Source organism: Camelus bactrianus, unplaced genomic scaffold, assembly GCF_048773025.1.
Source record: "Camelus bactrianus isolate YW-2024 breed Bactrian camel unplaced genomic scaffold, ASM4877302v1 HiC_scaffold_27, whole genome shotgun sequence".
NCBI lineage: Eukaryota > Metazoa > Chordata > Mammalia > Artiodactyla > Camelidae > Camelus > Camelus bactrianus.
The window spans coordinates 744,739-888,917 of record NW_027413941.1 but is presented as its reverse complement, the minus strand read 5'-3'; positions in this window follow the sequence as shown (position 1 = coordinate 888,917).

Sequence of the window (144,179 nt, the reverse complement as noted above, 5' to 3'; positions counted from 1 at the left end):
GTACTGCAACACCTGCTTTTTTGGCTTTTCCATTTGCATTTATTATCCTTTTCCATCCTTTCACTCTCAATCTATATGTGTCCTTCTCCCTGAAGTGGGTCTCTTGTATGCAGTATATTGAATGTTCTTGCTTTATTATCCAGTCTGCCACTCAGTGTCTTTAGACTGGAGCATTAGTCCATTAACATTTACAGTAATTAATGACAGATGAGTGTTTATTGCCATTTTGAACTTATCTTTGCAGTTGATTTGGTATTTCCTCTTTGTTCCTTTCTTCTTCCTTTTGTGGTTTGGTAATTTTCCTTTGTATTATCATGAATTTTATTTAGTTTTAGTGACTCCCTTGTAAGTTTTTGGCTCGTGGTTACCCTTTTTTTTAAGTCTATTTACCCATTACTATAACTGTTTTTATTAAACTGATAGTAACATGATCTCAAAATCATTCTACTGAGAACAAGAAATTAAAAAAAAAATTCTGTATTTTCCTGCCTCCCTCTCCCACTCTCAATTATTATATGCCTTCTTTTATAATTTTGTGTTTATTTTATTTGTAATTCATGAGTTATCACCTTTCCAGTTGTGAGTTTCTCATTTATGTAGAATCCTGCTGCTTTTCTATTTAGAGTAGAACTTTCAATATTTCTTTTAGCATGGGCTTAGTGTTGCTAATCTCTGTAGTTTTTTCTTGTCTGTGAAATTCTTTGTCTCTCCTTCTATCCTAAAGGATAGCCTTGCTGGATAAAGTATACTAGTCTGCATCTTTTTTTCATTCAGGGCTTTGAATATATTTTGCCACTCCCTTCTGGCCTGTAGTGTTTGTGTAGAGAAATCAGCTGAAAGTCTTATGGCGGTTCCCTTGTAACTTACTCTTTGCTTTTCTCTTGCTGACTTTAGGATCATTTCTTTATTCTTGACTCTGGCCATCATGATTATGATATGTGTTGGTGTGGGTCTTTTTGGGTTCTTCCTGTTTGGGACCCTCTGAGCTTCCTATACTTGGATATCTGATTCCTTCTTTACGTTTGGGAAGTTTTCAGTCATGATTTCTTCAAAAACCTTTTCAATCACCTTTGATCTTTCTCCCCCTTCTGGGACCCCTATTATGGGAAGATTGGGATGCTTTATATTATCCCATATGTCATTTTCATTTATTTTAATTTGTTTATCTTGTAGCTCTTCTCATTGGGTGCTTTCTATTGTCCTGTCTTCTAGGTCACTAAATTGTTCCTCTGCATTTTCTAGTGTGGTTTGCTCAGCCATTAGATCACTCCTCATCTAAGTCAATGAGTTTATCAATTCTACTTGGCTCTTCTTTATAGCTTCAATTTCATTTTTGGCATATTTTATTTCTCTAAACACTATCTCTTTTAGTTCCCTCAATATTTTGATCACTCCTTTTTTGAAATGATCTATTAGTCTATCAATGTCTATTTCATTGATTTTCTTTCAGGGTATTTCTCTTGGTCTTTTAATTGGGGATGCTTTCTCTGCTTCTTCATCATGCTCATGCCTTTCTGGCACTGTGTTTTATGGAGTATCAGTTATCTATTGTGGTCCTTAAGTAGTTTATCTATCTAATGCCTATGTAGGAATGAGACTTAGAAAAAAAAAGAGAAAGAATTTTAAAAGAATAAAAAAAAGGTTTGAAAAGAGTGTATAATGAATGATAGAACAGGAAGTTGAAGCAGAATAGCAATCGGGTTGAGATGTCATTTAAAAACCTTTAAAAAAGGAGAAAAGTGGAAAAGATGTATCTGGAACCTGTGTGTAATCAATAACAGGACACCAAAGCCAAGAGAAATAAAAATGAATTAAGAAGTAAAAATTAAAAGAGTGATAGAAAATAGAACAGGTAAAAACAGATTTAAAAAAACAAAAAAGGAGGGGCTCAGTGTTCTCCTGTAGACTGTGTGCTTTTGATGTGAGATATTTCTGTCTTTATCCTGTTTTGGAAGCTCAGCTTGCTGTTTCCAGAGGCCCTCAATTGGCACCCTTGTCTGTGCTGCTCCCAGTGCCTGTCAGCAAGCAGATTGTGCCTCCTCCCAACACTGAGTCAGGTGCAGCTCTCCTTTGCTATGGGTGGGCATGTCACTGCCCCTCCCAATGCCACAGTCAGATTTTGCAGACTGGCCAGGTAGAAGGGTGGGTCACTGCCCCTCCCAGCACTGTGGTCAGGGGCTGCGTTCCTGCCCAAAAGTCAGGGGCCACCCTCCTTCTCCTGGTGCCAGTCGCTTTGCTACTTTCTGCTGCTGTGCTCTCCGCCTGGGTCGGTGCTCCACAGGTGGGCTCAGGGAAGACTGAGGAACATCCCTGTCCCTGCATTGGTATATCTAGAAACAATTATTCTGATTTCTCAGCATGTTTCCTAGAGCTGGTTTCAAGGGCAAGGAGCTTTGCCCTGTAAAAATTGTGTTAGAGCGAGTGTCTCCCCTTAGATATGTAGGTAGCATAATTCCCTTAACACAGAAATCCAGTGTTCCCATCAAGCTCGGTAAAGGATTGCTTTCACACACATTAACATCCCAGAATGGAGTATGTGGAAAGGCATTCTTTCATTTACCAGAAATGGAAATTTTACATCTAGAAACACTTACTCAGATTTCTAAGCATATTGCCTAGAGCCGGTTTAAAGGGAAAGTCTGTTTGCACTGGAAAACCGAGTTGGAACCTGTGACTACCAATAGATATGTAAGTAGTGTTGTTCCCCTAACACAGTAACAATGTGTTACCAACAAGCTAGTTGAAGGACGGCTTCACACACATTCGGATCCCAGAATGGAGCATTTGGAGATGCATTCTTTCTTCTAGCAGAATCGGCATTGGTACATCTAAAAAACACTTACTCTGATTTCTCAGAATGTTTGCTAGATCTGATATCAAAGGAAAGGAGTTTTTGCTGGAAAACAGAGTTGGAGCGATTGCCTCCTCATAGATATGTAAGTAGTGTAGTTCTCCTAACACAGAAACACTGTGATTCATTAAAGCTAGGTGAAGGACACCATCCACATATTCACATCCCAGAATGGAGCATGTGGAGAGGAGTTCTTTCATTTAGCTTAAAAGGTAAGGTTACATCAACAAAAACTTACTCTCTTTTCTTAACATGTTTCCTAGAGCCGGTTTCAAGGTAAAGGCAGTTTGAACTGTTAAACAGACTTGGAGCCGCTGCCAGTCCATAGATACGTATGTAGATTACTTTGGCTAACCCAGAAACCATCTTCTCCCAACAAATTATTTGAAGGACGGCTTCCACACACATTCGGATCCCTATATGGAGCATGTGGAGAGGCACTCTTTCATCTAGCATAAAGGGCATAGGTACATCTAGAAACACTTACCTGATAACTCAGCATGTTTCCTAGAGCCAATTTTAAGAGAAAGGCAGTTCGCACTGAAAAACAGATTTGGAGCGAGTGCCTCCAGATAGGTCACTTGCATAGTTCCTCTAACACAGAACACCTGTTTTCCCAACAAGCTATTTGAAGGAAGACTTCCAGACACATTCGGATCCCAGAGTGGAGCATGTAGGGAGGAGTTCTTTCACCTAACATAAAGGGCATGGGTACATCTAGAAACACTTACTCTGTTTTCTCAGCATGTTTCCTACAGGCGGTTTCAAGGGACCGGCAGTTTGTGCTGGAAAACCGAGCTGGAGACAGTGCTTCCCCAAAGATATGTAAGTAGCATTGTTCTGCTAACCTCAAAACCCTGTGTTACCCACTAGCTAGGGGAAGGATGTCTTATATGAACACTTACTCTGCTTTCTCAGCATGTTTCCTAGAGTTGGTTTCAAGGGAAAGTCACTTTGCACTGGAAATCCAATTTGGAGCGATTGCCTCCCGAAAGATAGGTAAGTTGCATAGTTCCCCTAACACAGAATTCCTGTGTTCCAATCAAGCTAGTTTAAGGCCGACTTCCACACACATTCGGATCCCACAATGAAGCATGTGGAGAGGAGTTCTTTCATTTAGCATAAAGAGTATGGGTACATCTAGCAATAAATTTTCTGATTTCTCAGCATGTTTCCTACAGCCGGTTTCAAAGGAAAGGCAGTTTGCTCCAGAAAACTGATTAGAAGCAAGTGCCTCCCCATGGATATGTAAGTAGTGTAGTTCTCATGCCACAGAAACCCTGTGTTCAAAGCAAGCTAGATGAAGGATGGCTTTCACACACTTTAGGATCCCAGAATGGAGCATGTGGAGATTCGTTCTTTCTTCTAGCATAAAGGGCATAGGTATCTAAAGATACAGTTAGTCTTAATTCTCCACATATTTCCTAGAAGCAGTTTCAAGGGAAAGAAGATAGCACTGGAAAACCGAGTTGGACTGAGTGCCTCCATATGGATTTGTAAATAGAGTATTCCCCTAACACAGAAACTCTGTGTTCCCAACAAAGTAGTTGAAGAATAGCTTACATACACATTTGGATCTCAGAATGAAACATGTAGAGAGGCATTAAGTTCATCTAGCATTTAGAGGAATGGTACATTTAGAAACAATGACTCTGAATTCTTAGCATGTTTCATAGGGCCTGTTTCAAGACAAAGGTAGTTTGTGCAGGAAAACAGTTTTGGAGCGAGTGCCTCCCATCAATCTGTAGGTAGCGAGTTCCTCCAACACAGAAACAATGTATTCCCATCAAACTTGGTTAAAGATATCTTCCACACATATTCAGATAACAGAATGGAACGTGTGGAGAAGAGTTCTTTCGTCTAGCTCAAAGGGCATGGGTACGTCTAGAAACAATTACCCTGATTTCTCAGCATGTTTCCCAGAGCCAGGTTAAAAGGAAAGGCAGTTTACTCTGGAAAAGCAAGTTGGAATGTGTGATTCCCCATATGCTTGTAAGTTGTAAAGCTCCACTAACACAGAAAATATGTGTTCCCAACAAGCTAAGTGAAGGACAGCTTCCACACACACTCGGATCCCAGATAGGAACATGTGGAGAGGCGTTCATTCATGTAGCATAAAGGGCATGATTAGATTTAAAAACCATTTATCTGATTTCCCAGCAAGTTTCCTTGAGCTGGTTTCAAGGGAAAGGAACTTTGATCCGGAAAACTGTGTAGGAGTGATTGCCTCCCAATTGGTCTCTAAGTAACATTGTTCCCTTAATACAGTAACTATGGTTTTCCACCAAGCTAGATTAAGGAAGTCTTCCCAACATTCGGTTCCCAGAATGGAACATGTGGAGAAGCATTCATTCATCTAGCTGAAAGGCATGTGTACATTTAGAAACACTGAATTCTCAGCATGTTTTCTGGAGCTGGTTTCAAGGAAAAGGCTGTTTTCCCTGGAAAACCGAGTTGGAGCTATTGCCTCCCCATACGTATGTAACTTGTGTAGTACCCCTAACTCAGAATCTCTGTGTTCCCAGCCAGATAGTTGATGGACGGCTTCCACAGACATTCATATTCCAGAATGGAACATGTGGTGAGGTGTTAATTCATCTAGCAGAAAGGGAATGTAAACATCTAGATACACTTTGATTTCTCAGCATGTTTCCTAGAACAGGTTTCGAGGGAAAGGCAATTTGCCAGGATAACAGAGTTGGAGCAAGTGCCTCTATATAGGTTTGTAAGTAGAGTAGTTCCCACAATGCAGGAACTCTGTCTTCATAACAAGCTAGGTGAAGGAGGCCTTACACCCACATTTGGATCCCAGAATAGAACTTATGGAGAAGTGTTCATTCATCTTGCACAAAGGGCTTGGGTACATCTAACACAAATACTCAGATTTCTCAGCATGTTTCCTAGAGCCAGGTTCAATGGAACAGCAGTTTGTGCTGGAAAACATAGTTGGAGCTCCTGCACCCCCATATGTATTAATGTAATGTAGTTAATTTAACACAGAAGCTATGTGTTAAGAAAAGCTATGTGAAGGATGGCTTGCACACATATTCTGAACCAAATATGGAACTCGTGGACTGGCATTCTTTCATCTAGCACAAAGGGCATCTGTACAGCTATAAACACTCTGAAATCTCAGCCAGTTTCCTAGAACCAGTTTTAAAGGAAAGGCAGTTTGCACTTCAAAACTGAGTTGGAGTGATTGCCACGACATACATATGTAAGTAGCGTAGTTCAGCAAACTTCAAAACACTGTGTTCCCAACAAAATATTTGAAGGAAGGCTTCCACAAATATTCATATCCCAGAATGGAGCTGTGGAGAAGCATTCTTTCACCTAGCATAAAGGTCATGGGTATATCTAAGAACATTTACTCTGATTTCTCAGCATGTTTCTCACAGCCAGTCTCAAGGGAAAGGCAGTTTGCAATTCAAAACTGAGTTCGAGCGAGTGTCTCCCAATAGAAATGTAAGTAGCTTAGTTCCCCTAACACAGAACACCTGTGTTTCCAACAAGCTAGTTGAAGGGCGGCTTTCACACACATTCGGATCCCAGTATGGAGCAAATGGACAGGCTTCCTTTCATCTAGCATAAAGGGCATGATTACATCTAGAAATACTTACACTTATTTCTCAGCATGTTTCCTAGGGCCGTTTTCAAGGGAAAGGAAGCTTGTGCAGGAAAAACTAGTTGGAGCAAGTCACTCCCCATAAATAGGTAAGTAGCATAACTCCTTTAACACAGAACACCTGTGTGACCAACAAACTTCTGAGAGCAGCTTCCACACACATTCAGATCCCAAATGGAGCATGTGGAGAGGCGCTATTTCATCTAGCATAAAGAGCATGGTTACATCTAGAAAAACTTACTGTGATTTCTCAGCATGTTTCCTAGAGCCATTTTAAAGGGAATGGCTGTTTGCTCTGAATATATGAGTTGAAGTAAATGCCTCCCCATAGATATTTAAGTTGTGCAGTTCCCAGAACACCGATCAACTCTGTTCCCAACAAGCTATATGAAGGAAGGCTTCCACACTCATTTGGATCCCAGAATGGAGCATGTGGAATGCCATTCTTTCATCTAGCATAAAAGGCATGGGTATATATAGAAACAGTCTGATTTCTCAGCATATTTCCTAGAGCTGTTTCAAGGGATAGGCCATTTGCATTAGAAAACCTAGTTGGAGCGAGTGCCTCCCAATAGATAGGTAAGTAGCGTAATTCCTGTAACTCAGAATACCTATGTTCCCAACAAAGTAGTTGAAGGACGGCTTCCACACACATTCAGATGCCAAAATGGAGCATGTGGAGAGTCGTTCTTTCTTCTATCATAAAGGGCATGTGTACATCTAGTAATACTTACTCTGATCCCTCATGTTTCCTAGAGTCGGTTTGCAGGGAAAGGCAGTTTGCGCTGGAAAATTGAGTACCAGCAAGTGCCTACTCACAGATATTTATGTAGCATAGTTCAGTTAACCCAGGAACACTGTGTTAACAATAAACAACCTGAAGGACAGCTTCCACACACATTGAGATCTCAGATATGAGCATGTGGAGAATGGCATATTCATCCAGCATAAAGGACCTGGCTACAAGTAGAAACAATGACACTGATTTAATAAAATGTTTCCTTCAGCCGGTTTCCAAGTAAAGTCAGTGTGCACTGGAAAGCCGAGCTGGAGTGCCTCCCCATAGATATGTAAGTAGCATAGTACCCCCTCATCAAAAACTCGGTTTTCCAAACAAGGTAGGTGAAGGATGGCTTCCACACACATTCAGATCTGAGAATGGGACAAGAACAGAGGCATTGCTGCACCTAGCATCAAGGGCTGGGCATCATCTATAAACACTGACTGTGATTTCTCAGATGTTTCCTAGAGTCACTTTGGAAGGAAAGGCAGTTTGTGCTGGGAAAATGAGTAGGAGGAGCTGCTTCCCGTAGAAATGTAAGTTGCTTTGTTCCCCTCAAGCATAAGTTATGTGTTCCCAACAAGGTAGGATAAGGACGATTTCCACACATATTCAGATCTGAGAATGGAACAAGAAGAGAGGCGTTGCTGCATGTAGTATCAATGGCTGGGGAATATCTGGACACACATACTGTGATTTCTCAGCATGTTTCCTAGAGCTGGATTGTAAGCAAAGGCAGTTTGCACTGGAAAACCTAGTTGGAGTGAGGGCCCCCCCATGGATATGTAAGTAGCGTAGTTCCCCTCAAGCAGAAACTCTGTGTTCCCAAGAAGGTAGGTGAAGGACTGCTTCAACACACATTCTGATCTGAGAATTAAAAAAGGAGAGAGGTGTTTCTCCACCCAGCATCAAGGGCTGCGGGACATCTGGAAACACTCACTGATTTCTCATCATGTTTACTAGAGCTGGTTTGGAAGGAAAGGCAGTTTCCACTGGAAAAACGATTTGGAGTGATTGCCTCTCCATAGATATGTAAGTAGCCTAGTTCCCTTCAAGCAGACACTCACTGCTCCCAACAAGATAGTTGAATAACAGCTTCCACACACATTGAGATCTGAGAATGGAACAAGGAGAGAGGCATTGCTGCATCTAGAATCAAGGACTGGGAGACATCTAGAAACACTGACTGTGATTTCTCAGCATGTTTCCTACAGCCGGTTTGCAAGGAAAGGCCGTTTGCACTGGAAAACTGAGTTGGAACAAGTGACTACCCATGGATATATAAGTAGCGCATTTCCCCTTAAGCAGAAACTATGTGTTCCCAACAAGGTAGGTGAAGGACGGCTTCCACATACATTCAGATCTGAGAATGAAACAAGGTGAGAGACGTTGCTGCATCTAGCAAGGGCTGGGGGACCTTTAGAAACACTGACTGTGATATCTCAGCATGTTTCCTAGAGCAGGCTTGAAAGGAAAGGCAGTTTGCTTGAAATCGGTGTTGGAGAGAGTGCCTCCCCTTTGATATGTAAGTAGCATAGATTACCTCAAGCAGAAACTGTGTTCCCAACAAGGTTGGGGAAGCACAACTTCCACACAAATTCTGATCTGAATATAGAACAATGAGAGAGGCAATGCTGCATGTAGCATTAAGTGCTGGGTGACACCAAGAAACAATGACTGTGAATGCTCAGCACTTTTCCTAGATCTTGTTTGCAAGGAAAGGCAATTTGCAAAGGAAAGCCGAGTTGGAGCGAGTATCTTCCAATAGATTTGTAAGTTGCATAGTTCCCCTCAAGCAGAATCTTGCTGTTCCCAACAAGGTAGGTAAAGGACAGCTTCCAATCACATTCAGAGCTGAAAATGAAACAAGGAGAGAGATATTGCTGCATCTAGAATCAAGGGCTGGGAGACATCTAGAAACACTGTAATTTCTCAGCATGTTCCTTACACCTGGTTTTCAAGGAAAGGCAGTTTGCAATGGAAAGCTGAGTTGGAGCGAGTGACTCCCCATAGATATGAAAGTAGTGTGGTTCACCTCAAAAAGAAAGTTTATATTCCCAACAAGGTAGGTGAATGACAGCTTTCACACACATTCAGATCTCAGAATTGAACAAGGAGAGAGGCGTTACTCCATGTAGAATCAAGGGCTAGGGGATATCCAGAATCACTGATTGTGATTTCTCAATTTGTTTCCTAATGCTGGGTTCCAAGAAAAGGCAATATAAGCTAGAAAAGCGAATTTGATCAAGTGCCTCCCCACACATATGTAACTAGCATAGTTCCCCTCAAGCAGAAACTCAGTGTTCACAGCAACTTAAGGGAAGGACAGCTTCCACACACATTCAGATCTGAGAATGGAACAAGGAGAGTGGCTCTGCTGCATCTAGCACAAGGGCTGGGGAACATCTAGAAACACTGACTGCGACCTCTCAGCATGTTTCATAGAGCCGGTTTGCAAGGAAAGGCAGTTTCCATGGGAAAAGCATGTTGGAGCAAGGGCCTACCCCTAGAAATGTAAGTCTTGTAGTTCCCCTGAAGCAGAAACTAAGTGTTCCCAACAAGGTAGGTGAAGGAAAGCTTTCACACACATTCAGATCTGAGATGGAACAAGGAGAGTGGCGTTGCTGCATCTAGCATCATGGGCTGGGGGACATGTAGAAATAAAGTCTGTGATTTATCAGCATGTTTCCTAGAGCCAGTTTGCAAGGAAGGGCATTTCACACTGGAAAAGAATGTTGGAGTGAGCTCCTCCCCATAGAGATATAAATAGCATTGCTCCCCTCAAGAAGAAACTCAGTGTTCGCCACAAATTAGTGAAAGATGGCTTCCACACACATTCTGATCTGAGAATCTAATAAGGCAAGTGGTGTTGCTGCATATAGCATCAATGACTGGGGACATCTAAAAACACTGACTGTGTTATCTCAGCATGTTTCGTAGAGTCGGTTTGCAGGGAAATGCTGTTTGCATGGTAAAACTGAGTAGGAGCGAGTGCCTCCCAATTGATATGTAAGTAGTATAGTTCACCTCAAGCAGAATGTCTGTATTCCCAACAAGGTATTTGTAGGATGGCTTCCAAACACATTTAGATCTGAAAATTGAATAAGAAGAGAGGTATGCTACATCTAGCATCGAGGGTTGCAGGACATCTAGAAACACTTACTGTGATCTCTCAGCATGTTTCTTAGAGCTGGCTTGCAAGGAAAGGTTCTTTGCACTGGAAAATCAAGTTGCAGCAAGGGCTTGCCCATAGAGATTTAAGTCACATAGTTCCCCTCAAGCAGAAACTCTGTGTTCCAACAATTTATTTGAAGGAGTGCTTCCACACACATTCAGATCTGAGAATGGAACAAGGAGAGAGGTTTTGCTGCATCGAGCATCAAGGTTGGGGATCTTCTAGAAACACTGTCTTTGATATACCAGCATGTTTCCTAGAGTCGTTTTGCAAGGAAAGGCAGTTTCCACTGGAAAAGAGAGTTAGAATGAGGGCCTCCCCCTAGATATGTAAGTCACATAGTTCCCCTCAAGCAGAAATTCTGTGTTCCCGACAAGTTAGTGAAGACGGCTTCCACTTACATTCAAATCTGAGACCCGAACAAGGAGACAGGCATTACTGCATCTAGCATCATGTGGTGGGGAACATATAGAAACACTGACTGTGATTTCTCAGCATGTTTCCTGGAGCCGGTTTGCAAGAAAAAGTAATTTCCAATGGAAAGCCAGTTGGAGCAAGTCTCTCCCAATCAATATGGTAGTAGTGTCAAGCAGAAACTTTGTGTTCTCAACAAGGAAGGTCAAGGACGGCTTCCTCACACATTAAGATCTGAGAATGGAACAATGAGAGAGGCGTTGCTGCATCTAGCATCGAGGGCTGCGGGACATCTAGAAACACTGACTCTGATATATCAGCATGTTTCTTAGAGCCAGTTTACAAGGAAAGGAAGTTTGGACTGAAAATCGATTTCCAGTGATGGCTTCCACATAGATATTTAAGTCACATATTTTCCCTCAAGCAGAAACTTTTGTTCCCTACAAGGTAGCTGAAGGAAGGCTTCCTCACACACTCAAACCTGAGAATGGAACAAGGAGAGAGGTGTTTCTGCATTTAACATCAAGGGCTGGAGGACAGCAAGAAACACTGACTTTGACTCTCAGCATGTATCCTGGATCTGGATTGCAAGGAAAGTATTTTGCGCTGGAAAACCAGGTAGGAGTGAGTCCCTTTGAATAGCTATGTAAGTCACATAGTTTCCTGCAAACTGAAAATCTGTGTTCCCAACAAGGAAGGTGAAGGAAGGCTTCCAACACATTCAGATTTGAGAATGGAACAAGGCGAGAGGTGTTGCTGCATCTAGATCAAGGATTGGGGGACATCTAGAAACATTGACTCAGATATATCAGCATGCTTCCTAGATCCCCTTTGCAAGGAAAGGCCACTTGCATGGGAAAGCTGAGTATGAGCGAGTGTCTATCAAGAGATATGTAAGTCACATAGTTCCCCTTAAGCAGAAACTCTGTGTTCTCAACAAGGTAAATGAAGGATGGCTTCCATACACATTCAGATCTGAGAATGGAACAAGGAGAGAGGCATTGCTGCATCAAGCATCAAGGGCTGTGGGACATGTAGGAAGAATGACTGTCATTTCTCAGCATGTTTCCTAGTGCCAGTTTACAAGGAAAGACAGTTTTCACTGGTAAACCGAGTTGGAGCGAGGGCCTCCCCATATATATGTAAATAGTGCAGTTCACCTCAAGCAGAATGTCTATGTTCCCAACAAGGTAGGTGAAGGGCTGCTTCCATACACATCCGGATTTGAGAATGGAACAAGGACAGAGGCATTGTTGCATCTAGCATTAAGGGCTGGGGGACACCAAGTAAGAATGACTGTGATCTCTCAACATTTTTCCTAGAACATGTTGGCAACATAAGGCAGTTTGCAATGGAAAGCCGAGTAGGAGTGAAAGCCTCCCAATAGATATGTAATTAGCATGTTTCCTCTCAAACAGTAAGTCTGTGTTCCCAACAAGCTAGTTGAAGGACAGCTGCAACACACATTCATATCTGAGAATGGAACAGGGAGAGTGGCATTGCTGCATCTAGAATTAAGTGCTGGGGGACATCTAGAAACACTGACTGTGATCTCTCAGCATGTTTCATAGAGCTGGTTTGCAAGAAAAGGCAGTTTCTGCTGTAAAAGCAGTTAGAGCATGTATCTCCCAATACACATGGAAGTAGTGTACTTCCCTGCAAACAGAAAGTCTGTGTTCCCAACAAGGAAGGTCAAGGACGGCTTCCTCACACATTCAGATCTGAGAATGGAACAAGGATAGAGGCGTTGCTGCATCTAGCATCAGGGGCTGGGTACATCTCACAACACTTACTTTGATTTCTCCACATGTTACCAAGAGCCAGTTTGCAAGGAAATGCATTTTGCATTAGAAAACCGAGTTGGAGAGAGTGCCTCCCAATAGATATGGAAGTAGTGTTATATCCCTGAAGGAGAAACTGTGTTCCCAACAAGTATTTGAAGAAAGGCTTCCACACACATTCAGATCTGAGAATGGAAAAAGTAGAGAGTCTTTGCTGCATCTATATGCATCTGTAAGCTAGATGAAACAATGCCTCTCCACATGCTTCATTTTAGAATCTGCATGTTTGTGGAAGCCATCCTTCTCTTAGCTTGTTGGCAACATGGAGATTCCGGTTATGAAAACTATGCTACTTATATATCTATAGGCATGCACTGACCAATCTCAGTTTTACAGCCAAAGTGCCTTTCCCTTTTAACATGTTCTAGAAAACATACTGAAAATTCATTGTAAGTGATTCTACATGTACCCATGCTGTTTATGATAGACGATTCAATGGCTCTCCCCATGCTCCATTCTGGGATGCGTATGAATGTGGAAGACCTCCTTCACCTAGCTTGTTGGGAACACAGAGTTTCTGTGTTAGGAGAACTAAGCTAAATTCCTATCAATGATGAGGCACTGACACCAAGTCTGTTTTCCAGCATAAAACTCCTTTCTTGGAAATCGGGCCTAGGAAACATGCGGAGAAATCAGAGTAATTGTTTCTAGAAATACTCGTGCCCTGTATGCTAGATGTAAGAACGCATTTCCACATGCTCCGTAATGGGACCCAAATGTGTTTGGAAGCCATAGTTCACCTAGCTTTCTGAGAACAAAGATTTTCTGTGTTACAGGAAAAATGCCACATAAATATCTATGGGGAAGCACTTGCTCGAACTCAGTTTTCCAGGGCAAACTGCCTGTCCTTTAAGAAAGGCACTAGGAAACATGCGGAGAAATCAGTGTATATGTTTCTAGATATACCCAAGAAATGTTTGCTTAATGAGTGAATGCCTCTCTGCATGTTTCGTTCTGCAATCCGAATGTGTGTAAAAGCCATTCTTCAACTGTCTTGTAGGGAACAGAGAGTTTCTGTGTTAGGGGACTGAACTACTTACATATATATAGGGAGGCACTCACTCTAACTCAGTATTCCTGCACAAACTGCCTTAAACTTGAAAACGGCTCTAGGAAACATGCTGAGAAATCAGAGTATGTGTTTTAGAGATAACCATTTCCTGTAGGTTAGATTAGTGAACGCCTCTCCACATGCTCCATTCTGGGATCTGAAAGTGTGTGGACACCATCTTTCACCTAGCTTGTTGGGAACACAGAGTTACTGGGCTAGGGCATCTATGCTACATACACACCTATGGGCATGCACTCACTCCAGCTTGGTTTTCCAATGGAAATTGCCTTTCCCTTGAAACTGGCTCCAGGAAACATGCTGAGAAATCAGAGTAAGGGTTTCTGGATGTGCCCATGCCCTGTATGCTAGATGTAAGAACACATCTCCACATGCTCCATTGTGGGATCTGAATGTGTGTGGATGCTGTCCTCCACCTAGATTGTTGGTAACACAGAGTTTCTGGGCTAGGGGATCTATACTACTTGCATACCTATGGGTATTCACTCGCCCCAACTTGGTGTTCCAGCACAAAATGCTTTTCCCTTTAAACTGACACTAGGGAACATGCTGAGAAGTCATAATAAGTGTTTCTAGATGTACATATTCCCTATACACTGGATGAATGAACACCTCTCCACATGCTCCATTATGGTATCCGAGTATTTGAAGAAGCCATCCTTCACCTAGCTTGTTGGGAAAACATAGATTCTGGGTTAGGGGAACTACGCTACTTACATACCATTGTGTAGGCACCCCGCAACTATTTTTCCCAGCGCAAACTGTCTTTCTCTTAACCCAGCACAAGGAAACATGCTGAGATTTCAAGGTAATTGTTCCTACTTGTACCCATGCCCTGTATCCTAGATGAATGAAGGTCTCTCCACATGCTCTCTTCTGCGATCTGAATGTGTGTGGAAGCCATCCTTCACCTAACTTGTTGGTAACACAGAGTTTCTGTGTTAGGGGTACTACACTACTTACATACCTATAGGGAGGCAGTTGCTTCAACACGGTTTTCCAGCACAAAGTGTCTTTCTCTTCGAACCGGCTCTAGGACAGATGCATAGAAATCAGAGTAAGTGTTTCTATATATAACCATGCCATGTATGCTATTTGAATGAATGCCTCCCCACATCCTCTATTCTTAGATTGCAATATATTTGGAAACAATCCTTCACCTAACTTGTTGGGAACACAGAGTTTCTGTGTTAGGGTAACAACGCCACTTACATATCTGTGGGCAGGAACTCGTTCGAACTCAGTTTTCCAGGGCAAACGGCCTTTACTTTGACATCAGCACTAAGAAGCATCTTGAGTTATCAGAGTATGTGTTTCTAGATATAACAATTAAATGTATGATAGATGAATGAACGCCTCTCTACATGCTCCATTCTGGGATCTGAATATGTGTGGCAGCTGTTCTTCATCTAATTTATTGAGAACTCTAAGTTCCTGTGTTAGGGGATCTACTCTGCTTACATATCAATGGGGAGAAAATTACTCCAACTCGCTTTTCCAGGGCAAACTTCCTTTCTTTTGAAACCGGCTCTTGGAAACATGCTGAGAAATCAATGTTTCTAGATGTACCCATGCCCTGTATACTAGATGAATGAACGCTTCTCCACATGCTCCATTTTGGGATCTGAATGTGTGTGGAAGCTGTCCTTCACCTAGCTTGTTATGAACATATACATTCTGTGTTATGGGAACTAGGCTACTTATATACCTATGGGCATGCACTTGATCCAACCAGGTTTTCCAAAGCAAACAGCCTTTCCCTTGAAACCTGTTTTAGAAAACATGATGAATGGTCAGAGTAAGTGTTCCTATATGTCCCCATGACCTGTAGGCTAGATGAATGAATTGATCTTGCCGTGCTCCATTCTGGGATCTGTATGGCTGTGGAAGACTTCCTTCACTGAGCTTGTTGGGAACACAGAATTTCTGTGTTAGGAGAACTCAGCTATATTCATACCTATGGGGAGGCACTGGCTCCACATCAGTTTTCCAGTGCAAAATGCCTTTCCTTTAAAATCGGGTTTAGGAATCATGCTGGTAAATCAGAGTAAGTGTTTCTAGATATATTCATACTTTGAATGCTACATAAATGAATGCCTTTCCACATGCTCCATTCTGGGATCTGAATGTGTGTGGAAGCCATCCTTCACCTAGCTTGTTTGCAATACAGAGTTTCTATCTTAGGGGAACTCCACTACTTAAATACCTATGGAGAGGCACACCCTCCACTCAGTTTTCCATTGCAAACTGCCTTTCCCTTGAAAACGGCTCTATGAAGGATGCTGAGAAATGAGAGTAAGTGTTTCTAGATATACCCATGTGATGTATGCTAGTTGAATAAACGCCTCCCCACATACTTCATTCTTAGATCCCTATATATTTGGAAGTCATCCTTCACCTTGCTTGTTGGGAACACAGAGTTTCTGGCTTAGGGAAACTATGCTACTTACATATCTATGGGGAAGCACTCACTCCAACTCGGTTTTCCAGTGCAAACTATCTTTCCCTTGAAACTGGCTCTAAGAAACATGCTGAGGAATCAGAGTAAGTGTTTCTAGATGTACTCATACCCTGTATGATAGATGAATGAATGCCTTTCCACATGCTCCATTCTGTGATTCGAAAGTGTGTGGTAGTAGTTCTTTACCTAGATTGTTGGTAACATATAGTTTATTGGTTAGGATATCTACACTACTTATATTATTATGGAAAGGCCCTCGCTCCACTCAGTTTTCCATTGCAAGCCACCTTTCCCTTGAAAACGGCTCTATGAAATATGCTGAGAAATGAGAGTAAGTGTTTCTAGATATATCCATGTTATGTATGCTAGTTGAATGAATGCCTCCCCACATATTCCATTCTTAGATCCCTATGTATTTGGAAGCTGTCCTTCACCTAGCTTGTTGGTAACACAGAGATTCTGTATTAGGGGAACTGTGCTACTTACATACCTATGTGGAGGCACCCACTACAACTCAGTTTTCCAGTGCAAACTGCATTTCCCCTGAACCCAGCTCTAGGGAACATGCTGAGTGTTTCTAGATGTACCCATGCCCTGTATGCTAGATGAATGAACGCCTCTCCACATACTACATTCTGGGATCAGAATGTGTGTGGAAGCCATCCTTCACCTAGATTGCTGGGATCACAGTTTCTGTTCTAGGGGATGTAATCTACCTACATATCTATGGGAAGGAACTGGCTCCAACTGTGTTTTCCAGCACAAAATAATTTTGCTTGAAACTGGCTGTATGAAACTTGCAGAGATATCAGAGTAAGTGTTTCTAGACATATTCATGCCCTGTATGCTAGATGAAGGAGTGTCTCTCCACATACTCCACTCTGGGATCCGAATGTACATGGAAGCCATCCTTCACCTAGCTTGTAGGGGACATGGAGTTTCTGTCTTAGGGGAATTACACTACTTATATATTTATGGGTAGGCACACGCTGTAACTCGTTTTTTCAGCGCAAACTGTCTTTCAATTAATACCGGCTTTAGGATAAACGCTGAGAATTCAGAGAGTGTTTCTACATGGACTCATGCCCTGTATGCTGGATGAATGAAGGCATCTCCACATGGTTCATTTTGGGATCTGAATGTTTGTGGAAGACGTCCTTCATCTGGATTGTTGGGAACACAGATTTCTGTGTTCAGGGATTTACACTTCTTACAAATCTATATGAAGGCACATACTCCAACTCGGTTTTCCTGTGCAAATTGCCTTTCCCTTGAAAACGGCTCTAGGAAAGATGCTGAGAAATCAGATAAGTGTTTCTAGATATACCCATGCCATGTATGCTAGTTGAATTAACTCATACCCACATACTCCAATGTTAGTTCCCAACATATTTTGAAGCAATCCTTCAACTAGCCTGTTGGGAACCCAGAGTTTCTGGGTAAGGAGAGCAACGCCATTTACATATATGTGGGCAGGCACTGGACCGAAGTCAGTTTTCCAGCACAAATGGGCATTCCTTTGATATCGGCTCTATGAAACATATTGAGAAATCAGAGTATGTGTTTCTAGATATAACCATTACCTGTACGATAGATGAATGAACGCATCTCCACATGCTCCACTCTGGAATCTGAATGTGTGTGAATGCCATCTACGACTTGCTTGTTGGGAACACTGAGTTTCTGCGTTAGGGGAACTACACTACTTACATACCTGTTTGGAGTCACTCATTCCTTCTCTGTTTTCCAGCACAAACTGCCTTTCCCTTGGAAATGTCACTAGGCAACATGCTGAGAAATCATAGTAACTGTTTCTAGTTATACCTATGCCCTGTATGCTAGACAAATGAACACCTCTTCACATGATCCATTCTAGGATCCGAATGTGTTTGGAAGCCATCCTTCACCTAGCTTGTTGGAAACACAGACTGTCTGTGGTTGGGGAAAAACTCTACTTACATACCTATGAGTATGCACTCTCTCCAACTCGGTTTTCCAGCACAAATTGCCTTTCTCTTGAAACCTGCTCCAGGAAACATGCTGAGCAATCAGGATAAGGGTTTCTAGATGTACACCTGCCCCTTGTGCTAGATGAATGAACGCTTCTTCACATGTTCCATTTTGAGTTTCTAATCTGTGTGGAAGCAGTCCTTCACCTACCTTGTTGTTAACGTGGAGTTTCTGGGATAGGGGCACTGGCCAAACTGTATATATAAGGGAAGGCACTCGATCCAACTCGACTTACCAGCACAAACTGCCTTTACATTGAAACCGGCTCAAGGAAACATTCAGAGAAGCAGGGTATGTATTTCAAGATATATCTTTCCATTTTGAGCTACGTTAGCGAATGCTTCTCGTCATGTTCCATTCTGGGATCCGAATGTGTGCGTAAGCCAATCTTCACAAAACTTGTTGTGAACACAGAGTTACTGGGTTAGAGTCACTGGCCTACCTATATATATTAGGGGAGAGCCTCACTCCAAGTCATTTATTAGCACAAACTGCCTTTACCTTGAAACTGACTATAGGAAACATGCTGAGAAATCAGGGTAATTGTTTCTAGATGTACACTTGCTCTCTGTGCTAGATAAATGAATGTTTCTCCAAATTTTCCATTCTGACATTCGAATGTGTGTGCAAGCCCTCCTCACATAACTTGTTCAGAACACAGAGTTTCAGTATTAAGGGCACTAGACTACTTATATATATGAGGAGGCACTCACTCCAACTCAATTTTCCAGTGCAAACAACCAGTACCTTGAAACTGGCTTGATGAAACATGCTGAGAAATCAGGCAAAGTATTTCCACGTGTAACCTTGCCCACTCTACTAGAATGAAAGAATGCTTCTGTGATCCTAATGTGTGCAGAAACCGTGATTCACATACCTTGATCCGAACACAGAGTTTCTGGTTTAGGGGCACTGGCTTCCCTATATATATTAGGGGAGGCACATACTCCAACTCAGTTTTCCAGTGCAAACTGCCTTTACCTTGAAAACTACTCTAGGCAACATGCTTAGAAATGAGGGTGTTTCCAGATGTACACTTGCCCTTTGTGCTAGATGAATGAATGCTTTTCCACATGTTCCATTCTGGGAACTGAATGTGTGTGGAAGCTTTCCTTTACCTAGCTTGTTGGGAACACAGAGGTTCTCGGTTAGGGGCACTGGCCAACCTATGTATATTGTGGGAGGTACTTATTCCAACTCAGTTTTCCATTGCAAACTGCCTGTACCTTGAAACTGACTGTAGAAAGCATGTTGAGAAATCAGGGTAACTCTTTCTAGATGTACCATTTCCCTTTGTGCTAGATGAATGTACGATTCACCTAATGTTCCATTTTGGGATCCAAATGTGTGTGGAAGTCATTCTTCACCTGTGTTGTTTGTATCTCACAGTTTTTCGGTTAGTGACACTGGCCTACCTATATATGTAAGGGGAGACAATCGCTCCAACTTGGTTTTCCAGTGCAAAAGCCTTTACCTTGAAACCTGCTCTAGGAAATATGCTGAGAAATCATGGTTAGTATTTTCAGAAGTACTCTTGCCCTTTGTGCTAGCTCAACTAACGCTTCTCCACCTGTCACATTCTGGGATCCAAATGTATGTGTAAGCCACCCTTCACCTACCTTGTTGGGAAAAAAGGGTTTCTGGGTTAGGGGTAATGGTCTACCTGTAATAAATGTGGAGTGAATCACTCCAACTCGGTTTTCCAGCACAAACTGTGTTTACCTTGAAACCATCCCTAGAAATCATGCTGAAAAATCAGGTTAGGTGTTTCTAGAGGTACTGTTGCACTTTCTGCTTGATGAATGAACACTTCTGCACATCTTTAGTTCTGGGATCAGACTGTGTTTGGAAGCAGCCTTTCACCTACTTTATTCTGAATGCAGTGTTTTTCGGTTAGTTGCATTGGCCTACCTATTTATAGAAGGGGAGGCACTCACTCTAACTTGGTTTTCCAGAGCAAACTGCCTTTACCTTGAAACCCACTCTAGGAAGCATGCTGAGAAGTCAAGGTACTTGTTTCTAGATGTACATTTGCCCTTTGTTCTAGCTGAAAGAAAGCTTCTCCACATGTTCCATTCTAGCATCCGAATGTGTGTGTGTAAGGCAACCTTCACCTACCTTGTTCAGAACACAGAGTTTCTGGTTTAGAGGCACTGGCCTACCTCTGTATGTAAAAAGGGGAGTGACTCTCTCCAACTTAGTTTTCCAGCAAAATTGCGTTTACTTTGAAACCCTCTCTAGGAACCATGTTGAGAATTCAGGGTGTTTCTAGATATGTCCACGCGCTTTCTGCTGCAAGAATGAACGCTTCTCCACTTGTTCCATTCTGGGATCTGAAAGTGTGTAGAAGCAGTCTTTCACCTACACTTTTGTGAAAATAGTTTCTGGGTTAGTGGAACTAGCCAAACTTTATATATAAGTGAAGAACACACTCCAACTCGGTATTCCAGCACAAACTGCCTTTACCTTGAAACCAGCTCAAGGAACATGATGAGAAAGGGTAAGTGTTTCTAGATGTAATCTTGCCTTTTGTGCTCGGTGAATGAACGCTTCCCTACATGATTCATTCTGGTATCCAAATGTGTGTCGAATCCTTCATTCACATACCTTGTTCTGAGCACAGAATTTCTCGGTTAGTGGCACTGGCCTGCCTATATATCAAAGGGGAGTCACTTGCTCCAACTCGGCTTTACAGAGCAAACTGGCTTTACTTTGAAACCAGCTTCAGGAAACATGCTGAGAAATGAGGGTAATTGCTTCTAGATGTACCCTTTTCTTTTGTGCTACGTGAATGAACGCTTCTTCACATGTAACATTCTGAGATTCATCTGTGTGTGGAAGCCTTCCTTCAGCTACATTTATATGAACACAAAGTTTCTCGGTGAGTGGCACTGGCCCAACTGTACATATAAGGGAGGCACTCTCTCCAACTGTTATCCAAAGCAAACAGCCTTTACTTTGAAATCGGCTGGAGGAAACATGCAGAGAAACCAGGGTATGTGTTTCTAGATGAACCCTTGTGCTTTGTGCTAGATAAATGAACACATCTCTACATGTTGCATTCCGACATCCCAAAGTGTGTGGATGCTGTCATGTAACTACCATGTTGGGAAAACAGAGTTTCTGGGTTTGGGGGTCTGTCCTACCTTTATATATAATGGGAGGCACATGCTCCAACTTAGTTTTCCAGAGCAATCTGCCTTTACCTTGAAACGGCTTGAGGAAACATGATGAGAATTCAGGGTAAGTGTTTGTAGATGTACCCTTGTCCTTTGTGCTAGATGAATGAACGTTTCCACATGTTCCATTCTGGTATCCAAATGTGTGTGGAAGCCGTCCTTCAACAACCTTGTTGGGAACACAGAGTTTCTGGTTTAGGGGCACTTGCCTGCCTATATACATATAAGCAGATTCACTTGCTCCAACATGGTTTTTGAGCACAAACTGCCTTTACATTGAAACCATCACTAGGAAACATGCTGAGAAATCAGGATAATTGTTTCTAGATGTATCCTCGCCCTTTGTGCTAGATGAATAAACTCTTCAGCATATGTCCCATTCTGGGATCTGAATGTGTTTAGAAACCGTCCTTCAACTACCTTGTTTGGAACACACAGTTCCTAGGTTGTGGACACAAGCCTATATATATATATATATATATATATATATATATATATATATATATATATATATATGGCAGGACATATTCCAGCTCTGTTTTCCAGGGCATACTGCCTTTTCCTTGGAACCTGCTCTAGGAAACATGCTGAGAAATCAAGGCAAGCGTTCTCAATGTACTTTTGCCCTTTCTGCTAAATTACAGAATGCTCCTGCATATGTTCCATTATGGGATCCTAATGTGTGTGGAAGCTCTCCTTCACCTACCTTGTTGAGAACACAGAGTTTCTGGGTTAGGTGCACTGGCCTACCTGTATATAAAAGTGGAGTCACTCGCTCCAACACGGTTTTCAAGCACAAACTGCCATTACATTGAAACTGTCTTTAGGAAACATGCTGAGAAATCAGGGTAAGTGTTTCTAGATGTACCCTTGTCCTTTGTGCTAGATGAATGATCGGTTCTACACATGTTCCATTCTGGGATCTGATTGTCTGTGGAAGCCGTCCTTCAACTACCCTGTTGGTAACACCTAGTTTATGGGTTAGTGACACTGGCCTACCTATATATATAAGGGGAGACACTCACTCCATCTTGGTTTTTCAGCACAAACTTCCTCTCCCTTGAAACCAGCTCTTGGAAACTTGCTGAGAATTCACATTGTTTATACTTGTACCCTTCACTTTCAGTCTAGCTGAATGAAGGCTTTCCCACATGGTCCATTTTTTGATCCAATTGTGTGTGCAAGCTGTTATTCACCTACCATGTTGGGAACAAAATTTTTTTGTGTTATGTTGACAGGCCTTCCTAAATACATAATGAGAGGCACTCTATCTAACTCGGTTTTCCAGCTCAAACCTCCTTTAGCTTCAAGCCATCTCTACAGAACTTGATTTTTATTTCAGGGTAATTGTTTCTGGATATACCATGCCTATTCTGGCTAGCTGAATGAACGCTTCTCCACATGTTCCAATCTGGGATCTGAATGTGTTGGAAGCTGTCCTTCAACTACCTTGTTGGAAACAGACTTTCTTTGTTAGGATGACAGGCTTACCTATGTACATAAGGGGAGCAATCACTCCAAATCAACTTTCCAGCACAAACTGCCTTAATTTGAAACTTTCTCTAGGAAACATGCTGAGAAATCAGAGTATGTGTTTCTAGATATATTTATGTTTTACATGAAGTTCTATGATTCATTTTGAGTTATTTTTACATAAGGTGTAAGACTTAGGTCAAGGTTCATTTTTTTCTATGCATATCCAATTGTCCCAGTACCTTTGGTTGAAAAGACTTTTCAAAAGTTGCTTTTTGTATCTTTGTCAAAAATCAGTTTCCTGTTCTTGGGTGTGGGCTATTTCTGGGTTTTCTATTCTGTTCCATTGACTTATGTGTCTATTGACTAATATAAATTTTATGTAATGGTTCTAAATATTTCCTACTATACAATCTAGTAGCCTGTCTACTGTAGTCTCCTGTTCATTGCTGTCCTCAACCAGGGACTCTTTTCATTATGTTCCTGGTGTAAGTTTTTTCTTTGGGGTTTGTTTTTTATTTTTGGTCTATAAAGAAGATATAGAGAATCTTGAATATTATTCTATTTAATGGTATTTGTGAATTTCCTTGTGAAGAATTTAGTCTCTTTATTAAGCTTTCTTAGAGGGAAAGCCCTCAGCCTCACCATTGAGTATATTAGCTGTGGGCTTTTCATATGTATCATTTATTATGTTGAGGTAGTTATCTTTTATTCCTAGTTTGTTAAGGGTTTACATAATTAAAAAGTGTTAAATTTTGTCAAATGCTCTTTCTGCATAAATTGAGATGATCATGGGTTCCCTTCATTTTTATTCTGCTACTGTGGTATATTAAATTGATTAATATTTGTATGTTGAACCATTCTTGCATTCCAGGAATAAATTCCACTTGGTCACAGTGTATAATACTTACAAACGTGCTGTTAAATTGTCTGCTGATATTTTCTTGAGAATTTTCATCAGGGATATTGGTCTGCAATTTTTATAGTGTCCTTGTCAGGATTTGGTATCAGTGTAATGCTGACAGCATAAAATGAGTCTGGAAATGCTCCCTCCTCTTCAAATTTTTGGAAGAGTTTGGGGGAGAATTAGTGTTAATTCCTCTGTAAATGTTTGGTAGACTTCACAAGTGAAGTCTTCTGGCCCTGAGCTTTTATTTGTTGGAAGTTTTTTGATGATTGATTCAATCTCCTAACTAGTTTTGGATGTTTAGATTTTCTATTTCTTTATGGTTCAGTCTTGGTAGGTTTTGTGATTCTAGGAATTTGTCCATTTCATCTGAGATATCCAAATATTTGGTGTACAATTTTTCATAATGCTTTTATAATACTTTTTATTTCTGTAAAATTTATTTTAATATCCCTTCTTTCATTTATGATTTTAGTTATTTGAGTCTGTTTCCTTTTTCCATAGTCAACCTAGTAAAAAGTTTGTCAATTTTGTTTATGTTTTCAATAAAGCAACTCTTGATTTTATTGATTTTTCTCTGTAGCTTTTCTATTCTCATTTTGAGTATCTCTGCTTGAATCTTTATTATTAAATTTCTGCCACTAGTTTTGCATTTAGTTTGTTCTTTTTTAGTTTTTAAGTTGTAAATTGTTGATTTGGGAATTGTTCTTTTTTTATTATAAGCATTTGCAGGTATAAATTTCCTTCTTAGTACTACTTTTGCAGAATCCCTAAGTTCTGTATGCTAAGTTTTCATTTTCATTTGACTCAGTTTTCCTAAATTTTCTTATGGTTCCTTCTCTGACCCATGGGTTGTTTAAGGGTGTTAATTCCTCACATTAGTGGATCTTCCCAGTTTTTTTCTGCTACCGATAACTAGTTTTATTCCATTTTGATTTAAAAGATTATTTGTATGGTTTCAATCTTTTTAAATTTATTGAGACATTTTTGTGGCCTGACATATACTGTAACCTGGAGAATATTCCTTATGTATTAGTGAACAATGTGTTTTGTTGTTTTGTGAAGTGAAGTTTTCTATATATATATATATCTTAGATTCAACTGATCTATAATGTTGTTCAAGCCACCTATTTCCTTATTGACCTTCTGCCTTGTTGTTCTACCTATTATTGAAAGTGTGTTATTGATGTCTCCTACTATTATTGTAGAGCTGTCTACTTCTCCCTGCAATTTTGTCAATGTTTTCTTCATATATTTAGGAGGTTTTATGTTTGTTACATATATCATTATAAATTATATTTCTATAACAACTCAATTGAAAAATAGGTAGGAGACCTGAATAGACATTTTGCCAAATAATACACAGACGGCCAACAAGCACATGAAAAAATGCTCACCACCACTAATAATCAGAGAAATGCAAATCAAACCCACAATGAGGCATCACCTTTCCCCTGTCAGAATGGTCATCTAAAAGAACCCAAATAACAAATGTTGGCAGGGATATGGAGAAAAGTAATCCCTCATATGCTGTTGGTGAGAATGTAAATTGGTGTAGCCATTGTAGAAAACAGTATGGAGTTTCCTCAAAAAGCTAAAAATGGAACTACCATTTGATCCTTGGTGTATATATATAGATACATATATACACACACACATACATACAATGGAATACTAATCAGCCATAAAAAATGAAAATTTGCCATTTACAACAACATGGGTGGACTTGCAGGGTATTATGCTTGGTGAAATGAGGCAGACAGAGAAAGACAAATACTGTATGATATCACTTATACGTGGAATCTAAAAAATACAACAAATTATAAACTAGTGAATATAACAAAAGAAACAGACTTATAGAGAACAAACTAGTGGTTACCAGGTTACATTGTTTGTCTTTGTGTTGCTTTGTTAAGTGACTGTGCTAGTTTGTCATCATTCAGGATCATCAGGGTGTGCTTAAATAACACATTACTCATAATAATTGAATCATCTTACTTTTTGGAACTCTTAAGAGTTTCTTCATTTCTAACATATGAGAGTTTTCTCCTGCACAGTGAAAAAAAGTGACAATGAATATATGTATGTTCATGTATAACTGAAACTTGTGTTCTAACCTGGAATTTGACACAACACTGTAAAATGACTATTACTCAGTAAAAAAAATTTAAAAAGAGAAAAAGAAGAAAAAAAGAAACTTTTTTAATACAAAATAAAGCACTAAAATATAAAATAGAGAAAAAAAAAGAGTTTTCTCCTGGATCCATCTCCCTGTACTCACTTGAAACTCTCATTTTAAAATGTTGCCTAATGGTTTGGTTTGAAGTTTCTAACCCTAGTCTGTATTAACTTTTATATCTTTTCCTTTTTAAAGTTTATCTGAAAAAAAATTAGAAAAAAAACCCCTCTTGCAGCTGTGATATCAAACAGAATTATTTTACAACAAAAGTCTTACAAAAGATGAAATGCATTTTTAAACACCTGTAAACAGAACTTACCTGCATGAGGTATGGTTACTAAGCCTAATGTATGGATTTTCCTTGCTTCTGCTTTGAAGTCCATGATGCTGAACCAGCAGAGGGTGTTGTTGTTTTGTCCCTCCACGGTGTCATGCAGGTGGTCCCCCTATGGTGGTACAGAGAATGACCAGTAATACACCAGACAGGAGATCGTGTCTGGTGTGAAAGTGATGATCATGGCCTATGCTGGGAAGAAAACAGTAAAGGGAGCATTAATTTAGAGCCTTTTTATTTATGGTCAACAGGCAACCCAGAATTTCACTTTCAGCAGTAGATTTTTTTTAAGATTCAGAAAACTTAATTCTTTCCTGTAAACTGAATATAGATAGTGAATGTATTAAAATCTTTGAGCAACTGCTTTAAAGTAGAATAGTTACTTTGCTTTTGGTCTTTAACTTAAGGGAATATCCAGAAGTCCAGTGGCATTTCAAAAGCAAGGGCTTGATCCTTGCCTATTACATTTTTTAAGTACAGTAAGAATAACTGTAGACTAAGGTACTGTGGATAACTCAAGAGCTACTTGGATATGTTATATGAAAGTTATATTATCAAAAATTAGAAATATCATGAAAATCAATCAACCTTGGAGATCAATTTGGTATAATTTTTTCTTTAATAATGTAGATTTAGATAGCCCTTTTGTGTATGTACACTTATGAAGATAAGTTGGCTTTATATAACTCCTTTGTACATAAACGATTAAAAATTTGATTTTTTTATCATTTGCTTCTTAAAAATAGAATATTAATTGCATAAAATATATTTTCCTTCAAATTCATAATTTTCCCTATACTATCTTCACTTATTTAGATAATTGAACCCACAATCTGATTTATTTTAAACACTCAGTATTGCTTCTGTCAGTTGCTTTATTAGATAGCAAGAATTCTTTATTATTTTTAATAAAATGCACTAGCAGGAAACTATACTGGGATTCTTCCAATCACAGAGTCAAGCAATGATACCTGTTTTGTTAGATCAAGTGTCTAAGCCTCTCAACTTCCAAAAGATTACATGGACAAAGTTAAAAAAAGTCATAAGTGATCAACTAACAAAATTTAACATGTTCCTTGATTAAAAGTATAAATATGGGTCAATCTTAAATTCGGATGTAAAGCTTTTATGAATTACATGAGTTTTCTCCAAAATTCTTTAATTTGGGCTTTAAACCCTCCAGTAAAAAACTGGTTTGAAGGAAGAAGAAAGTCGAAAATAGATTCAATCCAAATTCTATGGGAATAAACAAAGCTAAATATTTCAGTCATTTTTTGAAGCAGAACAGATATGTTTTCTGCACCATATGATTTTAATAGTATTCATCTTAACATACAGTTTAGACACCATGAGACCACAAGCCAACAAACAAGATCTCAGGCAAATCAAGAAAAACAACTAAGGAGATTTTCTATTGCAAAATTTCCCCCAACTAGAACTGTAATAGAGGAGAATGAATCTGACGCCATATTGGATCTGTTCCTTTACTTTGAAGCACTGTGCCCTGTTTTCCAGGCTTAATCTTGCTGGCTCTGCATATTTCATAAAACAACGTTGCCTTTAGCCTAAAACCTACAGGAAAGCCTATTCTCGGGGCTCTGACCTTTAAGGATGTTAGCATTTCTGCACTTAGGCAGAGATGGCAAGTTGCAAAATAGAGAATAACCGTTGTTTTGTTGGAGGTTTACAGGGACACCATAGCCTGACCCACATGGATGCCTACAAGAACAAAGAATGCCTGCAGCAAGAAGTTTGCACAATCAACCACACCCCCTCTCCTTTTTAGTTTAAAAGGAACCTGAATTCTGACGGGCAAGATGGTTCTCCAGGACATTTGTCCCCCATCTTCTTGGTCTGCCAGCTTTCTGAATAAAGTTACTATTCCTAGCCCCAAAACCTCATCTCCTGATTTATTTATTTATCACTGTTGGGCAGTGAGCAGAACAAGTTTGGCCTCGGTAACAGAACTAGCTTTGTCATTTCCTCTGATGTGAAATCTCTCTGGGTGTACACGTGCTTGGCTGGTGGTTGTGGTGGTGGTGGTGATGGTGTTGGTGGTGGTGGTAAGCAAAAATATTTCACTTCTCCTAGATTTCAATAGGCTAAAATTTCCTGTTATTTAATTCAACTCTAGACTTTTACATAATCACCTGCAGATGTGCTTCTGGAAGCTACAAAAATTCCAACAAGGAAAACAATTCTATTGTCTCCTGACAAGATACTTTTCCTCAAAACTGAGCAGCTCTGAAATACACTGCGGGAGTACAGATAGATGAAGTGTGCTTCATTTCCCATGCTGTTCCAACACAATTTTCCACTTATATCAAAGTAAATTAAAATCAGCCTTCAATAGCAGATGCTCTAGCATGATACAATAATGTCAATTTCACTTATTTATTGAGCCAGAGCAGCTTTAGAATAAATTATTTGATACCAAACTCCTACTTGATGCCCTGTCTTCTCCCAGGTGGCTAATTTCTTCTTCTTACTTCCTTAAAGTTCTACTGTTATGGGAAGTTAGCCTTTACTATGCACATTTGATTGGGAAGGCACAAATTAAATATGGGAGGGGATGACATACATGTTTAATTCTTACTTATACATATATCCAAGCACACAGGACCTGTGTCTTGGAAGATGTCATTTCCTAATGTGGGCAAGAGGATGGTCTATAGTACAATCAATGATCTAAAAGCAGTTTTCTAGGGTATAATAAAGCAATGCCTGAGTTATAAGGCAGAACAACTACTGGATATGGATCAGTGGCACCAATCAGTGGGTGCACGTGAGTACACAAACACGCACATGCACATGGAGCAGCCTTGGAGACAATCCATCTGTGTTGATGGAGCAAAGCCATGCTAGGGTGATGAGGAAAAAGAGCCTAATACAATCAAACCAGGACACCTGAGTAATGGGTAATAGGAGTCAATTGAATTTTCTGGTTAGCTGAAGGTCAAACAAAAACAGTTTTAATTTTAAAAGCCATTGCTAAAAATTTTCTTAAAGCACAGGAGCCCGCTTTCCTGCCTTGCTTAGTGTCATATGACATATTAAACATGACAGATTCATACTTCTCTGAATGTGGAACTGGAAAGGACTCACTGTCATATTTCTGAACATTAGTCTATGTTTTGCAGCACAGTGGATACTGAAAATGGGGCAATTTGAGTGAATGGAAATGGACATAAACTAGCAGTCATTATCTGTGTGTGATTTGCCAACTTTCTCCAAAAAGTAGGGGTAGCAAGCAAAGCAGATAAATTGAGTGTTCTTGGGGTGGGGAGTCAGGTGGGCTGACAGTTTAGTGGCCCCAGGAATCTTGTTTTACTGTGCAAAATTGTGACTATGATCCAGACAGTGACACATTATCAAATTCTTGTGCCTGTAGCTTTGATACCTGGCCAAGTCTGTGCAGCCAATTTTATCGATGGTGCATAATGAAGATAACTAACATTCCCTGAGGACCAGGTTGTGTGACTTCCATGCATTGACTCACTGAATTCCCTAAGCACTCTTTGTGGTACGTAACAGTCTTAAAATATGAGGCAGGGAATTATTCTGTTTACAGATGATAAAATGAAGCTGTGAACAGTTGAAGCCTGGCCCGAAATCATGCAGATGGGAATCTGCCATGCTGGGAGCTGAGCTCTGGCCAGACTCTAAAACCTGAAGTGCCCAGCAAGTCCCCTAACCCAGGAACCTGGCCCACAGCCACTGCCAGGCCCTGTTCTGATTCTATGAATGCTCATGGGAAAATGCCAGGGACTCAGGGCCAGTGTGACTTGATTAAGATATTCAAACTGCAACAGCCTTTTGTTGGGGACTGTAATCTGGGAGTGAAATTGGCAGTGTAGTAAGGGAGGAAACAGCCCTGGTTGTAAGGGTATATCTAGGGAAGGAGGTTCCCTGATGGGCTGGCATGGGAATCTGTGGTTGTGTGCCCCCAGTTGCCCTGTGGGAGTGGAGGCAGGGAAGGAGAGAGATTCTTCAGACTGGCCATAGTCAATACAGTTTGTAAACAGCTGAGTTCTGTTCCCTCACAGCTCAGACACATTCAGGGCATGAGGATGCTTAGCTAATGGACAACAGTGGGTAGTAAAGGCCAAGAGTGGGGTGGGGAGGAGATATGTGACCACCCCCTGGAAGAACCTCTGCCCCAGGGGACCAGGAAGTTAATGAATGTTTGGGGATGCACAAAGTGTTTATATGGCCTCATCAGGTGTTTCCCACTTTAAACTGATAATCTGGACTATATGGTAAATTACGGTGGAATGACTGCTCTTATTTTAGGTTCTACAAACTCTTAAACAGATAGATTTGTATCTCCATTATACAATCACTGCTGGGTAAACTTTATATTCATGTTAGGATCAAAAGAGTGAGTACTTATTAATATTATTATCATGCTTCTACTGAATTAACACTCCAGCAACTGTATAATGGTCCCACTTCTTAACAACTGCCTCTGTAAGAGCCCTTGTAAGTCACAAATAATAATTATAAAGAAAATATATTAAAAATAATAATTACAGTTACAACAACTATGTTATTTTTAACGATGATAGTGTTAGCATCTCCCTCTCATATTAAACAATACCCAACACTGGATTCCTTAGGAAGGACCGCTAATGCATTTTTGGACTTTTCAATGTCTTCACCGTGTGAAGCCTTTTTACTCACATTGGTCCACCACAGCCAGAATTGCTGTTCCTTGCATGATGGGCAGCCACGATCTGATGTCCTGGCCTTTTTCTGGCACCATGCATCTCTACTGGGTAGTCAAGTTTACACGTGTCCACTCTGATTTCCAATATATTTTTCCCCAGACCCAACAGAGGGGCCAGTGGAAGAGGCCACAAATAAGGTGGTGAATCCAAGTTGAATAACTGTTGAAGGATGGACACACATCATGGAGTGGTGGATGGATGGAAGGGCAACATATATTCCTTTACTCCTGTAAAGAGAGGGAGGCATATGGTGAACAAAATCCCAAAGAGGAAAGACAGTCATGGTAATAATAATGTTCAATAGTGAAAGAATCCAATCAAAAGACAAATATAAAATCTCTGGGAAGAAGACTAATTACAACCTGTTTCTTTCACGTATATAACCTTAATAGGAATAACATACTTAAAAATCTTTAACCAACCAAAGTTATTTGCTGATAATAAACTTGGGAATCTTGAAGCATATTATTCATTCTCAGTGTTGAAATTATACAATCTTGGAAGATGATTTGTAATTGAGGATTAAAAAAAGAATATTGTGGAAGTATCTAACAATTTAAATAGAAATAAGAAATGTACCTTTGGGAAAGCTATGCATAGAGAATGTTGGAGGAAATATGCTGCAAATAGGCAAGTGAGCAAGCTCCCTTGAGTCTGGGAAGGTGAGTGCAGCACATCCAGAGAGTCTATGAAGTTGTTACAAGTCACAGAAAGGTATGCAATTAAAGTGTCTTCATAAGCAAAATATCCTTCTTCAGGAATTTTTATATTGATAATTCTATGATCTGTGTGGTCACAGGAAGTGAAAATTATGGTGGTGGCTTGGAAGTTCTTTTCTCTTTGTCTGTAATTTACACGGCGTTGTTACAAATGGGGCAACAGAGACCTGTGGTAAGCTGTTCCATGGGGTGGGGGAGCAGTTAGAAATGATAAGGCCAGAGATCTAAAAGACTTTTAGACCCTCCCCTCCTAACTGGCACACCTTTAAAGTAAACTACCACAGGTATGTAACTAAGACAGTGGATGAGAGGCAAATTTATGGTCCCTTTAGGGTTACTGCTCAGACAAGGGATAGGGACCTCTCGTGCCAGGAACGGCAAGACCGTGGATGGGGTGGATGGGTAGGAGGAGCTGACATTTGCTTCTGACCTGAGAGGCAGTGGTGGGTTGCAGAAAAGCAGACAGTGTTGGAAAGATGCAGCAGCTCCACAGCCCAGAAGGAGCTGTCATATTCAGGGAGGTCAGAGAGGCAAGAACCAGAGTTAGTGATGCCACAAAGTCAGCAGCGTGGCAGCAGTGATGTCAGTATCTGTGTCCATAACCCACCTAACCCTACATGAACTCATCTGCCTACAGGGGCCAGGTAAGTAACAGAAATGTGTGGAGTGGGTGCACTTACTGGCAAATTGGCAAGTGGATATCCTAATGAAATGCACTGCTCACAATCACCATATTGGAAAGTGGGACCCACACTGTCACTTCTCCTTCTCATTCAAGAGAAGCTAGAAATTAAGACTTTATTAGAAATCAACCCAGTTTAAATCCCAGAAATCATTTATAATGAAAACAAAGGCACAGACTATTTAGAAATAATTTAGTGAAAAATGTTAAGATGGTTCTGATAAACGAGTTAAAAAAAGAAAGAAAAATAAAGATGGTTGAATGAACAGTAGAATGCACCATACTCTTCATTGGGTAGACTCAAATTTGGGTGACATAGCACACTTTTTCTCCAAAATAAATTTAGAATCTGAATGCAAATTTAGTTAATAATCCCAAATGGATTTAAGAAGAAAAGCTGAAAGGTGATCCTAAAGTTCTTCCAGAAGAATACACAAATATACAATTAAAATAATGAGGAGGGACGGTTGAATTGGTAATATTAGGGACCTTCTGGAAAAGGATAAAGTAGGACCAACTCTAGGAGGTATTAATCTATGGTCATGGAAACAGTTTAGAAATAGTGCACTGAGATTATAAATGAAATAGAATACATTTCAAGAACAGATTTGGATATTTATGAGATTTCAGTAATATTATACAACTGACACTTCAAATCAGTGGATTCAACTACTGGATTAATTAGCTAAATCATTGGAAGTCCTGGTAGAGTGTCCTCACTTTTGACATTAAAATAAATTCCAGATAGCTTTTTTTAATTAAAAACTAGAACACCAGAAAAAAAAACCCCAACATGATTTAATCTGTTCAGATATTCAAGCGAGAAGAACTTTCTAAAAAGCTTTTGGAACAAAGACCAAAAACAACAAAGGCCTAGCAACACAGCAAGGCCAGAAAAGCCCACTGTAAAACAAAACTAACCCTCACCTGACCTTCTTTCACGGCCCTGTATTGCTCTCTGATACTTTATACACTTTATTCTTCCCTTTAAATTCCAGTTTCTTGGGGAAGTACATGCGCTGATAACTCCTCCAGGGCTCAGAGCCCTGCATCCCCCACGGCCCTCACCACGGCACTGAGAAGGAGTTGCACTGTCGGTGGCTGTGAGTTCCAAACCAGTGGGCGTTTTCAGTAACTGTTTATTTGATTACCAGGTAGCTTTTGCTGTGGACAAATATTTTCCTCTCTGTGGAATGTTCTTTCCCCTTGATTTTTGTTTTACTTAAATAAAATTAAAAACCCAGGCAGATATACACAGATCAGTTTTTTAAAGGCTACCTAAGTATAGTTCTCCTCCTCCATTTCCCCAGTCTTGGCAATTAAAGGTGGGCTTTAGCTCTTGCTTTTTTGCCCCACACACCCACCTTTCTCACTATGCTTCTTTTAGTCAGTGTTCAAATCCCTCTTAAGCCAGGTTACAGTCTTCCCTGTGTTGCTTCAACAAGTTTTCTCCCAACTGCTCTGCTATTCTTCTTTCTCTTGGTGGATTTCTCTTCTCCCATTTGCCATGTACATGACCATTTTCCCCAGGGCCTCGTCTTCAATCCTCTGCCTGGGAGGACTGAATCACCCCCATGGCCTCACCCACAGCATCTCTGAGATCCTGACTGGTGAATCCAGCTTAACAATGGACATCACCCCTCAGATGTCCCATAGACACTTCACACTCAAAATGCCACACACAGAACCACCTCCTCAAAACCAGCTTCTCCTCTTGTACTCCCCCTGCAGACCCACTCTCCGGATGGGTCGCTGGAAAGTCATCTCAGCAGCTCTGTGCCCCGCCGCCATGCAGTAACCTCTACAGCAGTTACCACTTCTGCCGCCCATGTCACTATCACTCTGCCCAGGGCCTGCCTCTCTGCACGTGTGTGCCACTTGTTGTCAGGGTTACCTGGGGTGGCCCCCTGAAGTAACATTTCCCCCAAATATGGGCCTCCCCCCAAAATAGTATCTTCCATTCTGCTGCCAGAATAACCAGATCTTCTCTAACATAAACATTATGCAATTCTCTTGCTTACAAATATTCCAATTTATACCTGTTTCTTTAAGGATACATAAGGTATACTCATCATGACAGAGGCCTTGTGTACCTTATATTTCCACCTGTGGATACTTTGTTCTAGCCCTACTTGTTCTTCAGTCTGGCCAAGCGGCTTCATGCCCGTGTACTCTTATATGTCTCCACCTCTCTGCATGAAGTGTCCACTTTCTCTACCACATGTTAGAGAACTAACTTCCATTCATCTTTCAAAATTCAGTTCAAATATCTCCAGGTCTAGGAAGTCCAATTTGCGTTCACCTGCTTAGTAATCCATCAACTACTCGCCATGCCTCACCTGGCCTGGGGAGTGCAGACACCAAGTCTTACCTGTCTTGGTCTCCCCAGCAGTTGATACAGTTTTTGGCATAGCAGGTGCTCAATGTTTGTTGTGTGGATAAATGAATGAGTGAGTAAAGAGACGAGCGGTCTACAATCCCCCCAGTTACTCAGCTGCCATTTTGGAAAGTTCATTCTGCAGAGACAAGGAAATCTCAGTGCAGGTGGTGGGCAGACAGAGCAGAGGTGAGGGCGTGGGGGAGACAGGCCTGGTCCTGGAGAGTGCAGAAGAGGTGTGGATGGGATAGCACTGGGGAGAGGGGGAATGAAGGGGGCAGGTGCAAGGAGATGTTGAAGAACAACTGATATTAACTGTAGTAAATTAAAAGGAGAACATATTATATGAAGGGAAGATCAAGTTAACACAGCACAGGTGGAAGAGGCAGTAACAGAGACAAAGAGGTCTCACTTCATCATTCACTGCATTTCACTAATGGCACCTGCCCACTGGGAAGGCATCACCAAATTCTTGACAGACTGGTGTTTGTGTTGTGGGTGCTCTAAGTACAAAAATGTATCTTATGGCTTCCAGATTTTAAGAATGATAGATTATTTCTCTTATGTCCCATGTCTGAGTTCTCAGACAGCAGGATCATCTGCTGGTGGGGGGAGAGCTATTGTGGTTAACAACTCATGGTTACTCTAATAATCTCAAAGAATGGTAGAGAATTCACTAAAACAACTAAAAGAGAAATTTCACTCAGAAAAAAACATATACCATATAGAATCTTGTGGGGGCCTTGAGGGCAATGTTAACACCAAATCATCTAAGAGTTGTACATGAGTGTGTTGAAACTCCAAGCTCAAGTCACTTAAACATGTATGAGAACCAGGGTCCAGGCTGTGGTGCTCTGGACATGGACAGGAAGATGCAAAGCCTTACTACTGCCTCCAACAGGGTCAGTCCAGCCGAGGAGCACAATGGACACGGACACAATCACACACCATCAAGAGAAGAATCAAGTGCAATTCATGCCTAGAGAGGAGAGCAGAAAATCACTAAAAAGTGGAGGGGTTCCTGCCAAGGATTGGCAAGAATCCTTCCAGGCAGAAAAGCAGAGAAAGGTACTTCAGGCGAAGGAGAATAGGGTTGGTGTCTGGCTGTGAGGCCAAATGAAGCACGGGTGGAGGGCTCCAGGATCATCTCTCAGAAGCTGTTCCCCTTCAGCAGCTAAGAGGTATAACTAAAAAGGCAGGTGGGGTGTCATTAATGATCATGGGGAAAACTGGGAGGAGGAAACTGAGGTCAGGAGATCATCACCAAAGGCACTTTATTTTAGAGGAACAAAAATAATTCAAAAATCAATTGGAAATTCTATCTCCCATGAACCAAAAGAACAAAAAATAGGTTTCACTCCAGCGTTGAATACAGAATAACAGACTGCCTACTCTCAGAAATGGATTGAATTTTCTAATTCATTAGGGATTATTTAGATAATAGGAAAACTAATATATCTGAAAAATCTCTCTAGAATTGATGTTACTCCATCCTGTTTTGCAGGGTAGGGGGAGGCTGAATTATTTAATTGGTATTTTACTGAGACTATAAAGTTCTAAAAGTCCTATCAATTTCTCCTGAAAGCCTACAATTTTTCCTTTCAATTCCCTTTATTTGACTTAACTAGAAAAATAAATTTTTTCCAAGGCTTTTTCTGTGTGTGTTAAAATAATAAATGCTATGCTGCCCCCAGAATGTTGTTGTTATTTTTAATGCTGATAATAGCTCCAATAAGAAATATTTATAATTATGACTCATTTTGGAATAACAGGTCATTGGCTTATAGTCCTTTTGAAAATAAGCAAAATAAACGAACATAACTTCTACACCAGGGACTGCAGCTGCACCTTTAATGGAACCAGGTCATGAAAGACAGCAAAAACAAAAATGTAACTCAAATCAGATCCCAGGCCACAAAGCATCACTGACTGAAGATGCCACAAGATGACATTTCACTCACTGAGGGAACCAGATGCGTTTCCATGTATAATGTATATTTTTAAAAGCAATTATTTTATATATAGAATGTGATTTAGGAAAAAAAAAACCCTTCCTCTATCTCTAGACTTATAAACCAGAAGCACAAAGGGGTGCCTTTGCAGACATGAACCCTCATGCATAAATGCAAAGCCTATTGGCCAAAATCCTTTTCTGTCTCCTAAGCTTAAAAAAAAACTAATTCAAGGCAGTGGTGAGCTCAAAGGTCTCAGATAGAAAACGTGCACATCATCAGCTTTCTAGTAGATAAAAGTGTCCCATGCATAATAGAAAAGATGGCTTTTCCTATGGAAATCTATTTTAAGATACAACCATTTAAAGGCAACTGAGATCTCAAAACCAAGCTCAACCAAAGAGAAACAGAGCCCAAGCAAATGTACAGAAATGGACAAAGACATTGGAGAAGGAGGGGATCTGTGCTTAACCGATATTTGAGATCAGCAAGTTCATCCTGAATTCAAGCCAGTGATGTGCCATGAGGTCACTCAAGGAACCAGGCAGAAACCATCGGTCAGAAGAATGTGAAAAGGAACAATGTGAAAGGCAGGTGTGAGATGTGGAAGGGGTGACCCTGCGAAACTTGCTGCCATGACGCAAGATGCTCTTGCAGGCTTTCTGCACAGGCTGGCGGGCTCACATGACTCTGTTTAGAAGGATATCAGCCAACAGCTGTGCCACATGGGCTACATGAATATTCCATTTCATTCCTTGGCAGTAAATCTTCAGCTTTGTACAACATAAATATTGACAAAGATACACAGAGGCACCCTATTTGAAAGCCTGACTGCATAATTGCATCTAATGGAGAAAAGCGGGCTCCGTTTCGGTATGATGGTCATTGTTTGGCTCAGTAACCAATGCTTCTGAGACCCAAAACATACTCTAGTATAACTGACAGCACCGAAGTCTCCACTGATGACTTACTCATTTCAAGGTATTCATAAAATAACCCCAGTTTGCCCATGGGCTGCAGATGGCAGTACTGTTCCCATCGTGGGGTGGTCTGTTCTGCTTCCGAAACTGCGGCACCATTAGATTCATGACCCAGATGCCAAACAGATCAAATTATAAAGCAGGATATTATCAGACCAAGGTCATAAAACTATTACTGACAGTTCAAGCTGAACACATCATCTTCCCAAGAATTTAATTTCTTGTTTTCAGGATAAATTTCTTTTTATTGCTGCCACCCTACCCCCAAACATTGTGAAAACTAGTCCTGACTATGTATCTGTGTTTACCAAAACTGTAATGACTGCTAATTTATCTCCTACCTCCTTTTCAGGTGGGCATTTTAGCTTTTAGAAGATACCTTCCCTCATTTGTCTTTTTTCCCCCATTTCTCTGCTATTATCCACCATGGCCTTTCCAGTCTGAAAATCATCGGAGAAAATAAGTAAAAGAAAGAAAGACAGGGTCTGTGAGCTGGTGATAAGTGCTGTGGAGGAAAATAAAGGAGGACGAGGAATTTGTGGTAGGGAGGATTGGGGATGGTGCAATGACCTTTGAATAAGGCAAAGAATGAGGCAAAGGGGTGGGCAGAGAGAACAGTGATCACGGGCCTGGAGGTCCCTCACGCTGGACAGACAGCATGGAGACTGGTGTGGGCCAGAGCAAACAGGAAATCAGTGGTGGTTTTGGGGGTGGAGCCTAAGAGACCACAGTGAGGATGTGGGCATTTTTCCCTCTGTAGGAATTGGAGAGCCATGGAGGGTCACCTAGCAGAAAAGTGTTACTCTAACTTTGGATCAAACAGGTCCAAGGCCCTAATTTAAGCAGAATAAATCAAGGGTCAGAGAAGTGACATGCCGCCTCAAAGTCAGTGCAGAGCTTAAAAGAAACACAGCCTCGACTTACAGCCCAGTGCTCTGCCCCCTCCTGGATGCTGTCCCACAGAGCTGTCTCTAAGGTTACCTTTTTTCCTCACTCAGAGGCTTGTGGGCCAACTGAATGCTTCCCCCTATTTCAAATAGCAATTTGTCCTGAAATGAAATCGGGGTTGGCAGTGAAACAAGGCATGGGCCTGTAGCCTACAGAGCTGTTGTCCCTGAAAGCAACAGCTGGCACGTGGCTTACTCATGGAGTTCAGGAGAAGAGACAGAGCAACAACAGACAACTTAGCGTCTGGCAAAGCTTCGGCTGACTGCACTGCACGTTTGGATGGATTTCAAATTTGGACAGAGAGGCAGCTTCACACGAAAGTCAGGTGTATACACCGTACATGCACACACGTCTATATGCACACACACACGGACACACACAGGGTATGTGATGTGACTTGTAAAGAGCTGCCCCTGCTAGGTTTCCCACTGCCTCTGATCTCAGCATTAACCTTTCCCTGGCCATGCTTCCAAGTTTGCTATGAGATTTCTTTGCAATGGAACATGCCCTTCGCTTCACAAACTTTCCCCACTGCTTTCAATGACATTAGGGGAAGAGCAGGGAGCTCTGGGAAGTGGTGGGGATATGGACTCGAGATACCCCTGAATCTGAATTCACACTTCATGGCTTATTTGTTATTTAACTTTATTTACATTCAAAATGCAATTGTTGCAGATCTCAGAAGATGATTTACACTCACTGCTATGGCAGAAAGTTGCAGTTAGTAGACCCACCACTGGATCCTCTTATTCAACACGTTCTTCCAATAATTCAGATATTACTGTATCACAAATGTCCATTTCTATATCTTGATATCTGCTTTTCAGTATAATTATCTTCCTTCTTTATTCTCTAAATCTTAAGATTTTAAAACATTTTTCTGAGAAGTGGTCCACAGGCTCTTTACTTATGATAAGTAGATAAAGAGATCCTGGAGATCAAAACCACATTTAAATCCTGAGATAAACTCAACTCTGTCATATACAAGGCTAGGTTTAGTCTGCAAATACCTTGTTTAGTAATTTTTGCATCAAACATCAAGGTCCTACTCTATAGCACCGGGAACTACATTCAAAAATTTTAATAGCCGATAGTGAAAAAGAATATGACAAAGAATATATATATATATGTATGTATAACTGAATCACTATGCTGTACACCAAGAATTAACACAATATTGTAAACCAACTATACTTTCAACAAAAAAAGTTGAAATAAAATTGGGAGATGAAATTTCCACTGCCCAGGTTGCTGTCAGGACGAAACGATTCAGAGCAGGCCAGGTATTAGCAACCCCCCTAACACATCAAAATGTGGGATCTTCCTTTTGAGCAGCACAGGCTAACTGGCTGTGGCCACCTGTAAATAAGGCTGAAGTCACTTAGACCCTTGGCTTGGGGACACCATGGCCACAGGGGTGGGGGTCTCTGCATCACCTACGAGAATGATGGGGACAGCCTGCTGCTGAAGCTGCTCCCCAGGATGCAGCCCAGAGTGCTGCAGTCAGGTCTGAGGTTCGGCCAGGAGTATGCAGCTCCACAGCCACTTGGAGCACTGCAGTGCAGGTGGCACTGGGACCGTGCTCATCCATCACCCTTCCTGGCACCCAGACTCGGGAGTCTCTTGGGGGAATATTTCACTGCCTCATACTTCCTGTCTCAGCCTCTTGTGGAATCCGGTCCATGTCCCACGGAAACAGGGCTTTTACTCTCCAGGACCTAAATCCATCACGGTTTGGATCCAGGATGAAACTTCCATGCTAACTCATCTGGCAATACATTCTTGTGCTGAAATGCTCTCCCCCGCTGATGGTATTAGGTCATATTAGAAGTCCCGACTTGCTTGTCCTTAGCTAAGGCTCTGACCCTCTTTCTCAGTCTTCCTGAGTGGAACCACTCATCTGTTGCAGAAAATCTTGCGCTGTCGTCTACCCATCATTGTCCTCAGTCTTTTGGGTTTTCTGTTGGGTTATGGTTCTTGTGCAGGGATATCAATTTGCACATTCGAAACACCTGTAGACATTTTAAAAAATACAGGCACTGGATCCTCCCCCCTCTCTGGCCAAGGCTGGAAGCTTTCTCCCTCTAGCAGGGGTTACACAATCATTTGCTTGGGAATTGACCACAGATTAGCATAATCATAGTAATTTGCCCTTTACTCAGTGCTTGCCACTTGGCACTTTCTACTTCATGTTGTCTTTGTACCTTCATTATCACATTTAATCTCTGCATTATAGATAATCACCATTTCTGTTGAGGACACTCCCACTTGCTAATCTTAAATACAAGTATCTTTGATTCTCTGAATCTATTTCATTCCTGAGTTTCCTGTTCCTGATTTTAAAGAGTGAATTACAGACACATGTATTTAAGATTCTCTTATTATATGTCTCTGCCTCATTCTCTAACCAAATCATATCTGGAGAAGAGAGATTTTCTTATTATATAGTAGTGCATACCCACGGTGGAAAATGTAGAAAACATAAAGTAAGAAAATTACAGCCATACATTATCTAAACATCAAAGGACAATGCTATGCCATTTTGGGCATTTAACTATTTTTCTTAATATTTTATCCTAAAATTACTCCAGGGCAAGTTGCTTAACCCTGGAGTCATACTAGTCTTTTGTCAAGTACAGAATAACATTCCCAGAAATGATCCCAATATCAAAATAGTATGTGAGGCTGGGAAGGCCACAGGGCTCTCAGCTTATTCTCTGAGTCCTACAAATAATGCTGTTAATTCACTGATGTTATGCATTCGATGCCTGTGAGTCACTCACTCACTCAGCTGGGTCAGACTGAGACCTACTATATACCAGGTGCCGATCCAAGTGCTGGGGAGACCCGAGAGGGAGCCTGGATCATGGCTTCACTGTCCTTCTTCATTTGCTCCCAGAATCCTACTCAAGAGACCCACACGGAATTGGGGGGTGTAGGCAGTTAAGTTATTTCATTTCATTATGTTCCTTTGGACATATTTAAATAGCATGAAAATAGTCACTAACTTTGATAAGTTTTCTTTTCCCTTCCTATGTATTTTTGAGGATGGGTGTAGTTTTGGCATAGCAAGAATTACTGATAGATATTTGGTATGTTAGGATTTAATATGAAAAAGTAAGAAGGAAACTGGCACCTTATACAAAGAGAAGAGGCAGTGAGGAAAACATAAGCCACCCTCGAACTTGGCTACCACTCAGCATTCCTGGTTTTCAAACAAGGGAATTATAATTCAAAATATATTCCCTAAATATTTTAGCCCATAGTAGAAATACATGGAGGCAAAGTTCAGCTCACTGGAACCTACAACAATGAGCTTACTTAAGTGAAAGAATAAACAGACCACAGATACTATAATGCATCCTTTACTTTAAACTAGTTCATGTGAGCAAGTTTCATTTCACATGAATTTCTCAGTACCAATTTAGGAAATATATCCTTCTCCTTGATTGGTTAAAATAGCTCACTGACAACCAGATTCAACAAAATTTACTGTTAAATAATTAACCTATTTCCTTAAGGAAATGCTTTTGAGTAACCTGAGTTTAGTATTTCCTCTATCTGATCTATTTCTTTTCACAGAAAGAAATAGTATTATTTGCACATGAGCTACATTTACTCCTCTGGAAAAATCTGACTGTGGGCTCAGTGTAAGGGTTGTGCACTGCACAGTAGGAAAAAAAAAGATTCATTTCACAGCAAAGATCAGAATCTTCTTTTTGAGGGGTGTGGTGAGCTGGGGGACAAGGGAAATGCCTCTGTTTAAAGACAGGCCCCAGTAATCCATACTGAAATTGAAAGATGAAGCCCTTGTGAAGAAATGTGGAAGGACACACTGACACCCATAGGTGTTCACTTTGCAAAAACAGAAATAAAGAAAGAAAAAAATAATTTAACTGCCCTATAAAGAGAATGGACAGAAACTTGGTAATAAGGGAGAGAGAAGGAAGGTTTAGGGAAGGGAGGAGAAACAATGAAAGGGAAGTTGGATGTGGTGGGCAGAATAGCAGATTTCTGGAGCTTACAATGAAGGATGATAAGAAAAAAAGTAAAGTTTTAAAAAAGTAACAAATTTAAAATAGTTTAAAAATTAAAAAAGAAGTTAAAAATAAATTTTTTATAGTGGCATGGAAGATTTTAAAATGATGGATGTTTTTTATTACAAAATTCAAGTTGTTTGAGATTCTCCTCCATGCTCCAAACATCAGTAAGGCTTGCTTGTGTAAGTGGTTTTGGGGGACACCACAGAGAGGGGTGAGCTCTGCAGCTAGGTTGGCCAGGAGAAGAATGCTGGTGTGGAAGGCAAGAGAGAAGAGAGATCAACAGTTTCATGAGAACAGAAACTGAAAGCCAAACATTATCTTAAAAAGGTTAGCATGGTAGGCAGAAAAATGGTCCCCCCAAAGTTGTACATGACCTAATCCCCAGAACTTATGAAGAGGTCAGGGTCCCTGGCAAAATAGGACTATGGTTGCAGATGCAGTTAAGGTTGCTAACCAGCCAACTCTAAGAGAGAGGTGGGCCCAGTGTAATCGCCAAGGTCATTAAAGTAGGAAGAGGGAGGCAGAAGAGGGGAGAGAGGAGAGGAGATATGACCACAGAATCAGAGTCAGAGGCACACCTTGCTGACCTTGAGAGAGAGAAAATAGGTCACAGGCCAAGAGACACAGGTGGCCTCTGGAAGCCAGAAGAGGCAAAGATACAGGTTCCCCTGGGGCCTTCAGAAACAGCCCTGCCAACACCTTGACTTCAGCAGGCTTCTGCATTCAAGAACCCTAGGATGTTTAATTTGTGTTGTTTAGTGGAGACTTTTTCTTTTTTCTTCCTACTACCATGATGCTTGGGGATACTTGTTACAGCAGCAACAGAAAGTGGATACAGTAAGCTCCTTGAATTGTGCAGAAATTGCAGATAACACTGGACTGTCCAACTTGATATGGGATTGGGCTTATGTGAAAATCTAAAGGACAGTGTGACCTTAGCTAATATCTGCTTTTCTCATTTTTAGGAAGAGAACAGTAAGTCAAAACCTCTGTAGTTATTATTTTAGACAAGTGTCTCTTAAAACATTATGTAATCCTGTGCCTTAGGACCCCAATAGAGCCTCTGTTCTTAGAAGAACATGGATTCAGAGAGATAGGGTCTTACATCTGAGTCCGACAGTGGTCTCTTATTGGCAATGAGAGCTTGGGCAAATCACTTACCCTCTTTAAGCCACAGGATCTTCATTTGCAAAAGAGAAATAAGAATAAGGATTGGGTGATTAAATTATACACACACACGCACACACACATATATGTACAACACTTAATACAGTGACTAGCACATACTAGGCACTCAACAAATTCCTGTTATGGATTTTTAAATGCATGTATAAAAGGAGGAGAATGTTGTGGGAAGTTGTGGGAAATCTTAGCCCACAGCCCCAACAAGGGCCATCTCTCAAAGGGCTCTGATCAGTCAGCCCCCAGTGATGGGCTAATAAGCAGAAATTATAGCACTTGGGGATTTAAGTTAAACATATAAAGAAGGTATTTAAGCATAATTATTAAACAGCAGGTACGTTTACACTGTTGGATGGATCATCTTATCTTGAGACTTTAATAAGCAGAGTCTCCCCTGTTTTAGAGATGGGCATGCAGGAAAATGACTTGGATGGGTGGGCCGTTCTCACCCCAAGATCACATGACTTAGTATTCACGGAAGTAACACCTCTTGTATGTTATTCCAGATTGACTGTCCTCCCATGATTATTGTCAGCTGTGTCATCAGTTCAAGGAGACAGCCACCTGGGTCACACTGGAATATTAGAAAGAAAATATCATTTAAATTTTAGATAGCTATAACATGAAATAAAGTTATTATTTTATGGCTAAAAAATCTAAGGAACAGACAGTAAAGACACTCTTCTTTGAGCAACTAGGGGAAAACATGAACCAGGTTAGACTGTCAGAACACAAAGCTGTATTCACAGCACTTCATTTCTGTATTTTCACAGCCAATACATCGGATCTCCTGGATAAGTCACAAATCTGCCCTTAATGAATGTGATGTAGAAACACGAAGAGTAGTAGTTGACAAACTGGAACAAGAACACCTCCATGGCTAGGTTGTTCTCATAGTCATTCTGGTCCTTGGGAGCTCTGCAGCTAGAATAAAGAAAAGTTAAATCTCTAAAGCTGTGAACAGCTTTGAGACTAATCAAAGCCACGGATACATGAGTTAACACGGTAAATATATATATATATACACAATTCACACTGTTTTCATTTAAGCTGTTTTGAATTCCTTAACATAGCTACTATGTTAATTCCAAGTGTACACACTGTTGTAAGAGTTTCTCACACTATGAACACAATATCCCACAAGGCAAAAAAAATAGTCAGCTGTTCCTTAAAATTTGTAAGCACAACAGTATCCAATGGGCAAGAACTGTCCTCTGTCAGGTGTAAGTTGATAGAAAACTACTTCTGAACATCCTGCTAAATGATATTCTCTTGTCTCCCTGAACGGCAGGAAGGTAGGACTATTGAAGAAAACAAACAAAACACGGGGAAACTTGCTAGAAGAATTTGGGGAACATAAAACAGGTCATCCTTCTAGTTTAGAATTTAAATTGGTCTTAGTGTTTTCAGAAGATGACTACTGAGCAGACCACTGGGAGAACGACCCATCCACATGCAGCTTGTGGGAAGCACTTAACTTGGGCTGCTAAGCCGCTGGCTGGGATAAAAGCCAGAGAGAAGAAACATTTATTATAGAAGCTATAGATGATGAGAATGGAGCTACACTAACAGGAACAGCATCGGGGAAAGACACATAACACTGTGATTACTTGTCCTCTCCGTAACACATGAGCAAATCTGCCACTGTAACCATGACCCTCTTCCAATTATTTGCAATAAAGAGACTATTTACTTTCAACAATAGGGTACATGATCTAATGTAATTGAAAATACTATTCAGCACTGACCTCTTTACACAGAGCTTGGACATTCTAATGCTTGCTTTGTCCCTTTAACTAATGCAAAGCCGGAGCTAATTCACTTCTCATATAGGCTAGAGAAAATACGTTTACACTTGACGTTTTCTAAAGACTGTAATCTACTGGAATTGAAGTGCCCAAAAGATACAGTTTCTGTTTTGACCTGGTTCTAAAAGTGGTGTAGAAATGACCTCAGCTGCAGTAGGAGCTTACCAGAGTCAGTCCTCATGATTGCCACTTTCTCATATAGTGCCTTCAGGGTCACAATGATGATAAAACTGATGAGAGAAGCAGTGATGGGCGTGGCCCATCTGCACAGTCAGGTACTTCTGGATTGGGTCTCTTCCATGCAGGTTCTTGGGAAGTTTTGCAGAAAATACAATGAACACTGAGAGTCCGTAGACAATGATCCCAATAACTGAAGCAATGGTGAACAGGACCTGACAACCCAAAAACCCAGCAGCATGAGACACACTAATGATCATATTTTTACACAGAAAACTTGCCCCAACCCACGCTTAAACAGACAACATGCATGTGCTCTAAAACTCACATAAACGTGAGAAGTGATGTAAATTGCACATAAATGCCACAAGAGACGTGAATATCAGGCACGTTAACCTTTAGGGTAGGAGGAATGAAGGATGTCAAATAGAATGAGTGCATCCAGTAATGTAACATGCTGACAGCAGGAGCAGCTGTGTGCAGGGCATAGGGAATATATGGGAACTCCACTTTCTGTGAATTTTTCTGTAAACCTAAAACTGCACTAAAGAATGAAGCCTGTTAAGTATATCTTTAAATGGGTGAAAATGGAGTAACTGTTGACATGTTTTTTGGACACAAGTCTGTGATAGCAGAACCAATGAAAATATCCCTTCTACATCTATAGAATTACTTAGGTTATGAACTAGTTGTAACCCATGAAGGGGATATGCTTCCTTTAAAGGGAGAACCTATCACTGATTCAGGGGCCAGCAGGTGCTAGCTGTCGTCTTCATTCTGAATAGGACCAGTGAAGCTGTGGACATGCCCTGAGGGAAACACTGGAAGTGACAGCAGATCTCTGTTGATGAAAGCTTCACATCCTTTTCATACTCCTTGAGATTTTAAAATGGCAGGTATTCATACTCCCTGCATTTGCACAAGATTCATGTCCCTGATCCATTGTAGTTCTGACTGTGTGGACCCAAGGGCAACGGGGGTGTGAAGCATAATTTGCACGTAGCTGATAGGGTTTCAGTTCCTCACTAGGCAGGTTTTTTCTGGCCACTGAAGAATGCACATTAAAGATCCCATTTTTAAACTGTTTTCCTTCCATCTATCTTCTTGGTCATAGTCCAGAAGCCTGTCTCTGTCCCTGGCTACTCCTGATGGCTTCCCCAGAGAGAAAGCTCCAAAGAATTTGAATTTCAAGACTAAGTAAACCACATCATGTTATTTACAGTAATAGCGGGAGGCTGGCTTGCACCTGCAGGAGAGAGCAGAGGGAGTGTTTACAAGCCCCTCCTGGAGCCACACTCCTGCATCTGGATCCCAGCTCTGATGCTAGCTGTGGGGCCTTGTGCAAATTTCTTAACCTCTAGGGGCTTCAATCTCCTCACCCATATAATGGGGGGACAATAATAGCAATTTATAGGATTATTGTGCTGAGTCAATGATTTACTAATTGTGAAAACAATTAGAACATTAATCACAGGCATGTGAAAAACACTACCTAATTATTAGCTATGAATATGGTGACCAAAGTCTTAAAAAGGTGTTTTTTTCCTTAGTTTTTAAGCCATCAGTTTGTAGAGAAAGCATTTTATTTCCTCCTCTACTCTCTTTCATTATCCTTTTCTTCACAGTTAAGGCTTAATGCTTGTGAAAGGAATAACATTTTGGTGTGTGTGTGTGATTAAATGGGAAAATTAGTTAAGGCTGAGAAAAATGTATTATAGAAGGTATATTAAGCTTTCCTCTCTTGTACAACACATATAGGCCATTTAAATAGTATGCATTTTTAAAAAGTCTGCATAATAAATTTTTTAATTATGTATTAAGTAATCAAAATAGTTAAGATTCTTTAAATGCTGACTATTGCTTCAGCACAGATCTATTTTTCTAAATCCTAACAACCACCCTGTGGGAAAGGTAATATTATATCTCTTTTACAGATGAGGAAATAGATCCACGTGGAGATGATGCAATTTGCCCCAAATGAAACAACTATTAAGTGAAAGAACTGAAATACTCAAAGAGCCCAAAGACACACTAACCGTATAGCACTGCCTCCTACATGGACTGTGAAATCAATTCTAATTCATTTCAGAACTTATACAAACTTGACACATTTCCATTTTTCTTCCAAGAACTTAATGGGTTCAATATTTCTTAAGAAACAGGAAAGCTTTCCATTCTCCTTCCTCAAGTTTCTTCTTACTTATCATCTTTTCTGATCATAACTTTGATATTTGCTCATTAATGAAAATTTGAAAGTACTCAGTAGTGGACAGAACTGCTGTCCTGGAGCTGTCCCCAGTCTTAGAAGAAGACCCAGATTTTGCTTTAGGATAAATAACTTCCCTTCTATCTTTAGTCCTGTGATTTAAGATTGATTGACACACTCTTTCTGAAGCACCAGAGGTAGATCTCAGTTGGTTTAAGACAAATAATACCCCTCATTCTATTGGTCTCACACATGATTTGAGAAGTGGCAAATAACACAGTAAAAGTCACTGTTATGTGAGGAGATACGTGCTGGTGCCCATGTGAATGGTGAGCTTCCTCTATCAAGAGAGGAAATTGCCAAAAGAGACCTCTCTTGGCTTGGATGGATGTGTGATCTGTGATGCTGAGTGCCTAGAAGCAGCATGCTGAGACATCCTTGGACACAGAATGAAGACAGGACAAAAGCAGCCCTTGACATCATCTGGGCTACAGTATCTCTCCTTGACTGAAGCCAGACCTCAGACCTGAGGTTTTCATTTACAGGAACCAATAAATCCCATGCATCCCCATTTTTTGGTTGTTGTTTAAACACATTGGAGATTGATTTTGTCACCTACAATCAAAAGAATACAACTTTGAAAATGAATAAAAAATAAAATAAGAAAAATGCTTCTACCTATAGACATAATTCCTTCAGATCTGTGCATTGTTTGTATATTAAAAATCATTTTATATATTAATTTTATTCTCAAGCCTATCATAAGCATAACACTTTGACATGTCATAAAATATATTCATGGACACACTTTTTCATGACTGCAAGATATTCTACTATGTGAAGTGTTGGAAGAATATTTTGGCTGAGATTTTATATATATATATACATATAAAGTATGTCTGTGACTTTCATCCATACTGACTTTTCCCTGCCATTTTGAAATACTTCCTTATTAAAAGATTTTCAAAGCTGAATTAGTGGATTAAAGCATATGAATATTTTTGACTCTTGATATGAACTGCCAGACTGCTCTCTAAGAAGGCTGGAGGAGTACACCAGAAACTAACCCAGCATTGTAAATCAACCATACTTCACAAAAACTATCCAGTAGCCTAGGCATGGGATTGGTGATCACTGGCTCTTCATCCCCATAAACAGAGCTGTGTCACTTGAGAGGTGGAAAACTATTTCATTCTGATGTGCACTGACCGAATTACTATTGGAGTGTGACATCTATTTTTTCCTTTATGAATATGTGTTCATGTTCTCTGCCTTCTACGCTCCTGAGATTTTTTGGTGTTATGTTTGAAGTGATCTGAACTCTCTGTGCATTGAAGGAATTAGCCCCTTGTCGGATTTGTAAACAAATAACATCCTCTGGTGTTTTGTTTAAAATTAGGATGCTTCTGATGCATGGAAATTTTTATATATTTTCCTCTGAAACTTACTGCTCATCTAGAGGTTGTATATTCATCCATATTTATTTCTAGTTTTTTTTCTAATTGTGTTACTTTTTTAAATATTTCTGGAATTTCTCACAATATATGGTTCACTGTTTTATTTCAATCTTTTCTTTTCCCCTCAAGTAGCTATCATATGTTCCATTTATTGAATAACCTTTATTTATCTCTCAGATTTGTAATGCCTTCCATCTCATATATTAAATTATTATTGATAAGAGAAACCATATCTGGACTTCCTGTCCTATTTTCTAATCTGGCTATTCTTGAGCTAGTAATACTCTCATTTTCTTATTAATTATTATATTAGTAATATGATTTTATTCACAATAAACCACAAAACAATTTTATAACTTCTGATATTTTGGAGATATAAACTTTTAATCTAGAATCATGTGATTAAACCTTCTTTTATGTCTTTCAGTAGTTTTTAGTTATTTAATTTTTTTTGACAGTTCCTACTATACTTTTTTAAGCTATTAGACATTTTACCTTGGTTGTTACTCTTGGAAAATTTTAGAATTCTTAATTCCTCCATCTGGTCTCTTAATCAGAACCTGGAGAATCCTAAAGCACTGATCTGATTTGAACAAATGAGTTGAAAAGGACTGGGGGAAGCACTGTGAGCAGAAGAGACTCTGGAACTTCCAGATTGGAGCCCTGCATTGTCTGAGGTGTTCTCTGGAAACAGTTTTCTCTATGAGACTACATATTCCCCATCTTGACTTTCAGGTTCCTCAGCATTTCACATTAGATTTTAAGAAGTCTGTGGCAGATTCTTACCCAGAAAAAGAGCACTTGCACAAAGGGTTATATGTATACACTTTCCCCAGGTGGTAAAAGGAACACGCTCTTCTTCCTAATTAAAAAAATGTTTAGTCAATCAAGGGATTACACCAATGAAATGATTTTTCTCCTAACTGGTCACTAAATCCTAAGCATAGTTTAAAAAAAAAATAATTTTCAGACATAGCCTCCTTATTTTTTAACTGCATGGGTTTTTTTCCGTTTTTTTTTTTCTTTTCTTTTCTTTTCTGTTAATGATGTCAAACACACAACAAAATACGTACAGTGTTCAATTTAATATTATTTTTTGAAAATGCACATGTGAACAGCAAACTGTTTCCCTGCCATTGTCTGAGCTTAGGGGTCTGGGTACCTGACGAGGCCAAGCTATAAAGCCCTATTCCTGAGCTTGCCTTAGATTTCAGAAGTGACTGAAGTGACAGCTTAGAGTCCATGCAGGACAGAAAGTTTCACAGGTGTCTGCAGCTAACTGGTCTCCACTGTGTGTTACTTGGTTGGGCTTTGTGTGTTAATTAGCTACAACTATGAAGTTTTAGAGTTTCCATTTTAGAGTTTATATTTAGATATTTTTTAGAGATGATATCAGTAAGACTCAAGGTTTACCTGGATTATAAAAACAGCAGGAGTATAATAATACCTGTAATTAAGTACATGGCCCCTCCTCTGTGCCAGGAAGTCTTCCAAGTAGATTCTGTACATTAATTCGACCAGTCCTTACCACAGTCATGAGGAACTCTCCTATTCTTATTTTATAGGAAACTATGGCACAGAGAAGTTAAGTTGTCCAAGATCACTCAGGAAGCAAGCTGCTGTGCTAAAATATGAATTTAGGCAACTTCATTCCCAAGGTCTCACTACCACAATGCTGGCCTCTCTAAAAAATGGAGCATGCATTCACAATTAAAATAAAACACTTCAATTAAAAAACTAAAAAAAAATTAAAAATTTTTTTACATAAGGAAGAATGATAAAGTGAAATGAATCTTCATCTTCAATTTTTCAACAAGCATGTTCCAATGAAAATTTAAACTTATTAGTTGGCAATTTTAAATTTAAAATTGGCAGTTTAAATGACCAAAAAACTTTTCTTCAGTATTTTTTGTATTCTGCCAATATGATACGTTTTTGTTTTTCAGGACTCAAAAACATTATGAACATCTAATTTTGTCTAAGTTTCAGCTTTCATCTCTGAAATTACAGTCTTTCACAAACATATGCTTTGACCGCCATCTTCAGTTGTAAACAATGGGAACTATTCATAATGGGGATTATTAGAAGCTTATTACATTTTAAAAGGCAAATGTCACTTTCTATTGGTAGCTGAACCTCATTTTTTTCCATTTATAAAAAGAGGAGTTTGACCTGCTCCCTCCAGACATTTCAGTGCCAACGTTCTGTAGATCTGTGATTCAATTTATAAAATCTATAGTTGGAGACAATTTCAGATGCTCCTAGTAAAAGCATTTTATTTCCAAGAGTTATTCATGCTCACAACCTGCTGTCCTGCTGCTGCTGACTGCAAGTACCATCAGCTCTAAATTATCTCAGCTGATGGAAAGAAGCAATAATACAGATGACTCAAAAAATCATCATTTCATAGCTCTGGAAGGTTGATACAAAGATATATAGTTTTATTTTTTTTAATTTTGCAGCAGGAGTGGCAGCAATAAATTTACATTTCCAATTATATAAAATGCCTACCTCAGTGCACAAACACTGATGGCACCTCAACAAAGGTTTCCCTGCTTCTTCTACCCTTTCTCTGACTTTAGGATGAGAGCCACGCTGCTTTGTGCACATCCCAAAAAGAAGGGGGAGCAGTGACCAGGACTTAGTTCAAGCAAAAGGGCACCTAGTCTATGATGAAAAGGAGGCCGCAATAATGAAGGCACATGTGAAAAAATGGGAGTCAACTATAAAAACCAATGTGTCTTTCTTTCTACATCTATGTCATAGCGGCTAATATATATTTTGCATTTTTTTATTGGTATTATGAAAGGATACAATTCAATGCCTCTTTTCTTATACAATTACCAGCCTTTTCCTTTTCCCCCTTTTTACTGTTATTATGAAGGAAGGACCACACTTTTCTTCTGTGTACACCATTCCAGGCAGTGCTCCTTCACCTTGGCTGCACATTAGAATAACCAGAGGAGCTTTAAAAACTTCCCTATGCCAGAATGCACCCCAGGCCACTAAGTACCATCGGAGTTTGCAGTGATGGAATCCAAGCACCAATATTTTTTAAGGTCCCCTGGTGATTCCAACATGCAGCCAAGGCGGACAACTCCAAAAGTAAACAGACTAAAGTGCATCTAATCAGCGCCTGCTTTTCCTGGGTAATCTCATCTATCCCCACGTGGGGACACCACACCTCCTATTCTGACCAGACTTGTTCTTCCTGCTCAACCCTGTCCAATTTGGACTCAAGTTCTGCCTGGCGCCGCTTCCAGAACTCCAGAAGTATGGAGACTAACACAGAGAGAGAACAGCAAAATGTGGATCTTCAGTGAAGACTGATGCTTCAGAAATCTGTACTTAATATTTATTACACTTAACACTTTGGTAAATGATTAATAAAATCACATTTTATTTATAGGTGATACTAAAGAGAAACATGAGTTAATGCCTTTCTTTTAAGAAAAAGGAAAATGTAGATAATTTATTGAACTTGTGAAAACAGAATATCTAGCTCTCTAGCTCAGGGGAAAGGTATTAATGTGATGGTCAGATGCAGGTGACTGTGTCTGATGCTAAAGTACCTGCTACAAGCACATTATGCCCACTAAAAACACAAATATCGGGGGGAAGGGTGGGTATAGCTCAGTGGTAGAGCACGTGCTTAGCATGTACAAGGTCCTGGGTTCAAACCCCAGTACCTCCATTACAAAAGAAAGTTAAAAAAAGCACAAGTAACTGTCATAATTTAAAAGCAGTGCATGGTCCAACCTCCAATTCTTCTCCTCACATCCCTCTGTCTCTTCTGTCCAAAGGACCTGAGGGTAGGGAAGGGGATGAGAATGCTTTATTAGCCCCTGCATTTCTATTCCACAACCCCTGTCACACAAAATTTAAATAATATTCTTAAATATGGAAAACTGCCATTTTCCTCAAACTTCGGTAAATTAATTTTTAGAAATCGTCATTCTGTTTTAAGACTCAACACTTCAAATAGTAGACAAAAACAACATGAAATGTTAATTGAAAATGTGGCTTCAGGGTAAATCACCTAAGCCCTTCTTCCAACCAGACTGTTACCCCTAGGTCCCAACTACAGAGAAATTTCAGAATAACCACTGTTCCCTCCACCATTATACCTGAGTCTCTACCATGCCCTGAGAATAAAGAGAAAAGAGACACAGTCCCTGCTTCCAGGAGCTCCTAGGTGCACAGAAGTCATCATGAAATGAAGGCTGAGGAGGCGTGTTAAGAGGGCTTGGATAAGAGTCAGCAGAGGGTGCTCGGGGCAGAGAGCCAGAACTGTAGCCATGGCTTTCCCAGAGGAGGGAACCACTGTGGTGAGTTCTGAGATGCCCTAGAAGTGATCAGGTGAAGGTATAATGTTAAGGCAATTTCTCCCTGGGGAGCTGCACATGCAAAGGTGGGAGGCCAAAGAGAGACAGGTCCCTTCCAGGAACTCCAAATAGTCTAGAAGTGAGCACAGGGTGTGGGAAGCAGGTGAGGCAACCAGGTGGAGAGATCACAGGTGCACATCACAAAGGACTCTGTGTGCCTCCAAAGTAGAGGAGACATGCAAAGTGATCAAGAAAGAGACAAGATAGAGGCAGGGGGACCTATTGGCAGGTTCATGTGAAGGCCTGCTGAGGCCCCGCCAGGAGGAGAGAGAAGAAAACGTTTAAGCAGGTGGACGGATTGGCCACAGGTGTGATGGAAGGGAAGGAAGAGGTCAAAGATGCCGGGCTGCTTTCTTGCTTTGGCAGTGTCTTAAATTATAGTGCCATTCCCTGAAATAAGAAGGGCAGGAAGAGGGGCAAGCCATGAGAGGAGACAACTGATTCAGTTCTGGGTGGGTGCCTGTGGGCTCCAGGAGAGATGTCCATTAGGCAAATCAAAGTCTAGAAATCAGGAGAAAGTTCTAGGCTGAGCCAAGTAGTTTTCCTGTTTCAAGAGGATAATGGGTGTGAGTGGACAAGCTCAAGAGAAGAGGTGTGGAGGGGTAGCTCTCACCCTCCTGCACATGGGAAGCATCTGGGAGCCTTTAAAAAATAGTATGCCCCAGCCTGGAGTGGGGACTTTGTACTGTTTATTGTTTTTTAAATACTTCTTTCTTTTTTTGGGAGGTAGTTAGTTTTATTTATTTTAATGGAGGTACTGGGAATTGAACCCAGGACCTCTTGCATGCTAAGCATGGGCTCTACCACTGAGCTGTACCCTCCCCACCTTTTTTTGTTTTTAGACATTAGCTCTACTGAGCAGTCAGGGTTGAGACTCAACCTGTAGAGAGCAGAGAACCTTGGGGTAGAGATCAAGGAGAAGCTGCCCAGGTCCCTGTAGACAACACCAGGGGCAGCCAGAGACACAGGGAGCCTCGGACGGGCTGTGAGGAACATGAACTCAACACTTCCCAATGGCGAAGACGACAAACATGTTTCAAGCACCCACTTCCCAGCAGTGTTTGTTCCGACTTTACTAGATTTCCAGTAATACTGAGTGAGAATAGAAATAATCTGGACACAGGGATCAAATTCAAATGCCGGCTCTGACCATTCTTAACTGCGTGATTACTGATTAAAAAGCTACCCATCTGCCACGTGTAAAATGGGGGACCTAGAACCGTGCTTGTGGGCTGCTGTGAGCGTAATGGAATGACATCTATAAATGCCCTCCTGACTCTCAGATGTAATTGCTACTAATGTCCCCATTTGGGACACCAAGAAACAGAGGCACAGAAAGCTTCAAACACTTGCCCAAGATGAGGGTTGGGGTCAGGAATCAAGCCAATGACTTCTTGGATCCAGAGCACAGGATCTTCTTATGAGAAACACATCACTGCCCAGGCTCCCTGCTCCAAAACCCGCCTCCCTTTGGCTCAGTTCCATGGCACCTGTGCTGCACAGACGTCGTCACTGCCTGCCTGCCTGCCTGGTGTCTGATCTCGGCACTCCTCCCTCCATCCCACACACTGCTTCCTTGGGCACACCAATCCTCACAAGGCCATTTCTGTTGCTACTCGGATGTTTACACGGAAACGCTGGTGTCAGCCCAGCTTTTTGCTATAGATGCTGCTGTCAGTGGAGGCAAAGAGCTCACAGTTTGTGGGGGAGGCCAATTCTGGTCTCCTCTTTGGCTGGAGAGCTGGATGGAATCTAGTTTCCCTCTGCAACTTAGACATCCAGCATGAGAGATATGTAAGGCCATCTGGCCTCTCAACATAGAAATGATGCCCCCACAGTTGTACTTAACAATGTAATCTCCTGGCTCCACCAGAGAGCAGAGGCCATGGCCTGTTGTCCACCAAGCTTTGTTTCCTTGCACGACAGCTACAATGGGGTGAGTTAACACTGGACCAGAAAATCTACAAAGCCCTCGTGTACTATTTCTTGACACCTGCAGGTCACCCAAATATCCGAGATCCTCCAAGTAAACAACTAGTAAGAGGAACTGAGCTGGCTCATCTCTCAGACCCCTGACGGCAGGACTGATTTGGCCAATCCTGGTCTTGGGAATTATCAGTTCTCCTTCTATGTGCTCTATCCCGATTGAAAGAAACTGTTCTTTGTTTATGGGCTAGGGAGTATTTGTGGCTTTCTGACCAGAACCTTCAAAAGTAGAGCTCTTAGTTTTAATGGAAGCATGGCACCCACATCTCATGAGATCAGCTACCCAACAGCCTCATCTATCCAAGACTGTGGCCAAAACCAGGGGTCCATGCTGTTGAGGGTTGGGTCTGGAGTGCAATGCCTCCACCACTGAGAAGCTGCCCCGCCACTTGTGCCCTTGTCCCCATCCAGGGGGAGGTGACACATCCACGGGATGAAAGCCTTGAGGGCACTAGGTGACTGTGGACAAAGCTGTGACTGGCTGGTCCTTCTCCCAATGTGACCCATGATAGCCTCACATGCAGAAAATCCCCAAAGAGACCCCTGCTTGAGTGAATGGTTCACGTATCAGCCAACTGTCCTTGGGCCACCTAAGAAGCAACACAGTATACACAGTGAGCCACCAACTCACTGAATTCCCCAAGGATCACAGCTCCCTAATTTGACACCAGGTACCCCCAGCAAAAAGAAGACACTTACTTTATAATTGAGCTGAGACTTCTACTGCCAATGCTGCCTTCACCTTCCACTTATGAAATTCTTTCCACTCTGTCCCCTGCTCTGCAATTGTGCAATCAGTCCAGAGCTCCTTCATGAGACAGGATGGAAGGGGGCTGGGCTGAGCCATTAAAAGAATGGCACAGCCATTAGCACCAAGACGGTGGAAAAGTCAACTCCCAGCAGATGTTGAGCTACAACACACACTCACCAAAATACAGCAGGATGCTAAATGGCACTCCCACAGGTGCCAGGACAGGTTCAAGGCTGACCATAAAAGGTCAAAGGGTCAGTGTTGGCCCAATTTCTGGGAATCCCAACACCTTCCCCAAAGCAGTTGGAATATTCCTCCCACTTATTAGCATATGAAGATACTGAGTGCATAATAACTAACCCCACACCTCGTGGCTGCTCACTCTGCTGAGGGAGACAGCCAACACTCTGTCTGTGGAGTGTGTATCTACTTTTATTTTAAACTGCAGCACCCAAATCCCACGCCTCATGGCGTTTCTCTTGCCTTCTGAAACAGCCCAGTCTGTCTATGGAGTATATATCTCTCTGAATAAATCTACTTTTACTGAACTGTGTATCTCTCTTGAATTCATTCCTGTGCAAACCAAGGACCCACACTTGGCAAGGTGCATCCCAGGGATCCAAATAAGACCTGGGATACGGCCATCCTCTCCCCCCCATTTTCCTGTATCATACATTCCTTCCCAAAGGATCTCACATTCTGCACTCCAAAATAGACAGCACTCATGTGTCCTGACCTGGATCTGCCTCTGCGTGTATCATTCTCATGTCCACTAGAATGTCACCTTCATGAGGACAAGGATTTGGTTCTGTTCATAATGGAAGCACCAGCACATCACAGGTGCTGGAGAAGTATTAACTGATTGAATGAGCTGTTGGGAGTCCTGGGAATTCAACCTGCAACTCCTAGCCTCTTGGGTCCCAGCTGAGTCCAGTTGCTCCCGGCAACTCATGGCTGACCTCTTGCCACCACTATCTGCTTTGCCATCACCTGAGCCGGGATGATCTGAGATGAGCACACTCCTCAGAGAGCATGGCGGCTGGTTCATGAGGTTGCAACACACTCGCCACTTGACTGCTAGGGGTTACTTAGGATGGACAAACTGAAGGAAGCATCATGTGCACCGCCCTACCCCACAAATCACTTGAAGCACCAGGACTGCACACAGGGGAAACATTGGCCCTTTGCAACCTAAGGAGAGGGACTATGGGTGAGAAGAGTGTCTCTGTCAACTAACAGTCTCTTTATAAGCCCAGTCTTAGAAAAGCTCTTTAAAGACACTTTTGGTATCTTCCTTGTGTTTCTGTAATCCCTCTAGATTTTGTCATTCTCATCTACACATCAGAAATACAGATGCTCTTGAAATCTCTCTTGATTTTCAATGAAGAAAATCCTCAATTTCCTTCTCTGCTAAGAAAATTACTGCACTTTATATAAAAAAAAAAAGCAGCTTCCTTTCATGAGTTTCTATCTTCAAACACCTAATTTCACAAGAATCAGTGAAGCAGGACATGAAAATCATGCTTTGCTTTACCACCTACTGGTGGGCAGGAATGAAATGAATGAGTACTGATCTCATGAGACGGGAAGGCTGGGGCTGTCTTATTCCTGCTACAGATGGAAGGGTCCATATCTGTAAGGGTGAGGAAGGACCAAGGATGAGAAACCAAAATTTTCTAACCCATTTCCCTTTTTCAGAGTCCCAGACAAAACAGTGTGATTGTATCAACAAAAACAAGAACTTCTGCACCCTTCTAAAAGCATGCTATGAATTTACTACTACACACGGCACTCTTTCACTGACCTAAAGGTTGATGACAGCCAAGAAATTTGCAGGGATCTTATTCTGTGCTCATCCCTTTTTGTCTTTGGAACCTCAGGAAATTTGCCTCCTCTCCATGAATGTCATTTTCCTCATCCTTCAAATGGGAGTGTAACAGTCATTCATTTGCTCAGTGTCTATTCGACAACAGGAGACGGCTTATGAAAACAACAACAAAAAAAAGCAAAACAGCTATTCTGATCTGTGCTGTCTTCCTCCTCCTCCCTGAACATGAACTTACAGGGTAAAATGGTATCTTTCTCTAAATCCCGAACTTAAGGAGCACTTCTGATAAGGAATTCACAGGACTGCCGTGTAACCAAGAAATGACCTGGTGAAAAAGAATGAGTTGCCAGCAAATCCTCAAAACCCGTAAGGGTGCAAACCCTGGGACTTACAGGCATGTGTGGGAGTTCCTTAGTTCCCCATTTCACAAAGCCGAGAACTTTGAAGGGTCCATGAAAGACAAAGATAGCCCAGTACAACCACACCATGTTTTGGAGTACACCAGGGCCACATCACTGCTGACCTGCACTTCTTTGTGTCCCAGAGCAAGAGCCCTGGGCGGGGGTGACTGTGTTTGTGGATGGACAAGAAATTCCTCTTCTGTCTCTTTTGCTCTCTCTCTTCCTGCAATAAAACAACTGGTAGGACTCTGGTGGGGAGCACTGCACCCACATTCTCTGGCAAATCACACACCAGGCAGCTCTAGCTGATCTGAGAGAGGACTCTTCAATGAACATATATATACCAAAGTCAGGCAGAAAGCTGCCAGTGACCTTGGGAATCCAAACAAGCTTGCCCTGTTAATCAGGATGTTAGACATCTAAAGAAAGTGTGCACCAGGTGAAGATGATGCCTTAGACAGTATTGGTGGTTATGGCCCACAGTATCTAAGGACAAGTCATGCTCTGGCAGATGGGAGCATTTTGGTTTCTTTAAGAGTTTGATACTGAAGGGCTGTGATATTTAATTGGGCCTTGAAACTCCAGACCTCTTTACTCACAAAGGCAGACAATTTAGGTAAGCCAGCTCAGACTTTATTCCAACTTCCTAACCAAAAGGCTATGAGGTTGAAAATATATTTCTCAGACTCTTCTGCAGCAAGGGTTCCAGATGTGGCTTTAAAAATGCCCATCAGAGATTGAGATTTGAAAATATCATCTACTATATATAAAAATAGCTAAAAAAACTAAATTTCTTCTGTATAGCACAAGGAACTATATTTAATATCTTGTAATAACTTTAATGAAAAAGAATATGAAAAGGAATTCATACATATATATGTGTATATGAATGACTGGAACATTGTGCACTATATTAGAAATTGACACATTGTAACTGACTATACTTCAATTAAAAAATATATATATATATATAATGCCCATCAGCAGCATCTGAGTGTCACTAAAAGCAGAAACCCAGATGAATGGAGGCAGAGGTGGTTGGAGGAGCTACGTTATTTTTCTGGGGTGGATGCAGCCGTCATGGCAGAGATCTAGAAGGAATGCTCACAACAGCCACTTACTGATCTGCAAGTGAGTTAGGGTAAAAGATTCCTGAAATCCTCCCCACCCCTCCTGATGAGTAAGGTGTCTGGCGTTTCTCTGGAAATCACTAGGCACAGCCTGGAACTCAAAGGTAAAAATTAAAAACTGCAGTCAGGCAGCAAAGGGACTGGAAGGACACGTTGGACAAAAGTAGGTCAGAAACAACAAGGAATGGGGAGGGGATAGAATGTGTGCTCAGGACCCTGACTTCAGTGGTGGATTGTCTGTGTTGAGGACTCTGAGTCAGTATGAGTAGATGGATTGGTGTGGACTAAAATGGTGGCCATTTTTCAGATAAGTGTGTGATTTGGACGATATTTATTAGAGGAGGGTTATTTTTCCCCCCTTCAACATTGATCATTTCTAGGGAGCAGAAAAATACTCTGCCACACAACATCTAATTGCAAAAGAGATGCTACGGGCTGATGGTGATATGAAAAATTTCAGTTTTGCAGTTCCAAGGTTTCTTTAATGAGGTTCACAGCAGTAGGTAATTAAAATAAAGTCATCATCATATGTACATATACTTAAAGATACACTTATAGTGCTATAAGTGGGACTGAAATGTGTTCTGCATTCTAAAATCCAATGAAATAAAATCAGTAGCTCAATATAACTGTCAGCTCTATAAACATGATGTAGCTAATTATCACAGAAAGCAATATCAGCTAGGAAATTTGAGATTTATCTTTTCTAGTGTCAAAGTTAATATTTTTTGCTTTGCTTAAAAAGCATTTTTTTAATTAGGGCTCTCAGCATCCATTGGTGTACGGGGTTTATTAGATGTGTTCAGATGTTCTAGACAGTGAATCAGAGCAAAGACTGAGGTTTAGACAGTAGTTAAATGTCTCACCCATGTGATCAGCATCCACATATTGCTATACTGAAAATCCTTAAAAGTGAGAACTTCATTAAAGCAACGAAAAGAGATGGAAAAAAATAGCCACAGACTAGTGGAAGTTTTTTATCATGTAAAAATGACAAAGGGCTATTCATGAGCATATTTTTAAAAACTCTACACTTTAATAAGTAAAACAATAAACTGACAACAGATTGCACACTGCTCCCTGTAGGAAAAGCCATGAAGATGGACTCTTATGTGAATGGGGCTGGAGCTGTAGAATTAGCTATTCTTGCAAGTAATTCAGTTAAAAACAAACGCACATGGGATACACTTCTAGAATATCTGACTAAAAATTTTGGAAAACTTACTCCTCTATGAAGCAATGACAATGGCAAAATTTGTGAAAATTAACCTCTGCAGAAATCTGGAAATTAAACAAAGGCTTCCAGCAATCCAGATAGTGTTTATTTGAGGGAAAAAACAACTAAATCTCCATAAAGATAGTGAGTTTTGTGGCATTGTAACTTGATCTACCCCCATCCCCGTATCCTCACCTAAATGGTGGCCTTTAAAAGCAACAGTCTCACAATCAAGGTAGGGGCAGAAGTGATTTGAAGTTACCCAAAAAATCCGTCCCCAGAGAGCTGTCACTATTTGACCTATCTCAAACTCATGCTGTGCAAACAGCCTGTCCCCAGAGTGTGTGTGGAAAACAATCAGCAGTGAGTATTTAACATTACAACTGCCTGAGGCAGTGGTACCAGTAGAGGCTAACTAGATGCTGACTAGGAAACTTAGAAGGCAAAATTGTGTAATGAGACATTCTGGGGGTGGATGTACTGTTAAAAATCTCCAAAAAAATTCTGAGAATTGTAGAAGGCCGTACACATGTGTGGCACTTGGCAAGGAAAGATCTGAGACAATCTTAAGTCTTCAACTCTGGCTGAAATTGAGGTTCTGCATAAGCAAGAACTAAAGGCTTTGGAAGAGCTGCAGACTGCCTGCTGGTTCTGAGGTCATCCCTCAGCACGCAGACACACAGCCAACTGCCAACATCTCAAACTATTGGCTCCAGGCATTGAAAGAAATCACTGTCCAATCATTATTACAGTGATGACAACTAGGCTTTCTGCACACACACTGATCTCATGGCCATGCATGATAAAGAATACACACTTTACAGAATTTGTTCAGGAAAGTAACTAAATAAATAGCTGCAGCAGCAATGACAATGGAAGCAACGATAAACCCTGGAGATGAGGAAAATCTGGCTGTCAGATCTGGCACATTTTAATATTTTAAATGTCCAGTTTTCAACAGAAAATTACAAGATGTACAAAGAAACAGAAAAATTTGGCCATAACACAGGGGAAAAAGTAGTCAATAGAAACTCCCTGAGGAAGCCCAGACACTGGACTTACTAGACAAAGACATAAATAAGCAATTACACATATATTCAAAGAGCTAACAGAAACCATGCTTAAAGAATTAAATTATGTGAACATCTCATTGTACAGAGAATATCAATAGGTAAAATTTATATTAAAAACAAACTAGAAATTCTAGAGATACAAATATAATGACTAAAATGAAAAATTCAATAAAAGATTTCTCTGTAGATATGAACTTGTTGAAGAAATAGTCAGTTAACTTAAAACTACTGAGATTATCCCGTCTGTGGAACAGAAAGAAAAAGGAATGAAAAAAAATGAACACTGTGTCAGAGATAGGTGGGACACCATGAACAATACCAATACACACATAATGGGAGCACCGGAAGGAAGGAGAGAAAAAAAGGGTTAGAAAATTTATATAAAAAATAATGGCTGTTAAGTTCCCAAATTTGATGAAAACATTAATTTGTACATTCCAGCAGCTCAAGAAACTCCACGTGGTATAAACATAGAGACATCTAAAATAGGCACATCAGAATCAGTGTGTCAAAAGACAAGAACATAGAACCTTGACAGCAGAAAGAGAAAAGTGTCTCAACATATACAAAGGCTCCTCAGTAAGACAGTTGATTTCTCATCAAAAACCATGGAGACCAGAAGGCAGTGGGATGGTATTGTCAAAGTGATAAAAGGAAAAGTCTGTCACCAAGTATTTTATAGCCAGCCAAGTGATTCTTCAAAAAAATTAAAGGAGATATTAAGACCCTCCTACAAAAACAAAATCTGAAAGAATTCATTGCTAGCAGGCCTGCCCTACAAGAAATACTAAGGATAGTCCAGCAGGTGTAAATGAAAGGACACTCACCTGAAAAATAAAGAGCACTATTAGAGGTAACTACATGAGTAAAAAAAAAAAAAAAAAAAAAAAAAAAAACAGTATAAATATAGTATTACATGTAAGTGTTTTCTTCTATTTGATGTAAAAGACAACTGCATAAAACAATACTTATGAAACTGTGTAGATGGGCTTATAAATGCATAAATGTGTAATTTGTATGACAGTGACAGCATGAGGAGGGGGAGGGAAAAGATTGATACCAAAGCCAAGTTTTTGTGTACTATTGAAGTAAAGTTGGAATTCATGTGAATTAGATTGCTTTAAAACAAGATGTTAATTATAATCTCCAGGGCAATGGAGGAGAAGGAGGAGGAGTAGGAGGAGGAGAAGGAGAAGAAAAAGATAAAACAACAAATTAAAATGGCACACTTGAAAATGCCTACTTTGTACAAGAAAAGTGTAGTAATAGAGGAATGGGGAAAAAAAACACATATAGAAAGCAGATAGCAGAGTTAACTTCAACCTGATAAGAAATTACATTTATGTAATTGAATTAAACATTCTAATCAAAATACTAAATGCAGAAATAAAAGGAATAGAGAATTGATGAACAACAGAGAATAACTAACAAGAAGAAAAGTTGGTTCTTTGAAAAGATCAACAAAATTGACCAAGTTTAACAAGTACTGAAGAAAAAAAAGAGGGAAGATTCAAATTACTAAAAAGAAATGAAAGGAAGGATGTCACTACTGCCCTTACAAAAATAACAAGGAATATTAGGGAATACCATGAATAATTATATAGCCAATAAATGAGATAATCTAGATGAAATGGATAAATTCCAAGAAGGACATAAATGACTGAAGCTAATTCAAGGAGAAATAGAAAACTCAAATAATCCTACAATAAGTAGTGACTGAAATAGTAATCCAAAACATTCCCACAACTAAATGCTAGGCCCCTATGGCTTTTCTGGTGAATTCCATCAACTACTTAAAGAAAAACAAAACAAAACAAAAACAAGCAAAAATAAAAAATGCTTCACAAACTCGTCTAAAAAAAAGAGGTGGGCACACTTCCCAATTCATTCAATGAGACTAGTATCACACTGATACCAAAACCAGTCAAAGGCATGACAAGAAACTAAATACTGACTGTCTCTTATGAATATAAAGGCAAAAATCCTCAACAGAATACAAGCAAATCCAATCCAGTAACATATAAAATAGGCCACAATTAAGTGGGATGTATCCAGGTATGCAAAGGCAGTTCAACATACAAAAGTCAATTCATGTAATATGCCATATTAATAGAATAATGGATAAAAACCAGGAATAGAAGAGAACTTCCTCAAATTGACAGACAACATCTATGAAAAACCTGGAGCAAAGATCATACATAATGGTGAAAGACTGAATTATTTCCTCCCAAAATCAACATTGTACTAGAGGTTCTAGTCAAAGCAACCAGACAAAGAAAATAAAGCCTCTAGATTAGAAAGAAAGAAATAAAACTATTTCGATTCCACATGACATGATACTATATATTGAAATCCCAAGAAATCCACAAAGAAAAAGAGAGAGAGAGAAAAGAAAAAAAAAAAAACCTATTAGAATTAATAACCCAGTCTGACCAAAATTGTAAGACACAAATCAATATATAAAAAAGTAATCATATTTCTATACAACAGCAGTGAATAATCTAAAAATAAAATGAAGGAAACATTTTCATTTACAATAGCATCCAAAAGAATAAAATACTTAGGAATATTAAGAAAAATATGTGGAATACTGAGAAAAATGTCTGAAACTTGTATATTGAAAAGTAAAATACTACTGATAGAAGTTAAAAATGACCTAAAATTAATGGAAAGCTCTTCTGTGTTCATGGATCAGAAGCCTTATTGTTAGGATGGCAATTGTCCTCAAAATGACCTATAGATTCAATGCAAATCTGGCTTTTCGGCAGAAATGAACAAGCTGATTCTAAAACTAATATGGAAAAGCAAGATACCCAGAATGGTCAAAAAAATCTTGAAAAAGAACAAAGTTTTGAATTTTCCACATTCAAAACTCACTAGCAAAACTGTAATCCATACAGTGTGGTACTTGCATAAAGGACAGACAAATAGATTGAGAGAAAAGAACTGAGAGTCCATAAACAAGCTCTTACACGTAGCCAGTTAATTTTTGACAAAGGTGCCATGACAATCCAATGGGGAAAAATAATCTTTACAAAAATGATGCTGGGACACCTGAACATACACCTGGAAAGAAAGAAAACTGAAGTTTTACCTTAACACCATTTATGAAAATTAACGGAAAATAAATCACAGAAATGATACTATAAAACTTTTACTAAATGAACAATGAGAAAATCTTCAGGACATTGGATTACAAATACTTTTAAGATATGACACCAATAGCACAAACAACAAAAGAAAAAAAATCAAGTAAACTGGACTTCTGTAAAATTAAAAACTTCTGTGCTTCAAAGGACTTCATCAAGAAAGTAAGAAGACAATCCACAGAATGGGTGAAAATATTTCCAATATGATAAGGGACATTTATCCAGAATAGACAAAGAAGACTTAAAACGTGACAATACAAAGACAAATACAATTAAAATGGGCAAAGAATTTGAATAGATGTTTCTCCAAAGAAGACAATCGAATGGGAAATAAGCACATAAAAAGATGTTCAACATCAGTAGGCATTAGGGAAACAGAAATCAAAAGCACAATGTCATGCCACTTCATACCAACTAGGGTGACAAATATATATGATATATGATAAATGATATATAAATATGTATGTATAAACCCGGTAATAAAAAGTGTTGATGAGGATGTGGAGAAACTGGACTCCTCATACATTACTACTGGAAATATAAAATGGTGCAGTCACTTTAAAAACTACTTTAGCAATTCCTCAAAATGTTAAAAGTAGAATACATCCCAGCAATTCCATTTTTTGATATATCCTCAAGAGAACTGAAAATATGTGTTCACACAAAAACTTGTCCATGAGCATTTACAGCAGAATTATTCATCATCAACAGATGGATGGATAAGCAATGTGGTGTATTTATAAAAATGGCAAATTATTTGAACACAAAAAGGAATTTGGGTACTTATATATGCTACACCATGGATGAGCCTTGACAACATCACACTAAATGAAAGACAACAATCAAAAAAGGCAGCATACTGTATGGTTCTACTTATATGAAATGCACAGAACAGGCAAATCCATAGAGGCAGAAAGTAGAGAGGTGGCTGCTGGGGGCTAAGGGAAAGGAAGGTTAGGGAGTGACTTACAAAAGGGTACTGCTTCCTTTTGGGGGTGATGGCTACACAACCCTGAAATGTACTTAAAACCCTAATGCACACTTTCAAAGGTTGCATTTTATGGCATGTGAATTATATCTCCATAAAGTTGTTATTCTTGAAGCTGAGCCCACCTATGGAGCAAGTGGCACAGCACTGACTGCGGCATCTGGAGGGGGAGTGACCCACCCGCTCACCACAAAGGAGAGCAGCATCTGATCCAGTGCTGGAGGGGCGCGATCTTCTTGCCGACAGACACTGTGAGCAGCACAGACGAGGGTATCAACAGAGCAAGCTGAGTTCGTGAAACAGGGCAAAGACACAAAGACCTCTCAATAAAACCATTAAGAGCGCAGTCATTAGGAGAACACATCTTTGTTTTTTAAATCTTTTTATATCTGTTTTATTTTCTATTACCTTTTTAACCTTTACTTTTTAAACATTTCTATATGTTTACAGTTCTCATTTCATTTTTAATTCTCTTGGTTTTGATCTGTTATTATTATTCACATGTTTCAAATATTGTGTTTTGATTTTTTCTTCTTTTTATTAACATTTTTAAAAGACATCTCAACTCGATTCCTATTCTGCTTCAACTTGCTCTTCTATTATTTATGATACACTGTTTTCAAACCTTCTTTTCCTCCATTCTTTTAAAATTCTCTCTCTCTCTCGTTTTTAAGTTTTATTCCCACATAGGCTTTAGATAGATAAATAAATAAACATCCTTTAAGGACCACAATAGATAACTGATACTCCTTAAGCCACAGTGCCAGAGAGATATGAGCAGCATGAAGAAGCAGAGGAAGCACTCCCAATTAAAAGAGCAAGAGAAATCCCCTGAAATTACGGTCAATAAAATAGGCATTGATGGCCTACTAAATCAAGATTTCAAAAAAGAAGTATCAAATTACTGAAGGAACTAAAAGAGATAGTGTTTAGAGACATAAAATATGCCAAAAACAAAATAGAAGCTATAAAGAAGAGCCAAGTAGAATTGGTAAATTCATTGGCTGAAGTGAGATGTGACCTAAAGCCTATACAAAGCAGGCTAGATAATGCAGAGGAATGAATAAGTGACCTAGAAGACAGGACAACAGAAAGCACTCTATCAGAACAGATGAGAGAAAAACAAATAAAAAACAATGAAAACAATATAAGGAACCTATGGGATAATATAAAGCATGCCAATCTATGCATAATATGGATTCCGTAAGGGGAAGAAAAAACAAAGGGGGTGGAAAAGGTATTTAAAGAAATCAGGACTGAAAACTTCCCAAACCTAAAGAAGGAATCAGACACCCAAATACAGGAGGCTCAGAGGTTCCCAAACAGGAAGAGCCCAAAGAGACCCACACCAAGACATATCATAATCAAGATGGGCAGACTGAAGGATAAAGAAATGATCCTAAAGGCAGCAAGAGAGAAAAAAAAGAGTGAGTTACAAGAGAAGACTCTCAGCTGATTTCTCTACAGAAACACTACAGGCCAGAATGGAGAGGGAAGATATATTCAAAGTCCAGAATAAAAAAAAAAAAAAAAAAAAAAAAAAAAAAGCAGCCTAGGATACTTTCTCCAGCAAGGCTATCCTTTAGAATAGAAGGAGAGATAAAGAATTTCACAGAGAAGCAAAAACTAAAAGACTTTAGCAACACTAAACACATGCTAAAAGAAATGTGGATCCAGCAGCCACAACAAGCCTCGTGGAACACACCAAATTTCCACCTGGAATCCAACCGGTAACTGCCATCCACAAAGGTTGCAGCATTTTTTCCGTGTTGGGGGAGGGACTGCATCAGATGAGAGATTCCTAAGTTAAAAGCAATTCTCTCCATTAGCATCCCATGGTCCTGTTTTTCCGACCCTCTTTCCTTTAGTTCAGATGTCAATACACATTACAAAGAGAGGGAAGTGTGTGAATATTAAGTTTATATTTCCACACGACTTTAAGCTTTCTAACAGTTAACAATTCACAAAGACCACCCAAAGGAATCTTATGTTTGTGTAATAGCCATTCACTCAGAATACAAATCCGTCTGTTGCTTTTCTGCTGAAACTCCCACAGTCTCAAGACATGGATCCATTTATTTCATGGGGGCTGAAATTCATAGAAATGAAGCCCACCACAATGTACACTTTACTGTCTGTCTATTTTGCTCTTAGAACTGTTTTGTAGAACTACTTGTATTTGTTATGGGCGTATACCATTTATTCTATAAGTAGGGATGTATATCACATTCAATCTTACTGTTGGAAGAAGAGTCAATTTATATAACGTAATATGAATCAAATTTATACAAAATAGGCATTTGGGTTAGGTCACGATTTGCTCTTATGAATCAACATTTTTCAAATTTATTGCTCGCATCTGTTTTCTGAATACAAGTGTGTTGAATACATGCAAGCAGCGATACTGGGTCGGTGCGTGCTGAATGATACTTGACAGCCCTTTGAGTATTTTCTCTTGAATTCTCATGGTTCATTTGCATATATGTCAGCCAACAGTACTCTTTGGTGTTTGTTTGTTTGTTTGATATTTTGATTGTTTGCTTGTTGTTTGTTTTGCAAACACATTAGTCCATGCATCTCTCCATTAGCATTAAACAGAGAGTCATATAGGATGATTCAATTAGTATATTGCTGAAAATCACCTATGTATTCCTGCTTCCCTCTCCCATCTGTAGGCTTTTGATGTCCTCCTTGCCTTCTTCTTGTTAATTCTCTTCAACTCATGGCTCTTCTTGCATTTCCAATGATGGTTTTCTTATTTTCATTTCATCTTGCTACTTTTCTCTTCAGGGTAGAATTGTCAATCTATGTCTAAGGAAAAGTTTTGAACTGCTGAATTTTATTCAGATTTGCCAGTCTGTGAAATTGTCTACATCTGCCGTTATCAGATATGGCATTCTTGTGGCATAGGCTACTCTAGATTGCAGCTTTTTCTCATTCAGGTTTTGTTGTATGTCCTGGCAATCCTTCCTGTCCTGCAATATTTGTGTTGAGTTATCAGCTGGAACAATTCTGGATTTTCTGTTGTGACTACTATTCTATTCAGGGTAGAATTCTCAATCTTTCTTTAAGGGTAAGTTTTTAACTGCTGAATTATTTTACACTTTGCCGATCTGTGAAATTGCCAAGTTCTGTTTTTAATTGTAATGGCTGTCTTGTGGCTTAGGCTACCGTATAATGCAGCTTTGTCTCATTCAAGATTTTGTCTATGTCTTGGCCCTCCTTCCTGTACAGTGATATTTTGGTCTAGGTATCAGCTGAAATACGTGTGGGGGTTCTGTTGTGACTGAGTTGCTGTCCTCTAGGTGAATTGAAAATCACAGAGCTTATCATGAAGTTTGATGATTTCAATGAAAATATAACTGCTTGTAGGTCTATTGGGATTCCACATTATTTGGATGCTGTTTGCTACCGGTTTCAGATAGATGATTGTTTCTTGGCTTTCAGTAATTTTCAGTCTGCATTTTCTCCAAATACCTATACAGAGTTTGATTTTTATATCTAGTTTTCCCTATGGGGCTCTTAAGAATCCTAGTCTTTCATGCTTTGTCTTACCCAAGGATTCAACTGCAATATTTGCATTGGTTTACACTTGCTTTTCTATGCCATCTTCTGATACAGGGATTCCTTTTCCCTTGTTTTCATGGACATTCACGAGTCCCTCTGCATTATCTAGTCTGCTTAGGATTGAATTTTGCCCTGCTATTATTTCATACATTGAGTATTCTGATTTTATTTGGCTCGTCTCAATGATTCTCTTCCACATTTCTGGAATAGTGCCTTTTGTGATTCTGAGAAACTGTTTTACTTCAGTGTTTTTCTCACCTTGGGTTTCAATACGTGCTCTGATAATGTTTCATAATCTAGTTGTTTGAAAGCTTTTTTTGGACCTTCAATCTCTTTGAAACAGAAAATGGTAGTTCCTGTTTCTTGTACTATGCATCTTTATATCTACTGATCTAGTACTATCAGGTATCTAATGAAGAATTGTAGGGCTTGGTAAAGTTAAAATTTTTGTCTCTTAGGTGCAGGCAATTCCATGATATTTCTGTGAGGACTAATTTTCCTGCACATTGATTCCATGTCGTTTTCGTGTGTGTTGTCTTGTATATCTCTAACGGCTGTTGTTTCCTTTGATGTGATAAACCCACCATACACTCATCGTTTAGAACAATCTCATTTTTATTACGCTTATGTCATATTTCTGGAAGTTCAGAGGAAACTTCCCCTTGTGGAAATGGAGCATCTAAATATTTTCAGCTTTGCAGGCTGTTGTATGTCATTTTGAAGTGTTTTCTAAAGAGCAAATTGAGAGTGCGCTTGTCATTTCTACTTGCATAAGAAAGTTCCAATCTTACCAGTCCATCCCAGAGCTTCTCTGTCCACAGAAAAACCTGTGGAAACATATCTATGGATGTCATGCGTCAGGGCCTGCTGCCATTATTGCTCACCCCGCCTAGGATTTCTCGGGGCTATGCAATGTCAAGGCCATGCAAATGTTAGCAACTGCATTTGGGAGACAATGGTGAAGGAAATGCTTCTTCATCTCACGCTGCGGACCGAGACAAATGGTCTTTGTTCTCTCATCCTTCTGGCTTGGGACCACGAAAGGAAACACAGCTGTCCCGCATCTTCTGCCTCATACCAAATCCAAATCCCAGTCCAGGCTAGGAGTTTAGCTGAAGCAAAGGCTTTTGAAATTGATTTCAAACCCAAGGCCCCCTGGATTCCTCAGACCAGATGCATCAATTCTCTGATTGAGCCCCCACGTACTCTATTGGAAAAATGCCAAATTGATCCCTGGGCTTGCAGATGCAGTGCATGTGGCCATGGTACATTTCAATAAAGTCAACTTTGCATACCGGAGTGGTTGCTTTCTCATTGGGGTTCAAGGTCAGGTTTCTCTCTTGGTAGGGCCAACCACAATCCACAACACACTCCAGATCCCTGAGACAAAGCATGTGACATCATCCATAGTCCTATACCTCATTTTAGGCAGCCACTGCTAGCTCAAATTCCGCTGCTCGTTTCTTGGCCTCAGAATCAATTGTGGGGACAATTTGTGCTGATTTATTTCAGTTCTGTCAGTTTAGCATCTGCTGTGCACTCTTCTAACACTCAGCACATCGCTTTGAATCCCATGTGTCCGGTCCGCTTAAGAGTGTGCGACCAATTGAAACAGAGATTCACCTTCGCTGCTCTATTACCAGAGGTCACGTACTGCACTGATTTCCATTCTCTAAATTGCTTCTCCTCCATCCAAGTTTTCTGAGGCATCATACTGTCCTTGCAAGTAAGGGAGCCCTCCTTGGCAAGTCTCCTGAAACAAGGGCTTGGTGAGTGGTTGATTAAATTTCTGTGTAATTGGGAGCAAGTTAGCATATGATTCACTGGTACACTGCCAGCTGGGCATGAATAAATAAACACTTTCCATATATAACTCACCGAAATGGGATTCTTGTTTATCCCTTTTTTCTATACAGTCATGATGTTAGTGTTTGTCCAAAAACGCCATTTTTGTCATTGTGTTGATACCTCAGTTGCAGACTTTCAAAAGTTTAATACAATTGATTTACATATTTTGGTATTTATATGAAAATGAAGTTAGTTTTTGAAACAGACTAAATCTACATACAATCCACACTTGTCAAATTCAGGTACAATTTTTTCAGCTCTAAGGAAAAACTAGACAGATAAAATGTAAAATACCACTCGAAAATGATGAAGGGGACAGGTAATCTCTTTACTTCTGATGCCTCCAACATCAAGAGGAACCATGAAATAATTATTATAAGCATGAAATTACCCCCACACTTGTTTTCCCTTGTGCATGTGGTGCCCTCTCCACCCAAAGACACACACTGGCCAATGTTGTCATTTCAAGCAGTAACATTTCTCTCCAGGAAAACACAATGAATCTGAAACAAGATATTAATATGTAGGCTTGGTTCAAAAAGGAACTAGGGGCACTAGAGCAATGAGAATCCTGCTGCAGCTTTGCTACTCTATTGAGAAACAGGTGCTCTTCTATCAACAATGAGAACGCTTAAAAGTACGAACCTGTTGGGTAAAGCATCTTAACACAACCAAGTCTGCACACACATGATATACTGCACCCGGGCTTGAATGAAGGGAAAAGACCGTCCACATAAAAATATTTCCTTACATGTCAAATGCGACTTTTACATTTATCTTCACTAACTGATTTATAATAGTTACCTATGCTCTCTAGAAAACCTGAGGCATAATACATATTCAAGTTGTGTCAAAGATTCCCCTCACTTACCACACTCCCTTCACCCCAAAGAAGACGTTACCCCAGAATTTGCTGAAACTAGGGGAACGTCATCATTTCTTTGTGTGAGCTAAGTATTTAATTTCTATCTATGATAGCCGAGAGTATTTGACCATTGAGGAATTCAGTGTTGTGTGCAGAGTGTGAAGTTGTCGAAAACTGTTTCTAGGAGGGGCTTTTTTTTCTCATATTGGCTTCATTGCAGCTCAAGTGCTGATCCTCTTGAATGGATGACTTAGGGGATGGAAGGGAAGGGCAAGGGCTTGATATGTATTACCAAACCCGGATAAAACTTACCAGGACTTCGTGCTCTGTGGTCTGTGTGATTTTTAAATGCCCCTTGGGAAGTGTGGATTCTCATGGCCTCTTTCAAGAACATGAGCTATTTTATCAACTCTGCCATCTCTTCTCATTTAGACGTCAGGAATATTGGACCACTCCTTGGAGCAGAGCATTGAGTACCTTCTTCATGTTCACGTTGACCCTCCACAGGTTTCTGCTAGTATCAGCCAGGCTCGACATGTCTCATGAATGTCTTTGGAGCGTGGTGTTCTGGAAAGAAGTCTCCATGCCATTATTCTCCATTGTAGCAGAACAACACTCATCAATGTGTTCACATCTCTCATCAATCTGTGTAGCCAGCTTTTCTGCATGCTTCTCTTCGTGTCTCCCATAATGTCGGTTTCTACAGTACAGGGCAAGACTGAAAGAACCTCGGAGCCTCACCAGTATGCTGATGACGGGTAGATCTTCCACTGTCTGACTTTTCAGTTTCTAGAAACTGACCCGTGATCTCAGGTGATTGGGCAGCAGCAGTATCACGAACATAAACAGCTCCCCATATAATAGACCTAAGCCAAGTTCCACAGAGGGTGTCAGCCCCTACAAGACTCTGATCCACCCACAGAGCTCTGCCGAGTTACCTTGGATCCAGAAGCCACAACAAGCCTCGTGGAACACACCAACGTTCCACCTGGAATCCAACTGGTAACTGCCATCCACAAAGGTTGCAGCATCTTTTCAATTTTGGGGGAGGGAGTGAATAAGACGAGAGATTCCTAAGTTAAAACTAATTCTCTCCATTAGCATCCCATGGTACAGTTTTTCCGAACTTCTTTCCTTTAGTTCAGATCTCAATACACATTACAAAGAGAGGGAAGTGTGTGTATATGAAGTTTATATTTCCACACGACTTTAACCTTCCTAACAGTTAAGAGTTCACAAAGACCACCCAAAGGAATCTTATGTTTTTGAAATAGCCATTCACTCAGAATACATATCCGTCTGTTGCTTTTCTGCTGAAATGCCCACAGTCCCAAGATATGGATCCATTTGTTTTATGGCGGCTGAAATTCCTAGAAATGAAACCCATTCCAATGTACACTTTACAGTCTGTCTATTTTGCACTTAGTACTGTTTTGTACAACTACTTGTCTTTGTTAGAGGTGTATGCTATTAAATCTCTAACTAGGGATGGATATCACATTCAATCTTCCTGTTGGAAGAAGAGTCAATCTATATAACGGAATATGAATCGATTTTATACAAAATAGGTATTTGGGTTAGGTCACGATATGCTCTTATGAATGAAAATTTTTCAATCATTTTGCTCTCATCTGTTTTCTGAATACAAGTGTTTTGAGTACATGCAAGCAGCGATACTGTTTTGGTGCTTGCTGAATGATACTTGACAGCCCTTTGAGTATTTTCTTTTGAATTCTCATGGTTCCTTTGCATATATGTCAGCCAACAGTACACTTTGGTGTTTGTTTGTTTGTTTGATATTTTGATTGCTTGCTTGTTGTTTGTTTTGCAAACACATTAGGGCATGCATCTCTCCATTTGCATTAAACAGAGAGCCATATAGGATGATTCAGTTAGTATATTGCTGAAAATCACCCATGTTTTCCTGCTTTCCTCTCCTATCTGTAGGGTTTTGATGTCCTCCTTGCCTTCTTCTTGTTAATTCTCTGCATCTCATGGCTCTTCTTGCATTTCCAATGATGGTTTTCTTATTTCCATTTCATCTTACTACTTTTCTCTTCAGGGAAGAATTGTCAATCTTTGTCTAAGGATAAGTATTGAACTGCTGAATTCTATTCAGTTTTGCCGCTCTGTGAAATTTTCTAAATCTGATGTTATCAGATATGGCGTTTTGTGGCATAGGCTACTCTAGATTGCAGCTTTTTCTCATTCAGGTTTCAGTGTATATCTTGCACTCCTTCCTGTCCTGCAATATTTGTGTTGAGTTATCAGCTGAAACACTTCCAGAGTTTCTGTTGTGACTTCTTTTCTATTCAGGGTAGAATTCTCAATCTTTCTTTTAGGATAATTATTTCAATTCTGAATTATTTTTCACTTTGCTGATCTGTGAATTTGCCAAGTTCTGTCATTAATGGTAATGGCTGTCTTGTGGCATAGGCTACCGTATAATGCAGCTTTGTCTCATTCATGATTTGGTGTATGTCTTGGCACTCCTTCCTGTATTGTGATAATTCTGTCTAAGTATAAGCTGAAACACCTGTGGGGGTTCTGTTGCGACTGAGTTGCTGTCCTCTAGGTGCACCAAAATTCACAGAGCTTATCATGAAGTTTGATGATTTGAATGAAAATTTAGCTGCTTGTAAGTCTATTGGTATTCCACATTATTTGGATGCTGTTTGCTCCTGGTTTCTTATAGATGATTGTTTCTTGGCTTTCAGTAATTTTCAGTCTGCTTTTTCTCCAAATACCTATTCAGAGTTTGATTTTTATATCTAGCTTTTCCCTATGGGGCTCTTATGAATCCTAGTCTTTCATGCTTTGTCTTACCCAAGGATTCAACAGCAATATTTGCATTGGTTTACACTTGTATTTCTATGCCATCTTCTTATGCAGGTATTTCTTTTCCCTTGTGTTCACGGACATTCACGAGTCCCTCTGCATTATCTAGTCTGCTTAGGACTGAATTTTGCCCTGCTATTATCTCATACATTGAGTATTCTGATTTTATTTGGCTCGTCTCAATGATTCTCTTCCCTGTTTCTGGTAATTTGCCTTTTGGGTTTCTGAGACACTGTTTTACTTCAGTGTTTCTCTCACCTCGGTTTTCAATACATGCTTTGATAATGTTTCATAATCTAGTTGTTTAAAAGCTTTTTCTTGGATCTTCAATCTCTTTGAAACAGAAAATGGTACTTCCTGTTTCGTGTACTATACTTCTTTATGTCTACTGGTCAATTACTATCAGGTATCTAATGTAGAATTGTAGGGATTTGTAGAGTGAAAATTTTAGACTCTTAATTTTAGGCAATTCCTTGATATTACTGTGAAGACAAATTTTCCTGCACATTGATTCCATGTCGTTTTCCTGTGTGTGTTGTCTTGTATATCTCGAACTGCTGGTGTTGCCTTTTATGTAATCAACACAACATACTCTCATCGTTTAGAACAATCTATTTTTATTACGCTTATGTCACTTTTCTGAAAGTTCAGAGGACCCATCCCCTTGTGGAAATGGAGCATCTAAATATATTCAGCTTTGCTGGCTGTTGTATGTCATTTTGAAGTGTATTCAATAGAGCACTTTGACAGTGCGCTTGCCTTTTCTACTTCAATAAGAATGTTCAAATCATACCAGTTCTTCCTAGAGCTTCTCTGTCCACAGAAAAACCTGTGGAAACATATCTATGCATGTCATGCATCAGGGCCTGCTGTCATTATTGCTCACCCCGCCTTGGTGTCCTCGGGGCTGTCCAATTTCAACGCCATCCAAAATGTAGCATCTGCATTTGGGAGATAATGGTGAAGGAAATGCTTCTTCTTCTCATGCTGCGGACCTAGACAAATGGTCTTTGTTCTCTCATCCTTGTGGCTTGTGACCACGAAAGGAAACCAAGCTGTCCCGCATCCTCTGCCTCATACCAAACCCTAATCCCATTCAAGGCTAGGAATTTAGCTGATCCAAAGGCTTCGGAAAAAGATTTCAACCACAAGGCCCCCTGGATTCCTCAGATCAGATGCATTATTTCTCTGATTGAGCCCCACGTTCTCTATTGGCAAAATTCCAAATTGGTCCCTGGGCCTGCAGATGCAGTGCATGTGGCCATGGGACATATCAATTAAGTCAACTTTGCACACCGGAGGGGTTGCATTCTCATTGGTGTTCAACTTCAGTTTTCCGTCTTGTTAGGGACAAGCACAATCCACAACACACTCCAGATCCCTGAGACAAAGCCAGTGACATCATTCATAGTCTTATACCTCATTTTACGCAGCCAATGCTAGCTCACATTCGGCTGCTCGTTTGTTGGCCTCAGAATCAATTGTCTGGACAATTTGTGCTGATTTATTTCAATTCCTTCACCTTACCATCTGCTGTGCACTCTTCTAACACTCAGCGCATCACTTTGAATCCCATGTGTCCGGTCCCCTTAAGAGTGTGCGAACAACTGTAACAGAGTTTAACTTTTGCTTCTCCATTACAAGAGGTCAGGTACTGCACTGATTTCCATTCTCTACTTTACTTCTCCTCCATCCTCGTTTTCTGAGGCATCATAATGTCCTTGAAAGTAAGGGAGCACTCTTCGACAAGTCTCCTGAACCAAGGGCTTGGTGAGTGGATTTTTAAAATTCTGTGTAATTGGGAGCGAGTTAGCGTATGATGCACTTGTACACTGCCACCTGGGCATTAATAAATCAACACTTTCCATATATAACTCGCCAAAATGGGATTCTCGTTTATCTCTTTTTTCTATACAGTCTTGATGTTAGTGTTTGTCCGAAGACTCCATTTTTGTCATTGTGTTGATACCTCAGTTGCAGCCTTTCAAAAGTTTAATACAATTGATTTACATATTTTGGGATTTATATGAAAATGAAGTTAGTTTTTGAAACATACTAAATCTACTTTCAATCCACACTTGTCAAATTCAGGTACCATTTTGTCATCTCTAAGGAAAAAATAGACAGATAAAATGTAAAATACCACTCGAAAATGATGAAGGGGACAGGTAAACTCTTTACTTTTTATGCCTCCAACACCAACAGGAACCATGAAATAATTATTGTAAGCATGAAATTACCCCCACACTCGGTTTCAATTGTGAATATGGTGCCCTATCCACCCAACGACACATACTGGCCAATGTTGTCATTTCAAGCAGTAACATTTCTCTCCAGGAAAACACAATGAATCTGAAACAAGATATTAATATGTAGGCTTGGTTCAAAAAGGAACTAGGGGCATTAGAATAATGAGATACATGCTGCAGCTTTGCTAGTCTATTGAGTACCAGGTGCTCTTCTATCAACCATGAGAACGCTTAAACTTCCGATCATGTTGGGTAAAGCATCTTAACACAACCAAGTCTTCACACACATGATTTACTGCACCCGGGCTTGAATGAAGGGAAAAGACGGTCCATATAAAAATATTTCCTTACATGTCTATGGTGACTTTTACAGTTCTCTTCACTAACTGATTTATAATATTTACCTATACTGTCTAAAAAAACTGAGGCCTAATACATATTCAAGTTCAGTCAAAGAATCCCCTCACTTACCACACTCCCTTCACCCTAAAAAAGACGTAACCCCAGAATTTGGTGAAACTATGGGAACATCATCATTTCTTTGTGTGAGCTATGTATGTAATTTCTATCTATGATAGCCGAGAGTATTTGACCATTGAAGAATTCAGTGTTTTGCACAGATTGTGAAGTTGTAGGAAAACTGGTTCTAGGAGGGGTTTGCTCTTCTCCTTTTGGATTCATTGCAGCTCAAGTGCTGATCCTCTGGAATGGATGAATGAGTGGTTGGGAGGGAATGGCATGTGCTTGATAGGTATGACCTAACCCGGGTAAAACTTACCAGGACTTCGTGCTCTGTGGTCTGTGTGATTTTTAAATGCCCCTTGGGAAGTGTGGATTCTCACGGCCTCTTTCAAGAACATGAGCAATTTTTTCAACTCTGCCATCTCTTCTATATTAGACGTCAGGGATATTGGACATCTACTTGGAACAGAGAATACAGTAACTTATTCAAGTTCACGTTGACCCTCCAGAGGTTTCTGCTAGTATCAGCCAGGCTCAACATGTCTCATGAATGTCTTTGGAGCATGGTGTTCTGGAAAGAAGTCTCCATGCCATTATTCTCCATTGTAGCATAACAACTCTCATCAATGTGTTCGCATCTCTCCTCAATCTGTGCAGCCAGCTTTTCTTCATGCTTCTCTTCGTGTCTCCCATATGGTCGACTACTACATTACTGGGCAAGTCAGAAAGTACCTCGGAGCCTCACCAGTATGCTGATGACGGGCAGATTTTCCACTGTCTGACTTTTCAGTTTCTAGAAACTGACCCGTGTTCTCAGGTGATTGGGCAGCAGAAGTATCAGGAACATAAACAGCTCCCCATATAATAGACCTAAGCCAAGCTCCACAGAGGGTGTCAGCCCCTACATGACTCTGATCCACCCACAGAGCTCTGCCGAGTTACCTTGGATCCAGAAGCCACAACAAGCCTCATGGAACACACCAACGTTCCACCTGGAATCCAACTGGTAACTGCCATCCACAAAGTTTGCAGCACTTTTTCAGTGCTGTTGGAGGGACTGCATCAGACGAGAGATTCCTGAGTTAAAAGTAATTCTCTCCATTAACATCCCATGGTCCTTTTTTTCCAACCCTCTTTCCTTTAGTTCAGATCTCAATACAGATTACATAGAGTCGGAAGTGTGTGCATCTTAAGTGTATATTTCCAAGGGCTTTAAACTTTCTAACAGTTAACAATTCACAAAGACCACCCAAAGGAATCTTATGTTTGTGTAATAGCCATTCACTCAGAATACATATCCGTCTGTTGCTTTTCTGCTTAAACTCCCACAGTCTCAAGACATGGATCCATTTCTTTCATGTGGGCTGAAATTCCTAGAAATGAAGCCCATCCCAATGTACACTTTTCTGTCGGTCTCTTTTGCTCTTAGTACAGTTTTGTAGAACTACTTGTCTTTGTTAGAGGCGTATGGCATTAATTCTCTAACTAGGGATGAATATCACATTCAATCTTCCTGTTGGAAGAAGAGTCAATCTATATAACGGAATATGAATCGATTTTATACAAAATAGGTATTTGGGTTAGGTCACGATATGCTCTTATGAATGAAAATTTTTCAATCATTTTGCTCTCATCTGTTTTCTGAATACAAGTGTTTTGAGTACATGCAAGCAGCGATACTGTTTTGGTGCTTGCTGAATGATACTTGACAGCCCTTTGAGTATTTTCTTTTGAATTCTCATGGTTCCTTTGCATATATGTCAGCCAACAGTACACTTTGGTGTTTGTTTGTTTGTTTGATATTTTGATTGTTTGCTTGTTGTTTGTTTTGCAAACACATTAGGGCATGCATCTCTCCATTTGCATTAAACAGAGAGCCATATAGGATGATTCAGTTAGTATATTGCTGAAAATCACCCATGTTTTCCTGCTTTCCTCTCCTATCTGTAGGGTTTTGATGTCCTCCTTGCCTTCTTCTTGTTAATTCTCTGCATCTCATGGCTCTTCTTGCATTTCCAATGATGGTTTTCTTATTTCCATTTCATCTTACTACTTTTCTCTTCAGGGAAGAATTGTCAATCTTTGTCTAAGGATAAGTATTGAACTGCTGAATTCTATTCAGTTTTGCCGCTCTGTGAAATTTTCTAAATCTGATGTTATCAGATATGGCGTTTTGTGGCATAGGCTACTCTAGATTGCAGCTTTTTCTCATTCAGGTTTCAGTGTATATCTTGCACTCCTTCCTGTCCTGCAATATTTGTGTTGAGTTATCAGCTGAAACACTTCCAGAGTTTCTGTTGTGACTTCTTTTCTATTCAGGGTAGAATTCTCAATCTTTCTTTTAGGATAATTATTTCAATTCTGAATTATTTTTCACTTTGCTGATCTGTGAATTTGCCAAGTTCTGTCATTAATGGTAATGGCTGTCTTGTGGCATAGGCTACCGTATAATGCAGCTTTGTCTCATTCATGATTTGGTGTATGTCTTGGCACTCCTTCCTGTATTGTGATAATTCTGTCTAAGTATAAGCTGAAACACCTGTGGGGGTTCTGTTGCGACTGAGTTGCTGTCCTCTAGGTGCACCAAAATTCACAGAGCTTATCATGAAGTTTGATGATTTGAATGAAAATTTAGCTGCTTGTAAGTCTATTGGTATTCCACATTATTTGGATGCTGTTTGCTCCTGGTTTCTTATAGATGATTGTTTCTTGGCTTTCAGTAATTTTCAGTCTGCTTTTTCTCCAAATACCTATTCAGAGTTTGATTTTTATATCTAGCTTTTCCCTATGGGGCTCTTATGAATCCTAGTCTTTCATGCTTTGTCTTACCCAAGGATTCAACAGCAATATTTGCATTGGTTTACACTTGTATTTCTATGCCATCTTCTTATGCAGGTATTTCTTTTCCCTTGTGTTCACGGACATTCACGAGTCCCTCTGCATTATCTAGTCTGCTTAGGACTGAATTTTGCCCTGCTATTATCTCATACATTGAGTATTCTGATTTTATTTGGCTCGTCTCAATGATTCTCTTCCCTGTTTCTGGTAATTTGCCTTTTGGGTTTCTGAGACACTGTTTTACTTCAGTGTTTCTCTCACCTCGGTTTTCAATACATGCTTTGATAATGTTTCATAATCTAGTTGTTTAAAAGCTTTTTCTTGGATCTTCAATCTCTTTGAAACAGAAAATGGTACTTCCTGTTTCGTGTACTATACTTCTTTATGTCTACTGGTCAATTACTATCAGGTATCTAATGTAGAATTGTAGGGATTTGTAGAGTGAAAATTTTAGACTCTTAATTTTAGGCAATTCCTTGATATTACTGTGAAGACAAATTTTCCTGCACATTGATTCCATGTCGTTTTCCTGTGTGTGTTGTCTTGTATATCTCGAACTGCTGGTGTTGCCTTTTATGTAATCAACACAACATACTCTCATCGTTTAGAACAATCTATTTTTATTACGCTTATGTCACTTTTCTGAAAGTTCAGAGGACCCATCCCCTTGTGGAAATGGAGCATCTAAATATATTCAGCTTTGCTGGCTGTTGTATGTCATTTTGAAGTGTATTCAATAGAGCACTTTGACAGTGCGCTTGCCTTTTCTACTTCAATAAGAATGTTCAAATCATACCAGTTCTTCCTAGAGCTTCTCTGTCCACAGAAAAACCTGTGGAAACATATCTATGCATGTCATGCATCAGGGCCTGCTGTCATTATTGCTCACCCCGCCTTGGTGTCCTCGGGGCTGTCCAATTTCAACGCCATCCAAAATGTAGCATCTGCATTTGGGAGATAATGGTGAAGGAAATGCTTCTTCTTCTCATGCTGCGGACCTAGACAAATGGTCTTTGTTCTCTCATCCTTGTGGCTTGTGACCACGAAAGGAAACCAAGCTGTCCCGCATCCTCTGCCTCATACCAAACCCTAATCCCATTCAAGGCTAGGAATTTAGCTGATCCAAAGGCTTCGGAAAAAGATTTCAACCACAAGGCCCCCTGGATTCCTCAGATCAGATGCATTATTTCTCTGATTGAGCCCCACGTTCTCTATTGGCAAAATTCCAAATTGGTCCCTGGGCCTGCAGATGCAGTGCATGTGGCCATGGGACATATCAATTAAGTCAACTTTGCACACCGGAGGGGTTGCATTCTCATTGGTGTTCAACTTCAGTTTTCCGTCTTGTTAGGGACAAGCACAATCCACAACACACTCCAGATCCCTGAGACAAAGCCAGTGACATCATTCATAGTCTTATACCTCATTTTACGCAGCCAATGCTAGCTCACATTCGGCTGCTCGTTTGTTGGCCTCAGAATCAATTGTCTGGACAATTTGTGCTGATTTATTTCAATTCCTTCACCTTACCATCTGCTGTGCACTCTTCTAACACTCAGCGCATCACTTTGAATCCCATGTGTCCGGTCCCCTTAAGAGTGTGCGAACAACTGTAACAGAGTTTAACTTTTGCTTCTCCATTACAAGAGGTCAGGTACTGCACTGATTTCCATTCTCTACTTTACTTCTCCTCCATCCTCGTTTTCTGAGGCATCATAATGTCCTTGAAAGTAAGGGAGCACTCTTCGACAAGTCTCCTGAACCAAGGGCTTGGTGAGTGGATTTTTAAAATTCTGTGTAATTGGGAGCGAGTTAGTGTATGATGCACTTGTACACTGCCACCTGGGCATTAATAAATCAACACTTTCCATATATAACTCGCCAAAATGGGATTCTCGTTTATCTCTTTTTTCTATACAGTCTTGATGTTAGTGTTTGTCCGAAGACTCCATTTTTGTCATTGTGTTGATACCTCAGTTGCAGCCTTTCAAAAGTTTAATACAATTGATTTACATATTTTGGGATTTATATGAAAATGAAGTTAGTTTTTGAAACATACTAAATCTACTTTCAATCCACACTTGTCAAATTCAGGTACCATTTTGTCATCTCTAAGGAAAAAATAGACAGATAAAATGTAAAATACCACTCGAAAATGATGAAGGGGACAGGTAAACTCTTTACTTTTTATGCCTCCAACACCAACAGGAACCATGAAATAATTATTGTAAGCATGAAATTACCCCCACACTCGGTTTCAATTGTGAATATGGTGCCCTATCCACCCAACGACACATACTGGCCAATGTTGTCATTTCAAGCAGTAACATTTCTCTCCAGGAAAACACAATGAATCTGAAACAAGATATTAATATGTAGGCTTGGTTCAAAAAGGAACTAGGGGCATTAGAATAATGAGATACATGCTGCAGCTTTGCTAGTCTATTGAGTACCAGGTGCTCTTCTATCAACCATGAGAACGCTTAAACTTCCGATCATGTTGGGTAAAGCATCTTAACACAACCAAGTCTTCACACACATGATTTACTGCACCCGGGCTTGAATGAAGGGAAAAGACGGTCCATATAAAAATATTTCCTTACATGTCTATGGTGACTTTTACAGTTCTCTTCACTAACTGATTTATAATATTTACCTATACTGTCTAAAAAAACTGAGGCCTAATACATATTCAAGTTCAGTCAAAGAATCCCCTCACTTACCACACTCCCTTCACCCTAAAAAAGACGTAACCCCAGAATTTGGTGAAACTATGGGAACATCATCATTTCTTTGTGTGAGCTATGTATGTAATTTCTATCTATGATAGCCGAGAGTATTTGACCATTGAAGAATTCAGTGTTTTGCACAGATTGTGAAGTTGTAGGAAAACTGGTTCTAGGAGGGGTTTGCTCTTCTCCTTTTGGATTCATTGCAGCTCAAGTGCTGATCCTCTGGAATGGATGAATGAGTGGTTGGGAGGGAATGGCATGTGCTTGATAGGTATGACCTAACCCGGGTAAAACTTACCAGGACTTCGTGCTCTGTGGTCTGTGTGATTTTTAAATGCCCCTTGGGAAGTGTGGATTCTCACGGCCTCTTTCAAGAACATGAGCAATTTTTTCAACTCTGCCATCTCTTCTATATTAGACGTCAGGGATATTGGACATCTACTTGGAACAGAGAATACAGTAACTTATTCAAGTTCACGTTGACCCTCCAGAGGTTTCTGCTAGTATCAGCCAGGCTCAACATGTCTCATGAATGTCTTTGGAGCATGGTGTTCTGGAAAGAAGTCTCCATGCCATTATTCTCCATTGTAGCATAACAACTCTCATCAATGTGTTCGCATCTCTCCTCAATCTGTGCAGCCAGCTTTTCTTCATGCTTCTCTTCGTGTCTCCCATATGGTCGACTACTACATTACTGGGCAAGTCAGAAAGTACCTCGGAGCCTCACCAGTATGCTGATGACGGGCAGATTTTCCACTGTCTGACTTTTCAGTTTCTAGAAACTGACCCGTGTTCTCAGGTGATTGGGCAGCAGAAGTATCAGGAACATAAACAGCTCCCCATATAATAGACCTAAGCCAAGCTCCACAGAGGGTGTCAGCCCCTACATGACTCTGATCCACCCACAGAGCTCTGCCGAGTTACCTTGGATCCAGAAGCCACAACAAGCCTCATGGAACACACCAACGTTCCACCTGGAATCCAACTGGTAACTGCCATCCACAAAGTTTGCAGCACTTTTTCAGTGCTGTTGGAGGGACTGCATCAGACGAGAGATTCCTGAGTTAAAAGTAATTCTCTCCATTAACATCCCATGGTCCTTTTTTTCCAACCCTCTTTCCTTTAGTTCAGATCTCAATACAGATTACATAGAGTCGGAAGTGTGTGCATCTTAAGTGTATATTTCCAAGGGCTTTAAACTTTCTAACAGTTAACAATTCACAAAGACCACCCAAAGGAATCTTATGTTTGTGTAATAGCCATTCACTCAGAATACATATCCGTCTGTTGCTTTTCTGCTTAAACTCCCACAGTCTCAAGACATGGATCCATTTCTTTCATGTGGGCTGAAATTCCTAGAAATGAAGCCCATCCCAATGTACACTTTTCTGTCGGTCTCTTTTGCTCTTAGTACAGTTTTGTAGAACTACTTGTCTTTGTTAGAGGCGTATGGCATTAATTCTCTAACTAGGGATGAATATCACATTCAATCTTCCTGTTGGAAGAAGAGTCAATCTATATAACGGAATATGAATCGATTTTATACAAAATAGGTATTTGGGTTAGGTCACAATATGCTCTTATGAATGAAAATTTTTCAATCATTTTGCTCTCATCTGTTTTCTGAATACAAGTGTTTTGAGTACATGCAAGCAGCGATACTGTTTTGGTGCTTGCTGAATGATACTTGACAGCCCTTTGAGTATTTTCTTTTGAATTCTCATGGTTCCTTTGCATATATGTCAGCCAACAGTACACTTTGGTGTTTGTTTGTTTGTTTGATATTTTGATTGTTTGCTTGTTGTTTGTTTTGCAAACACATTAGGGCATGCATCTCTCCATTTGCATTAAACAGAGAGCCATATAGGATGATTCAGTTAGTATATTGCTGAAAATCACCCATGTTTTCCTGCTTTCCTCTCCTATCTGTAGGGTTTTGATGTCCTCCTTGCCTTCTTCTTGTTAATTCTCTGCATCTCATGGCTCTTCTTGCATTTCCAATGATGGTTTTCTTATTTCCATTTCATCTTACTACTTTTCTCTTCAGGGAAGAATTGTCAATCTTTGTCTAAGGATAAGTATTGAACTGCTGAATTCTATTCAGTTTTGCCGCTCTGTGAAATTTTCTAAATCTGATGTTATCAGATATGGCGTTTTGTGGCATAGGCTACTCTAGATTGCAGCTTTTTCTCATTCAGGTTTCAGTGTATATCTTGCACTCCTTCCTGTCCTGCAATATTTGTGTTGAGTTATCAGCTGAAACACTTCCAGAGTTTCTGTTGTGACTTCTTTTCTATTCAGGGTAGAATTCTCAATCTTTCTTTTAGGATAATTATTTCAATTCTGAATTATTTTTCACTTTGCTGATCTGTGAATTTGCCAAGTTCTGTCATTAATGGTAATGGCTGTCTTGTGGCATAGGCTACCGTATAATGCAGCTTTGTCTCATTCATGATTTGGTGTATGTCTTGGCACTCCTTCCTGTATTGTGATAATTCTGTCTAAGTATAAGCTGAAACACCTGTGGGGGTTCTGTTGCGACTGAGTTGCTGTCCTCTAGGTGCACCAAAATTCACAGAGCTTATCATGAAGTTTGATGATTTGAATGAAAATTTAGCTGCTTGTAAGTCTATTGGTATTCCACATTATTTGGATGCTGTTTGCTCCTGGTTTCTTATAGATGATTGTTTCTTGGCTTTCAGTAATTTTCAGTCTGCTTTTTCTCCAAATACCTATTCAGAGTTTGATTTTTATATCTAGCTTTTCCCTATGGGGCTCTTATGAATCCTAGTCTTTCATGCTTTGTCTTACCCAAGGATTCAACAGCAATATTTGCATTGGTTTACACTTGTATTTCTATGCCATCTTCTTATGCAGGTATTTCTTTTCCCTTGTGTTCACGGACATTCACGAGTCCCTCTGCATTATCTAGTCTGCTTAGGACTGAATTTTGCCCTGCTATTATCTCATACATTGAGTATTCTGATTTTATTTGGCTCGTCTCAATGATTCTCTTCCCTGTTTCTGGTAATTTGCCTTTTGGGTTTCTGAGACACTGTTTTACTTCAGTGTTTCTCTCACCTCGGTTTTCAATACATGCTTTGATAATGTTTCATAATCTAGTTGTTTAAAAGCTTTTTCTTGGATCTTCAATCTCTTTGAAACAGAAAATGGTACTTCCTGTTTCGTGTACTATACTTCTTTATGTCTACTGGTCAATTACTATCAGGTATCTAATGTAGAATTGTAGGGATTTGTAGAGTGAAAATTTTAGACTCTTAATTTTAGGCAATTCCTTGATATTACTGTGAAGACAAATTTTCCTGCACATTGATTCCATGTCGTTTTCCTGTGTGTGTTGTCTTGTATATCTCGAACTGCTGGTGTTGCCTTTTATGTAATCAACACAACATACTCTCATCGTTTAGAACAATCTATTTTTATTACGCTTATGTCACTTTTCTGAAAGTTCAGAGGACCCATCCCCTTGTGGAAATGGAGCATCTAAATATATTCAGCTTTGCTGGCTGTTGTATGTCATTTTGAAGTGTATTCAATAGAGCACTTTGACAGTGCGCTTGCCTTTTCTACTTCAATAAGAATGTTCAAATCATACCAGTTCTTCCTAGAGCTTCTCTGTCCACAGAAAAACCTGTGGAAACATATCTATGCATGTCATGCATCAGGGCCTGCTGTCATTATTGCTCACCCCGCCTTGGTGTCCTCGGGGCTGTCCAATTTCAACGCCATCCAAAATGTAGCATCTGCATTTGGGAGATAATGGTGAAGGAAATGCTTCTTCTTCTCATGCTGCGGACCTAGACAAATGGTCTTTGTTCTCTCATCCTTGTGGCTTGTGACCACGAAAGGAAACCAAGCTGTCCCGCATCCTCTGCCTCATACCAAACCCTAATCCCATTCAAGGCTAGGAATTTAGCTGATCCAAAGGCTTCGGAAAAAGATTTCAACCACAAGGCCCCCTGGATTCCTCAGATCAGATGCATTATTTCTCTGATTGAGCCCCACGTTCTCTATTGGCAAAATTCCAAATTGGTCCCTGGGCCTGCAGATGCAGTGCATGTGGCCATGGGACATATCAATTAAGTCAACTTTGCACACCGGAGGGGTTGCATTCTCATTGGTGTTCAACTTCAGTTTTCCGTCTTGTTAGGGACAAGCACAATCCACAACACACTCCAGATCCCTGAGACAAAGCCAGTGACATCATTCATAGTCTTATACCTCATTTTACGCAGCCAATGCTAGCTCACATTCGGCTGCTCGTTTGTTGGCCTCAGAATCAATTGTCTGGACAATTTGTGCTGATTTATTTCAATTCCTTCACCTTACCATCTGCTGTGCACTCTTCTAACACTCAGCGCATCACTTTGAATCCCATGTGTCCGGTCCCCTTAAGAGTGTGCGAACAACTGTAACAGAGTTTAACTTTTGCTTCTCCATTACAAGAGGTCAGGTACTGCACTGATTTCCATTCTCTACTTTACTTCTCCTCCATCCTCGTTTTCTGAGGCATCATAATGTCCTTGAAAGTAAGGGAGCACTCTTCGACAAGTCTCCTGAACCAAGGGCTTGGTGAGTGGATTTTTAAAATTCTGTGTAATTGGGAGCGAGTTAGCGTATGATGCACTTGTACACTGCCACCTGGGCATTAATAAATCAACACTTTCCATATATAACTCGCCAAAATGGGATTCTCGTTTATCTCTTTTTTCTATACAGTCTTGATGTTAGTGTTTGTCCGAAGACTCCATTTTTGTCATTGTGTTGATACCTCAGTTGCAGCCTTTCAAAAGTTTAATACAATTGATTTACATATTTTGGGATTTATATGAAAATGAAGTTAGTTTTTGAAACATACTAAATCTACTTTCAATCCACACTTGTCAAATTCAGGTACCATTTTGTCATCTCTAAGGAAAAAATAGACAGATAAAATGTAAAATACCACTCGAAAATGATGAAGGGGACAGGTAAACTCTTTACTTTTTATGCCTCCAACACCAACAGGAACCATGAAATAATTATTGTAAGCATGAAATTACCCCCACACTCGGTTTCAATTGTGAATATGGTGCCCTATCCACCCAACGACACATACTGGCCAATGTTGTCATTTCAAGCAGTAACATTTCTCTCCAGGAAAACACAATGAATCTGAAACAAGATATTAATATGTAGGCTTGGTTCAAAAAGGAACTAGGGGCATTAGAATAATGAGATACATGCTGCAGCTTTGCTAGTCTATTGAGTACCAGGTGCTCTTCTATCAACCATGAGAACGCTTAAACTTCCGATCATGTTGGGTAAAGCATCTTAACACAACCAAGTCTTCACACACATGATTTACTGCACCCGGGCTTGAATGAAGGGAAAAGACGGTCCATATAAAAATATTTCCTTACATGTCTATGGTGACTTTTACAGTTCTCTTCACTAACTGATTTATAATATTTACCTATACTGTCTAAAAAAACTGAGGCCTAATACATATTCAAGTTCAGTCAAAGAATCCCCTCACTTACCACACTCCCTTCACCCTAAAAAAGACGTAACCCCAGAATTTGGTGAAACTATGGGAACATCATCATTTCTTTGTGTGAGCTATGTATGTAATTTCTATCTATGATAGCCGAGAGTATTTGACCATTGAAGAATTCAGTGTTTTGCACAGATTGTGAAGTTGTAGGAAAACTGGTTCTAGGAGGGGTTTGCTCTTCTCCTTTTGGATTCATTGCAGCTCAAGTGCTGATCCTCTGGAATGGATGAATGAGTGGTTGGGAGGGAATGGCATGTGCTTGATAGGTATGACCTAACCCGGGTAAAACTTACCAGGACTTCGTGCTCTGTGGTCTGTGTGATTTTTAAATGCCCCTTGGGAAGTGTGGATTCTCACGGCCTCTTTCAAGAACATGAGCAATTTTTTCAACTCTGCCATCTCTTCTATATTAGACGTCAGGGATATTGGACATCTACTTGGAACAGAGAATACAGTAACTTATTCAAGTTCACGTTGACCCTCCAGAGGTTTCTGCTAGTATCAGCCAGGCTCAACATGTCTCATGAATGTCTTTGGAGCATGGTGTTCTGGAAAGAAGTCTCCATGCCATTATTCTCCATTGTAGCATAACAACTCTCATCAATGTGTTCGCATCTCTCCTCAATCTGTGCAGCCAGCTTTTCTTCATGCTTCTCTTCGTGTCTCCCATATGGTCGACTACTACATTACTGGGCAAGTCAGAAAGTACCTCGGAGCCTCACCAGTATGCTGATGACGGGCAGATTTTCCACTGTCTGACTTTTCAGTTTCTAGAAACTGACCCGTGTTCTCAGGTGATTGGGCAGCAGAAGTATCAGGAACATAAACAGCTCCCCATATAATAGACCTAAGCCAAGCTCCACAGAGGGTGTCAGCCCCTACATGACTCTGATCCACCCACAGAGCTCTGCCGAGTTACCTTGGATCCAGAAGCCACAACAAGCCTCATGGAACACACCAACGTTCCACCTGGAATCCAACTGGTAACTGCCATCCACAAAGTTTGCAGCACTTTTTCAGTGCTGTTGGAGGGACTGCATCAGACGAGAGATTCCTGAGTTAAAAGTAATTCTCTCCATTAACATCCCATGGTCCTTTTTTTCCAACCCTCTTTCCTTTAGTTCAGATCTCAATACAGATTACATAGAGTCGGAAGTGTGTGCATCTTAAGTGTATATTTCCAAGGGCTTTAAACTTTCTAACAGTTAACAATTCACAAAGACCACCCAAAGGAATCTTATGTTTGTGTAATAGCCATTCACTCAGAATACATATCCGTCTGTTGCTTTTCTGCTTAAACTCCCACAGTCTCAAGACATGGATCCATTTCTTTCATGTGGGCTGAAATTCCTAGAAATGAAGCCCATCCCAATGTACACTTTTCTGTCGGTCTCTTTTGCTCTTAGTACAGTTTTGTAGAACTACTTGTCTTTGTTAGAGGCGTATGGCATTAATTCTCTAACTAGGGATGAATATCACATTCAATCTTCCTGTTGGAAGAAGAGTCAATCTATATAACGGAATATGAATCGATTTTATACAAAATAGGTATTTGGGTTAGGTCACGATATGCTCTTATGAATGAAAATTTTTCAATCATTTTGCTCTCATCTGTTTTCTGAATACAAGTGTTTTGAGTACATGCAAGCAGCGATACTGTTTTGGTGCTTGCTGAATGATACTTGACAGCCCTTTGAGTATTTTCTTTTGAATTCTCATGGTTCCTTTGCATATATGTCAGCCAACAGTACACTTTGGTGTTTGTTTGTTTGTTTGATATTTTGATTGTTTGCTTGTTGTTTGTTTTGCAAACACATTAGGGCATGCATCTCTCCATTTGCATTAAACAGAGAGCCATATAGGATGATTCAGTTAGTATATTGCTGAAAATCACCCATGTTTTCCTGCTTTCCTCTCCTATCTGTAGGGTTTTGATGTCCTCCTTGCCTTCTTCTTGTTAATTCTCTGCATCTCATGGCTCTTCTTGCATTTCCAATGATGGTTTTCTTATTTCCATTTCATCTTACTACTTTTCTCTTCAGGGAAGAATTGTCAATCTTTGTCTAAGGATAAGTATTGAACTGCTGAATTCTATTCAGTTTTGCCGCTCTGTGAAATTTTCTAAATCTGATGTTATCAGATATGGCGTTTTGTGGCATAGGCTACTCTAGATTGCAGCTTTTTCTCATTCAGGTTTCAGTGTATATCTTGCACTCCTTCCTGTCCTGCAATATTTGTGTTGAGTTATCAGCTGAAACACTTCCAGAGTTTCTGTTGTGACTTCTTTTCTATTCAGGGTAGAATTCTCAATCTTTCTTTTAGGATAATTATTTCAATTCTGAATTATTTTTCACTTTGCTGATCTGTGAATTTGCCAAGTTCTGTCATTAATGGTAATGGCTGTCTTGTGGCATAGGCTACCGTATAATGCAGCTTTGTCTCATTCATGATTTGGTGTATGTCTTGGCACTCCTTCCTGTATTGTGATAATTCTGTCTAAGTATAAGCTGAAACACCTGTGGGGGTTCTGTTGCGACTGAGTTGCTGTCCTCTAGGTGCACCAAAATTCACAGAGCTTATCATGAAGTTTGATGATTTGAATGAAAATTTAGCTGCTTGTAAGTCTATTGGTATTCCACATTATTTGGATGCTGTTTGCTCCTGGTTTCTTATAGATGATTGTTTCTTGGCTTTCAGTAATTTTCAGTCTGCTTTTTCTCCAAATACCTATTCAGAGTTTGATTTTTATATCTAGCTTTTCCCTATGGGGCTCTTATGAATCCTAGTCTTTCATGCTTTGTCTTACCCAAGGATTCAACAGCAATATTTGCATTGGTTTACACTTGTATTTCTATGCCATCTTCTTATGCAGGTATTTCTTTTCCCTTGTGTTCACGGACATTCACGAGTCCCTCTGCATTATCTAGTCTGCTTAGGACTGAATTTTGCCCTGCTATTATCTCATACATTGAGTATTCTGATTTTATTTGGCTCGTCTCAATGATTCTCTTCCCTGTTTCTGGTAATTTGCCTTTTGGGTTTCTGAGACACTGTTTTACTTCAGTGTTTCTCTCACCTCGGTTTTCAATACATGCTTTGATAATGTTTCATAATCTAGTTGTTTAAAAGCTTTTTCTTGGATCTTCAATCTCTTTGAAACAGAAAATGGTACTTCCTGTTTCGTGTACTATACTTCTTTATGTCTACTGGTCAATTACTATCAGGTATCTAATGTAGAATTGTAGGGATTTGTAGAGTGAAAATTTTAGACTCTTAATTTTAGGCAATTCCTTGATATTACTGTGAAGACAAATTTTCCTGCACATTGATTCCATGTCGTTTTCCTGTGTGTGTTGTCTTGTATATCTCGAACTGCTGGTGTTGCCTTTTATGTAATCAACACAACATACTCTCATCGTTTAGAACAATCTATTTTTATTACGCTTATGTCACTTTTCTGAAAGTTCAGAGGACCCATCCCCTTGTGGAAATGGAGCATCTAAATATATTCAGCTTTGCTGGCTGTTGTATGTCATTTTGAAGTGTATTCAATAGAGCACTTTGACAGTGCGCTTGCCTTTTCTACTTCAATAAGAATGTTCAAATCATACCAGTTCTTCCTAGAGCTTCTCTGTCCACAGAAAAACCTGTGGAAACATATCTATGCATGTCATGCATCAGGGCCTGCTGTCATTATTGCTCACCCCGCCTTGGTGTCCTCGGGGCTGTCCAATTTCAACGCCATCCAAAATGTAGCATCTGCATTTGGGAGATAATGGTGAAGGAAATGCTTCTTCTTCTCATGCTGCGGACCTAGACAAATGGTCTTTGTTCTCTCATCCTTGTGGCTTGTGACCACGAAAGGAAACCAAGCTGTCCCGCATCCTCTGCCTCATACCAAACCCTAATCCCATTCAAGGCTAGGAATTTAGCTGATCCAAAGGCTTCGGAAAAAGATTTCAACCACAAGGCCCCCTGGATTCCTCAGATCAGATGCATTATTTCTCTGATTGAGCCCCACGTTCTCTATTGGCAAAATTCCAAATTGGTCCCTGGGCCTGCAGATGCAGTGCATGTGGCCATGGGACATATCAATTAAGTCAACTTTGCACACCGGAGGGGTTGCATTCTCATTGGTGTTCAACTTCAGTTTTCCGTCTTGTTAGGGACAAGCACAATCCACAACACACTCCAGATCCCTGAGACAAAGCCAGTGACATCATTCATAGTCTTATACCTCATTTTACGCAGCCAATGCTAGCTCACATTCGGCTGCTCGTTTGTTGGCCTCAGAATCAATTGTCTGGACAATTTGTGCTGATTTATTTCAATTCCTTCACCTTACCATCTGCTGTGCACTCTTCTAACACTCAGCGCATCACTTTGAATCCCATGTGTCCGGTCCCCTTAAGAGTGTGCGAACAACTGTAACAGAGTTTAACTTTTGCTTCTCCATTACAAGAGGTCAGGTACTGCACTGATTTCCATTCTCTACTTTACTTCTCCTCCATCCTCGTTTTCTGAGGCATCATAATGTCCTTGAAAGTAAGGGAGCACTCTTCGACAAGTCTCCTGAACCAAGGGCTTGGTGAGTGGATTTTTAAAATTCTGTGTAATTGGGAGCGAGTTAGCGTATGATGCACTTGTACACTGCCACCTGGGCATTAATAAATCAACACTTTCCATATATAACTCGCCAAAATGGGATTCTCGTTTATCTCTTTTTTCTATACAGTCTTGATGTTAGTGTTTGTCCGAAGACTCCATTTTTGTCATTGTGTTGATACCTCAGTTGCAGCCTTTCAAAAGTTTAATACAATTGATTTACATATTTTGGGATTTATATGAAAATGAAGTTAGTTTTTGAAACATACTAAATCTACTTTCAATCCACACTTGTCAAATTCAGGTACCATTTTGTCATCTCTAAGGAAAAAATAGACAGATAAAATGTAAAATACCACTCGAAAATGATGAAGGGGACAGGTAAACTCTTTACTTTTTATGCCTCCAACACCAACAGGAACCATGAAATAATTATTGTAAGCATGAAATTACCCCCACACTCGGTTTCAATTGTGAATATGGTGCCCTATCCACCCAACGACACATACTGGCCAATGTTGTCATTTCAAGCAGTAACATTTCTCTCCAGGAAAACACAATGAATCTGAAACAAGATATTAATATGTAGGCTTGGTTCAAAAAGGAACTAGGGGCATTAGAATAATGAGATACATGCTGCAGCTTTGCTAGTCTATTGAGTACCAGGTGCTCTTCTATCAACCATGAGAACGCTTAAACTTCCGATCATGTTGGGTAAAGCATCTTAACACAACCAAGTCTTCACACACATGATTTACTGCACCCGGGCTTGAATGAAGGGAAAAGACGGTCCATATAAAAATATTTCCTTACATGTCTATGGTGACTTTTACAGTTCTCTTCACTAACTGATTTATAATATTTACCTATACTGTCTAAAAAAACTGAGGCCTAATACATATTCAAGTTCAGTCAAAGAATCCCCTCACTTACCACACTCCCTTCACCCTAAAAAAGACGTAACCCCAGAATTTGGTGAAACTATGGGAACATCATCATTTCTTTGTGTGAGCTATGTATGTAATTTCTATCTATGATAGCCGAGAGTATTTGACCATTGAAGAATTCAGTGTTTTGCACAGATTGTGAAGTTGTAGGAAAACTGGTTCTAGGAGGGGTTTGCTCTTCTCCTTTTGGATTCATTGCAGCTCAAGTGCTGATCCTCTGGAATGGATGAATGAGTGGTTGGGAGGGAATGGCATGTGCTTGATAGGTATGACCTAACCCGGGTAAAACTTACCAGGACTTCGTGCTCTGTGGTCTGTGTGATTTTTAAATGCCCCTTGGGAAGTGTGGATTCTCACGGCCTCTTTCAAGAACATGAGCAATTTTTTCAACTCTGCCATCTCTTCTATATTAGACGTCAGGGATATTGGACATCTACTTGGAACAGAGAATACAGTAACTTATTCAAGTTCACGTTGACCCTCCAGAGGTTTCTGCTAGTATCAGCCAGGCTCAACATGTCTCATGAATGTCTTTGGAGCATGGTGTTCTGGAAAGAAGTCTCCATGCCATTATTCTCCATTGTAGCATAACAACTCTCATCAATGTGTTCGCATCTCTCCTCAATCTGTGCAGCCAGCTTTTCTTCATGCTTCTCTTCGTGTCTCCCATATGGTCGACTACTACATTACTGGGCAAGTCAGAAAGTACCTCGGAGCCTCACCAGTATGCTGATGACGGGCAGATTTTCCACTGTCTGACTTTTCAGTTTCTAGAAACTGACCCGTGTTCTCAGGTGATTGGGCAGCAGAAGTATCAGGAACATAAACAGCTCCCCATATAATAGACCTAAGCCAAGCTCCACAGAGGGTGTCAGCCCCTACATGACTCTGATCCACCCACAGAGCTCTGCCGAGTTACCTTGGATCCAGAAGCCACAACAAGCCTCATGGAACACACCAACGTTCCACCTGGAATCCAACTGGTAACTGCCATCCACAAAGTTTGCAGCACTTTTTCAGTGCTGTTGGAGGGACTGCATCAGACGAGAGATTCCTGAGTTAAAAGTAATTCTCTCCATTAACATCCCATGGTCCTTTTTTTCCAACCCTCTTTCCTTTAGTTCAGATCTCAATACAGATTACATAGAGTCGGAAGTGTGTGCATCTTAAGTGTATATTTCCAAGGGCTTTAAACTTTCTAACAGTTAACAATTCACAAAGACCACCCAAAGGAATCTTATGTTTGTGTAATAGCCATTCACTCAGAATACATATCCGTCTGTTGCTTTTCTGCTTAAACTCCCACAGTCTCAAGACATGGATCCATTTCTTTCATGTGGGCTGAAATTCCTAGAAATGAAGCCCATCCCAATGTACACTTTTCTGTCGGTCTCTTTTGCTCTTAGTACAGTTTTGTAGAACTACTTGTCTTTGTTAGAGGCGTATGGCATTAATTCTCTAACTAGGGATGAATATCACATTCAATCTTCCTGTTGGAAGAAGAGTCAATCTATATAACGGAATATGAATCGATTTTATACAAAATAGGTATTTGGGTTAGGTCACGATATGCTCTTATGAATGAAAATTTTTCAATCATTTTGCTCTCATCTGTTTTCTGAATACAAGTGTTTTGAGTACATGCAAGCAGCGATACTGTTTTGGTGCTTGCTGAATGATACTTGACAGCCCTTTGAGTATTTTCTTTTGAATTCTCATGGTTCCTTTGCATATATGTCAGCCAACAGTACACTTTGGTGTTTGTTTGTTTGTTTGATATTTTGATTGTTTGCTTGTTGTTTGTTTTGCAAACACATTAGGGCATGCATCTCTCCATTTGCATTAAACAGAGAGCCATATAGGATGATTCAGTTAGTATATTGCTGAAAATCACCCATGTTTTCCTGCTTTCCTCTCCTATCTGTAGGGTTTTGATGTCCTCCTTGCCTTCTTCTTGTTAATTCTCTGCATCTCATGGCTCTTCTTGCATTTCCAATGATGGTTTTCTTATTTCCATTTCATCTTACTACTTTTCTCTTCAGGGAAGAATTGTCAATCTTTGTCTAAGGATAAGTATTGAACTGCTGAATTCTATTCAGTTTTGCCGCTCTGTGAAATTTTCTAAATCTGATGTTATCAGATATGGCGTTTTGTGGCATAGGCTACTCTAGATTGCAGCTTTTTCTCATTCAGGTTTCAGTGTATATCTTGCACTCCTTCCTGTCCTGCAATATTTGTGTTGAGTTATCAGCTGAAACACTTCCAGAGTTTCTGTTGTGACTTCTTTTCTATTCAGGGTAGAATTCTCAATCTTTCTTTTAGGATAATTATTTCAATTCTGAATTATTTTTCACTTTGCTGATCTGTGAATTTGCCAAGTTCTGTCATTAATGGTAATGGCTGTCTTGTGGCATAGGCTACCGTATAATGCAGCTTTGTCTCATTCATGATTTGGTGTATGTCTTGGCACTCCTTCCTGTATTGTGATAATTCTGTCTAAGTATAAGCTGAAACACCTGTGGGGGTTCTGTTGCGACTGAGTTGCTGTCCTCTAGGTGCACCAAAATTCACAGAGCTTATCATGAAGTTTGATGATTTGAATGAAAATTTAGCTGCTTGTAAGTCTATTGGTATTCCACATTATTTGGATGCTGTTTGCTCCTGGTTTCTTATAGATGATTGTTTCTTGGCTTTCAGTAATTTTCAGTCTGCTTTTTCTCCAAATACCTATTCAGAGTTTGATTTTTATATCTAGCTTTTCCCTATGGGGCTCTTATGAATCCTAGTCTTTCATGCTTTGTCTTACCCAAGGATTCAACAGCAATATTTGCATTGGTTTACACTTGTATTTCTATGCCATCTTCTTATGCAGGTATTTCTTTTCCCTTGTGTTCACGGACATTCACGAGTCCCTCTGCATTATCTAGTCTGCTTAGGACTGAATTTTGCCCTGCTATTATCTCATACATTGAGTATTCTGATTTTATTTGGCTCGTCTCAATGATTCTCTTCCCTGTTTCTGGTAATTTGCCTTTTGGGTTTCTGAGACACTGTTTTACTTCAGTGTTTCTCTCACCTCGGTTTTCAATACATGCTTTGATAATGTTTCATAATCTAGTTGTTTAAAAGCTTTTTCTTGGATCTTCAATCTCTTTGAAACAGAAAATGGTACTTCCTGTTTCGTGTACTATACTTCTTTATGTCTACTGGTCAATTACTATCAGGTATCTAATGTAGAATTGTAGGGATTTGTAGAGTGAAAATTTTAGACTCTTAATTTTAGGCAATTCCTTGATATTACTGTGAAGACAAATTTTCCTGCACATTGATTCCATGTCGTTTTCCTGTGTGTGTTGTCTTGTATATCTCGAACTGCTGGTGTTGCCTTTTATGTAATCAACACAACATACTCTCATCGTTTAGAACAATCTATTTTTATTACGCTTATGTCACTTTTCTGAAAGTTCAGAGGACCCATCCCCTTGTGGAAATGGAGCATCTAAATATATTCAGCTTTGCTGGCTGTTGTATGTCATTTTGAAGTGTATTCAATAGAGCACTTTGACAGTGCGCTTGCCTTTTCTACTTCAATAAGAATGTTCAAATCATACCAGTTCTTCCTAGAGCTTCTCTGTCCACAGAAAAACCTGTGGAAACATATCTATGCATGTCATGCATCAGGGCCTGCTGTCATTATTGCTCACCCCGCCTTGGTGTCCTCGGGGCTGTCCAATTTCAACGCCATCCAAAATGTAGCATCTGCATTTGGGAGATAATGGTGAAGGAAATGCTTCTTCTTCTCATGCTGCGGACCTAGACAAATGGTCTTTGTTCTCTCATCCTTGTGGCTTGTGACCACGAAAGGAAACCAAGCTGTCCCGCATCCTCTGCCTCATACCAAACCCTAATCCCATTCAAGGCTAGGAATTTAGCTGATCCAAAGGCTTCGGAAAAAGATTTCAACCACAAGGCCCCCTGGATTCCTCAGATCAGATGCATTATTTCTCTGATTGAGCCCCACGTTCTCTATTGGCAAAATTCCAAATTGGTCCCTGGGCCTGCAGATGCAGTGCATGTGGCCATGGGACATATCAATTAAGTCAACTTTGCACACCGGAGGGGTTGCATTCTCATTGGTGTTCAACTTCAGTTTTCCGTCTTGTTAGGGACAAGCACAATCCACAACACACTCCAGATCCCTGAGACAAAGCCAGTGACATCATTCATAGTCTTATACCTCATTTTACGCAGCCAATGCTAGCTCACATTCGGCTGCTCGTTTGTTGGCCTCAGAATCAATTGTCTGGACAATTTGTGCTGATTTATTTCAATTCCTTCACCTTACCATCTGCTGTGCACTCTTCTAACACTCAGCGCATCACTTTGAATCCCATGTGTCCGGTCCCCTTAAGAGTGTGCGAACAACTGTAACAGAGTTTAACTTTTGCTTCTCCATTACAAGAGGTCAGGTACTGCACTGATTTCCATTCTCTACTTTACTTCTCCTCCATCCTCGTTTTCTGAGGCATCATAATGTCCTTGAAAGTAAGGGAGCACTCTTCGACAAGTCTCCTGAACCAAGGGCTTGGTGAGTGGATTTTTAAAATTCTGTGTAATTGGGAGCGAGTTAGCGTATGATGCACTTGTACACTGCCACCTGGGCATTAATAAATCAACACTTTCCATATATAACTCGCCAAAATGGGATTCTCGTTTATCTCTTTTTTCTATACAGTCTTGATGTTAGTGTTTGTCCGAAGACTCCATTTTTGTCATTGTGTTGATACCTCAGTTGCAGCCTTTCAAAAGTTTAATACAATTGATTTACATATTTTGGGATTTATATGAAAATGAAGTTAGTTTTTGAAACATACTAAATCTACTTTCAATCCACACTTGTCAAATTCAGGTACCATTTTGTCATCTCTAAGGAAAAAATAGACAGATAAAATGTAAAATACCACTCGAAAATGATGAAGGGGACAGGTAAACTCTTTACTTTTTATGCCTCCAACACCAACAGGAACCATGAAATAATTATTGTAAGCATGAAATTACCCCCACACTCGGTTTCAATTGTGAATATGGTGCCCTATCCACCCAACGACACATACTGGCCAATGTTGTCATTTCAAGCAGTAACATTTCTCTCCAGGAAAACACAATGAATCTGAAACAAGATATTAATATGTAGGCTTGGTTCAAAAAGGAACTAGGGGCATTAGAATAATGAGATACATGCTGCAGCTTTGCTAGTCTATTGAGTACCAGGTGCTCTTCTATCAACCATGAGAACGCTTAAACTTCCGATCATGTTGGGTAAAGCATCTTAACACAACCAAGTCTTCACACACATGATTTACTGCACCCGGGCTTGAATGAAGGGAAAAGACGGTCCATATAAAAATATTTCCTTACATGTCTATGGTGACTTTTACAGTTCTCTTCACTAACTGATTTATAATATTTACCTATACTGTCTAAAAAAACTGAGGCCTAATACATATTCAAGTTCAGTCAAAGAATCCCCTCACTTACCACACTCCCTTCACCCTAAAAAAGACGTAACCCCAGAATTTGGTGAAACTATGGGAACATCATCATTTCTTTGTGTGAGCTATGTATGTAATTTCTATCTATGATAGCCGAGAGTATTTGACCATTGAAGAATTCAGTGTTTTGCACAGATTGTGAAGTTGTAGGAAAACTGGTTCTAGGAGGGGTTTGCTCTTCTCCTTTTGGATTCATTGCAGCTCAAGTGCTGATCCTCTGGAATGGATGAATGAGTGGTTGGGAGGGAATGGCATGTGCTTGATAGGTATGACCTAACCCGGGTAAAACTTACCAGGACTTCGTGCTCTGTGGTCTGTGTGATTTTTAAATGCCCCTTGGGAAGTGTGGATTCTCACGGCCTCTTTCAAGAACATGAGCAATTTTTTCAACTCTGCCATCTCTTCTATATTAGACGTCAGGGATATTGGACATCTACTTGGAACAGAGAATACAGTAACTTATTCAAGTTCACGTTGACCCTCCAGAGGTTTCTGCTAGTATCAGCCAGGCTCAACATGTCTCATGAATGTCTTTGGAGCATGGTGTTCTGGAAAGAAGTCTCCATGCCATTATTCTCCATTGTAGCATAACAACTCTCATCAATGTGTTCGCATCTCTCCTCAATCTGTGCAGCCAGCTTTTCTTCATGCTTCTCTTCGTGTCTCCCATATGGTCGACTACTACATTACTGGGCAAGTCAGAAAGTACCTCGGAGCCTCACCAGTATGCTGATGACGGGCAGATTTTCCACTGTCTGACTTTTCAGTTTCTAGAAACTGACCCGTGTTCTCAGGTGATTGGGCAGCAGAAGTATCAGGAACATAAACAGCTCCCCATATAATAGACCTAAGCCAAGCTCCACAGAGGGTGTCAGCCCCTACATGACTCTGATCCACCCACAGAGCTCTGCCGAGTTACCTTGGATCCAGAAGCCACAACAAGCCTCATGGAACACACCAACGTTCCACCTGGAATCCAACTGGTAACTGCCATCCACAAAGTTTGCAGCACTTTTTCAGTGCTGTTGGAGGGACTGCATCAGACGAGAGATTCCTGAGTTAAAAGTAATTCTCTCCATTAACATCCCATGGTCCTTTTTTTCCAACCCTCTTTCCTTTAGTTCAGATCTCAATACAGATTACATAGAGTCGGAAGTGTGTGCATCTTAAGTGTATATTTCCAAGGGCTTTAAACTTTCTAACAGTTAACAATTCACAAAGACCACCCAAAGGAATCTTATGTTTGTGTAATAGCCATTCACTCAGAATACATATCCGTCTGTTGCTTTTCTGCTTAAACTCCCACAGTCTCAAGACATGGATCCATTTCTTTCATGTGGGCTGAAATTCCTAGAAATGAAGCCCATCCCAATGTACACTTTTCTGTCGGTCTCTTTTGCTCTTAGTACAGTTTTGTAGAACTACTTGTCTTTGTTAGAGGCGTATGGCATTAATTCTCTAACTAGGGATGAATATCACATTCAATCTTCCTGTTGGAAGAAGAGTCAATCTATATAACGGAATATGAATCGATTTTATACAAAATAGGTATTTGGTTTAGGTCACGATATGCTCTTATGAATGAAAATTTTTCAATCATTTTGCTCTCATCTGTTTTCTGAATACAAGTGTTTTGAGTACATGCAAGCAGCGATACTTGTTCAGTGCGTGCTGAATGATACTTGACAGCACTTTGAGTATTTTCTTTTGAATTCTCATGATTCTTTGCATATATGTCAGCCAACAGTACACTTTGGTGTTTGTTTGTTTGTTTGATATTTTGATTGTTTCCTTTTTGTTTGTTTTGCAAACACATTAGGCCATATATCTCTCCATTTGCATTAAACAGAGAGCCATATAGGATGATTCAGTTAGTATATTGCTGAAAATCACCTATGTTTTCCTGCTTCCCTCTCCCATCTGTAGGCTTTTGATGTCCTCCTTGCCTTCTTCTTGTTAATTCTCTGCAACTCATGGCTCTTCTTTATTTCCAATGATGTTTTTCTTATTTCAATTTCATCTTGCTACTTTCCTCTTCAGGGTAGAATTGTCAATCTTTGTCTAAATATAAGAATTGAACTGCTGAATTCTATTCAGTTTTGCCGCTCTGTGAATTTTTCTATATCTGCTCTTATCAGATATGGCATACATGTGGCATAGGCTACTCTAGATTGCAGCTTTTTCTCATTCAGGTTTCAGTGAATGTCATGGCACTCCTTCGTGTCCTGCAATATTTGTGTCGAGTTATCAGCTGAAACACTTCCAGAGTTTCTTTTGTGAATACTTTTCTATTCAGGGTAGAATTCTCAGTCTTTCTTTTAGGATAAGTTTTTAAATGCTGAATTATTTTACACTTTGCCGATCTGTGAAATTGAAAAATTCTGTCGTTAATGGTAATGGCTGTCTTGAGGCATAGGCTACCATAATTGGAGATTTGTCTCATTCATGATTTGGTTTATGTCTTGGAACTCCTTCCTGTACTGTGATATTTCTGTCTAGGTATCAGTTGAAACACATGTGGGGGTTCTGTTGTGACTGAGTTGCTGTCCTCTAGGTGCATCGAAAATCACAGAGCTTATCATGATCTTTGATGTTTTGAATTAAAATATAGGTGCTTGTAGGTCTATTGGGAATCCACATTATTTGGATGCTGTTTGCTACTGCTTTCTTATAGATGATTGTTTCTTGGGTTTCAGTAATTTTCTGTCTGCTTTTTCACCAAATACCTACTCAGAGTTTGATTTTTATATCTAGGTTTTCCCTATGGGGCTCTTATGATTTCTAGACTTTGATGCTTTGTCTTACTCAAGGATTCAACAGCAATATTTGCATTGGTTTACACTTGCATTACTATGTCATCTTTTGATACAGGGATTTTTTTTCTCTTGTGTTAACGGACATTCACCAATCCCTCTGCATTATCTAGTTTGCTTAGGACTGAATTTTGCCCTGCTATTATATCATACATTGAGTATTCTGATTTTATTTGGAACGTCTGAATGATTCTCTTCCACATTTCTGGTATTGTGCCTTTTGTGATTCTGAGACACGGTTTTACTTCAGTGTTTCTATCACCTCGGTTTTCAATAAAACCTCTGATAATGTTTCATAATCTAGGTGTTTGAAAGCTTTATTTTGGACCTTCAATCTGTTTGAAACAGAAAATTGTACTTCCTGTTACTTGTACTATACGTCTTTATCTCTACTGGTCTAGTATTATCAGGTATCTAATGTAGAATTGTAGGTCTTTTAAAAGTGAAAATTTAAGTCTCTTCGTTGTAGGCAATTCCATGATATTTCTGTGAGGACATATATTCCTGCACATTGATTATATGTTTTTTACTCTGTGTGTTGTCTTGTATATCTCTAAATGCTGGTGTTGCTTTGATGTGATCAACACAACATACACTCATCGTTTAGAACAATCACATTTTATTACGCTTATGTCACTTTCTGAAACTTCAGAGGACCATACCCCTTGTGGAAACAGAGCATCTATATATTTTCAACTTTGCAGGCTGTTGTATGTCATTTTGAAGTGTTTTCTAAAGAACACATTGACAGTGCGCTTCTCCTTTCTACTTCCATAAGAAAGTTCCAATCTAAACAGTACTTCCCATAGCTTCTCTGTCAACAGAAAATCCCGTGGAATCATATCTATGGATGTCATGCATCAGGGCCTGCTGCCATAATTGCTCAACCCACATAGTTGTCCTCGGGTCTGTGTAATATCAAGGCCATCCCAAATATACATCGGCATTTGCGAGATAATGGCGAAGGAAATGCTTCATCTTCTCACGCTGCGGACCTAGACAAATGCTTTGTTCTCTCATCCTTGTGGCTTGGGGCCATGAAAGGAAACCCAGCTGTGCCGCATCCTCTGCCTCATACCAAACCCTAATCCCAGTCCAGGCTATGACTTTAGCTGATCCAAAGGCTTTGGAAACTGATATCAATCCCAAGGCCCCCTGGATTCCTCCGACCAGATGCATAATTTCTCTGATTTAGCCCCCATGTGCTCTATTGGCAAAATGCCAAATTGGTCCCTGGTCCTGCAGATGCAGTGCATGTGGCCATGGGACATTTCGATAAAGTCAACTTTGCACACCAGAGTGGTTGCTTTTCCTTTAGGAGTTAAAGGCCAGTTTTCTCTCTTGGTAGGGCCAACCACAATTCACAACACACTCCAGATCACTGAGACAAACGTGTGACATCATCCATTTTCCTATACCTGATTTTATGCATCCACTGCTAGATCAAATTCGGCTGCTAGATTCTTGGCCTCAGAATCAATTGTGGGGACAATTTGTGCTGATTTATTTCAGTTCTGTCAGCTTAGCATCTGCTGTGCACTCTTCTAACACTCAGCGCATCGCATTGAATCCCATGTGTCTGGTAAACTTAAGAGTGTGTGTCCAATTGAAACAGACTTTCACCTTTGCTGCTCCATTACCAGAGGTCAGGTACTACACTGATTTCCATTCTCTACATTGCTTCCCCTCCATCCACGTTTTCTCAGGCATCCTACTCTCTTTGGAATTAAGGGACCACTCTTTGGCAAGTCTCTGGAACCAAGGGCATGGTGAGTGGATGTTTAAAATTCTGTGTAATTGGGAGCGACTTAGAGTATGTTGCACTGGTAAACTGCCACCTGGGCATCAATAAATCAACACTTTCCACATATAACTCGACGAAATGGGATTCTTGTTTATCTCTTTTTTCTATACAGTCATGATGTTATGTGTTTGTGTGAAGAATACATTTTTGTCATTGTGTTGATACCTCAGTTGCAGCCTTTCAATAGTGTAATACAATTGATTTACATATTTTCGGATTTATACGAAAATGAAGTTAGTTTTTGAAACATACTAAATCTACTTACAATCCACACTTGTCAAATTCAGGTACAATTTTGTCAGCTCTAAGGAAAAAATAGACAGATAAAATGTAAAATACCACTCGAAAATGATGAAATGGACAGGTAAACCCTTTACTTTTGATGCCTCCAACACCAACAGGAACCATGAAATAATTATTTTAAGCATGAAATTACCCCCAAACTTGGTTTCCCTTGTGCATGTGGTGCCCGTTCCACCCAATGACACATACTGACCAATGTTGTCATTTCAAGCAGTAACATTTTTTCCAGGAAAACACAAGGAATCTGAAACAAGATATTTATATGTAGGCTTGATTCACAAAGGAACTAGGGGCATTAGAACAATGAGAAAACTGCTGCAGCTTTGCTGGTCTATTGAGAAACAGGTGCTCTTCTATCAACCATAGGAACGCTTAAACTTCTGATCATGTTGGGTAAAGCAGTTTAACACAACCAAGTCTGCACCCACATGACATACAGCACCCGGGCTTGAATGAAGGGAAAAGACGGTCCACATAAAAAAAAAATGTCCTTAGAAGTCTAAGGCGACTTTTACTGTTCACTTCACTAACTGACTTATAAAGGTTACCAATACTGTCTAGAAAACCGGAGGACTAATACAAATTCAATTTCAGTCAAAGAATCCCCTCACTTACCACACTCCCTTCACCCAAAAGAAGACGTAACCCCAGAATTTGCTGAATCTAGGGGAACGTCATCATTTTTTGTGTGAGCTACTTATTTAATTTCTATCTATTATACTCGAGAGTATTTGACCATTGAGGATTTCAGTGTTGTGCACAGAGTGTGAAGTTGTAGGAAAACTGGTTCTAGGAGGGGCTTGCTCTTCTCCTATTGGCTTCATTGCAGCTCAAGTTCTGATCCTCTGATATGGATGCCTGAGTGGATAGGAGGGAATGGTAATTGCTTGATAGGTATTCCCAACCCCGGGTAAATGCTTACCAGGTCTACATGCCCTGTGGCCTGTGTGATTTTTAAATGCCCCTTGGGACGTGTGGATTCTCACGACTTCCTTCAAGACAATGGGCAGTTTTATCAACTCTGACATCTCTTTTCTTTTAGACGTCAGGAATATTGGGCCACTTCTTGGAGCAGAGAATAGAGTACCTTCTTCAAGTTCACGTTGACATTCCACAGGTTAATGCTAGTATCACCCAGGCTCAACATTTCTCATGAATGTCTTCTGAGCCTGGTATTCTGTGAAGAATTCTCCATGCCAGTATTCTCCATTATAGCAGAACAAGTCTCATCAATGTGTTCGCATCTCCCCTCAATCTGTGCAGCCAGCTTTTCTTCAGTCTTCTCTTCGTGTCTCCAATAAAGTCGACCTCTACATTACTGAGTAAGTCTGGAAGTTCCTCGGAGCCTCAGCAGTATGCTGATGAAGGGAGATCTTCCAATGTCTGACTTTTCAGTTCCTAGAAACTGACCCGTCATCTAAGGTCATTGGGCAGCAACATTATCTCGTAATTAAAGAACTCCCAATACAATAGACCTAAGCCAAGCTCCACGGAGGGTGTCACCCCCTACATGAATCTGATCCACCCACAGAGCTCTGCCGAGTTACCTTGGATCCAGCAGCCACAACAAGCCTCATGGAACACACCAACATTCCACCTGGAATCCGACCTGAAACTGCCATTCACAAATGTTGCAGCATCTTTTCATTGTTGGGGGAGGGACTTCATAAGACGAGAGTTTCCTTAGTTAAAAGTGATTCTCTCCATTAGCATCCCATGGTACTTTTTTTCGACCCTCTTTCCTTTAGTTCAATTCTCTATACGCAATACGGAGGGAAGTGTGTGCATGTTATGTTTATTTTTCCACACGTCTTTAACCTTTCTAACAGTTAACAGTTCACAAAGACCCCACTATAGGAACCTTATTTTTGTGTAATACCCATTCACCCAGAATACATCTCCGTCTGTTGATTTTCTGCTGAAAAACCCACACTATCAAGACATGGATCCAGTTGATTCTTGGGGGCTGAAATTCCTAGAAATGAAGCCCCTCCCAATGTACGCATTACTGTCTGTCTTTTTTGCTTTTAGTACAGTTTTGTAGAACTACTTGTCTTTGTTTTGGGCGTATGCCATTTATTCTCCATGTATGGATGGATATCACATTCATTCTTTCTGTTGGAAGTAGACTCAATCTATATAAAGGAATATGAATCGATTTTATACAAAATAGGGATTTGGGTTTGGTCACGATATGCTTTTTTGAATGAACATTTTTCAATCTTTTTGCTCACATCTGTTTTCTGAATACATGTGTGTTGAGTATATGCAAGGAGCAATAATGGGTCAGTGCGTGCTGAATGATACTTGACACCCATTTGAGTATTTTCTTTTGAATTATCATGGTTCCCTTGCATATATGTCAGCCAACAGTACTCTTTGATTTTTGTTTGATATTTTGATTGTTTGCTTGTTGTTTGTTTTGCAAACACATTAGTCCATGCATCACTCCATTTGCATTAAACAGAGAGTCGTATAAGATGATTCATTTAGTATAGTGCTGAAAATCTCCTAAGTTTTCCTGCTTCCCTCTCTCAACTTTAGGGATTTGTTGTCCTCCTTGCCTTCTACTTGTTTACTCTCTACATCTCATGGCTCTTCATGCATTTCCATTGATATTTTTCTTATTTCCATTTCATGTTGCTACTTTTCTCTTCAGGGTAGAATTCTCAATCTTTGTTTACGGATAAGTTTTGAACTGTTGAATTCTATTCAGTTTTGCCAGTCTGTGAAATTGTCTAGATTGGCCATTATTCAGATATGGCGTACTTGTGGCATAGGCTTCTCGAGAATGTAGCTTTTTCTCATTCAGGTTTCGATGTATGCCTTGGCACTCCTTCCTGTCCTGCAATATTTGTGTCGAGGTATAAGCTGAAACACCTGTGGGGTTCTGTTGTCTCTGAGTTGCTGTACTCTACATGCATTGAAAATCACAGAATTGATCATGAACTTTGATGATTTGAATGAAAATATAGCTGCTTGTATGTCTATTGGGATTCCAAATTATTTGGATGCTGTTTGCTCCTGGTTTCTTATAGGAGATTGTTTGTTGGCTTTCAGCAAGTTTCAGATTGATTTTTCTCCAAATACCTATTCAGAGTTTGATATTTATATCTAGCTTTTCCCTATGGGGCTCTTATGAATCCTAGCCTTTCATGCTTTTTCTTACTCCCGGTTTCAACAGCAATATTTGCATTGGTTTACACTTGTTTTTCTATGTCATCTTCTGATACAGGGATTTCATTTCCCCTGTGTTCACAGACATTCACGAGTCCCTCTGTATTATCTAGTCTGCTTGGAACTGAATTTTGCCCTGCTATTATCTCATACATTGAGTATCTGATTTTATTTGGCTCTTCTCAAAGATTCTCTTCCCCATTTCTGGTATTGTGCCTTTTTTATTCTGAGTCACTGTTTTACTTCAGTGTTTCTCTCACCTCGGTTTTCAATACATGCTCTGATAATGTTTCATAATCGAGTTGTTTGAAAGCATTTTTTTGGACCTTCAATCTCTTTGAAGCACAAAATGGTACTTCCTGTTTCTTGTACTATACTTCTTTATGCATACTGGTCTAGTATTCTCAGGTATCTAGTGTAGAATTTTAGGGATTGTTAAAGTGATAATTTTAGTCTCTTAGGTGTAAGCAATTCCATGATATTTCTGTGAGGACAGATTATCCTGCACATTGATTCCATGTCGTTTTCCTGTGTGTGTTGTCTTGTATATCTCTAACTTCTGGTGTTGCCTATGACGTAATCAACACACCATACTCTCATCGTTTAGAACAATCTCATTGTTATTATTCTTATGTCACATTTCTGAAACTTCAGAGGACACTTCCGCTTCTGGAAATGGAGCATCTATATATTTTCAGCTTTGCAGGATGTTGTATGTCATTTTGAAATGTTTTCTAAAGAGCATATTTACAGTGCGCTTGTCCTTTCTACTTCCATAAGAAAGTTCCAATCTTACCAGTTCTTCCCAGAGCTTCTCTGTCAACAGAAATACCTGTGGAATCATATCTATGGATGTCATGCATCAGGGCCTGCTGCTATTATTGCTCACACTGCCTAGGTTTCCGCAAGGCTGTGCAATGTCAAGGCCATCCAAAATTTAGCATCTGCTTTTGGGAGATAATGCTGAAGGAAATGCTTCATCTTCTCACGCTGCGGACCTAGACAAATGCTCTTTGTTCTCTCACCATTTTGGCTTGGGACCATTAAAGGAAACCCAGCTGTGCCGCATGCTCTGCCTCATACCAAACCCTAATCCCAGTCCAGGGTATGACTTTAGCTGATCCAAAGGTTTGGAAACAGATATCAATCCCAAGGCCCCCTGGATTCCTCAGACCAGATGCATGATTTCTCTGATATAGCCCCCACGTGCTCTTTTGGCAAAATGCCAAATTGGTCCCTGGTCCTGCAGATGCAGTGCATGTGGCCATGGGACATTTCAACAAATTCAACTTTGTACACTGGAGTGGTAGTTTCACTTTGAGGTTCAAGTTCATTTTTCTCTCTTTTTAGGGCCAAACTCAATCCACAGCACACTCCAGATCGGTGAGACAAAGCATGTGTCATAATCCATACTCATATACTTCATTTTACGCAGCCACTGCTAGCTCAAATTAGGCTGCTCGTTTCTTGGGCTCAGAATCAATTTTGGGGACAATTTGTGCTGATTTATTTCAGTTCTGTCAACTTAGCATCTGCTGTGCACTCTTCTAACACTCAGTGCATCGCTTTTAATCCCATGAGTCCGGTCCTCTTAAGAGTGTGCATCCAATTGAAACAGACATTCACCTTTGCTGCTCCATTACCAGAGGTCAGGTACTGCACTGATTTCCATTCTCTACTTTGCTTCACTTCCGTCGACTTTAAGGCATCATACTGTCTTTGGAATTAAGGGACCACTCTTTGGCAAATCTCCAGAAACAAGGGCTTGGTGAGTGGATGTTTAAAATTCTGTGTAATTGGGAGCGAGTTAGTGTATGATGCACTTGTACACTGCCACCTGGGCATCAATAAATCAACACTTTCCATGTATAACTCGACGAAATGGGATTCTTGTTTATCTCTATTTTCTATGCAGACATGATGTTATGTGTTTTTCCAAAGAATACATTTTTGTCATTGAGTTGATACCTCAGGTGCAGCCTTTCAATAGTGTAATAAACTTGATTTACATATTTTGGAATTTATATGAAAATGAAGTTAGTCTTTGAAACATAATAAATCTACTTACAATCCACACTTGTCAAATTCAGGTACCATTTTGTCAGCTCTAAGGGAAATCTAGACAGATAAAATGTAAAATACCACTCGAAAATGATGAAGGGGACAGGTAAACTCTTTAATTTTGATGCCTCCAACACCAACAGGAACCATGAAATAATTATTGTAAGCATGAAATTACCCCCACACTTGCTTTCCCTTGTGCATGTGGTGCCCTTTCCAACCCATGACACATACTGAACAATGTTGTCATTTCAAGCAGTAACATTTCTCTCCAGGAAAACACAAGGAATCTGAAACAAGATATTTAGATGTAGGCTTGGTTCACAAAGGAACTAGGGGCATTAGAGCAATGAGAACCCTGCTGCAGCTTTGCTAGTCTATTGAGAACCAAGTGCTCTTCTAACAACCATGAGAACGCTTAAACTTCCGATCACGTTGGGTAAAGCAGTTTAACACAACCAAGTCTGCACCCACATGACATACAGCACCCGGGCTTGAATGTAGGAAAAAGACGGTCCACATAAAAAAAAAAATGTCCTTACATGTCTATGGCGACTTTTACTGTTCACTTCACTAACTGACTTATAATAGTTACCTATACTGTCTAGAAAACAAGAGGCCTAATACATATTCAAGTTCAGTCAAAGTATCCCCTCACTTACCACACTCCCTTCACCCTAAAAAAGACGTAACCCCAGAATTTGCTGAATCTAGGGGAACGTCATCATTTTTTGTGTGAGCTATTTACTAAAATTCTGTCTATTATAGTCGAGAGTATTTGACCATTGAAGAATTCTGTGTTGTGCACAGAGTGTGAAGTTGTAGGAAAACTGGTTCTAGGAGGGGCTTGCTCTTCTCCTATTGGCTTCATTGCAGCTCAAGTTCTGATCCTCTGAAATGGATGCCTGACTGGATGGGAGGGAAGGGCAAGAGATTGATAGGTATACCCAACCCTGGGTAAATGCTTACCAGGACTTCATGCCCTGTGGTCTGTGTGATTTTTAAATGTCCCTTGGGACGTGTGGATTCTCACGACCTCTTTCAAGACCATGGGTGGTTTTATCAACTGTGACATCTCTTCTCTTTTAGACGTCAGGAATATTGGGCCACTTCTTGGAGCAGAGAATAGAGTACTTTCTTCAAGTTCACGTTGACCCTCCACAGGTTTCTGCTAGGATCAGCCAGGCTCAACATGTCTCATGAATGTCTTCTGAGCCTGGTATTCTGTAAAGAAGTCTCCATGCCACTATTCTCCATTGTAGCAGAACAAGTCTCATCAATGTGTTCGCATCTACCCTCAATCTGTGCAGCCAGCTTTTCTTCAGTCTTCTCTTCGTGTCTCCCATAAAGTTGACTTCTACATTACTGAGCAAGTCTGAAAGTTCCTCGGAGCCTCACCAGTATGCTGATGACGGGCAGATCTTCCACTGTCTGACTTTTCAGTTCCTAGAAACTGACCTGTGATCTAAGCTCATTGGGCAGCAACATTATCTCGAACTTAAAGAGCTCCCCATACAATAGACCTAAGCCAAGCTCCACGGAGTGTGTCAGCCCCTACATGACTCTGACCCACCCACAGAGCTCTGCTGAGTTACCTTGGATCCAGCAGCCACAACAAGCCTCGTGGAACACACCACCATTCCACCTGGAATCCAACCGGGAACTGCCATTCACAAAGGTTGCAGCATCTTTTCAGTGTTGGGGGAGGGACTGCATCAGACGAGAGATTCCTAAGTTAAAAGTGATTCAATCCATTAGCATCTCATGGTCCTTTTTCTCGACCCTCTTTACTTTAGTTCAGATCTCGATAAATAATACAGAGGGAAGTGTGTGCAAGTTATGTTTATTTTTCCACAAGTCTTAAACCTTTCTAACATTTAACAGTTCACAAAGACTGCACTATAGAAATCTAATGTTTGTGTAATAGCCATTCACCCAGAAAACATATTCGTCTGTTGCTTTTCTGCTGAAACTCCCACAGTCTCAAAACATGGATCCATTTGTTTCATGGGGGCTGAAAATCCTAGAAATGAAGCCCATCCCAATGTACGCATTACTGTATGTCTTTTTGCTCTTAGTACACTTTTGTAGAACTACTTGTCTTTGTTATGGTCGTATGCCATTTATTCTCAATGTAGGGATGAATATCACATTCATTCTTTCTGTTGGATGTAGACTCAATCTATATAAAGGAATATGAATCTATTTTATACAAAATAGGCATTTGGGTTTGGTCAGGATATGCTCTTATGAATGAACATTTTTCAATCTTTTTGCTCGCATCTGTTTTCTGAATACATGTGTGTTGGGTACATGCATGGAGCAATACTGGGTCGGTGCGTGCTGAATGATACTTGACACCCCTTTGAGTATTTTCTTTTGAATTATCATGGTTCCTTTGCATATATGTCAGCCAAATATACTCTATGTTTTTTGTTTGATATTTTGATTGTTTGCTTGTTGTTTGTTTTGCAAACACAATAGTCCATGCATCTCTCCATTTGCATTAAACAGAGAGTCACATAAGATGATTCTGTTAGTATAGTGCTGAAATTCACCTATGTTTTCCTGCTTCCCTCTCCCAACTTTAGGGATTTGTTGTCCTCCTTGCCTTCCACTTGTTTACTCTCTACAACTCATGACTCTTCATGCATTTCCATTGATGTTTTTCTTATTTCCATTTCATGTTGCTACTTTTCTCTTCAGTGTAGAATTCTCAATCTTTGTTTAAAGATAAGTTTGAACTGTTGAATTCTATTAAGTTTTGCCAGTCTGTGAAATTGTCCACATGTGCCAGTATCAGATATGGCGTTCTTGTGGCATAATCTACTCTAGAATGAATCTTTTTCTCATTCAGGTTCCAATGTATGTCCTGGAACTGCTTCCTGTCCTGCAATATTTATATCAAGTTATCAGCTGAAACACTTCCGGAGTTTCTGTTGTGACTACTTTTCTATTCAGGGTAGAATTCTCAGTCTTTCTTTTAGGATAAGTTTTTAAATGCTGAATTCTTTTACACTTTGCCGATCTGTGAAATTGCAAAGATCTGTCGTTAATGGTAATGGCTGTCTTGAGGCCTAGGCTACCTTATAATGCAGCTTTGTCTCATTCATGATTTGGTCTTTGTCTTGGAAATGCTTCCTGTACTGTGATACTTCTGTCTAGGTATCAGCTGCAACCCCTGTGGGGGTTCTGTTGTCACTGAGTTGCTGTACTCTTCGTGCATTGAAACTTACAGATTTGATCATGGACTTTGATGATTTGAATGAAAAGAAAGCTGCTTGTAAGCCTATTGGGATTCCACATTATTTGGATGCTGTTTGCTCCTGGTTTCGTATAGGAGATTGTTTGTTGGCTTTCAGCAAATTTCAGTCTGATTTTTCTCCAAATACTTATACAGGGTTTCATTTTTATATCGAGGTTTTCCCTATGGGGCTCTTATGATTTCTAGTCTTTCATGCTTTGTCTTATCCCATGTTTCAACAGCAATATTGCATTGGTTTTCACTTGTTTTTCTATGTCATCTTCTGATACAGGGATTGCTTTTCCCTTGTGTTCACGGATATTCACGAGTCCCTCTGCATTATCTAGTCTGCTTAGGGCTGAATTTTGCCCTGCTATTATCTCATACATTGAGTATTCTGATTTTATTTGGCTCGTCTCAATGATTCTCTTCCCCATTTCTGGTATTGTGCCTTTTGTGGTTCTGAGACACTGGTTTATTTCAGTGTTTCTCTCACCTCGTTTTTCAATACATGCTCTGATAATGTTTCATAATCTAGTTTTTTGAAAGCTTTTTCTTGGACCTTCAATCTCTTTGAAACAGAAAATGGTACTTCCTGTTTCTTATACTATACTTCTTTATCTCTACTGGTCTAGTACTATCAGGTATCTAATGTAGATTTGTAGGGCTTGATAAAGTGATAATTTTAGTCTCTTTGGTGTAGGCAATTCCATGATATTTCTGTGAGGACAAATTTTCCTGCACATTGATTCCATGTCGTTTTCCTGTGTGTGTTGTCCTGTATATCTCTAACTGCTGGTGTTGCCTTTGATGTGATCAACGCACCATACTGTCATCGTTTAGAACAATCTCATTTTTATTACACTTATATCACATTTCTGAAAGTTCAGAGGACCCTTCCCCTTGTGGAAACGGAGCATCTAAATATATTCAGCTTTGCAGGCTGTTGTATGTCATTTTGAAGTGTATTCAAAAGAGCACATTGACAGTACCCTTGTCCTTTCTAATTCCATAATAAAGTTCCAATTTTACCAGTTATTCCCAGAGCTTCTCTATCCACAGAAAAACCTGTGGAAACATATCTTTGGATGCCATGCATCAGGGCCTGCTGCCATTATTGCTCAAACTGCCTAGGTGTCCGCAGGGCTCTGCAATGCCAAGGCCATCCAAAATTTAGCATCTGCTTTTGGGAGATAATGCTGAAGGAAATGCTTCATCTTCTCACGCTGCGGACCTAGACAAATGCTCTTTGTTCTCTCATCCTTGTGGCTTGGGACCACGAAAGGAAACCCAGCTGTGCCGCAACATCTGCCTCATACCAAACCCTAATCCCAGTCCAGGCTATGACTTTAGCTGATCCAAAGGTTTGGAAACAGATATCAATCCCAAGGCCCCCTGGATTCCTCAGACCAGATGCATGATTTCTCTGATTTAGCCCCCACATGCTCTTTTGGCAAAATGCCAAATTGGTCCCTGGTCCTGCAGATGCAGAGCATGTGGCCATGGGACATTTCGACAAAGTCAACTTTGTACACTGGAGTGGTAGTTTCACTTTGAGGTTCAAGTTCATTTTTCTCTCTTTTTAGGGCCAAACTCAATCCACAGCACACTCCAGATCGTTGAGACAAAGCATGTGTCATAATCCATACTCCTATACTTCATTTTACGCAGCCACTGCTAGCTCAAATTAGGCTGCTCATTTCTTGGCCTCAGAATCAATTTTGGGGACAATTTGTGCTGATTTATTTCAGTTCTGTCAACTTAGCATCTGCTGTGCACTCTTCTAACACTCAGCGCATCGCTTTGAATCCCATGTGTCCGGTCCCCTTAAGAGTGTGCGTCCAATTGAAACAGACATTCACCTTTGCTGCTCCATTACCAGAGGTCAGGTACTGCACTGATTTCCATTCTCTAATTTGCTTCACTTCCGTCGACTTTAAGGCATCATACTGTCTTTGGAATTAAGGGACCACTCTTTGGCAAATCTCCAGAAACAAGGGCTTGGTGAGTGGATGTTTAAAATTCTGTGTAATTGGGAGCGAGTTAGCGTATGATGCACTTGTACACTGCCACCTGGGCATCAATAAATCAACACTTTCCATATATAACTCGACGAAATGGGATTCTTGTTTATCTCTTTTTTCTATGCAGTCATGATGTTATGTGTTTTTCCAAAGAATACATTTTTGTCATTGAGTTGATACCTCAGGTGCAGCCTTTCAATAGTGTAATAAACTTGATTTACATATTTTGGAATTTATATGAAAATGAAGTTAGTCTTTGAAACATAATAAATCTACTTACAATCCACACTTGTCAAATTCAGGTACCATTTTGTCAGCTCTAAGGGAAATCTAGACAGATAAAATGTAAAATACCACTCGAAAATGATGAAGTGGACAGGTAAACTCTTTAATTTTGATGCCTCCAACACCAACAGGAACCATGAAATAATTATTGTAAGCATGAAATTACCCCCACACTTGCTTTCCCTTGTGCATGTGGTGCCCTTTCCACCCCATGACACATACTGACCAATGTTGTCATTTCAAGCAGTAACATTTCTCTCCAGGAAAACACAAGGAATCTGAAACAAGATATTTAGATGTAGGCTTGGTTCACAAAGGAACTAGGGGCATTAGAGCAATGAGAACCCTGCTGCAGCTTTGCTAGTCTATTGAGAACCAAGTGCTCTTCTAACAACCATGAGAATGCTTAAACTTCCGATCACGTTGGGTAAAGCAGTTTAACACAACCAAGTCTGCACCCACATGACATACAGCACCCGGGCTTGAATGAAGGGAAAAGACGGTCCACATAAAAAAAAAATGTCCTTACATGTCTATGGCGACTTTTACTGTTCACTTCAATAACTGACTTATAATAGTTACCAATACTGTCTAGAAAACAAGAGGCCTAATACATATTCAATTTCAGTCAAAGTATCCCCTCACATTCCACACTCCCTTCACCCTAAAAAAGACGTAACCAGAGAATTTGCTGAATCTAGGGGAACGTCATCATTTTTTGTGTGAGCTATTTACTAAAATTCTATTATAGTCGAGAGTATTTGACCATTGAAGAATTCAGTGTTGTGCACAGAGTGTGAAGTTGTAGGAAAACTGGCTCTAGGAGGGGCTTGCTCTTCTCCTATTGGCTTCATTACAGCTCAAGTTCTGATCCTCTGAAATGGATGCCTGACTGGATGGGAGGGAAGGGCAAGAGATTGATAGGTATACCCAACCCTGGGTAAATGCTTACCAGGACTTCATGCCCTGTGGTCTGTGTTATTTTTAAATGTCTCTTGGGACGTGTGGATTCTCACGACCTCTTTCAAGACCATGGGTGGTTTTATCAACTGTGACATCTCTTCTCTTTTAAACGTCAGGAATATTGGGCCACTTCTTGGAGCAGAGAATAGAGTACCTTCTTCAAGTTCACGTTGACCCTCCACAGGTTTCTGCTAGGATCAGCCAGGCTCAACATGTCTCATGAATGTCTTCTGAGCCTGGTATTCTGTAAAGAAGTCTCCATGCCACTATTCTCCATTGTAGCAGAACAAGTCTCATCAATGTGTTCGCATCTCCCCTCAATCTGTGCAGCCAGCTTTTCTTCAGTCTTCTCTTCGTGTCTCCCATATAGTTGACTTCTACATTACTGAGCAAGTCTGAAAGTTCCTCGGAGCCTCACCAGTATGCTGATGACGGGCAGATCTTCCACTGTCTGACTTTTCAGTTCCTAGAAACTGACCTGTGATCTAAGCTCATTGGGCAGCAACATTATCTCGAACTTAAAGAGCTCCCCATACAATAGACCTAAGCCAAGCTCCACGGAGGGTGTCAGCCCCTACATGACTCTGACCCACCCACAGAGCTCTGCCGAGTTACCTTGGATCCAGCAGCCACAACAAGCCTCGTGGAACACACCACCATTCCACCTGGAATCCAACCGGTAACTGCCATTCACAAAGGTTGCAGCATCTTTTCAGTGTTGGGGGAGGGACTGCATCAGACGAGAGTTTCATAAGTTTAAAGTGATTCTCTCCATTAGCATCTCATGGTCCTTTTTTTCTACCCTCTTTTCTTTAGTTCAGATCTCGATAAATAATACAGAGGGAAGTTTGTGCAAGTTATGTTTATTTTTCCACAAGTCTTTAACCTTTCTAACATTTAACAGTTCACAAAGACCGCACTATAGAAATCTAATGTTTGTGTAATAGCCATTCACCCAGAAAACATATTCGTCTGTTGCTTTTCTGCTGAAACTCCCACAGTCTCAAGACATGGATCCATTTGTTTCATGGGGGCTGAAAATCCTAGAAATGAAGCCCATCCCAATGTACGCATTACAGTCTGTCTTTTTGCTCTTAGTACAGTTTTGTAGAACTACTTGTCTTTGTTATGGGCGTATGCCATTTATTCTCCATGTAGGGATGAATATCACATTAATTCTTTCTGTTGGATGTAGACTCAATCTATATAAAGGAATATGAATCTATTTTATACAAAATAGGCATTTGGGATTTGTCAGGATATGCCCTTATGAATGAACATTTTTCAATCTTTTTGCTCGCATCTGTTTTCTGAATACATGTGTGTTGAGTACATGCATGGAGCAGTACTGGGTCGGTGCGTGCTGAATGATACTTGACACCCCTTTGAGTATTTTCTTTTGAATTATCATGGTTCCTTTGCATATATGTCAGCCAAATATACTCTTTGGTTTTTGTTTGATATTTTGATTGTTTGCTTGTTGTTTGTTTTGCAAACACATTAGTCCATGCATCTCTCCATTTGCATTAAACAGAGAGTCACATAAGATGATTCTGTTAGTATAGTGCTGAAATTCACCTATGTTTTCCTGCTTCCCTCTCCCAACTTTAGGGATTTGTTGTCCTTCTTGCCTTCCACTTGTTTACTCTCTACAACTCATGGCTCTTCATGCATTTCCATTGATGTTTTCTTATTTCCATTTCATGTTGCTAGTTTTCTCTTCAGTGTAGAATTCTTAATATTTGTTTAAAGATAAGTTTGAACTGTTGAATTCTATTAAGTTTTGACAGTCTGTGAAATTGTCCACATGTGCCAGTATCAGATATGGCGTTCTTGTGGCATAGGCTAATGTAGAATGAAGTTTTATCTCATTCAGATTCCGAAGTATGTCATGGAACTCCTTCCTGTCCTGCAATATTTATATCAATTTATCAGCTGAAACACTTCCGGAGTTTCTGTTGTGACTACTATTCTATTCAGGGTAGAATTCTCAGTCTTTCTTTTAGGATAAGTTTTTAAATGCTGAATTCTTTTACACTTTGCCGATCTGTGAATTTGCCAAGCTCTGTCGTTAATGGTAATGGCTGTCTTGAGGCCTAGGCTACCGTATAATGCAGCTTTGTCTCATTCATGATTTGGTCTTTGTCTTGGAAAAGCTTCCTGTACTGTGATATTTCGGTCTAGTTATCAGCTGCAACCCCTGTGGGGGTTCTGTTGTCACTGAGTTGCTGTACTCTTCGTGCATCGAAAATTACAGAGTTGATCATGGACTTTGATGATTTGAATGAAAAGAAAGCTGCTTGTAAGCCTATTGGGATTCCACATTATTTGGATGCTGTTTGCTCCTGGTTTCGTCTAGGAGATTGTTTGTTGGCTTTCAGCAATTTTCAGTCTGATTTTTTTCCAAATACCTATACAGGGTTTCATTTTTATATCGAGGTTTTCCCTATGGGGCTCTTATGATTTCTAGTCTTTCATGCTTTGTCTTACCCCATGTTTCAACAGCAATATTGCATTGGTTTTCACTTGTTTTTCTATGTCATCTTCTGATACAGGGATTGCTTTTCCCTTGTGTTCACGGATATTCACGAGTCCCTCTGCATTATCTAGTCTGCTTAGGGCTGAATTTTGCCCTGCTATTATCTCATACATTGAGTATTCTGATTTTATTTGGCTCGTCTCAATGATTCTCTTCCCCATTTCTGGTATTGTGCCTTTTGTGGTTCTGAGACACTGGTTTATTTCAGTGTTTCTCTCACCTCGGTTTTCAATACATGCTCTGATAATGTTTCATAATCTAGTTGTTTGAAAGCTTTTTCTTGGACCTTCAATCTCTTTGAAACAGAAAATGGTACTTCCTGTTTCTTATACTATAATTCTTTATCTATACTGGTCTAGTACTATCAGGTATCTAATGTAGAATTGTAGGGCTTGATAAAGTGAAAATTTTTGTCTATTTGGTGTAGGCAATTCCATGATATTTCTGTGAGGACAAATTTTCCTGCACATTGATTCCATGTCGTTTTCCTGTGTGTGTTGTCCTGTATATCTCTAACTGCTGGTGTTGCCTTTGATGTGATCAACACAACATACTCTCATCGTTTAGAACAATCTCATTTTTATTACACTTATGTCACATTTCTGAAAGTTCAGAGGACCCTTCCCCTTGTGGAAATGGAGCATCTAAATATATTCAGCTTTGCAGGCTGTTGTATGTCATTTTGAAGTGTATTCAAAAGAGCACATTGACAGTGCCCTTGTCCTTTCTACTTCCATAAGAAAGTTCCAATCTTACCAGTTCTTCCCAGAGCTTCTCTATCCACAGAAAAACCTGTGGAAACATATCTTTGGATGCCATGCATCAGGGCCTGCTGCCATTATTGCTCACACTGCCTAGGTGTCCGCAGGGCTCTGCAATGCCAAGGCCATCCAAAATTTAGCATCTGCTTTTGGGAGATAATGCTAAAGGAAATGCTTCATCTTCTCACGCTGCAGACCTAGACAAATGCTCTTTGTTCTCTCATCCTTGTGGCTTGGGACCACGAAACAAAACCCAGGTGTGCCGCATCCTCTGCCTCATACCAAACCCTAATCCCAGTCCAGGCTATGACTTTAGATGATCCAAAGGTTTGGAAACAGATATCAATCCCAAGGCCCCCTGGATTCCTCAGACCAGATGCATGATTTCTCTGATTTAGCCCCCACATGCTCTTTTGGCAAAATGCCAAATTGTTCCTGGTCCTGCAGATGCAGTGCATGTGGCCATGGGACATTTTGACAAAGTCAACTTTGTACACTGGAGTGGTAGCTTTCACTTTGAGGTTCAAGTTCATTTTTCTCTCTTTTTAGGGCCAAACTCAATCCACAGCACACTCCAGAACGGTGAGACAAAGCATGTGTCATAATCCATACTCCTATACTTCATTTTACGCAGCCACTGCTAGCTCAAATTAGGCTGCTCATTTCTTGGCCTCAGAATCAATTTTGGGGACAATTTGTGCTGATTTATTTCAGTTCTGTCAACTTAGTATCTGCTGTGCACTCTTCTAACACTCAGCGCATCGCTTTGAATCCCATGTGTCCGGTCCCCTTAAGAGTGTGCGTCCAATTGAAACAGACATTCACCTTTGCTGCTCCATTACCAGAGGTCAGGTACTGCACTGATTTCCATTCTCTACTTTGCTTCACTTCCGTCGACTTTAAGGCATCATACTGTCTTTGGAATTAAGGGACCACTCTTTGGCAAATCTCCAGAAACAAGGGCTTGGTGAGTGGATGTTTAAAATTCTGTGTAATTGGGAGCGAGTTAGCATATGATGCACTTGTACACTGCCACCTGGGCATCAATAAATCAACACTTTCCATATATAACTCGACGAAATGGGATTCTTGTTTATCTCTTTTTTCTATGCAGTCATGATGTTATGTGTTTTTCCAAAGAATACATTTTTGTCATTGAGTTGATACCTCAGGTGCAGCCTTTCAATAGTGTAATAAACTTGATTTACATATTTTGGAATTTATATGAAAATGAAGTTAGTCTTTGAAACATAATAAATCTACTTACAATCCACACTTGTCAAATTCAGGTACCATTTTGTCAGCTCTAAGGGAAATCTAGACAGATAAAATGTAAAATACCACTCGAAAATGATGAAGTGGACAGGTAAACTCTTTAATTTTGATGCCTCCAACACCAACAGGAACCATGAAATAATTATTGTAAGCATGAAATTACCCCCACACTTGCTTTCCCTTGTGCATGTGGTGCCCTTTCCACCCCATGACACATACTGACCAATGTTGTCATTTCAAGCAGTAACATTTCTCTCCAGGAAAACACAAGGAATCTGAAACAAGATATTTAGATGTAGGCTTGGTTCACAAAGGAACTAGGGGCATTAGAGCAATGAGAACCCTGCTGCAGCTTTGCTAGTCTATTGAGAACCAAGTGCTCTTCTAACAACCATGAGAATGCTTAAACTTCCGATCACGTTGGGTAAAGCAGTTTAACACAACCAAGTCTGCACCCACATGACATACAGCACCCGGGCTTGAATGAAGGGAAAAGACGGTCCACATAAAAAAAAAATGTCCTTACATGTCTATGGCGACTTTTACTGTTCACTTCAATAACTGACTTATAATAGTTACCAATACTGTCTAGAAAACAAGAGGCCTAATACATATTCAATTTCAGTCAAAGTATCCCCTCACATTCCACACTCCCTTCACCCTAAAAAAGACGTAACCAGAGAATTTGCTGAATCTAGGGGAACGTCATCATTTTTTGTGTGAGCTATTTACTAAAATTCTATTATAGTCGAGAGTATTTGACCATTGAAGAATTCAGTGTTGTGCACAGAGTGTGAAGTTGTAGGAAAACTGGCTCTAGGAGGGGCTTGCTCTTCTCCTATTGGCTTCATTACAGCTCAAGTTCTGATCCTCTGAAATGGATGCCTGACTGGATGGGAGGGAAGGGCAAGAGATTGATAGGTATACCCAACCCTGGGTAAATGCTTACCAGGACTTCATGCCCTGTGGTCTGTGTTATTTTTAAATGTCTCTTGGGACGTGTGGATTCTCACGACCTCTTTCAAGACCATGGGTGGTTTTATCAACTGTGACATCTCTTCTCTTTTAGACGTCAGGAATATTGGGCCACTTCTTGGAGCAGAGAATAGAGTACCTTCTTCAAGTTCACGTTGACCCTCCACAGGTTTCTGCTAGGATCAGCCAGGCTCAACATGTCTCATGAATGTCTTCTGAGCCTGGTATTCTGTAAAGAAGTCTCCATGCCACTATTCTCCATTGTAGCAGAACAAGTCTCATCAATGTGTTCGCATCTCCCCTCAATCTGTGCAGCCAGCTTTTCTTCAGTCTTCTCTTCGTGTCTCCCATATAGTTGACTTCTACATTACTGAGCAAGTCTGAAAGTTCCTCGGAGCCTCACCAGTATGCTGATGACGGGCAGATCTTCCACTGTCTGACTTTTCAGTTCCTAGAAACTGACCTGTGATCTAAGCTCATTGGGCATCAACATTATCTCGAACTTAAAGAGCTCCCCATACAATAGACCTAAGCCAAGCTCCACGGAGGGTGTCAGCCCCTACATGACTCTGACCCACCCACAGAGCTCTGCCGAGTTACCTTGGATCCAGCAGCCACAACAAGCCTCGTGGAACACACCACCATTCCACCTGGAATCCAACCGGTAACTGCCATTCACAAAGGTTGCAGCATCTTTTCAGTGTTGGGGGAGGGACTGCATCAGACGAGAGTTTCATAAGTTTAAAGTGATTCTCTCCATTAGCATCTCATGGTCCTTTTTTTCTACCCTCTTTTCTTTAGTTCAGATCTCGATAAATAATACAGAGGGAAGTTTGTGCAAGTTATGTTTATTTTTCCACAAGTCTTTAACCTTTCTAACATTTAACAGTTCACAAAGACCGCACTATAGAAATCTAATGTTTGTGTAATAGCCATTCACCCAGAAAACATATTCGTCTGTTGCTTTTCTGCTGAAACTCCCACAGTCTCAAGACATGGATCCATTTGTTTCATGGGGGCTGAAAATCCTAGAAATGAAGCCCATCCCAATGTACGCATTACAGTCTGTCTTTTTGCTCTTAGTACAGTTTTGTAGAACTACTTGTCTTTGTTATGGGCGTATGCCATTTATTCTCCATGTAGGGATGAATATCACATTAATTCTTTCTGTTGGATGTAGACTCAATCTATATAAAGGAATATGAATCTATTTTATACAAAATAGGCATTTGGGATTTGTCAGGATATGCCCTTATGAATGAACATTTTTCAATCTTTTTGCTCGCATCTGTTTTCTGAATACATGTGTGTTGAGTACATGCATGGAGCAGTACTGGGTCGGTGCGTGCTGAATGATACTTGACACCCCTTTGAGTATTTTCTTTTGAATTATCATGGTTCCTTTGCATATATGTCAGCCAAATATACTCTTTGGTTTTTGTTTGATATTTTGATTGTTTGCTTGTTGTTTGTTTTGCAAACACATTAGTCCATGCATCTCTCCATTTGCATTAAACAGAGAGTCACATAAGATGATTCTGTTAGTATAGTGCTGAAATTCACCTATGTTTTCCTGCTTCCCTCTCCCAACTTTAGGGATTTGTTGTCCTTCTTGCCTTCCACTTGTTTACTCTCTACAACTCATGGCTCTTCATGCATTTCCATTGATGTTTTCTTATTTCCATTTCATGTTGCTACTTTTCTCTTCAGTGTAGAATTCTTAATATTTGTTTAAAGATAAGTTTGAACTGTTGAATTCTATTAAGTTTTGACAGTCTGTGAAATTGTCCACATGTGCCAGTATCAGATATGGCGTTCTTGTGGCATAGGCTAATGTAGAATGAAGTTTTATCTCATTCAGATTCCGAAGTATGTCATGGAACTCCTTCCTGTCCTGCAATATTTATATCAATTTATCAGCTGAAACACTTCCGGAGTTTCTGTTGTGACTACTATTCTATTCAGGGTAGAATTCTCAGTCTTTCTTTTAGGATAAGTTTTTAAATGCTGAATTCTTTTACACTTTGCCGATCTGTGAATTTGCCAAGCTCTGTCGTTAATGGTAATGGCTGTCTTGAGGCCTAGGCTACCGTATAATGCAGCTTTGTCTCATTCATGATTTGGTCTTTGTCTTGGAAAAGCTTCCTGTACTGTGATATTTCGGTCTAGTTATCAGCTGCAACCCCTGTGGGGGTTCTGTTGTCACTGAGTTGCTGTACTCTTCGTGCATCGAAAATTACAGAGTTGATCATGGACTTTGATGATTTGAATGAAAAGAAAGCTGCTTGTAAGCCTATTGGGATTCCACATTATTTGGATGCTGTTTGCTCCTGGTTTCGTCTAGGAGATTGTTTGTTGGCTTTCAGCAATTTTCAGTCTGATTTTTTTCCAAATACCTATACAGGGTTTCATTTTTATATCGAGGTTTTCCCTATGGGGCTCTTATGATTTCTAGTCTTTCATGCTTTGTCTTACCCCATGTTTCAACAGCAATATTGCATTGGTTTTCACTTGTTTTTCTATGTCATCTTCTGATACAGGGATTGCTTTTCCCTTGTGTTCACGGATATTCACGAGTCCCTCTGCATTATCTAGTCTGCTTAGGGCTGAATTTTGCCCTGCTATTATCTCATACATTGAGTATTCTGATTTTATTTGGCTCGTCTCAATGATTCTCTTCCCCATTTCTGGTATTGTGCCTTTTGTGGTTCTGAGACACTGGTTTATTTCAGTGTTTCTCTCACCTCGGTTTTCAATACATGCTCTGATAATGTTTCATAATCTAGTTGTTTGAAAGCTTTTTCTTGGACCTTCAATCTCTTTGAAACAGAAAATGGTACTTCCTGTTTCTTATACTATAATTCTTTATCTATACTGGTCTAGTACTATCAGGTATCTAATGTAGAATTGTAGGGCTTGATAAAGTGAAAATTTTTGTCTATTTGGTGTAGGCAATTCCATGATATTTCTGTGAGGACAAATTTTCCTGCACATTGATTCCATGTCGTTTTCCTGTGTGTGTTGTCCTGTATATCTCTAACTGCTGGTGTTGCCTTTGATGTGATCAACACAACATACTCTCATCGTTTAGAACAATCTCATTTTTATTACACTTATGTCACATTTCTGAAAGTTCAGAGGACCCTTCCCCTTGTGGAAATGGAGCATCTAAATATATTCAGCTTTGCAGGCTGTTGTATGTCATTTTGAAGTGTATTCAAAAGAGCACATTGACAGTGCCCTTGTCCTTTCTACTTCCATAAGAAAGTTCCAATCTTACCAGTTCTTCCCAGAGCTTCTCTATCCACAGAAAAACCTGTGGAAACATATCTTTGGATGCCATGCATCAGGGCCTGCTGCCATTATTGCTCACACTGCCTAGGTGTCCGCAGGGCTCTGCAATGCCAAGGCCATCCAAAATTTAGCATCTGCTTTTGGGAGATAATGCTAAAGGAAATGCTTCATCTTCTCACGCTGCAGACCTAGACAAATGCTCTTTGTTCTCTCATCCTTGTGGCTTGGGACCACGAAACAAAACCCAGGTGTGCCGCATCCTCTGCCTCATACCAAACCCTAATCCCAGTCCAGGCTATGACTTTAGATGATCCAAAGGTTTGGAAACAGATATCAATCCCAAGGCCCCCTGGATTCCTCAGACCAGATGCATGATTTCTCTGATTTAGCCCCCACATGCTCTTTTGGCAAAATGCCAAATTGTTCCTGGTCCTGCAGATGCAGTGCATGTGGCCATGGGACATTTTGACAAAGTCAACTTTGTACACTGGAGTGGTAGCTTTCACTTTGAGGTTCAAGTTCATTTTTCTCTCTTTTTAGGGCCAAACTCAATCCACAGCACACTCCAGAACGGTGAGACAAAGCATGTGTCATAATCCATACTCCTATACTTCATTTTACGCAGCCACTGCTAGCTCAAATTAGGCTGCTCATTTCTTGGCCTCAGAATCAATTTTGGGGACAATTTGTGCTGATTTATTTCAGTTCTGTCAACTTAGTATCTGCTGTGCACTCTTCTAACACTCAGCGCATCGCTTTGAATCCCATGTGTCCGGTCCCCTTAAGAGTGTGCGTCCAATTGAAACAGACATTCACCTTTGCTGCTCCATTACCAGAGGTCAGGTACTGCACTGATTTCCATTCTCTACTTTGCTTCACTTCCGTCGACTTTAAGGCATCATACTGTCTTTGGAATTAAGGGACCACTCTTTGGCAAATCTCCAGAAACAAGGGCTTGGTGAGTGGATGTTTAAAATTCTGTGTAATTGGGAGCGAGTTAGCATATGATGCACTTGTACACTGCCACCTGGGCATCAATAAATCAACACTTTCCATATATAACTCGACGAAATGGGATTCTTGTTTATCTCTTTTTTCTATGCAGTCATGATGTTATGTGTTTTTCCAAAGAATACATTTTTGTCATTGAGTTGATACCTCAGGTGCAGCCTTTCAATAGTGTAATAAAATTGATTTACATATTTTGGAATTTATATGAAAATGAAGTTAGTCTTTGAAACATAATAAATCTACTTACAATCCACACTTGTCAAATTCAGGTACCATTTTGTCAGCTCTAAGGGAAATCTAGACAGATAAAATGTAAAATACCACTCGAAAATGATGAAGGGGACAGGTAAACTCTTTAATTTTGATGCCTCCAACACCAATAGGAACCATGAAATAATTATCGTAAGCATGAAATTACCCCCACACTTGCTTTCCCTTGTGCATGTGGTGCCCTTTCCACCCCATGACACATACTGACCAATGTTGTCATTTCAAGCAGTAACATTTCTCTCCAGGAAAACACAAGGAATCTGAAACAAGATATTTAGATGTAGGCTTGGTTCACAAAGGAACTAGGGGCATTAGAGCAATGAGAACCCTGCTGCAGCTTTGCTAGTCTATTGAGAACCAAGTGCTCTTCTAACAACCATGAGAATGCTTAAACTTCCGATCACGTTGGGTAAAGCAGTTTAACACAACCAAGTCTGCACCCACATGACATACAGCACCCGGGCTTGAATGAAGGGAAAAGACTGTCCACATAAAAAAAAATGTCCTTACATGTCTATGGCGACTTTTACTGTTCACTTCACTAACTGACTTATAATAGTTACCTATAATGTCTAGAAAACAAGAGGCCTAATACATATTCAAGTTCAGTCAAAGTATCCCCTCACTTACCACACTCCCTTCACCCTAAAAAAGACGTAACCCCAGAATTTGCTGAATCTAGGGGAACGTCATCATTTTTTGTGTGAGCTATTGACTAAAATTCTGTCTATTATAGTCGAGAGTATTTGACCATTGAAGAATTCAGTGTTGTGCACAGAGTGTGAAGTTGTAGGAAAACTGGTTCTAGGAGGGGCTTGCTCTTCTCCTATTGGCTTCATTACAGCTCAAGTTCTGATCCTCTGAAATGGATGCCTGACTGGATGGGAGGGAAGGGCAAGAGATTGATAGGTATACCCAACCCTGGGTAAATGCTTACCAGGACTTCATGCACTGTGGTCTGTGTGATTTTTAAATGTCCCTTGGGACGTGTGGATTCTCACGACCTCTTTCAAGACCATGGGTTGTTTTATCAACTGTGACATCTCTTCTCTTTTAGACGTCAGGAATATTGGGCCACTTCTTGGAGCAGAGAATAGAGTACCTTCTTCAAGTTCACGTTGACCCTCCACAGGTTTCTGCTAGGATCAGCCAGGCTCAACATGTCTCATGAATGTCTTCTGAGCCTGGTATTCTGTAAAGAAGTCTCCATGCCACTATTCTCAATTGTAGCAGAACAAGTCTCATCAATGTGTTCGCATCTCCCCTCAATCTGTGCAGCCAGCTTTTCTTCAGTCTTCTCTTCGTGTCTCCCATAAAGTTGACTTCTACATTACTGAGCAAGTCTGAAAGTTCCTCGGAGCCTCACCAGTATGCTGATGACGGGCAGATCTTCCACTGTCTGACTTTTCAGTTCCTAGAAACTGACCTGTGATCTAAGCTCATTGGGCAGCAACATTATCTCGAACTTAAAGAGCTCCCCATACAATAGACCTAAGCCAAGCTCCACGGAGGGTGTCAGCCCCTACATGACTCTGACCCACCCACAGAGCTCTGCCGAGTTACCTTGGATCCAGCAGCCACAACAAGCCTCGTGGAACACACCACCATTCCACCTGGAATCCAACCGGTAACTGCCATTCACAAAGGTTGCAGCATCTTTTCAGTGTTGGGGGAGGGACTGCATCAGACGAGAGTTTCCTAAGTTAAAAGTGATTCTCTCCATTAGCATCTCATGGTCCTTTTTTTCTACCCTCTTTTCTTTAGTTCAGATCTCGATAAATAATACAGAGGGAAGTGTGTGCAAGTTATGTTTATTTTTCCACAAGTCTTTAACCTTTCTAACATTTAACAGTTCACAAAGACCGCACTATAGAAATCTAAGGTTTGTGTAATAGCCATTCACCCAGAATACATATTCGTCTGTTGCTTTTCTGCTGAAACTCCCACAGTCTCAAGACATGGATCCATTTGTTTCATGGGGGCTGAAGATCCTAGAAATGAAGCCCATCCCAATGTACGCATTACAGTCTGTCTTTTTGCTCTTAGTACAGTTTTGTAGAACTACTTGTCTTTGTTATGGGCGTATGCCATTTATTCTCCATGTAGGGATGAATATCACATTAATTCTTTCTGTTGGATGTAGACTCAATCTATATAAAGGAATATGAATCTATTTTATACAAAATAGGCATTTGGGATTTGTCAGGATATGCCCTTATGAATGAACATTTTTCAATCTTTTTGCTCGCATCTGTTTTCTGAATACATGTGTGTTGAGTACATGCATGGAGCAGTACTGGGTCGGTGCGTGCTGAATGATACTAGACACCCCTTTGAGTATTTTCTTTTGAATTATCATTGTTCCTTTGCATATATGTCAGCCAAATATACTCTATGGTTTTTATTTGATATTTTGATTGTTTGCTTGTTGTTTGTTTTGCAAACACATTAGTCCATGCATCTCTCCATTTGCATTAAACAGAGAGTCACATAAGATGATTCTGTTAGTATAGTGCTGAAATTCACCTATGTTTTCCTGCTTCCCTCTCCCAACTTTAGGGATTTGTTGTCCTCCTTGCCTTCCACTTGTTTACTCTCTACAACTCATGGCTCTTCATGCATTTCCATTGATGTTTTTCTTATTTCCATTTCATGTTGCTACTTTTCTCTTCAGTGTAGAATTCTCAATCTTTGTTTAAAGATAAGTTTGAACTGTTGAATTCTATTAAGTTTTGCCAGTCTGTGAAATTGTCCACATGTGCCAGTATCAGATATGGCGTTCTTGTGGCATAGGCTACTCTAGAATGGATCTTTTTCTCATTCAGGTTCCGATGTATGTCCTGGAACTGCTTCCTGTCCTGCAATATTTATATCAAGTTATCAGCTGAAACACTTCCGGAGTTTCTGTTGTGACTACTTTTCTATTCAGGGTAGAATTCTCAGTCTTTCTTTTAGGATAGGTTTTTAAATGCTGAATTCTTTTACACTTTGCCGATCTGTGAAATTGCAAAGCTCTGTCGTTAATGGTAATGGCTGTCTTGAGGCCTAGGCTACCGTATAATACAGCTTTGTCTCATTCATGATTTGGTCTTTGTCTTGGAAATGCTTCCTGTACTTTGATACTTCTGTCTAGGTATCAGCTGCAACCCCTGTGGGGGTTCTGTTGTCACTGAGTTGCTGTACTCTTCGTGCATTGAAAATTACAGAGTTGATCATGGACTTTGATGATTTGAATGAAAAGAAAGCTGCTTGTAAGCCTATTGGGATTCCACATTATTTGGATGCTGTTTGCTCCTGGTTTCGTATAGGAGATTGTTTATTGGCTTTCAGCAAATTTCAGTCTGATTTTTCTCCAAATACCTATACAGGGTTTCATTTTTATATCGAGGTTTTCCTTATGGGGCTCTTATGATTTCTAGTCTTTCATGCTTTGTCTTACCCCATGTTTCAACAGCAATATTGCATTGGTTTTCACTTGTTTTTCTATGTCATCTTCTGATACAGGGATTTCTTTTCCCTTGTGTTCACGGATATTCACGAGCCCCTCTGCATTATCTAGTCTGCTTAGGGCTGAATTTTGCCCTGCTATTATCTCATACATTGAGTATTCTGATTTTATTTGGCTTGTCTCAATGATTCTCTTCCCCATTTCTGGTATTGTGCCTTTTGTGGTTCTGAGACACTGGTTTATTTCAGTGTTTCTCTCACCTCGTTTTTCAATACATGCTCTGATAATGTTTCATAATCTAGTTTTTTGAAAGCTTTTTCTTGGACCTTCAATCTCTTTGAAACAGAAAATGGTACTTCCTGTTTCTTATACTATACTTCTTTATCTCTACTGGTCTAGTACTATCAGGTATCTAATGTAGATTTGTAGGGCTTGATAAAGTGAAAATTTTAGTCTCTTTGGTGTAGGCAATTCCATGATATTTCTGTGAGGACAAATTTTCCTGCACATTGATTCCATGTCGTTTTCCTGTGTGTGTTGTCCTGTATAACTCTAACTGCTGGTGTTGCCTTTGATGTGATCAACGCACCATACTCTCATCGTGTAGAACAATCTCATTTTTATTACACTTATATCACATTTCTGAAAGTTCAGAGGACCCTTCCCCTTGTGGAAATGGAGCATCTAAATATATTCAGCTTTGCAGGCTGTTGTATGTCATTTTGAAGTGTATTCAAAAGAGCACATTGACAGTGCCCTTGTCCTTTCTACTTCCATAAGAAAGTTCCAATCTTACCAGTTCTTCCCAGAGCTTCTCTATCCACAGAAAAACCTGTGGAAACATATCTTTGGATGCCATGCATCAGGGCCTGCTGCCATTATTGCTCACACTGCCTAGGTGTCCGCAGGGCTCTGCAATGCCAAGGCCATCCAAAATTTAGCATCTGCTTTTGGGAGATAATGCTAAAGGAAATGCTTCATCTTCTCACGCTGCAGACCTAGACAAATGCTCTTTGTTCTCTCATCCTTGTGGCTTGGGACCACGAAACAAAACCCAGGTGTGCCGCATCCTCTGCCTCATACCAAACCCTAATCCCAGTCCAGGCTATGACTTTAGATGATCCAAAGGTTTGGAAACAGATATCAATCCCAAGGCCCCCTGGATTCCTCAGACCAGATGCATGATTTCTCTGATTTAGCCCCCACATGCTCTTTTGGCAAAATGCCAAATTGTTCCTGGTCCTGCAGATGCAGTGCATGTGGCCATGGGACATTTTGACAAAGTCAACTTTGTACACTGGAGTGGTAGCTTTCACTTTGAGGTTCAAGTTCATTTTTCTCTCTTTTTAGGGCCAAACTCAATCCACAGCACACTCCAGAACGGTGAGACAAAGCATGTGTCATAATCCATACTCCTATACTTCATTTTACGCAGCCACTGCTAGCTCAAATTAGGCTGCTCATTTCTTGGCCTCAGAATCAATTTTGGGGACAATTTGTGCTGATTTATTTCAGTTCTGTCAACTTAGTATCTGCTGTGCACTCTTCTAACACTCAGCGCATCGCTTTGAATCCCATGTGTCCGGTCCCCTTAAGAGTGTGCGTCCAATTGAAACAGACATTCACCTTTGCTGCTCCATTACCAGAGGTCAGGTACTGCACTGATTTCCATTCTCTACTTTGCTTCACTTCCGTCGACTTTAAGGCATCATACTGTCTTTGGAATTAAGGGACCACTCTTTGGCAAATCTCCAGAAACAAGGGCTTGGTGAGTGGATGTTTAAAATTCTGTGTAATTGGGAGCGAGTTAGCATATGATGCACTTGTACACTGCCACCTGGGCATCAATAAATCAACACTTTCCATATATAACTCGACGAAATGGGATTCTTGTTTATCTCTTTTTTCTATGCAGTCATGATGTTATGTGTTTTTCCAAAGAATACATTTTTGTCATTGAGTTGATACCTCAGGTGCAGCCTTTCAATAGTGTAATAAAATTGATTTACATATTTTGGAATTTATATGAAAATGAAGTTAGTCTTTGAAACATAATAAATCTACTTACAATCCACACTTGTCAAATTCAGGTACCATTTTGTCAGCTCTAAGGGAAATCTAGACAGATAAAATGTAAAATACCACTCGAAAATGATGAAGGGGACAGGTAAACTCTTTAATTTTGATGCCTCCAACACCAATAGGAACCATGAAATAATTATCGTAAGCATGAAATTACCCCCACACTTGCTTTCCCTTGTGCATGTGGTGCCCTTTCCACCCCATGACACATACTGACCAATGTTGTCATTTCAAGCAGTAACATTTCTCTCCAGGAAAACACAAGGAATCTGAAACAAGATATTTAGATGTAGGCTTGGTTCACAAAGGAACTAGGGGCATTAGAGCAATGAGAACCCTGCTGCAGCTTTGCTAGTCTATTGAGAACCAAGTGCTCTTCTAACAACCATGAGAATGCTTAAACTTCCGATCACGTTGGGTAAAGCAGTTTAACACAACCAAGTCTGCACCCACATGACATACAGCACCCGGGCTTGAATGAAGGGAAAAGACTGTCCACATAAAAAAAAATGTCCTTACATGTCTATGGCGACTTTTACTGTTCACTTCACTAACTGACTTATAATAGTTACCTATAATGTCTAGAAAACAAGAGGCCTAATACATATTCAAGTTCAGTCAAAGTATCCCCTCACTTACCACACTCCCTTCACCCTAAAAAAGACGTAACCCCAGAATTTGCTGAATCTAGGGGAACGTCATCATTTTTTGTGTGAGCTATTGACTAAAATTCTGTCTATTATAGTCGAGAGTATTTGACCATTGAAGAATTCAGTGTTGTGCACAGAGTGTGAAGTTGTAGGAAAACTGGTTCTAGGAGGGGCTTGCTCTTCTCCTATTGGCTTCATTACAGCTCAAGTTCTGATCCTCTGAAATGGATGCCTGACTGGATGGGAGGGAAGGGCAAGAGATTGATAGGTATACCCAACCCTGGGTAAATGCTTACCAGGACTTCATGCCCTGTGGTCTGTGTGATTTTTAAATGTCCCTTGGGACGTGTGGATTCTCACGACCTCTTTCAAGACCATGGGTTGTTTTATCAACTGTGACATCTCTTCTCTTTTAGACGTCAGGAATATTGGGCCACTTCTTGGAGCAGAGAATAGAGTACCTTCTTCAAGTTCACGTTGACCCTCCACAGGTTTCTGCTAGGATCAGCCAGGCTCAACATGTCTCATGAATGTCTTCTGAGCCTGGTATTCTGTAAAGAAGTCTCCATGCCACTATTCTCAATTGTAGCAGAACAAGTCTCATCAATGTGTTCGCATCTCCCCTCAATCTGTGCAGCCAGCTTTTCTTCAGTCTTCTCTTCGTGTCTCCCATAAAGTTGACTTCTACATTACTGAGCAAGTCTGAAAGTTCCTCGGAGCCTCACCAGTATGCTGATGACGGGCAGATCTTCCACTGTCTGACTTTTCAGTTCCTAGAAACTGACCTGTGATCTAAGCTCATTGGGCAGCAACATTATCTCGAACTTAAAGAGCTCCCCATACAATAGACCTAAGCCAAGCTCCACGGAGGGTGTCAGCCCCTACATGACTCTGACCCACCCACAGAGCTCTGCCGAGTTACCTTGGATCCAGCAGCCACAACAAGCCTCGTGGAACACACCACCATTCCACCTGGAATCCAACCGGTAACTGCCATTCACAAAGGTTGCAGCATCTTTTCAGTGTTGGGGGAGGGACTGCATCAGACGAGAGTTTCCTAAGTTAAAAGTGATTCTCTCCATTAGCATCTCATGGTCCTTTTTTTCTACCCTCTTTTCTTTAGTTCAGATCTCGATAAATAATACAGAGGGAAGTGTGTGCAAGTTATGTTTATTTTTCCACAAGTCTTTAACCTTTCTAACATTTAACAGTTCACAAAGACCGCACTATAGAAATCTAAGGTTTGTGTAATAGCCATTCACCCAGAATACATATTCGTCTGTTGCTTTTCTGCTGAAACTCCCACAGTCTCAAGACATGGATCCATTTGTTTCATGGGGGCTGAAGATCCTAGAAATGAAGCCCATCCCAATGTACGCATTACAGTCTGTCTTTTTGCTCTTAGTACAGTTTTGTAGAACTACTTGTCTTTGTTATGGGCGTATGCCATTTATTCTCCATGTAGGGATGAATATCACATTAATTCTTTCTGTTGGATGTAGACTCAATCTATATAAAGGAATATGAATCTATTTTATACAAAATAGGCATTTGGGATTTGTCAGGATATGCCCTTATGAATGAACATTTTTCAATCTTTTTGCTCGCATCTGTTTTCTGAATACATGTGTGTTGAGTACATGCATGGAGCAGTACTGGGTCGGTGCGTGCTGAATGATACTAGACACCCCTTTGAGTATTTTCTTTTGAATTATCATGGTTCCTTTGCATATATGTCAGCCAAATATACTCTATGGTTTTTATTTGATATTTTGATTGTTTGCTTGTTGTTTGTTTTGCAAACACATTAGTCCATGCATCTCTCCATTTGCATTAAACAGAGAGTCACATAAGATGATTCTGTTAGTATAGTGCTGAAATTCACCTATGTTTTCCTGCTTCCCTCTCCCAACTTTAGGGATTTGTTGTCCTCCTTGCCTTCCACTTGTTTACTCTCTACAACTCATGGCTCTTCATGCATTTCCATTGATGTTTTTCTTATTTCCATTTCATGTTGCTACTTTTCTCTTCAGTGTAGAATTCTCAATCTTTGTTTAAAGATAAGTTTGAACTGTTGAATTCTATTAAGTTTTGCCAGTCTGTGAAATTGTCCACATGTGCCAGTATCAGATATGGCGTTCTTGTGGCATAGGCTACTCTAGAATGGATCTTTTTCTCATTCAGGTTCCGATGTATGTCCTGGAACTGCTTCCTGTCCTGCAATATTTATATCAAGTTATCAGCTGAAACACTTCCGGAGTTTCTGTTGTGACTACTTTTCTATTCAGGGTAGAATTCTCAGTCTTTCTTTTAGGATAGGTTTTTAAATGCTGAATTCTTTTACACTTTGCCGATCTGTGAAATTGCAAAGCTCTGTCGTTAATGGTAATGGCTGTCTTGAGGCCTAGGCTACCGTATAATACAGCTTTGTCTCATTCATGATTTGGTCTTTGTCTTGGAAATGCTTCCTGTACTTTGATACTTCTGTCTAGGTATCAGCTGCAACCCCTGTGGGGGTTCTGTTGTCACTGAGTTGCTGTACTCTTCGTGCATTGAAAATTACAGAGTTGATCATGGACTTTGATGATTTGAATGAAAAGAAAGCTGCTTGTAAGCCTATTGGGATTCCACATTATTTGGATGCTGTTTGCTCCTGGTTTCGTATAGGAGATTGTTTATTGGCTTTCAGCAAATTTCAGTCTGATTTTTCTCCAAATACCTATACAGGGTTTCATTTTTATATCGAGGTTTTCCTTATGGGGCTCTTATGATTTCTAGTCTTTCATGCTTTGTCTTACCCCATGTTTCAACAGCAATATTGCATTGGTTTTCACTTGTTTTTCTATGTCATCTTCTGATACAGGGATTTCTTTTCCCTTGTGTTCACGGATATTCACGAGCCCCTCTGCATTATCTAGTCTGCTTAGGGCTGAATTTTGCCCTGCTATTATCTCATACATTGAGTATTCTGATTTTATTTGGCTTGTCTCAATGATTCTCTTCCCCATTTCTGGTATTGTGCCTTTTGTGGTTCTGAGACACTGGTTTATTTCAGTGTTTCTCTCACCTCGTTTTTCAATACATGCTCTGATAATGTTTCATAATCTAGTTTTTTGAAAGCTTTTTCTTGGACCTTCAATCTCTTTGAAACAGAAAATGGTACTTCCTGTTTCTTATACTATACTTCTTTATCTCTACTGGTCTAGTACTATCAGGTATCTAATGTAGATTTGTAGGGCTTGATAAAGTGAAAATTTTAGTCTCTTTGGTGTAGGCAATTCCATGATATTTCTGTGAGGACAAATTTTCCTGCACATTGATTCCATGTCGTTTTCCTGTGTGTGTTGTCCTGTATAACTCTAACTGCTGGTGTTGCCTTTGATGTGATCAACGCACCATACTCTCATCGTGTAGAACAATCTCATTTTTATTACACTTATATCACATTTCTGAAAGTTCAGAGGACCCTTCCCCTTGTGGAAACGGAGCATCTAAATATATTCAGCTTTGCAGGCTGTTGTATGTCATTTTGAAGTGTATTCAAAAGAGCACATTGACAGTACCCTTGTCCTTTCTACTTCCATAAGAAAGTTCCAATTTTACCAGTTCTTCCCAGAGCTTCTCTATCCACAGAAAAACCTGTGGAAACATATCTTTGGATGCCATACATCAGGGCCTGCTGCCATTATTTCTCAAACTGCCTAGGTGTCCGCAGGGCTCTGCAATGCCAAGGCCATCCAAAATTTAGCATCTGCTTTTTGGAGATAATGCTGAAGGAAATGCTTCATCTTCTCACGCTGCAGACCTAGACAAATGCTCTTTGTTCTCTCATCCTTGTGGCTTGGGACCACGAAAGGAAACCCAGCTGTGCCGCAACCTCTGCCTCATACCAAACCCTAATCCCAGTCCAGGCTATGACTTTAGATGATCCAAAGGTTTGGAAACAGATATCAATCCCAAGGCCCCCTGGATTCCTCAGACCAGATGCATGATTTCTCTGATTTAGCCCCCACATGCTCTTTTGGCAAAATGCCAAATTGGTCCCTGGTCCTGCAGATGCAGTGCATGTGGCCATGGGACATTTTGACAAAGTCAACTTTGTACACTGGAGTGGTAGCTTTCACTTTGAGGTTCAAGTTCATTTTTCTCTCTTTTTAGGGCCAAACTCAATCCACAGCACACTCCAGATCGGTGAGACAAAGCATGTGTCATAATCCATACTCCTATACTTCATTTTACGCAGCCACTGCTAGCTCAAGTTAGGCTGCTCATTTCTTGGCCTCAGAATCAATTTTGGGGACAATTTTTGCTGATTTATTTCAGTTCTGTCAACTTAGTATCTGCTGTGCACTCTTCTAACACTCAGCGCATCGCTTTGAATCCCATGTGTCCGGTCCCCTTAAGAGTGTGCGTCCAATTGAAACAGACATTCACCTTTGCTGCTCCATTACCAGAGGTCAGGTACTGCACTGATTTCCATTCTCTACTTTGCTTCACTTCCGTCGACTTTAAGGCATCATACTGTCTTTGGAATTAAGGGACCACTCTTTGGCGAATCTCCAGAAACAAGGGCTTGGTGAGTGGATGTTTAAAATTCTGTGTAATTGGGAGCGAGTTAGCATATGATGCACTTGTACACTGCCACCTGGGCATCAATAAATCAACACTTTCCATATATAACTCGACGAAATGGGATTCTTGTTTATCTCTATTTTCTATGCAGTCATGATGTTATGTGTTTTTCCAAAGAATACATTTTTGTCATTGAGTTGATACCTCAGGTGCAGCCTTTCAATAGTGTAATAAACTTGATTTACATATTTTGGAATTTATATGAAAATGAAGTTAGTCTTTGAAACATAATAAATCTACTTACAATCCACACTTGTCAAATTCAGGTACCATTTTGTCAGCTCTAAGGGAAATCTAGACAGATAAAATGTAAAATACCACTCGAAAATGATGAAGGGGACAGGTAAACTCTTTAATTTTGATGCCTCCAACACCAACAGGAACCATGAAATAATTATTGTAAGCATGAAATTACCCCCACACTTGCTTTCCCTTGTGCATGTGGTGCCCTTTCCACCCCATGACACATACTGACCAATGTTGTCATTTCAAGCAGTAACATTTCTCTCCAGGAAAACACAAGGAATCTGAAACAAGATATTTAGATGTAGGCTTGGTTCACAAAGGAACTAGGGGCATTAGAGCAATGAGAACCCTGCTGCAGCTTTGCTAGTCTATTGAGAACCAAGTGCTCTTCTAACAACCATGAGAATGCTTAAACTTCCGATCACGTTTGGTAAAGCAGTTTAACACAACCAAGTCTGCACCCACATGACATAGAGCACCCGGGCTTGAATGAAGGGAAAAGACGGTCCACATAAAAAAAAAATGTCCTTACATGTCTATGGCGACTTTTACTGTTCACTTCACTAACTGACTTATAATAGTTACCTATACTGTCTAGAAAACAAGAGGCCTAATACATATTCAATTTCAGTCAAAGTATCCCCTCACTTACCACACTCCCTTCACCCTAAAAAAGAGGTAACCTCAGAATTTGCTGAATCTAGGGGAACATCATCATTTTTTGTGTGAGCTATTCACTAAAATTCTGTCTATTATAGTCGAGAGTATTTGACCATTGAAGAATTCAGTGTTGTGCACAGAGTGTGAAGTTGTAGGAAAACTGGTTCTAGGAGGGGCTTGCTCTTCTCCTATTGGCTTCATTACAGCTCAAGTTCTGATCCTCTGAAATGGATGCCTGACTGGATGGGAGGGAAGGGCAAGAGATTGATAGGTATACACAACCCTGGGTAAATGCTTACCAGGACTTCATGCCCTGTGGTCTGTGTGATTTTTAAATGTCCCTTGGGACGTGTGGATTCTCACGACCTCTTTCAAGACCATGGGTGGTTTTATCAACTGTGACATCTCTTCTCTTTTAGACGTCAGGAATATTGGGCCACTTCTTGGAGCAGAGAATAGAGTACCTTCTTCAAGTTCACGTTGACCCTCCACAGGTTTCTGCTAGGATCAGCCAGGCTCAACATGTCTCATGAATGTCTTCTGAGCCTGGTATTCTGTAAAGAAGTCTCCATGCCACTATTCTCCATTGTAGCAGAACAAGTCTCATCAATGTGTTCGCATCTCCCCTCAATCTGTGCAGCCAGCTTTTCTTCAGTCTTCTCTTCGTGTCTCCCATATAGTTGACTTCTACATTACTGAGCAAGTCTGAAAGTTCCTCAAAGCCTCACCAGTATGCTGATGACGGGCAGATCTTCCACTGTCTGACTTTTCAGTTCCTAGAAACTGACCTGTGATCTAAGCTCATTGGGCAGCAACATTATCTCGAACTTAAAGAGCTCCCCATACAATAGACCTAAGCCAAGCTCCACGGAGGGTGTCAGCCCCTACATGACTCTGACCCACCCACAGAGCTCTGCCGAGTTACCTTGGATCCAGCAGCCACAACAAGCCTCGTGGAACACACAACCATTCCACCTGGAATCCAACCGGTAACTGCCATTCACAAAGGTTGCAGCATCTTTTCAGTGTTGGGGGAGGGACTGCATCAGACGAGAGTTTCCTAAGTTAAAAGTGATTCTCTCCATTAGCATCTCATGGTCCTTTTTTTCTACCCTCTTTTCTTTAGTTCAGATCTCGATAAATAATACAGAGGGAAGTGTGTGCAAGTTATGTTTATTTTTCCACAAGTCTTTAACCTTTCTAACATTTAACAGTTCACAAAGACCGCACTATAGAAATCTAATGTTTGTGTAATAGCCATTCACCCAGAATACATATTCGTCTGTTGCTTTTCTGCTGAAACTCCCACAGTCTCAAGACATGGATCCATTTGTTTCATGGGGGCTGAAAATCCTAGAAATGAAGCCCATCCCAATGTACGCATTACAGTCTGTCTTTTTGCTCTTAGTACAGTTTTGTAGAACTACTTGTCTTTGTTATGGGCGTATGCCATTTATTCTCCATGTAGGGATGAATATCACATTAATTCTTTCTGTTGGATGTAGACTCAATCTATATAAAGGAATATGAATCTATTTTATACAAAATAGGCATTTGGGATTTGTCAGGATATGCCCTTATGAATGAACATTTTTCAATCTTTTTGCTCGCATCTGTTTTCTGAATACATGTGTGTTGAGTACATGCATGGAGCAGTACTGGGTCGGTGCGTGCTGAATGATACTTGACACCCCTTTGAGTATTTTCTTTTGAATTATCATGGTTCCTTTGCATATATGTCAGCCAAATATACTCTTTGGTTTTTGTTTGATATTTTGATTGTTTGCTTGTTGTTTGTTTTGCAAACACATTAGTCCATGCATCTCTCCATTTGCATTAAACAGAGAGTCACATAAGATGATTCTGTTAGTATAGTGCTGAAATTCACCTATGTTTTCCTGCTTCCCTCTCCCAACTTTAGGGATTTGTTGTCCTCCTTGCCTTCCACTTGTTTACTCTCTACAACTCATGGCTCTTCATGCATTTCCATTGATGTTTTCCTTATTTCCATTTCATGTTGCTACTTTTCTCTTCAGTGTAGAATTCTCAATCTTTGTTTAAAGATAAGTTTGAACTGTTGAATTCTATTAAGTTTTGCCAGTCTGTGAAGTTGTCCACATGTGCCAGTATCAGATATGGCGTTCTTGTGGCATAGGCTAATGTAGAATGTAGCTTTATCTCATTCAGATTCCGAAGTATGTCCTGGAACTCCTTCCTGTCCTGCAATATTTATATCAATTTATCAGCTGAAACACTTCCGGAGTTTCTGTTGTGACTACTTTTCTATTCAGGGTAGAATTCTCAGTCTTTCTTTTAGGATAAGTTTTTAAATGCTGAATTCTTTTACACTTTGCCGATCTGTGAATTTGCCAAGCTCTGTCGTTAATGGTAATGGCTGTCTTGAGGCCTAGGCTACCGTATAATGCAGCTTTGTCTCATTCATGATTTGGTCTTTGTCTTGGAAATGCTTCCTGTACTGTGATATTTCTGTCTAGGTATCAGCTGCAACCCCTGTGGGGGTTCTGTTGTCACTGAGTTGCTGTACTCTTCGTGCAACGAAAATTACAGTGTTGATCATGGACTTTGATGATTTGAATGAAAAGAAAGCTGCTTGTAAGCCTATTGGGATTCCACATTATTTGGATGCTGTTTGCTCCTGGTTTCGTCTAGGAGATTGTTTGTTGGCTTTCAGCAATTTTCAGTCTGATTTTTTTCCAAATACCTATACAGGGTTTCATTTTTATATCGAGGTTTTCCCTATGGGGCTCTTATGATTTCTAGTCTTTCATGCTTTGTCTTACCCCATGTTTCAACAGCAATATTGCATTGGTTTTCACTTGTTTTTCTATGTCATCTTCTGATACAGGGATTGCTTTTCCCTTGTGTTCACGGATATTCACGAGTCCCTCTGCATTATCTAGTCTGCTTAGGGCTGAATTTTGCCCTGCTATTATCTCATACATTGAGTATTCTGATTTTATTTGGCTCGTCTCAATGATTCTCTTCCCCATTTCTGGTATTGTGCCTTTTGTGGTTCTGAGACACTGGTTTATTTCAGTGTTTCTCTCACCTCGGTTTTCAATACATGCTCTGATAATGTTTCATAATCTAGTTGTTTGAAAGCTTTTTCTTGGACCTTCAATCTCTTTGAAACAGAAAATGGTACTTCCTGTTTCTTATACTATAATTCTTTATCTATACTGGTCTAGTACTATCAGGTATCTAATGTAGAATTGTAGGGCTTGATAAAGTGAAAATTTTTGTCTATTTGGTGTAGGCAATTCCATGATATTTCTGTGAGGACAAATTTTCCTGCACATTGATTCCATGTCGTTTTCCTGTGTGTGTTGTCCTGTATATCTCTAACTGCTGGTGTTGCCTTTGATGTGATCAACACAACATACTCTCATCGTTTAGAACAATCTCATTTTTATTACACTTATGTCACATTTCTGAAAGTTCAGAGGACCCTTCCCCTTGTGGAAATGGAGCATCTAAATATATTCAGCTTTGCAGGCTGTTGTATGTCATTTTGAAGTGTATTCAAAAGAGCACATTGACAGTGCCCTTGTGCTTTCTACTTCCATAAGAAAGTTCCAATCTTACCAGTTCTTCCCAGAGCTTCTCTATCCACAGAAAAACCTGTGGAAACATATCTTTGGATGCCATGCATCAGGGCCTGCTGCCATTATTGCTCACACTGCCTAGGTGTCCGCAGGGCTCTGCAATGCCAAGGCCATCCAAAATTTAGCATCTGCTTTTGGGAGATAATGCTGAAGGAAATGCTTCATCTTCTCACGCTGCGGACCTAGACAAATGCTCTTTGTTCTCTCATCCTTGTGGCTTGGGACCACGAAACAAAACCCAGGTGTGCCGCATCCTCTGCCTCATACCAAACCCTAATCCCAGTCCAGGCTATGACTTTAGATGATCCAAAGGTTTGGAAACAGATATCAATCCCAAGGCCCCCTGGATTCCTCAGACCAGATGCATGATTTCTCTGATTTAGCCCCCACATGCTCTTTTGGCAAAATGCCAAATTGTTCCTGGTCCTGCAGATGCAGTGCATGTGGCCATGGGACATTTTGACAAAGTCAACTTTGTACACTGGAGTGGTAGCTTTCACTTTGAGGTTCAAGTTCATTTTTCTCTCTTTTTAGGGCCAAACTCAATCCACAGCACACTCCAGATCGGTGAGACAAAGCATGTGTCATAATCCATACTCCTATACTTCATTTTACGCAGCCACTGCTAGCTCAAATTAGGCTGCTCATTTCTTGGCCTCAGAATCAATTTTGGGGACAATTTGTGCTGATTTATTTCAGTTCTGTCAACTTAGCATCTGCTGTGCACTCTTCTAACACTCAGCGCATCGCTTTGAATCCCATGTGTCCGGTCCCCTTAAGAGTGTGCGTCCAATTGAAACAGACATTCACCTTTGCTGCTCCATTACCAGAGGTCAGGTACTGCACTGATTTCCATTCTCTACTTTGCTTCACTTCCGTCGACTTTAAGGCATCATACTGTCTTTGGAATTAAGGGACCACTCTTTGGCAAATCTCCAGAAACAAGGGCTTGGTGAGTGGATGTTTAAAATTCTGTGTAATTGGGAGCGAGTTAGCATATGATGCACTGGTACACTGCCACCTGGGCATCAATAAATCAACACTTTCCATATATAACTCGACGAAATGGGATTCTTGTTTATCTCTTTTTTCTATGCAGTCATGATGTTATGTGTTTTTCCAAAGAATACATTTTTGTCATTGAGTTGATACCTCAGGTGCAGCCTTTCAATAGTGTAATAAACTTGATTTACATATTTTGGAATTTATATGAAAATGAAGTTAGTCTTTGAAACATAATAAATCTACTTACAATCCACACTTGTCAAATTCAGGTACCATTTTGTCAGCTCTAAGGGAAATCTAGACAGATAAAATGTAAAATACTACTCGAAAATGATGAAGGGGACAGGTAAACTCTTTAATTTTGATGCCTCCAACACCAATAGGAACCATGAAATAATTATCGTAAGCATGAAATTACCCCCACACTTGCTTTCCCTTGTGCATGTGGTGCCCTTTCCACCCCATGACACATACTGACCAATGTTGTCATTTCAAGCAGTAACA